The 144179-nt window shown below is 42.9% G+C and overlaps 2 protein-coding genes across 6 annotated transcripts in view; one reads left to right on the top strand and one right to left on the bottom strand.

Moving 5' to 3' along the window:
- Positions 1-42293, bottom strand: part of LOC142151629 (disintegrin and metalloproteinase domain-containing protein 9-like) — a 51160-nt gene extending 8867 nt beyond the window's left edge. Inside the window, exons 1-20 of one of the 4 annotated variants that reach the window (XM_075207470.1) lie at positions 42194-42293; positions 41015-41150; positions 40600-40670; positions 40029-40090; positions 38062-38140; positions 37177-37253; positions 28961-29150; positions 26949-27014; positions 25741-25812; positions 24551-24720; positions 21082-21157; positions 18060-18196; positions 16749-16929; positions 11179-11271; positions 10296-10491; positions 8803-8908; positions 4158-4332; positions 3708-3788; positions 2492-2533; positions 2206-2276 (exon numbers count right to left, since the gene is read on the bottom strand). In XM_075207470.1, the coding sequence (XP_075063571.1) occupies positions 2525-2533; positions 3708-3788; positions 4158-4332; positions 8803-8908; positions 10296-10491; positions 11179-11271; positions 16749-16929; positions 18060-18196; positions 21082-21157; positions 24551-24720; positions 25741-25812; positions 26949-27014; positions 28961-29150; positions 37177-37253; positions 38062-38140; positions 40029-40090; positions 40600-40670; positions 41015-41150; positions 42194-42238 (2022 nt within the window). In that variant the 5' untranslated portion in view covers positions 42239-42293 and the 3' untranslated portion in view covers positions 2206-2276; positions 2492-2524. Of the gene's footprint in view, positions 1-2164; positions 2277-2491; positions 2534-3707; positions 3789-4157; positions 4333-8802; positions 8909-10295; positions 10492-11178; positions 11272-16748; positions 16930-18059; positions 18197-21081; positions 21158-24550; positions 24721-25740; positions 25813-26948; positions 27015-28960; positions 29151-37176; positions 37254-38061; positions 38141-40028; positions 40091-40599; positions 40671-41014; positions 41151-42193 lie in introns of those variants that run through there. The other 3 variants (XM_075207466.1, XM_075207467.1, XM_075207468.1) reach the window with 3 other exon arrangements.
- A 6958-nt stretch (positions 42294-49251) lies between these two features.
- LOC142151627 (disintegrin and metalloproteinase domain-containing protein 9-like) lies at positions 49252-139091 on the top strand. Of its 2 annotated transcripts, XM_075207464.1 has the most exons (20): positions 49254-49632; positions 52390-52486; positions 52895-52953; positions 62334-62395; positions 65301-65379; positions 68087-68163; positions 68267-68432; positions 103826-103885; positions 105402-105473; positions 107957-108129; positions 109631-109712; positions 109804-109940; positions 111345-111516; positions 112817-112909; positions 116755-116950; positions 117573-117675; positions 130523-130706; positions 135449-135529; positions 136644-136794; positions 138887-139091. In XM_075207464.1, exons 1-20 carry the CDS (start codon positions 49549-49551, stop codon positions 138985-138987), a joined length of 2229 nt encoding a protein of 742 aa, XP_075063565.1. In that variant the 5' UTR covers positions 49254-49548; the 3' UTR covers positions 138988-139091. The 2 variants fall into 2 exon arrangements, with proteins under 2 accessions (XP_075063566.1, XP_075063565.1); XM_075207465.1 differs by lacking the exon at positions 112817-112909 and having other exon boundaries at positions 49252-49632.
- Positions 139092-144179: the final 5088 nt, after the last annotated feature.

Raw genomic sequence — 144179 nt, 5'->3', positions numbered from 1 at the left:
GAATATTAAGCTCAGTGGTCGAAGTGGAAATTTAGAAGTGGAGGTTTGAAAAATGTAATGGGAATGTAAACAAGTGAATGGAATTTCATTATTTTACAATGAAGGCCGTATGAGAAGTAGCGGTATGGCATACTACCATATACACCCCACTTCCACCACAGATTACCTTTTAATTCACACAAATTGTACTTTATCTTTAATTAAACTTCGGTATTGATCATAATTAACATGTCAAGAAACTGCAGTTCAGGGTTAGCAAGCCCAGTAATAAAAAAAACAGCAGTCTCCTATCACTACCTCGTCACAGACCGTCCGCCACTACAGTTACTGACTGAAGCCCTCTACCTACAGAAACATGAAAAAGTGCTGGAATGTAATAATCATGTTAATATGTTAGTCTTCTGCATGAATCCCATAGTGCAACATTTAAACAAGTCAGACCTCCTCATAATATAAATACCACCAGATTCAGGATAGTTGGCAGACTGTCCTGCTCTCTCCTACCTGTTCTCGTCACTTTCACCACTTGTGGCTGCTATGTCTTTAGATCAGTTGCTGCTTGTTTGGATCCTGGAATGTTGGAGGCCCTATTTGGAAAAAAAATGGGTACATGAAATTTAGTAAACTCCAACCAGCCCCAGTGTTAAATCAATATAGCACCCACATTGTATAAGTAGGCCTCCCTCCAACTAAAACATTAAATTAATAGCATACACATTTAATAAATAGACCTATTTCCTTACCACAAACAGCCCCACACACACACACACACACACACACACAATATACACACACTGGCCCCTCACACACACATAATATACACACACTGGCCCCTCACACACACATAATATACACACACTGGCCCCTCACACACACATAATATATACACACTGGCCCCTCACACACACACATAATATACACACACTGGCCCCTCACACACATAATATACACACAGTTGTCCCTCACACACACATAATATACATACACTGGCCCCTCACACACACATAATATACATACACTGGCCCCTCACACACACATAATATACACACAAGGGCCCCTCACACACACATAATATACATACACTGGCCCTCACACTCACATATTTTAATAATATACTAACCCCCCTCCAACTTACCTTTTTTCATCCATGAGCTGTGCAGTCTTCCTTCTCTTCACACATGGGACGGCACCTGTCATGTGGTGCACGTCCCATGTGACACGGAGCAGGCCACACATAGAGGAGGGAGGGAGAAGACCAGCCACCACACCAGCCCCTCCCCCGACTCGCGGCACTAAAGCAAATTTTTTTTAACTTGTCCCCCCCCATCTGCTTAGCCGCAGGCCCCCTGAGAACCGCTGGGCCCTAGGCACGTGCCTAGGTCGCCTAGCGGTAAATCCGGCCCTGCTCTTATGGTGATAGGAAGAGGCCACACATAGGGGAAGGGACAGATCATAAGTTCTGCGGCCAAATGAAGTAAGGTGGCTGTTCCCAGAGGAGGGACCAGCCACCAACTGCCACACTGTTACCCCGCTGGCGCCACCCCCACCTTAATACGGCTCTGGCTATACAGGTCATTGGAGCACAAGGAAATGAGGACAGGAATGTCTTGCAGACATGATCACTATGATCACTAAATGCCTTCTCCTACAGTCACTGTGACCAACACTGCTACATATAGGGTGATGAAGAAGGAGATTCCAAGGGCAGCATGGAGGAAGGCAGGAGTAAATGTTATGTCTTTTTGTAGCAACAGCATTCCACCATGTCCAATATATGAATATATCATTACAAAAAAAGAAGTGTAGAGATATGTATAAAAGTGGTCACCCTGAGCTGTTTCATCTGAGAGATGTTTAGCTGCTCCTAACTTGGGCTGACTTATTGTAATACAATAGAATGTAGTTCATTGCAGTTAGTGATTAGACCAACACAGAGCGACGTTCCCACTCTGTTACCAATCAGGGCTAAATCACTTATCGCTCCACATGGTTTTTTATTTTTTCCCAAGGCATAAGTCCTGCTCTGCATCAAATCCAGTGTTTGTGGTTACCCTAGATTATCATTTACTCCGCTGATGTAAACAGTATTTTATCAACAGAATCTCAATTCATGTCTTAGCTCAGTTTTCAAAAAGTAATAAGTAAGAGCAATAAAAGCACTAACCAGTATCATCTGCCACACGTCCTGAACGAATAAACAAAGTATCATCAGGCTTATTGCATAATGGGGGTTTCCAGCCAGCATCACAATGGCACTTGTGTTTATTATTGCAAATCTCAAATAGACAAAACAGAAAAAGCATCATTTAGATTGTGACTGAAGTGTTACCAATTTGAGGATATTAAAATCCCTGAGGCAATCTGCAATGCTCATAACATTTTCTGCTACCACAGGGAAGCAAGTCCTGCAGATGTGCAGGTTTTATGCAATATCCCTAATTCAAAAAACATTGTTAGTCCATTTTAAAAATGACAATTATAGAGTACATACCTTGGTCAGTGTTTCACCTCATTAACAACCGGATCAGGAAATCTGCAACATATGTTCAGATTTCACAAACAGTGACGGCCCATTACAATATACACAGGGTGTTATGGACATGGGAATAATTTATTACAGTTGGAGAAGGGCAAAATATGGGCAGATAGAATTCTTTTTTATGTGATCCTCTTTTCTGTACAACATCCTAAGGAATAGAGCACAGCCGTATATCTCGCCCTCCAACACATTACTCCTTTCACCCAGTACAATATGACCTCCTCCTTCACTTTTCATTTATCTTCATATTTCAGCAATCTGGGATGAATTAATTAATCGATTTAAAAAAAATTCATAAATGAATTAATCTAAACGGATGAACTGCAACAGGAAGATAATCAGGAAGACTATTTTGTTTGCTATATCTGTGTCATTTGTTACCTATCCTATATAAGTAATTAGTGCTATCAGTGCTCTGCTTTTGGGTCTTACAATTATCGATTTTTTTTGTATAAATCTGCCACAAGTTTGGTCCCTCGAAAAGCCCTGTCCATTTTAGCAACAACAAAAGAAACAGTCTCAAAGAACGAAATAATATTCTTCAATTGTAAATCTATAAGTTCTATTCAATTGTAAGTTGCATTGTTTTCCAGTACACAGATACTTTAACAAATGAACCAAACTTCTATGTAAGATGTTTCCCAATAATGGCAAGTACAGTAATTTCTACAAATCTCTGATTCACTTTATGAAGTGATTCTCATCAACAGTACTTGTTGTCCACACAATGGCTGATTTGTGGATTTGTTAATGTACAGTATGTCCAACAAGGTCTGGATCATCAGATGGGCCATGTAAATCTGGACACACATGCACTACATATGGTACATGCATCTGATATTATTGCAGAGTAATCGCGCACCATGTGTAACTCAAATGTGTTTAGATTTACTTGGCCAATCTGGTAACCTATAAATGCCAAAATTCCTAATTGGAATTTGAGGCAAAATAAGTCACAACTGTGATCTGTCCAAACAATGCCTGTTTGGTGTGAGACCACTCCATGTTCCGGCCAAAAAAAGCAGGAAAATTGGACAAGGGCGCAGTTAATGCTTGTCTGTCCACTAATGTTAAATGTTGTGTACTAGTCTGTAAATGTTTTAATCAAATATCAATGTAACCATCAATAGAGAGGAGGCCTGCTTGATGTCACGAATAGCTTACTTACTCCATGCCAATTACAAGTTGTTTCCCGTTCACAAGATAGATCTGAGCTAGAGATGTTCATGCACTTTTGCTTAATACACATCTGAAAATAGAAAACAGAGATTGCATATTACAGAAATTATTGTTGGGATAATGAAAACAGGGTAATGGGACCTGCAGCTCTCTTGTCATTTTATAACTACAACTCTTAGTACTCTGTGTGAGTTTCCAACTGGCAGGGCTTGGCTGCCTATCTCTGCCGAAAATATATTTCTCACAGGTAACAATACTCAATATTAACCAATTTAAAAAACTGTAAAAATAAAGTTAAGCTGCAACAGACAGCAATATACAAAAAATGTGGAGCATCATAACAAAAAAATAAATATAATCATGATTTTATACACACTGTATACAGAAGGACATTGCTAGTCTTAAAGTTGGTCTGTTTTATTTCGATTACATTGCTTACCTTATTTTCACCACACTTTGTGCCATCTTTAACCCAGAGAGGATTATTATCGGTCAAAGAATCAGCTGTTACACACATATGATGCTTAGCAGCATAATAGGAGATAGCCAAATTTGCTGTGGTTACTGTTTCTGTGTCCATGATCATACATTGTAATTTGCCGCATAGTACATCACTGGAGGTACATAACAATGAATGGGATTGGAGATCAGAATCCATTCTAGCAACATATTAATTATATCCTATACATAGATATAGAATAAGTGTATCTTTATTACTGTGCCCCTTCTCTTCATTGTGAATTCCACCTAAACTGTTCTTACTAAACATCATTACTTTCAATCCTGGGAGATGTGTCCTTTAAACATTATGCATAATGAAATGTTTATAGATTGTGGATAATCCACATGTTATTTTAGTGTTGATGAACAAGACAGATGGAATTCGAAGTGATGTGAGAATGAAAAAAACTCTACCATCCCTAGAAGATGAATCCTTATGTGTGTGAGGGCTGACAAGGGGGAGGACAGTTGCTCCCAGTTCCCGTACTGTGTTTACTAATGAGAGATAACCACCTCAGCAGTACACCATCATTACCTACCATTGGCTTATGTAAATCATCAAAAGATTTCATTAGAAATCCGAAAGGTTTACATATCTATGACTATCATGCAGAAGGCCACTGCTACAGAAGTATTATTGCTAGGTACCTCATCATTACTTTTCTTAACAGCCTAGTACTGTAACCATGTAGGAATACCTATGGTCCAGATTTTCTCAATTATTGGTGTCCAAAAGGCTGTATGCTGACAGAAAGGGCGGTGTGGCCTGGTTGATTATGGATGTGGGTTGGGTAGATCGGAGTGTGACCTATTTTGTCCAATGAGGAATGTTGGCATGTATGTGTATGTAATTTAATATGGAAAATAAATCCACAATGCTTAAGATAAAAACAATGAATAAAATGACATACAAAGATATAATGGAGTAGTTTATTTTATTTTCTGTTTGCTAGGAGAAGCAGAATAAAGAGACACTTCTCAATATGACGTTGACTCCCAAAAAATTAACAATATCTTAAAGTTACAGGACATGTTTAAACATTCTGTGGGTAGCCACAGCCCTCCTTCCACTGTGATGTCAGAATTAGAAAGTCTCTGTAAATGCAAACTAGATGTTTATGACCTCTGTGCACACACATATCAAGTCAGTTTTTTTTTTTACACTGGCCTACTTATCACCAGAATGTCTTAGACGATGATATTCCCTCCACACAACAGGTCATAAGTTTCCCTTTATTTGCATACCAAACATGCCTCCTGTAAGTATAATATTGGAGAAAATATGATATGGTATTTGCCTGTGCCCTTACTTAAATTAATTCACACTTATCCCAGCAGCTCTGCCCCCCCCCTCCCCCATGTTGAGGTCTGTTTGATATGCATGCCACTGTCCTTAGATATCCCAGATGTTATTGATGTAACCTTAAAGAGAGGTTTCAAAGACCTCAGTTTACAACATGCGCCAAAGCACATTCCAAGACCACCACCGCACATCAGCTGGCCTGGCCACACTGACTGTACAACCATCTTTAGAATTTTGGCATACCACAATCTTCTTGGCCAAAGTGGAGCCACTAAGATCACTGGAACTCCCTCCTTTCTTTTATTTCTTGAGAGCGAGAGGAAGCATGAGAATCGATCAAAACAGATAAACCAACCAGAATCCCCATGGGAGGGTTATGGCATCTACTAGGGGTACCAGAGGGTTCCTGAATCTGGAACAGAACTTGTCCATCTTGTTGTTATGCCAGGAGGCCATCATGCTGACCTCTGGGTGATCCCTATTTTTCACCAGTAGAACAAACACCTCAGGGTGAAGGGATCATTCTCCTGGGAGGATGAAGTATCTTTTTAAATATTCCGACTTCCAAATCTCCATACTGGGAATGTATACACTGATAATGCCAAAATAAATTATTCCACCCATGTCATAATTTTGTAAGACTCCCTCATTGCTAGGGAATTCTTGGTTCTCCCCTGAAGGTTTATATATGCCACAGCCATGGCATTATCTCATTGAATTCTTTCCTTCAGTGCTAACTGGGCCCCTGTCAGAGCATTCATCACAGCTCTGAGCTCCAGGACATTGATCCATATCCACCTTGTGTCTTGAAGAATTGAACACTTTATGCTGAACCCCAAGATCTCGGTGGAGATCATAAGATGACAAAACTTTGGTCCCTTAGACTTGTGTGCGTTGATTGTGAGAAAAGAGCTTTTCCTCCTGTGGCTTGACAAATGATTTTGTCAAGCTTTGCTACAAACAAAACATTGTCCGCAAAGGGAAGGGCTTCCAAAGAGGTTTTGCAGTCCACATCTGTATCCCAGGACTTCTATCAAAGTGCTCATTTAACAACCACTGCAAAAGCTGAGATCTTAGTGCCAATTAAAGCTTCACCCAGAGCCATGTCCATGAGATATTCTGATGCTTCCTTAATGTGTTCCACCAAGGGTAGACATTCAAACTTAAGTGTGTCTGATTTTAAACCCTCGAAAATCGTAACCATTTCTCAATTGCCTTAACCCATGCTGAAGCCAAAGCTGTCCTTAATGCCGCATCTGCAGCCACAAAAATGGACTTGCAAGGTTGTAGATTTTGAGAGGTGCCAGTGCCACGGGAATATCAATGCTTGGTGGTAGTTTAACTTAGCCATATCTTCAGAATGCAATGTATACAAAATAGGGAATCTACGAAACCAAGCATTTGTTGTCCGTTTTAGACGAAGCCTCTCCAAGCAGTTCTGATAACTGAGAAGAGGATGGAAAAGAAGTAACATTTTCTTCTTCCTCTTGAACAAGGCAACATCTGGCACCTAAGTGTCATCCAGATTTAACATGTCAAGAGCCTGGCAAATTGCCATGACCAGTTTGTCAATGACCCCTGAGGGATTCCTCCTCAAATCCAGATGGATTCCCCAACTCAGAGTCACACAGAAGTTCTCTCTCTAACTGTGAAATTTCTAAGTCTGTATTATCATCCAAGTAGAACTGGGCAACTTAATGATGTTTGCGCAGTTTATGACCAGTGGGAGTCTCAAGATGTCTTTCCAACAAAGAAGACACACAAAATAATCCCATAACAGATTTCTTAAGCGTTTTGGCCCACAGAGGTTCAACCTGGCCCGTATAAGCAGGATCTGTAGAAATATGGGTGACAATCTCCTGAGATGGAGTGTCTGTCCCAGGTGTCCTAGGTGTAGGGCACGCAGTGAGTCTGGTTAGCTCAGCAGTGGAAAGAGCCCAGGATTTTGCTCAAGTTTACACTGCCATCTCAGCTGCATTCCCTTCAGACAGTTACACTGTGACAGAACATGTTGTTCAAAATAGGACTCTATATTTGCATACATAATAGAAATTTGATCTTTGATCTTCCATGTACATACACACAGGGTAGCATTGATAAAATGTTGGTACTTAGCCCTCAAAAGGCTTCTAAACAAAAAGAATGAGTAGGAGCCCTTATTGAGGAGGAGAGGAGTGTCAGCAGCCTTCACCCCAAATCAGAGAGCCATGAAAAACAATACCAGCAGGACTTCTGCAGCAGCCTGACAGGATCTCCAGAGAAGCTGAATTCTGGCAGGCTTTGCCTTTCTGTGGTAAACCTGCCAGAGAGGAGGTAACATTTGCAGGGGCATGTACCCCCCACCCCGGGCCCAGTGCAATGAGATCTTTCTGTCATTACCCCTAGTGATATACATTCAAGCTTATATCAGTAGGGGCAATGACAGGAAGATCTGATTGCACTGGGCCCGGGGTGGGGGGGGTCGATGAAACATCTGTTTTACCATGGTTTAAAAACAGACTTCTACACTCATCATGAGCAAGGGGTACTGTAGTGTCTGATTACTCTAGTCGATGCCACCATTTTGGAAATGGGAAGTCTCTTTCACTATTTTAAGCTAAGTGAGGAGGAAACCTACCAATCCCCCCCCCCCATCCCCAGGGACTGCCCCCATATAAATGGGGTACAGTAGGGAGATGTGTAGCCAGAAATGGCACCACCTACTCCCAAAAACAATGCCCCACATTCCCACACTGTTGTGACTGCCATATATTAAAATAAGTAAAATAAAGAAAAGACAAACCTCTAATAGGCTGCCCATGAAAACACTGCCCACCTCCTTGGGCACTGTGCTAGAATTAGAGGGGTCAAATGTTTAACCCCTAAGTGCCAGTTCCGGTGTGCTCAGCTCAACCCCTAGGTAGCAGTGTCCCCCAAATGGCAAGGAGGCAAAACTATGCCTGCTTCAGGTGCACTGCGTGTCTGTTTTCTGCTACAAAGGGCAACTATTGTAAGACTTTTTTTTTCAGTGTTAAGCGTCAAGGAGCAAAATATGAAATAAGAACTAAAAGAAGCCAAAAACAAATTTGTGTTTACATTTCTGAGAAGCGTTACCAACAACAATCAGATATTTACATTTATTTTCTAAACTGTGCTAGAAAAATGACAGTTACCGAATGGTTGCTATGGGAAACACTACCTTTTCTACAGTCCTTGCTATAAAAGTTTCATAAGTGCTTGCCATGTTATTTCAAAACAAGTAGTTACATATCCGATTAGAAATGACTAAAGAATAACTTACGCTATGTGACAACTTGCATAAAATTCCCCGAATCCTCCACAATTCCCAAACCGATCTCCTATGACATTTAGCTCTTGGTAGCAGTCTAGGTCTGCATTTCTTGCAGCTGAGAAGACAGAACAATTTCATTTTAGTACTTTTTATTGATAAACTAAAAGAATAGCAGAGACTGAAGTGACACCAGGCAGTTTTAGAACAGTGGATGGACTGCATGGCTAACCTCCGCTCTGGAGAGATACCTCCGTTTTTTATTTATTTAAAAACAAAAATGTCATCATCAAATTGATAGATGATGAATAGCGTCTTCATGACCATGATGTGCTTAAAGTATATTTATGTGGATGCATTTATGTATTTATTTTGAAATGCATGTATCATAAGATAGCTGCAACCAGAGCCGTAACTTAGAATTCTAGCGCCTGGGGCGAGAAAGACAAATGCCGCCCCCCTAGCCCTCTATTTTAACCAAATTAACCTAAAATATTCCTAAATTGCGCCCATTCAGCGTTGCGCCCTGGGCGGACGCCCCTGTCGCACAGCCCTAGTTACGGCCCTGGCTGCAATTTAAATGTAAATGCATATTTTTTTGCGGAACATATTGTACATGTGTCCAGCTCTAAATGAACTATATAATGTTCAGCAGCCTTGAAGGTGAACCTATGGGAAGTTTGTATGTCTGGAAGATATGCGTATAGGTTGTTAGGTTTGGTTCTAAAATCAGAGTCCTTCTCTATATCATTCCTTGCAAGTGAAGGCATAATGTCCAAATAGTTTCATTAGGTGAGTGGAAGTGGTATTATTATTATTATTATTATTATTATTATTATTATTATTATCATTATTAAAACATACATTTTGCCTGGAATTTCCCTTTTGGATCCTACATTTAACAACTAATGACGAAGGTGGCAATCATCCATAGCATATAGATTTAGTAAGGTTTTTGAAACTAATCAGATAGTCACCAGAGTCCTCTATATGTACTGGAAGGGACATGACATTACCATGGAAAGGACAATATATATATATATATATATATATATATATATTGGACAAGACTTATATATTTGAAATTGAAGCCATAGGACCTGGAAATTCACAGATCTTTTAAAGTGTGTCATTAACTATCCAGGTTTTATCTGTTTTAATAATTTAACATTAATCTAGCTGACTGTGTCAGTAATTTTCTTCCTGGTTCCACAAAAGGTAATTAAGTGATGGGATTATTAACTTCAATAACATACATTGGCACAGGGATCAATCAACATGGTCATGTCACCAAAATTAAAGACAGGATAGCCAGAAACTAGAATGTAAGGGTCCTGGAATGATCACGTTGGGAATAAGTATCACTGATAAAACCAAGATAAAAAATGTTTTACCCCAATGAGAGCTAGGATGGGAATATTTATATTGAAGCAGGTAACACATATTGTTATACAAAATAAAATTGCAGCACATATAATTCATGTTTTTGTTTCAAGTTGACACACCTGGACCAAATAATTGTCTGCACTGGATATCAGCATTTTGGCAAAGTCCCTTGTAGCAAAAGCTGCTTTTATCATTGCATAGATTCCCATTTTGCTGGAATAAATCCTCAGGACAGGTTGGCGTTGTTCCAGAGCAATACTCAGGTAGGTCACACTCATCAGCAGGTCTTCTACACAGAGTCCTAGCTGGAAGAAACTAACCATGGACACAGAATGAATATATATATATATATATATATATATATATATATATATATATATATATTATATATATATATATATATATATATATATATATATATATATATATATATATATATATAGTGGCAAGAGCACACTTCTGGTAAAATACACACAAACAACTTTTTGCATTTTTACTTTGTTTTAATGTCAGAATGGTAAAGTACTTGACAACATAAGTATTCCATACTGTTTCTTGTGACCCTAAACACTAAATAAACAGAGACCAGCTCTCTAGACACCGGCCAGCTTTTCTAGTATTCGTCACACTGACCAGCGAAACAAACGGGTTTTTATACTGACACTCTTCCCACAAACCTAGCTTGATAGGCAGGTGACATTCCCACCTCCTTTTTAAAAAAGAGATCTCATCAGCTGCTACAGAAACACCCTGTCAGCCTGCTGTGGGAAAAGACACTTCTAAACCATGTAAGTTAAATCAGACTTTATACTATTATTTTGTCACACATATGTCCTCCACCTGTTTATCTTCAACATAGGTATACTGTTGCACAAATGTGTAACACTGTTTGCATTCTTTCTCTGCGGATAATATTTTACAATAATATTGTACACGGTGTGATGCGCTGTGCTTGTATTTGCTTTGTAACTGACTTCCACTGAATTGAGATATATACTGTACCTGGCAGTTTGAGCAGCAAGCTCCATTGGCACAGCTAGCTCCCGCTTTCAGAGTACACGTGTCATAGTCACAGCAGGAGTCATTTTCACACTCCTGTTCAAAACAGCACAACTATCAGCTATGTGTCAAGACAGAGGCAGCCACAGACAAATTAGAAGCAACATATCACTCTTAGGGGGGTATTCAATTGTTCGTCCGGACCTCAGAAAAACTTGCGCTCTAAAACTATTACCGTTAATACGGTAATATTGCGCGTAAATACCGTTCATACGGTAATTTACTAGCTGAATTTCAGCTCGCAGCTCGTATTAATGGTAATAGTTTTGGAGCGCGAGTTATTCTGAGGTCTGGACGAACAATTGAATACCCCCCTTATAATCATAATCAGTGTGCTAGGCTACTCTACTGAGCCGCAATAGCTCTCATTACAGGTGTCAAATCAATATTATGCAGATTTACTCATATATATATATATATATATATATATATAGACAAAGACCCCTCATATCACTGCAACTTGACTTAATTTATGCCTTTGTTGGTAGGAAGAGGTTAGCAAACATAGGTGCTTTGCACCAAACTAGAGCATAGTATCTGAAAGTCTATATTAAAGACAGACAGTCAGGAGCAGCAGTGATAGAGGTATATATATAGCTCCAAAATGAGTGGGAAATGGGTAGCGGGTAAGTGCAATCATTACCTCACACATTGCAACTGAAGTTGTTTTTAAGAAACTTGGTAAGATGTTCTAATTACAGAAACTAATTTAACAATACTCTGATGTTTACTGTGAAATTTCCACCATCACAATATCCAGCAGTTGTGCTTTTCTGACAAGCATGGTGTAAAGCAGGGGAGGAAATGAATGTGTATTTACTGATCATAGGTTATTTTGAAATTTAAAATGTAAATAATTAATTTTGGATATTACAACTTATCAGACATCCCAGCCAATGGGGAAACAAAAGTAGGTCTCCAGAACATTTATTTCATGAAACAAGGCAACATTTTACCTACATATTTGAAAAAAGATAGCTCTGCACTATGCTCAGGGGCCACTTTGTAGGTACACCTGTACACATGCTTGTTAATGCAAATATCTAATCAGTCAATCATGTGGCAGCAACTCAATTCATAAAAGCATGCAGATATAGTAAAGAGGTTTAGTTGTTGTTCAGAACAAACACCAAAATGGGGAAGAATTGTTTTACGATACTGGTGGTATTACCTGAAGTCCAGTGGCTGAGCAGATATACAATCGAGTGGTCAGATGATAGCCAGGTCGGTAGACAAGCGGGTAGTCAGTGTTACGGCTAACAGTATTATCATGAGCTCGTAGAACCAGTTGTAGAGGTCTTCACCTATAGCAGCCACCTTTCCCGTAGAGCTAGTTACGCTCACAGGTACTCGGATGCCCCCAGGACTTAAACTCAATGGAGTACAAGCTTATGAACGTACTGCCGCCCGAGATAGCGGGAGATGGTACAAGCGGAGTAAGGGACAAGCCAAAGGTCTAGGGTCTGAAGCAGGATACCATGGCAAGGTACAGGCAAATGGTCAGGGCTGGCAGCGATTAAAGGAGGTCTGGGTAACAAGGCAAAGGTCAGGGCAATGAGCAAACAATCAAGGTCCAGGTTCCAGGCAAAAGGTCATACACGGTAATCAATTCAAAGTTCTCACAAACAGCAACAGGTGCAGACAGGGTACTGAGCGCTATAACTGGCAGGGAGTCTGCCTTAAATACACATGCTGCCCAATGAAGATGCAGGATCCCACCTGCACTAATCAGCCCAGTCGGCTGATTATTCATTAATAGACTGCGCACGCGCACCCGGCTGTTTGACAGTTGGCCAGGTGCGGCGGCAGTGGGGAGAATGCGTCCCGGCTGTTGCCCAGGCAAACGGGATGAAGAATGTGGAACTGTTGTGATGGCCAGGGTGCCGACAAGCTGTGGCAGAGAGTCGGGGTGGTCAGGGACAGATGTTTTTCAAGTCAATACACAAATGGGTAATCACGATTATAAGCAAGTGTGGCAAATAACAGGTGCTGAGCAAGCAGAAAACTCAAGCAAAGGTTTGATCCAGAAAGTGCCTATTATAACCCAAAACGGATAACAGAATCCAAGATGGAGTCTCTTTGATGCAATACTGTCCATCTTGCAAAAGGGTAAATTAAAGGTTAAGTTTAACCTATACATAGACCTCTAGTGGCTAGGTGCAATTATCTGAGACATTCCTTACAAAATGTTATATAAGTGATTTTGACAGTGGAATGATTGTTGCTGCCAGACAGGGTGGTTTGAGTTTGAGTCTCCTGGGATTTTTACGCACATCAGTCTCTAGAGTTTATAGAGAAGGGCCACAGTTTATGGCCACAGTATGCCCATCTTCTAATGGCAGATGTGATGACAGGAAGCACACATCATCTCAAGCTGCTCCATGAACACAACAATGAGTTTAGTGTACTCCAACGGCCTTCACAGTCATCAGATCTTAATCCAATAGAGTACATTTGGGATGTTATGGCATCGGAGATTTGCAGTATGAATGTGCAGCTGACAAATCTGAAGCAACTGCGTGATGTCATCATGTCACCATGGAGCAGAATCTCTACAGAATATTTCCAGCACCTTATTGAATCCAGGTAGGGAGTCCTACCTATTACTAGAAAGGTGCACCTAATATAGTGGCCACTGAGTATATACTGGTGAGTAAATACACAAGGTAAGATTGTGATTTAATTCAAGATGTGGAACATTACAGTAGAGGGGCATTATTACTTATAATCAAAGGTGTAACTACTGTAGTAGCCGGAAGTGCTATGTGTATGTAGTTTTTCACACCCTTGGGTGGTAAATGGGGGCCTTATAAAATTTTGTAATGGGGCCCACAAAAGTTTAGTTAGCACTTTAATTACCATTTTATTAAACTATGTTTTGGTATTCTACATTTTGTCTACTGGCTCAGTATTTGAGATGGAGTGCTGAGTAACTGAGAAAACTGTTCTGCATTATATTCTCCTCATTGCACTTTTGAGATAGGGGTTTTGCACATTTCTCTGATGGAATTTAACCTAAAGTGTTCTGAGCGGAACTCGCTGTATTATTATTATTATTATTATTATTAATATTTATTTATAAGGCGCTACAAGGCATCCGCAGCGCCGTACAGAGACAAACAAAATCACAATACAATGGGAGACAGCACAGTACAGTAAACACAGCAACTCAGTACGCTCAATGCACAGCTAGAGAGGGCGGGGAAGGGGGAGGGAGGATCCGAAAACAACGGGGTCCAAGAAGGGGGGCGCGGAAGACAGGGAGACCCCCAGGGGGGAGGAGGGAGCGAAAGTGGACGTGGGGTGGAGGACCTTTGAGGAGGAGGGCTAAGTAGCTGGAGAGCAGAGTTAGAAGTGGTGGAAACAGGAGGAGAGATGGCCCTGCTCAGAGGAGCGTACAATCTAAGGGGAGGGGTGGACAGACAGAGAGACGCAGGGGAGAGAGGGAGAGTAGGGGGACAGAGGCAGAAGATAAGGTAGGAAGTTAAGTGGGAGACAGAAAGGCTTTAAGAAAAAGGTGGGTTTTTAGGGCCCGTTTGAAGCTGGACAGATTAGGGGAAGTTCTGATGGAGGGAGGGAGCTTGTTCCAGTGGAGGGGGGCAGCGCGGGCGAAGTCTTGGATACGCGCGTGGGAGGAGGTTATAAGGGGGGAAGAGAGGCGACGGTCAGAGGCAGAACGGAGAGGGCGGGATGGAGCATGAATAGAGAGGAGGGTGGAGATGTAGGGCGCAGTGGAGTTGGCGAGGGCCTTGTAGGTGAGTGTGAGGAGCTTAAAGAGGATTCTGAAGGGGAATGGGAGCCAGTGAAGGGCTAGGTAGAGGGGGGAGACAAAAGAGGAGCGGCGAGAGAGGAAAATAAGCCTAGCTGCAGCGTTAAGGACGGATCGAAGGGGATCGAGATGAGAGTGGGGGAGGCCAGTGAGGAGGAGGTTGCAGTAGTCCAGGCGGGAGATGATCAGAGAGTGGATAAGGCATTTGGTGGCATCTTGGGAGAGGAAGGGCCGGATGCGAGCGATGTTGCGCAGCTGGAAGCGGCAGGATTTAGCAAGAGAGAGGATGTGGGGGCCAAAGGAGAGAGAGGAGTCGAGGATGACACCAAGGCAGCGAAGTTGGGGGACAGGGGAGATAGAGGTGTTGTCGACAGTGATGGAGAGGTCAGAAGGGGATGGGGTATGAGAGGGAGGAAAAACTATGAGCTCAGTTTTGGCAAGGTTAAGTTTGAGGAATCGAGAGGACATCCAGGAGGAGATGGCAGAGAGGCAGGCGGACACCCTAGAGAGGAGGGAGGGAGAGAGATCAGGAGAGGAGAGGTATAGTTGAGTGTCGTCAGCGTAAAGGTGGTAGCTGAAGCCGAAGGAGCTGATGAGTTCACCCAGGGAGGAGGTGTATAGAGAGAAGAGTAAGGGTCCCAGAACAGAGCCCTGAGGGACCCCGACTAGAAGGGTGGATGGGGGGGAGAGAGACACAGAGGTGGTGACAGAGAAGGAACGGTGAGTAAGGTAAGAGGTGAACCAGGACAGGACTGGGCCGGAGAGGCCGAAAGACTGGAGGGTGTGAAGGAGGAGGGGGTGGTCAACGGTGTCAAAGGCTGCAGAGAGGTCAAGGAGGATGAGAAGGGAGAAGTGGCCCCTGGCTTTTGCAGAGAGGAGGTCATTGGTGACTTTAGCCAGGGCAGTTTCAGTGGAGTGGAGGGGGCGGAAACCAGACTGGAGAGGATCAAGGAGGGAATATTCAGAAAGGTAGGAGGTGAGACGGCTGCAGACGAGCCTCTCAAGAATTTTGGAGGCAAAAGGGAGAAGAGATATGGGGCGATAGTTCGAGAGAGAAGTGGGGTCGAGATTAGGTTTCTTAAGAATGGGGGATACGAGAGCATGTTTGAAGGAGGAGGGGAAGATGCCAGTGGAGAGGGAGAGATTAAAGAGGTGAGCGAGGTGGGAGCAGGTGGTGGGGGAAAGGGAGCGAAGAAGGTGGGAGGGGATGGGATCATTTGTATCATTTTTGTTTCACCAGAAAGTCCCCTATATTTTTTTGCTCTGCACTGACTTTGTTATTATACCCTAATCGCACCACAGAGCAGAATGAACGGACAACAGTGTCTTTCCAGACTATAAATTCCTACAAATATAGTGTACAAGAGCATTCCACAGGCTGGCAAAGTAAAAGTGCAACTTGAAGTTTATATCATCAGCACTCTGCACCTTTGCGAACTAGGCTGTTCTGCTGCAAAATTGTGACATAAATCCTTTACTCGCTGGCATGGCTGAGGAATGCCCTAAATGGACATCGTAGTGAAAGATAATGCTATCTTTGTCACTCTGACAACACCAGTCATTAAAGATAAGGATATTTTCATTGTTGTTTATAAAATTATTCAAACTACTCATGTATTACAATTGTTACCCAGAACCAAAATATATCAAAATATAATCAATTATATTCAGACTGTCCACATATAATTGCCTGCAACAACAGAAAAGTGCGATATAAAATGAATAGTATATCATGGTTACTGACAGCTTTTGTTCCGCAGTCACAGGATTCACCACTGTCCAGCAATCTGTTACCACACAAGGAAGGGTCCACCAGGGGCTTTATGTTAGGGTGCGTGAGGAGACAGGGGACTCCAGTTTTCATAACAAAAGTCTGGAAATCCTTCAAGCTACAGCTGCTAAAACTCTTTGCATTGTCTGCAGTCCTGAATAGAATAAAAATATTTTTGCTATTGACACCTAAGTGCAAAGAATCATAAAATCACAAGTAAAAGTGATACAGTACATATACACAACTTATACTTAGTATGACTTCAAATAGGTACCAATAACAGTATATTATAACATAAAGCATACTTGCTGACTTTCAGTTTTGGCATTCCGGGAGGTCCCGGAGGGGGGCGTGACAGAAAGGCAGGAGGGGCGTGATGGGACCTGATTGCGTCATTTTGGCGTAGCCAAAATGCCATGATTCCCCGTGGTTGCGTCATGTAGGATTACATTCTGCTCACTTTCTAGTGAAGTGGGCAAGATGCGGGAGAATTGTCTGCTCTCCCGGAATTTGGGAGTCTCTGGACATCCCGGGAGAGTGGGGAAGTATGACCTAAAGTGAGACCGATGGGGTAGGATGAGCAAGAAGCTGCTTTTGGCATATAGAGGCATATGGGCACAAGTTCAGCACTGAATACAATTATTTTTTTCAACAGCATAGCATCAGCAGAGTGATGTCATCAGTGTGAGTTCTGCACCTGATCAGTATCCGCAGCAGAAACTCTCGCTCTTCCATGGCATGTTAGATTAATATAAAGTCATTAGAAGACATGGAGCATAAAAAATTAGGCCTTCTGTAACCATGTAATTGATTACACCATGTTTATATGTGTGGAGGTGTAAAGAGAGAGGTGTGGTTCTAAATCTTTGCCTGTATCTGTAGTCAGTGTTGTTTTGTTGATATCTGTGTATAATGGTGCATAGGATGACTGTGAACATAGAAATCCACTTTATCAGTAGTTTTGCAGACATCTCTTCACTGGGCCCCCCTTTGTTTGTGAAAGAAGATATAATATTAATGGTTTTACAGTCATAAAGACCATTGTAGCAACAAACTCTGCAAGCTAGTTTAATTGTAACTTGTAAAATGTATTTCAGTATACAATAACTTATAAATGCTTTGTAATTGACCCAAACGGTGATAATTGGTCAAGAAATATGTAAATAGTTACCATCACTGACAAAAACAGGATATTTATATTGCTGTATACGTACATATGCAAGATGACTTAGCTACTGATAATAGTAATAATAATAATAATAATAATAATAAAATAGAGCTTACATCACGCTCACATTCATTATACAAGCAGAAGCTGAGCAGATACATTCCCTGGAGTGATCATGCAACATTCCCAGATTGTGGCCCAAGATATGAGCAACGAGGCAGGAGTACTTCTCTAAGGACAGTCCTTTTGGATACTAGACACAAACAACTAATATCATTATTCACATTCTGAAATCGCACTGTATACATCAAAGCAAATTTTAGTTGATTCACTAATTAATCGGAGGAGCGTATAGGAGCTCATCTAGAGGTGGACGTATAGGCACTCAAAACGTACTCAGGGAAAAGACGCAGCTCAATACGTGTCCATCTCAAAAAAAGTAACATTTGCACCAGGCATATGTCAGACGTTTCGGTGTGTATACTTATGCCCCATTGTAGCATAGAGATATTATGTGTCATTATAGTGTTAGTATTAAATGTTAACGTTCTATCACCCTATTTGTATACAATATAATAACGTAATGAAGTGTCATATACACAACAGAGAATATTGGCTTGAGTTGTTAATAAATTTGAAAGCTGAATTTCCAATTCTAAATGTAATTAAATTCAAAAATGGAAATACAAATACAAAATGCAAATATATATATTAAATTAAAATTTAAATAAATGAAAATTAAATTAAGTTAAATTAAATAACATATGTTGTTTTCCCTTTTAAAATCTAATTGGAATCTTCTTTCCTGCAGTAGTCTAAATGGAAATGACAAATAAATAATCCAAATAGACTGCCACTAATTCATATAATATAGCTGAGATACTAATGATAATATAGTGATAAGTACTATCATCAGGAGGGGGTCAATACACAATCATCCAATCAGAAGCTGTTAGATATTGCCAACACAGTGATCATCCATTCAGGAGAGTCTACTGAATGTTGCTCATAGTCATCATCATCATCGCTTATCTTTGCACAAGCCAATCACTACCCGCAGGCAAATATGGTGTATCTGCATATGTGTCCACATATACACTATATGGACAAAAGTATTTTGCCACATCTGTTAATTATTGAATTGAGGTGTTTCAGACCTGTTGCCAGTGGTGTATAAAGTCAAGCACTTAGTCATGCAGTCTCCATTTTCAAACATTTGTGATACTAAATGGGTCATTCTGAAGAGTTCAGTGACATCAAGCGTGGTACTGTGATAGGATGCCACCTTTGCAATAAGACAATACGTGAAATGTCATCCCTGCTGGATATTCCATGGTCAACTGTAAGTGATATTATTAGAAAGTGGAAGCGTTTAGAAACAACAGCTACTCAGCTATGAAGCAGAAGACCTCGTAAAATCACAGACTGGGGTCAATGACTGCTAAGGCGCATGGTGCGTAAATGTCACCAACGGTCTGCTGATTCCATAGCTGAAGAGTTTCAAACTTCCACTGGAATTAATGTAAGCACAAAAACTGTGCGGTGGGAGCTTAATGGAATGGGTTTCCATGACCGAGCAGCTGCATGCAAGCCTGACATCACCAAGACCAATGACAAGTGTCGGATGGAGTGGTGTTAAGCACACAGGCACTGGACTATGGAGCAGTGGAAACATGTTCTGTGAGCGACGAATCACGCTTCTCTGTTTGGCAGACAGATGGGCGAGTCTGGGTTTGGTGGATGCGGGAGAACGTTACATGCCTGACTGCATTATTCCATATACTGTGAAGTTTGGTGGAGAAGGGATAATGGTATGGGGTTGTTTTTCAGGGTTTGGGCTAGACTTCTTATCTCCAGTGAAGGGTAATCTTAATGCTTCAGCATACCAAGTCATATTGGACAATGCTATGCTTTCAACTTTGTGGCAACAGTTTGAGGAAGGCCCTTTTATATTTCAACATGACTGTGCCCCAGTGCACAAAGCAAGGACTACAAAGACATGGTTTGATGAGTTCAGTGTGGAAGAACTTGACTGACCTCAACTCCATCAAACAAAATTGGGATGAACTGAGATGGAGATTGCGAGCCAGGCCTTCTCGTCCAACATCAGTGCCTGACCTCATAAATGCTCTACAGAATGGATGGGCACAAATTCCCACAGAAACACTCCAACATCTTGTGGAAAGCCTTCCAAGAAGAGTGGAAGCTGTTATCACTGCAAAAGTGGGACTAACTCCATATTAAAGTATATGTATTTGAATACAATGTCATTACAGTCCCTGTTGGTGTAATGGTCAAGCGTCCAAATACTTTTGTCCATATAGTGTACTTTTGTCTGAATTATGTGAACATGCTGTTGTGCTTCTTTATACTTAAGGATATCTTGACTGACTACAGGATCCTAAGTCTTTAAACCGTTCTATTCTTCTATATTGCTTACTCGTACACCCTTTATCAGTTCACTAAATGCAGTGTACTAATTTAGATTTCTGTGTAATTTAATTTTACAAATCTTTTGATTTTTTTTCTAAATAATTTAAATATTACTTTAATTTAAAAATAACACTTAAATACCCATCTATGCTATTGGATTTCTAGCTACAGTATTAGTTCATCCCATATCGGGATGCAAGGAGGAAAGCATTCAGCAGTGCGAACTTCCAATTCCCTAATCCTAAAGCACTTTATTGCTGAGTCTATATATACCAACTATGTGGGTGGTCCATTCAGCACTTTTAAGCACTTGATGATTTTACAACACTATGCTAATATTTGGCTGGCCCATTGCTTAAAATATTTACTATGGCCTTTTTTTTATAAATTCCCTTTTCATGCTTAGATTGTAAGCTCTTTTTCGAGCAGAGCCCCACATTCCTTTTTTCTCAAGTTATGTTTCTGTATTGTAACCATTGTTTTGTTGTTTCATCTCCTCACTATACAGTGAGGAATGTGGAATGTGCTGGCATTCGATAATAAAAATATAATGATAATCCTATGGTAACAAAAAGCAATATCAGTATGAAGCAGATGAAACCTGGTTTTTGTACTACAGTATATCTTCTGCTCTGTACAGCGCTGATTGGAGCTATATAAACAATTATATACATAGGTCTCATTGTTGAAAATTAATGTTTATACCGTAAGTACTGCTCCATTGTTATAAGAGCACATCTGTCCAAAATAGGTTGTGCCAATTTCAGAATGTTGTCCATCACTAATGAAGAGTAAACAGAAAGTGGAACAATTTTAAAAACTATCTGTAGAAAAGATACAAATATGACTGTGTATGTAGTTGCTTCTAGCATTATGCTTATAATCATTTATACACATCATGTTGCCTAGTACATGGTCTATGGGGCATATTCAATTGTTAGTTTTCCGCGCAGCGGAAAAACTAGTACTGTTACGGTAATAGGCAGCTGGATTTCAGCTCGCGGCTCAGAGAGCTGCGAGCTGAAATCCAGCGAGAAAATTACCGTATTAACTGTTTTTACGCGCACTATTACCGTAGTAACGGTAATAGTGCGACGAGCGTGAGATTTTCGGCATTTCCGATATGCCCCTATGAGTTAATTCTTTACTCCAATGACCATTTACAATACTAGTAAAATACCCAAAAGCAATGGTGAATTAAAACAGTCCTGGGGCCTGAGAGCAAAGCAAAAAAAAAAGGAGTAAATTTGCTCCTGGACAAACCATGTTACAATGAAAGGGGTGCAAATTAGTTTATTATTTTGCACATAAGTTAAATACTGGCTATTTTTCATGTAGTACACAAATACTTGATAGCTTTATTTTTACACTGAAATTTAAAGTTGATTTGGACATGCACTATGCCAGTGGTTCCCAAACTTTGGCAGTTTGCAGCACCCTTAGAGTCTCCATAATTTTTTTCAAGGCACCCCTCCAAAATAATTACTGAGCAGTCCTGTTTTAGAAGTAGTTGGGTCAAAAAATTGTAATAAGTATTTAGGTCAGGACAGAAATACTTATTTAGTTGTATGCAAAAATGCCCCCTCTGCGTCCAGACACTCTGCCCCCTCTGCGTCCAGACACTCTGCCCCCTCTGCGTCCAGACACTCTGCCACCAGACACTCTGCCCCCAGACACTCTGCCCCCAGACACTCTGCCCCCAGACACTCTGCCCCCTCTGCCCCCAGACACTCTGCCCCCAGACACTCTGCCCCCAGACACTCTGCCCCCTGTGCGTCCAGACACTCTGCCCCCTCTGCGTCCAGACACTCTGCCCCCAGACACTCTGCCCCCAGACACTCTGCCCCCAGACACTCTGCCCTCTCTCACGCTGACCCCAGTCCCCTGTCACGCTGCCCCCAGTCCCTTTGCCCTCTCTCACGCTGCCCTCAGTCCCTCTGCCCGCTCTCACGCTGCCCCCAGTCCCTCTGCCCCCTCTCACGCTGTCCCCCTCCTCTGCCACGCTGTCACGATCCCTCTCACTCTGCCCCCTCTGCTGCGGGCCAGCCATAGATAAAAAAAAAGAACACCAAAACTTACTAAAATGAGCGGTCGTCGAGACCCAGCATCCTCCTCTCTCACGCAGCTTGCCACTGAGTGACAAGCTGCGTGAGAGAGGAGGATGCTGGGTCCCGGCGCCGCGCAGATTGGTACATTTCGGTGTTCTTTTTTTTATCTATGGCTGGCGTGCGGCACCCCTGTGACAGCGCTGCGGCACCCCTGGGAGCCACGGTGCACACTTTGGGAACCGCTGCCCTATGCCAACTATAAATTTTACATTTACCTCCCCCCAAGCAACATGGTTTTGTCCAAGTGCAAAGTTACTCCTTTTTTGTGCTTTGCTTTCCTTAATGACTCAGGCTCTTGGTCTCTGAGTGGTTCTAGGCAATAGGTCCCTTCCCACTGCCATCACCTACATATTACCGTGTCCGATCACAGACAGCCACCCTCTTTTCTGACTAAGCCTTGTTTAGACGCTGTCTGGATCACACAAGAAAGTGAGGAAACTACAGTGTAGATCATATTCTCCTAAATTATAAAACTGATACACTTTCACGTAAACCACAAGACTGTGATGAAGTCAGTGACACATACCCACTCAGTCATATGGCTGAGGACTTCACTATTCCGTGGGGTTCATCTCCTGCAGAGACAGTGTACAATGGTAGGAATGGTTGAAATAACTCTACCCACTACAACTCTGGCTACAACTCTGGGTAGCAGGCTACTGGCACAATCACCCTTACTGTAGTCCACCACCATAGAAAATTATACAGTATATTCCGTATGGCTTTAGGACTAATCACTGTAAAATGTTCTTTCAAAATAAAGCAAAAGGCAAATACTGTAAGAACTGTTTATAACCCATAGTAATCAGTGAAACACGCTACTTGCGTAATTCAAAGTATTGAAAACAAAATTCTGGTTCCAATGGGTTACAAAGATTTAAGAACAAGAAAAAAACAGAGGAGAAATATTCGCTTACTCATATAATAGCACAGAAATCTGTATATATGACATAATTATTATTAATGTCAATGAAAAAAATGTCTTTTCCTGTCTCAATTCCAAACTGGGGAAAGTCCCTAAATGGATCCTGTGGATGTATTAGTCATTTAGATGTCTCAACATTACTCACAGTACCATAGATCTGCCTATTTACTCCCACTTAATAGGAGAAACCTCCCACCGGCAGCAACAGATAAAAATAATTTGGAACAGGAAACCACTTTCTTGCTGAAATTGGTTCAAGTCCCAGGGATCCGTGGGAAGTTTATACTGGGTACCACATGTGTCACCTCCTGGAGAAATGTACAAACATGAGAGTTGGAAGCTAGGGAATGTTGAACAGGTCTGACAATGCCAAGACTTGGATTCTTAAGTAGTCTGACTAGAGGTAAGAAATGAGGACAGCATGCTTCCCTCTAAAACCACTGAAATAAGCCTTCAAAGTTTGATTCTAAATATAAGCTGAGGATAGTTCCCAAGCCTACAGCTTAGTCTGGATAACCTACTCCACAATACCCCTAGACCTTTGCTTCAACATCCATGTCATTAAAACCAGTGACTAAACATAGGTGGCATAGGGGATCCTGGAAAAGATTACTGTGATGGAACCGAGTTCACAATGGGACACCAGCCAGAATATTGACTAGGTCCATATGCAAAGCTCTCCTGGAACACTATGGGGTAATGGACATGGGGGGTACCGCCTTATACTTAATCATATTGTTCCCAGGGGAGTAGAGCCAGAGGAGGAAATATGTAAATTAGTTTGTACTGGGACTATAGGATGCCCAGAATGTCAGTGCTGATGGATCATTGGTTTGTGAGTGAATCCCAGTGGGTATGACCTGTGGGGGAGGAGACAACCTTGTGTTGAGCCTCTTAAATTAGGTTGGGCCTATAGTCTTGTTAAATGTCGTTCACTAACATTACATGTAAAAATTCTAATGCTGTGCTGCAACCTTAGCACAGTTCACAGGGAATAATTAGCACATTTTTCTCCAAGTCTTGGGGCAACAGAGAGTAGCTATACATCATTTCAATTCAGCATTAAAATAATATTGCCCTTAGTTATACATTTGCAGAAACTGAATTGGGAATTGAAATATTGTTTTGCTTGTGTACTTACACTATTAGTAGTGGGATATCATAACTTCTCAAGTTAAAGGCTATTCCTGACAGCCAACCAACAAAGTTCTCTAATGTGTCACTTGCACTTTCTACTATGCTGCACAGATTTGACACCGTCCAAAGGTCAATACTAGATAGAAATATTTCCATATTAAATGGAGCAAATTTCTATAAAAAAGAAATAAAAATTGACACATTATGGTAAGAGAACACGTTCAAATAAATCAATAGCAGAAAACTAAAGTAAAGCAAATTAGCTTTGATTTAAATATATTATGAATGGTTTGGTTTCTAAAAAGTATCTTAATTGTGTTATGTAGGCTATGTTCTTTCTCTAGTCACTGGATGCCATAAGTAATTAGTAGTCAATCAGGGGCGCATGCAGGATTGTCAGAGGGGGGGTTTTCCCCCTGACCAAAAGAAAACCAAAAACACGCGTAGCAGCTCCGTTTCAAGAGCGAGCACTGTACTATACAGCAGCCGCGGCGCTGTCAATAATTATGCAAATATTCAAATAATTTTAAAAGTTTTTTGGTGGAAAACAGGGGGAGAATGCAGAGAAAATCAGGACACATGGAAGCCCTACACAATTCTTGAGAAATAAGATTGTTTCCCAATTTGATCGCACTTGTGAGTCACCAATTTAGATGAGATCCAGCCATTCAGGGCTCAGAGCGATGGCTGAATCACACTGGAACTGTTAGTGCTAGATGACCACAAACAAACAGACATGTACTGTAGCTGGATTTACGAACATGCATGAAAATAATCCAGAATAGATTTTTATTTTTTGTTCCACTTTAACTGATGGACAGATACTAGCTGGTCAGCTGGTTCTTATTGTTAATACAATATTTTAGCAGACTCAGCTACCATAATGTAGAGGCAAATAATACTCATAGGTAACACATGGAAACGCTGCCTATTCACAATCCTGTTAACAAAAGGACTTTGCAGTTACAATGACTGCTTTTACTTAAATAAATAAATAATGCACATACTTTTTATGGCGCAAATTGGAGTTACACATAGTTTTCCTCCAATAAAGTTCAGTAAATTTAATTTACTATGTTTAATTATTTAGATGGGGATTTATGGAATGGTTATGTTAATTCAATCAACAGATTTGCATAGAATAAATAGGTTTATAACATAATTAAAAAATAAATAAAATAAAACTATACTTACCGTGTTAAGATAGCTAAATACTTGCATTAAATTTGTAATGACATTTGTTGGACTGCCGCCCAGTGCTTTGTACTTGAACAAAGACATAAAGAAGATAAACATTTTATGTTTTTACTGTTTTTACTGTTTATTATGTTTTTAAGTACTATCCATTAACATATGAACTGGAATATTGAAAAAATGAAAATAGAGAATAATCAAGGCTAGGCTATAAGAACTATGGTGAATTGACCAATATGACAAATTTTTCTAAAGGCTGGAAAAACATATTTACAGCCCTGTCTCTGTAGTCACACGTCACCATTCACTTACCTGTTACTGCATGAGAAATCTCTAGCACTAAATATGTATACACTAATTTCAGATTCTCATGTGGGAAAAGCACTTAGACAAGATGGAATCCATGAGTCACCCTGTCAGAAGCTGCTATGGAAACAGGACAAGCCGAACTAAAAGTATGACTCATTCTTTTGCCTAGGGGCTGGTTAATAAGAGAATTGTGTACCCAAAACATATGGTCTATGTGACCAACATAGACAATGGATGGATAGCTGAATAAAGCTTCCCCCTTCCTGAAATCACCATGTGTGATATTCCACCAACTACTGACATGCAAACTATTGGGTGGGTTTGACATTGTTCTGGTTGGAAAATCAATGAAATGTTTACAGACAGCAGACAATACAGACTAAATTGTCAATATAACTATCAGGGCTGTAATAAAATCCACTTGTTACAAGAATATCAGTCATCCATGTGCTTGAACTCATCAGTAAGGAAAGGGCAGAACAGGCCAACCTGAGGAATGGCATGGCACATTCTCTCCAGCAAGTAGTGCCATTCAGGGCTTTCATATTGTTCTGCCTCCCAGTGGTAAGGGGACAAGCTCTCCAATGACAGAAATTAATTTTAATAAAAAACATTCAGCCCACCGAAAGACCAGATCTATCCAATGTAGCCATCTGTGAAGAAGTTGGACAAAGACATGGTTGTTTGGCATTCAAAGCAAATGATCTGACCTGAAAGTATGTAGCCACCATATGAAGGCCTTGTAGGTGTTCAGAACAGTACTCAATATACGTGGTCAGGAATTAGCTAATCAATAGTATCAGTAATAGTGTTTACACCTATAAGAAATCATAGCAGAATGTGTCCAACGACTTCAGAACTTTCTGACCAAAGCTGAGAGCACAAATATTTCTACTCACCACTTCCACTGTTACAAACAGGGCTACTTTCATATATCGTCGGATCCCAAAAATCGATGCTTTAAGCTGAAAATATAAATCTTGAATCTAACAAGTCTTATAAATGTCAATCCTTATTCTATTTAACAGCTACATAAAATAGATATTAAACTACTTAATGATTAAATATTGATTTCTATCTAGCTACCCATAATATTAATTACTTGGCAATAATGTTTTTAGCTACTTAGGTTAATTTAACAATATGCTGAGGCTTGTTAATCTAATTTCCACACCCCCTTTTGATATACCCTAAAGAAATTGCTATAAACCTTGTGCATTTTATTTTTTATTAAATGAAACATTCTGAAAAAGGTTGTCTTTCGTTAATATAATTGAGCTACATCAAGCTAATGTTTAGGGTAATAACAGGAAGAAGAGAATAAAACTGAAACAAAATGCTAAATGGTGCAAATACCACAAAAACAACCCTATTCACCAGCCTGCCTGGACGTTCCCACTCGGCAGCCCATCATGTGGACTCTGGGGCTTCTCAGCAAATCGGAATAATAATTAATAATGCCCTGGTCACCTGCCAGCAGATGGTGAACAATATCTTGGCAGGATGTCAGGAATTCATTCAGGCCTACTTGGATAACATTGCCATCTAAAGTGGCACCCGGGAGGAGGACCTGAAACAGTTAATCAGGATTCTAGCCTGCATCCAGTCAGATGGACTGACAATACAACCTGATGAGTGGCAGTTAGGGATGGTGGAAGTGCAATACTTGGGGCACCAAGGTAGAGGGAGACCGAGTATGACCAGAATGCCTAAACTGGAGGTAATACTAAACTGGTCCCAACCTACAGCCAGCAGTAGGTATAAGCCTTCCCAGGGACAGCTGGATACTACCGCAAGTTTGTGTCCCGAGTACAGCACTTTTTCCAAACCATTGGCTGACGTGACTACTAAAAAGTATGTATGAAACATGGTGTAGTCACCGGAGTACCAGGAAGTCTTCTTGATCCTGGTGTTTTGTTCCAAACCCCAGTACTTGCTGCTTCTGACTTCCAGAAAATACTTTTGATCTATGGGTTATCCTAAGTAAAGTTGCAGATGAAGAGGACAAACACCCCATTGTCTATATCTCATGCAATCTACTAGACTGAGAGGCAGATTATGCCAATATTTAGAAGAAGTGCCTAGCTATTATAACCAGGATAGAGAGGGTTAAGGAATGTGGCAAAGGTCATGGTCAAAAAATGGTAATCCCACCTGGTATACTTTTTGGCCCAAGATAACAGGGATACAGCATTTCTTTATTGCATCATGCAAAGTCAAGATTCAATGTAGATTGTATATGTTGCGTTTTGTTTTATGTTACATGTGGGAAACTCCATGACAAGTGTATCTGTATCAGATAATTCTGAAGTTGGCTACAAGGATACTACTGTGAGGGAGATAAACTGATACCCTGAGAGAGTCCAGCTCCATCCCCCATGCTATCGTAACATTGCCACCAATTATATTGTTTCCCAAACTTAACCAGCAGACTCAGCAGAACTGACACAGTGGGATATCAAGATGCAACAAGATGATCTTATCTTCTCTTGCCAAGTGACCTCCAGATTAGAGTGGCCAATAGGGTGCCTACTAAGAGAAATATGAGCTCAACACTAAGATGGTCAAAGAGCGAGAAACTGAAGGGCTATAAAATCCCCAACCCCAGAGGGAATGGAATGTTGGATATTGGGATTGGTGGGGGAATAAAGTTCTGGTTGTAACAAGGAATGCTGAGTCTGGCAACTCCCCAAAACACAATCAGTAGCAGTTCATGATACAAACAGTGGTGTGAGTCCGGCAAAAACAGAGATAGTTGTCTCACTGGGCAGTAAAATGGGGCCAACAGAGCATCTATTGGTGGGGATGCTAAAGGGCATACTACACTGGCACAAATCTTGGGATTCCTCCCCTATACCCGGGTATCATCACAGTATGATTTATTGGTTCTGTATATACAGTCAATCCATACCTGAGAAGAAGGCTCAAACTGTTTGAAAAGCTTGTGCTGATAGCTGTGACTTTTTACATCTGTATCATTCTCTGAGATGGAAATGTCTGCCACATACTTGCCCTCCATTTTGGAGACCAGGTGCAGAAAACCAGATGTAAGCTGGAATGGCTCAATGATGAAACTTTCATCAGAAAATTCTATAAGCCCTCTGGAAAAATACAACAAATAGTAAGGAACCATCATCATCACCGTTTATTTGTATGGTGCCACTGATTCCGTGGTGCCTGACATAATTGACATAAATGATATACAAGAAAACCGTAATCATAATAACAGTGGTGCCGTGGTGCCTGACATAATTGACATAAATGATATACAAGAAAACCGTAATCATAATAACAGTACAATAGAGCAGAATAATAAATGCATGGATGCAATTAATATATGGAATCGCATGGCATACAAGAAAAATTCAGCACCACACATGACAAGGGACATACAGTTGAGCAGAATAACAAATACATGAATGTAATTAACAGAACAGATGTGACAAAGGACAGCATCAAACATGACAATGAACAAAAGAGTAAGACTGAAAATGGACAAACATGAGACATAAGGTAGAGAGGATCAGGCCTATGACAGCTTACATTCTAGAGGGGGGTGAAGAGACAGTAGGAGCATATAGGACATTTAGGCTTTCGGTATGGACCGAGTGTAAAACAGTAAAGTTTGGAGTATAGACCAGGTGATGAGAAATTGTGGAGAGATATGGAAAGCTATTACATTCCATGTTGTAAGGTAGTAGCTCCTTAAAACAAAGTAGCTCCCACTGTCGGGTGGGGTGTGAGCTATTAATTTAATGGAGGGTGGGGGCTATTAATTTATGGTGGGATTATAAATTTGATGTTGGGGTTTATTTAATTTAATACTAAGGTTATAGTGGTGCCTATTAATTTAAAGCGAGTGATGGGAATATTAATATAATGCTGGGGCAATTAATTGATCATGGAGCTGTGTTTGGGGAGAAGGGGATTCATTTCTTAAATGTTAATAATTATTTCAACTCTGGGTTGTTTCAAAGGAAATGGTTTTTTTTTAATGAAATTTGAATACTATAAATTTTGGGATTTAAGTCTATTTATGGCTGCAGGGAGGGAGGTCTAATTATTAAACATGGGTGTTAGAAGGAGGGTGGCTTAGAATGTTCACTCATTGTAAGGCATTCTTTATTTCTGTCCTTTTTCCAAACAGGGCCTCAACATTCCAGGATCTAGACAAGCAGTTACTGTGCTTAAGACACGGGCAGGAGCAGGCAGTGAAAGCTGAAAGAACAGGTAGGAGAGCAGGACAGTCTGCTAACTGTACTGGTTCTGGTGGGGCAGTCATGATTTTGGGCAAATTTTCAGCTCAGTTAAGACTGTATCCGAACTGCAGGGACAGTCGGGAGATATGTCCATCTTCACACTGCTCTGCTCGTGAAAGGGGGAGCTGTGTGCACCTAACAGTGGTACATTACCATTCTAGTTGAAGGGTTGCAAAGGGGTTGGAGAGCAGCCTAGTACAGTCTAAAATGATAGCCACGTTCCTTGCATGCTGGTCATGCCCACTGTGGCAGCGTGGCTTGGAAAACCCCCTCTAGAAATCCTGCTTTCACCCTGGGTGACAATTGTGCCAAAAATTACCTATATATTGTGATAGTATTACAGTTTTAGGAGCAAAGAAATCACCACTTATATCACCTATTATTGAAAGCTATATAAGCACCCAGATTAAGAGTAAGATTGTTTTGACTCATATTCCTAGGAATGCCTAACGGCACTGGTTGACATAAGCTATTGTTCACAGAGACCCTTTTGAAATGTTCTTTTTTTTTTACTTTGCTTCCATGAGGCCAATTTGAAGTTGGCATACCCAGTGCTCTACGGAGATAAATAGATACCTTAAATAAAGCCATAACATATGTGAGAGCCACTGGAAAGGGGATCTGAACCATGATTATTAAATGCACATGTAATAAGTAATTTTCTGGTACAATGATCCATAAAAGGCACAGCTAAGCAAGATCACAGTAGCACAAGACTCACAGACAGATAAGTACCAGTTCACATTTGCTAAATTCCATGAGGTAAGTAACAGCCTGATTACCGGCAATGTGGGACCCCTAGGTTTAAGTGTTTAAACACTTAACCCCACATTGCCGTTTTAAATTTGTATTGACAGACGTCGCGATGACGTCACGCTGCAGTGCCAGTCAGTTCTTCTATTGGAATGGCTTGCTATCATTATATTGCTTTCTTCGGTGATCTCCAGCGTCGTGTTGAAGGTAAGTCTGATTATTTTCAATTCGGTTTTTCATTATTACGTCTTTTTTATTTAGGGATTGGCCATGTCGGACTTCTTGTAATAGTTAAACCGTACCCTACCTGCTCAGAAAGCATGACTGTGTCACATGCATCATGACTGAGCCATCTGCACTGACAGATTGGAACTGGTTAGCTGTGAAATTCTACGAAAAGAAACGGAAATGTTCTCTGCATTGAGCTGCAAAATATTGTGGTATGATATGAATAATGGATAATAATAGTCTACACATAATTATTCTTTTGATCAGCTATGTTTCCCATAAGGAATATAGGCTGAACTTTGATTGAACCTAAGTATTTTTTTTGTACCAAAATATCCCTCTGTCCAAGAGCATTTATTTGGGAAACATTAAACTATTATTATCATATATATCCTGGCTAGGCTATAATTATGACAGTAACTGTATCTGCTTTGAACAAAGGTAATCTTCAACCCAACCAGAGTGCATGCAAACAAATACACATACATATTCAAAATTACAACACTTCTTCATTTTAATTAAATCAACTTGAATATTTTCAAAAGGTCTCCAATGTAAGGATTTTGCCAGAGTGATGTCTTTTCTGAGACAGTAAAAAAAATAAAAAAAAAAAGGTTAGATTTGCAATTGCATCTACTGCGTCTTTGCTTTGCTTCTTTGTGTGGAACAGCAACAGTGAGTGGTGAGCCAATCACAAGAGGTGCTGAGGATTCCACAACAATTGCAGCAGCAGCCCTAAGACAAGGAGGGGAACCTCAGCCTACTCAATCAATGGATGTATTGTAATATTCAATAGGGAGGTGTTTGTCTCCATGCAACCGTGTAAGTACCTGTACAGCAACACCCGCCTTTTCATGATATTAAAGAGTGAAAAGTTTGCTGAACTGTAGTCTGGAAGATCCAAAGCAGAAAGTGCCTGTTTGATGTGACAGTTTCTTCTGCTTTTGTGTCCTCCCAGGGGAGATGTTCTGAGATGCTCATATGAGTCAAAGCCTAAGGGGTAACCTAGGATCCACTGGCAGAAGTTGCCAGTTATACCCAAAAAAATGTTTTATCTGGAAGACAGTGGTAGGCCTTGGAACCTTGATAAGGGCTCCTATTCTTTCTGTAGGTAGGGAGCTTTCCCCTTTTGAAATTTCATCTCCAAAATAGTGCACTTTCGCAAACATAGCTGAAGTGTTTTCATATAGACCTTGTGTCCCTCTGAGCAAGACAAGAAAGGAGATGCAAGCTTCCAAAGATGGCGACACAAACATCAAATCATCTACATACTGGAAAAGGACAGAACCTGCTAGGAATATTATGCCATCTAGACGGATGGCTTTCCATACATTACAAATGTGTGCATCTGAAATTTCTGAATTTTTATGTACAAGTTGAAGTAGCAGCTTCTTTGCTGGTTATAGCAGTATGCTGGTGGATTTTTTTCTGCGTTTGTTCCTTTCAGGATAACCCCACATTTTTAAGCACCTGCTATGAACCTATAAATTGATTGAGCAACTTCCACTTGTGTTTAGTCCAAATTACCAAAAAATAATAATTTCAGAAAAATCTGCTAAAAACAAACCAATCACTTGCAATGCACAATAGTCACTAAATGAGTATGACCAGCAGTAAACGGAACCTTAGCCTCTCCACCAGCCAATCACAATCTGCCAGCATGGGAAATTACTAGTGACTGGATAGGGAAGTCCAGGCTACTGTCAATCATAATCATTTAGTGACAGTCATATGTCGTGAGTGGGTGGGTCATTTTTATGGGGATTTTCACGTGATTTTTTTTCCACATTTGAACTACAACGAAGCAACAAAGTAAAAAAATGTATTTGTATTTTATATTTCGATATATTGATAAAGCTTTAAAAGATGGTTTGAGGTGTCTTTTATCCAGTTGCATTTATTTCAAAACTGTGTGTTTTATTTATTTTTACTCTTTCGGCCTAATGGGCCTTAGGAAGTGGCAAAGTTGGTTTGTTAATTACCCCATACGGTACAGCTCAGAAAGAACAGGAATAGCCCTGATGCTTTTTAGCGTGAGGTGGGTAGCCTCTGGGAGGGTGGGCACTAATTTATACAGTGCCCCTCTCCACTAAGATAGTAGCCCTACGCTGATCAGCCTGGGACTGTTGTCCGTTAGACTGGTATTCACTATGGGACTAGTGTTCACCTGTAGTTTAAAAAAAAGAGAAGGAGTATACCAGCGCTCTGCAAATGTAATAAATAAGCTGCCAAACTAAGGGGAAGCGGAGTGGAGATCCCTAATCCTCTCCAGATAAACCATATATTACAACAAAAAGTTCCCCGGCACTAACTGAAAGAACTGAAGACCAATTTAACATGAAAAATGTATTGATAATAAAATACTCCCACAATGAAGAGAGCAAAACACAAAATACATAAAAGATACAATGATAATATGTATTGCATAAAAGGTCTGTAGACAAAAGTAAAAAAAATATATATAATTGCAAAAACCAAATGAACAAAAAAATGTTAGTCCAAAAAAATGTATCAGAGAAAAACATATGCATGCATATAATAACTAAAAATAGCAAATGAATAGATCCTAGGAGCAGAAAAAATTACATGCATGTGCCCAGGAACCCGGAAAAAGTTGCTGAAGTAGAAGAGTCAGTGACTGGGAGCGCAGCCGGCTGGCGTCTCTGTGGACTTGAGAAGTGAACAACACAAGGATGTTACTTGTTTACCGGAGCCTGTGGGCGCTTTCTATGTGCAAGGTACCTCCTTTATTATTCCACCAAGTAAGTTTATAACCACGGAATTCAGGACTGCCTTTGGTTGTTTTTAGACTACTCTCTCTCTTGGGGCCTTTATTTTGGTGAAGTGAGGATCAAGTGTATGATACCGACTACAATCATCTGGAGAAAACTGGAATATGTAATTTTTTCTGCTCCTAGGATCTATTCATTTGCTATTTTTAGTTATTATAGGCATGTTTTTTTGTTTTTTGCTCTCTTCATTGTGGGAGTATTTTATTATCAATAAATTTTTCATGTTAAATTTGGTCCTCAGTTCTTTCAGTTAGCTCCGGGGAACTTTTTGTTGTAATATATGGTTCACCTGTAATTTACCTATTATAATGCAAACCAACCCATGTTGTCAAGCACTGATGCTAATTAAGGCTTTGGGAAGTGGGTCATTTTAAAATTATTTATTTATATTATTACACAGGGCACTAACTCCCCCCAGACTTCCTATGGGTCATTGTAATTGAATATAAAAGCGTGATGCACATAGGAGATTTCAAGGGGACTGTCACGGATCCAAGATTGATAGCGAGGAACTGTATAAACTGCAGCATATCAAATGGATGACAGCACGGAAAATATCGATCTCTGTCTCGCGAAACATAGGGGTCCTTGATGGATCATGAGAATTGTTAAAATAGGACATATCTGTAAAAATCTTAAAAATCTTACATTACAAAAATGTTTTGACTTATTTTTTTAATTCGATTTGCAAACAAAATATTGCCTTAAAACAACATAACTCCACCAAATTTGACTTTAAATGGAGGGAAAAAAGATTAAATTCTTGGGGGTCTACATTACTCAATCCTATGAGTCCTTTTTTGCCAAGAATTTTCTCTAGGATCAGATCGGACTTGTATGCTTGGAAAACGCTAATAATTTTATGGCTGGGCAGGATCATTGCAGTGAAAACTATTTTCCTCCCCAAACTTCTTTACCTATACCAAACACCCCTGGTTAGGGTCCCTAATTCAGATTTAAAAAACAACTAGAAAAACATCTAAAAGTTTCTCTGGAACAATAAAAATCCCAGAACCTGACTCTACAGTCTTAAAAAAAAAACACAAGACATGGCGGCAGAGGCTTTCTAGACATAAAAACGTATTATTGGGCAGCCCACTTGAGCCCTCTTTGCCCCTCCTGCTGCTCTGTCCTTGCTTGCTATTAAGTCCAAACTCCTCAAACTTACATCCCTCTCCAACCCCTGGGGACTCCCAAAACCAGCGAGAGCACATCTTTCTAAACTCCATCCCACACTCCAATTCACTAACAAAATTTGGGACAGATGTAAAGCCATGCTTACTTTACAAGCTCCATACTCTCCCCTGATTTCATTATGGCACAACACTAACTGTCCCCTAGGTCTGTCACATTCATATTCCTAAACATGGATCTGAGCTGGAATATGTTTTATCCAGCTGACCTTTGATGATCTTCAAGATAAAATTCCCAAGATTTACTATAGATGGTACTATACTACTGACAAACTAGTCAGTAGTAGTGACTAGTGACCTGTTGGAGGGAATGGGGCCAGACTGGAACCTTTCTCCATATTTGGTGGACATGTCCAAAGATTTCACCCTTTACAGATAAGGTCCAAGACTTCATAGCTTCTCTCCTCCCATGTCAGGTTCTTCCATATATCTTACCCTCTCAAAGAATCTGACAAACACTCAGCTAAACGAGACTCCCATATTCTTGCTACAGAAAAATGCCTTTAGCTACATTTTGGAAGTGTTGAGACGCACCCCACCTTTCTTCCCTCATTTCCTATGTTTGGGTTATTGCATGCATGGAGATCATAACATCTCCAAGAAAAGTATAACACCTTTAATCAGGGTTGGCCCCTTGGTTATTTTACCAAAGCCAATCTACACAGTTATCTTCCCCACCTTAAGTCATCCATCCCCCCCTTAGAACCTGCCCGATACCCATGTACACTTATACCAAAAACTCAGTCCCAGTTAATCTGGTGCCTCCCTGTCTCTTGGTATTTGTTTTTTTACTTTGAAAATAGTATAAAGTTTATATAGCCCGGTGGTCTCAAGAAATATTAGACCCCTGTCCTCACCCTACCACTCCTTCCGTTCTACCTATATTTAATCTTATTTATCTTATATATATATATATATATCTATATATATATATATATATATATATACATATATATATATAATATAAACGTTGGATTCTGTTTGTACAACCACAACTTTTTTTCCTATACCTGTTTGTCATGGATGGTATCTGATTATTGTGTCACAACTATATGCGTACCTGCTTTGTTGGCGCAACTCAGAGGAAGGTGCGGAATCTAACGTGCCCCTGGTATTCACCAGGGACCCCCGCAAGGAAGTATGGACTCCGCTGCAGGGACACGCAGGTCGCGGTCCTCCCACGAGTCAACAGCGAGATACAAGAGGTGTCAGACAGGCCGGGTCGGTAACGTTCTGGTGGAATGAAGTACACAAGGATATCCAGAAGAATGGTGAGACAAGCCGGGTCGATAGCGTTCAAGTAGCACAGTACAAGGGAGAATCCAAATAGAGGTGGTCAAAAACGGTCCAGGTCAAAAGGTCACAAGCAGCACGGGGATAGTCAGGAACAATGCAGAAGACTGGAATACACACTAACACGCTGGAGACAGGAAGACCTGATACTCTGGCACTGGTACGAGGGCTAGAGGAAGTTTAAATACAGGAGTGCTCCAATCAACATCAGCGCTGCAGCGCTGTCATATTCAGCGCCAGGAATCCACTATAGCGTCCCGTTGCCTAGCAACTGGGCGCGCTGTCTTGCAGAGGTCGGGCAGCCGAGAATCCGGAAGTTATCCGTCTGGTTGCTAAGCAACCAGACGCACTGGGCGGAAGGACAGGCGGCCGTGCGGGACGGCGCCTGACATAATGTTAAAAACTCATAAATAAAGAATAATACAGTTTAAACCATTTCCCAACTTTTTAAAATTATGGCCACCCTCACTGATCATGTTAATCTGCAAGCAACTACCTCATTAGGAGAGCAGAGCTGACACCAAACAACAGAAACATTCTACATGGTTGCTTTTCATTGTCTGGTGGCAGCACATTGACAGTAACACTCAATCACTGGAGTAATAGTACCGGAGTCCAAAGCATGTTCTCAGCATAACAGACGATCCATCGGAATCCAGGATTTTTCCAATATAGTAGCAATCGCTCTAAAACAAAACAAAGTGTACAATTCAAGGTCTTAAAACATTTAATTACAAAACATTGCAACAACATTAGTAAAACTTGAATGGTGTGAAAAAAAATTTGAATAACTTGTGTTGTGTTGCAATGCCCAAATGTTAACGGGATACTAGAAATTAATTAAAAATAAGCCTGTGCTTGGTATACACCATATTTTATATGGTACTAGCTGCATGGCAATATAAATTCCCATATATGTTTATAAAACAAAAAGACAGCTGTTGTCAATGCTTAACCTTAACACTGCATATATTTGTGTATCTAGCAAAATGAAAACATGAGGTATTAGTTCATATTTTGATCAAAACATTTAAGCCTGCAACCCAGTGTCAAGGGCACCTTATTATAGCCAGGTCCTACACTGACCTATTGCTAGATATACTATTTAAATTATATATACCTTCACCATCAGCCCTGACAGTAATATTCACTTTCTGGTGAATGGACCAATAGTACTATAATTTTATGACAGAAAAAAAATAATTGAAAAAGATATGTAAATAATTTTTTGTAAATAATTTTATCTGTTAACTCGTGAGATTGCATTAACAGAAAAGGCATCACAGTAGTACTTTAATTGATAAAAGCATGACAAAGTCTTCTTACTTAACTCTGGTTGTAACCCCCTTAATATATAAAGCAAAGCAAATTCCCTTTTCCCATCCTTGGAGGAGCGCAGGTGAAGCATATATACAATTTTGTTTTAGTTTATTAATTTATCTTTCCAGTATACAAACAAAAAGCAAAATAGAAATGACTACATGAAGGACACACCAAGCTCCGTATGGATTTTGATAGCGCTGTTTCCATTTCATCATCAATGTATACTTGAAAATCCATCGGCAAAAAGAACCTACAAAGACATGCGCGATAATCAGTTTACTGGGCTTGATGAGAGTGCAAATGGGCTTTAATTGACTAGTTTTTAATGCAAACTAGAAAACACTAATTTTTTTTGCCAGGGGTAATGGAATTGTAAAAAACAATCTAGTTCTGTTTGCTATTACATAGTAATGTTTTGCTATAACCTAGCAGCCAGTGCATGTTGGGTGACATTTTCCTCTGGACATACAACAGTGGTATTATTGTTTTATGAAGCCACACACCTACTGTTGCTGAAATGCACCAGTTTTTATGGAGAAGAAAAATGATTTTCAGGTCAAAACTGTGGCATCAGCAAGGTGCAACAGTGTGAACTGTCTGACGGGGGGAGTTCATACTTGCCAACCTTATGTTGGCTGGGTCCAGGAGATCCTGGAGGGCAGGAGGAGTGTATGAGCGGAGGGGGTGGGGCTTCACTATTCGCGTCATTTTGGCCCCACCCCCAGTGACGTAATGCCTGTTTTGTGTCTTTTTACAGTGTAAAAAGACCCCAAACAAGTATAACGTCTCTGGGGGTGGGGCCAAAATGGCGTAATTCGCGAAGCCCCACCCCCTCCGCTCATACATTCCAGCTCAAATTTTATTAACTTCCCTTTACAAGGCAGCGCCGCTTTAAATTTAAGCGCTGAAGACGCTGAACTCGCCGGAGATGAAGAATCCGGATGTTCATACATTTACCCCCAGGTTTCAGATGTATGATGGAGCAATGTTGTTAAGGGCTTTATAGGTTATGGTGAATTATTTGCATTTGATTCTGATAGATATTTTAGTCCATTATAGGGATTTGCAAGGTGGTGTATTGCATATGGAGCAGTGACAGAGGAATATCAGTCTTATCGCAGCATTTGTAACCGAAAGGGGATTCATCATAGAAAATGACTTTACCCCAGTCCTCAGCAGTCCAATCCCTGTACCTTTTGCAAAATATCAGTCTGTCCCTGATGTTTTTCCTGGAGAGAAGTGGCTTCTTTGCTGTCCTTCTTGACACCAGGCCATCCTCCAAAAGTCTTCGCCTCACTGTGCGTGCAGATGCACTCACACTGCTGCCATTCCTGAGCAAGCTCTGCACTGGTGGTGCCCCAATTCTGCAGCTGAATCAACTTTAGGAGACGTTCCTGACGCTTGCTGGATGTTCTTGGGCGCCCTGAAGCCTTCTTCACAACTATTGTACCTCTCTCCTTGAAGTTCTTGATGATCCGATAAATGGTTGATTTAGGTGCAATCTTACTCTTGCCTGTTAAGCCATTTTTGTGCAAAGCAATGATGACTGCATTTGTTTCCTTGCAGGTAACCATGGTTAACAGAGGAAGAACAATGATTTTGAGCACCAACCTCCTTTTAAATCTTCCACTCTGTTTTTCTAACTCAATCAGCATGACAAAGTGATCTCCAGCCTTGTCCTCGTCAACACTGTCATCTGTGTTAACGAGAGAATCAGTGACCTGATGTCAGCTGGTCCTTTTGTGGCAGGGCAGAAATGTAGTGGAAATGTTGTATTTGGGATAAAGTCCATTGTCATGGCAAAGAGGGACTTAAAAATTAATTGCAATGCATCTGATTACTCTTCATGACATTCTGGAGTATATGCAAATTGCCATCATAAAACTGAGGCAGCAGACTTTGTGAAAAATAATATTTGTGTCATTCTCAAAACTTTTGGCCATGACTGTATGTTCTGAGAGAAGACAGTAAAATATAAAATAATGGACATAACATTTACGGAACTTTTGAAATTAAACAAATGCCAAAATAAGACATGGTCACCCAGCCAGGTGATATTTCACACTCGTCTTCCACATCTTAAAAACACTGTTAATTTTCCTATTACACAACAAAGTAGGTTAAAAACAGTCACTTACTGTTTCATCAAGAACATGGTAAGAGGCTTCTTTGCAATTGTGATGGAATAAAGCAGGGGCTCCTGTCAATTCAAAGCCATATGTATTTCAGTTAAAGTCTTTCTATAGGCAGTGAGTGCTGCCTGATTACATAAATAACTAGATATCTATTTAGAACAAGTTTAGTTCACATAACATCTTGTGATATTGGACAAACATTGTTTATTTCTCATTCAAACAAAATAAATAGGTTAAACTTTCAAAGGAAATAAAAATTTGTTTATAATGCACAGTTATTCAATTATTTTGATGTTTATGTTATGTCTGTGACTTTTTTATAGACTTTGTTTATAAAAAAAAGATTTGTTCAGACATTACATTTTAAAAGACAACTTTGCTCCCAAATCCTATAATTTTCATTGCAATCTTGTAAACTGATCTGGTTGATACGCATTACTGAAATTCATAGGAAATTTGTTCTAAATGTTTCACTCACCTAGACAAGGAAAACATTATATTATATGTCAGCATTTTATGTTCATTCGATGGACAAAAATGGGGAAGACACTATAAAATAGGAGTTCAAACTTACTTCTGGAACACTAGGAGATATCTGTTTTGGCTCTATGATTTCATAGGAAGGCACAATATATGAATCTGCACCTATTACCAGGTTAAGAAGAGTAAAATTAATGGAATTAATTGTAGAATCATTCCACATTTAAATTACCGGAATAAAGTACTTTATAGCGTGGACATGTCATAACAGTATTTGTACCACCGCTGTCCATGGTAAATAGCCTTCCCCATACTTTGCTTGGGGAAGCTTTCGCCCCATTAAAAAATAAACCTCTAAATCACAAACAGAGATGCAATAGGTAGCCAAATACAGACTTATTTAGGCAAATATAATTTAACGAAATATGCAGACAAATTATGTATATGCTTAGAAGATATATAACCTTTTTAATGCAGAAATGCCCTTTAGGTCAATGTATGTTACACACCTGCTGAAGAAACTGTTTGTTTATTTTTGTAGTCATAATCGTCCTCTAGGTCCTCAGTCCAGGACTGAGAATCAATTCTTTCTATGTCCAGGTCACCCAAAAACTGTTGGAGTGGTAAGTCTTGAGATCTTACCCACTGTAAAAAAAAATCACCAACATATGTAAGAACATACTAAACTCATGACTAATACCAGATTCAAAGCCTACGTTTGGCTGAATTAAGCTGTGTGAATATTTTTTGTGTTTTGTGTAATAAAAGTAGATGCTGGTTCTGACAACAGATGTGTGAAGAGCCATCTATATTATCTTGCTTAAAGAGTAGGGCTCCTGTAATTTTGGAATGACAAATCCAGATCTCTATGTGACCTGAAGTTTGGTTAGGCCATAAACACTCACCTCATATTTCCTTCAAGGTCCTAAATGAGGCGGCACTTATAGGAACCTATTTCAATGTGTCCTGTTACCTTGGGTTCAACAGAAGTTTAAATGATGGGAAATAGGTACTGTGAGTTAAAGATTTTTGGTGGAAGTAATGGACTTTCCTAGGGACACATATGAGCCCTATTAAAGAGCATCTGTTTCCTACACAAAGTTGAGGCAGCCTTTTTGTGGGCTGCACCAATATTTATAGAAGTAAATCCAATCAATTCACAATGAACTAATGAGATCACTAAAGCACTTTAAAACTAATTTTCCAGGATCAGCTGCTGTGACCAGGTGATCCAGGTATGAGGCACAAGTGGCTGGTTAGATTCTGTGATCAGGTGATCCATGTAGGACACACAGGTGGAGGTTAGATATTGTGACCAGGTGATCCAGGTATGACACACGGGTGCCTGCTCACAGTGACAGATACACTGACAGGACACAAAGACATGTATGTGTTTTCTGGCATCTGTAACGATTCATTGCGCACACTCATTGATATCAGTGAACCCATCACTTACACAACTTAATCACAGAAAAAAGAAAAATGGCCGCCTTATGCTAGAGTTTAACACTAACTTTGAAGTTTAGTAAGGACACCCCATCACTTCACTAGACTATATATATATATATATATATATATATATATATATATATATATATATATATATATATATCTGACACACAGGTATGCAGTTATTATAAATGCCAGACAGAAATATATATAATAAAAAATAGAGAAAGAGGACTTACTGTCACACCCATCAGGCACACTGCTAAAACCAGCTGAGCTGACATATCTGCCACTGAGTCCACCCAGGAGACAGGAGAAAGTTGAGCACCTACAAGTGTATGTTCATGACATCACAAATCACATGACTGAACTCTAGGGGGCGGAGCTACTGGAGATGTGTCAGCTGCAAAGAAGAACCTCTGGATGGAAGCAGATCAGAATTTACTCTGGGATTAAAGCTAAACTACCACCTACTGTAGACTCTTACTAACAACCTTTAAATGACTACTTTTTGGGGGGAGGTAGTTCTTCATTTGTAAAATACCATTGCTTCTTTACAAACTGTCTCTCTTTTTGGGATCTATTTATTAAGCTGTGATGAGCCAAAAATCCAGAGAAAACAGCCTTTTTCCTAGGAGAATGGCCATCGTAGTTCTTCTTTCAATTTATCAAGGGGTTAAAGTAGGAGAAATTTGAGATTTTTCCTGCCTTAACCTATTTTAAATTGTATACTGCAGTCCCTATAGACTTCTATGGGGACTACGATTTGACCCAATTTAACAAGCGGCGAAAAGCTTTTCTTTTTGTTCCAGCCTTAAAAAACTAATGCCATCTGACATTAGTTTATTGTTCCAATGTAGTCCATAGCCGTCCATTGCTGTTGGAGAAGCCTCTCTTGATTCATCTCTGGGTCCCATCGCTATGCATTTGCGTGACTTTAGTCGCACATGCGCAGCCACCACACAGGGTCACTTCCTCCTGAAGTCCAAGGAGTTTTGAGCTAGTTATGGAGGGGTAGGAGTTCACCACACCAATAGTGAATTGCTCCTCATTGTATGAGTTAGTCAGGGCAAGGACTCACCCAGGGGGGGACTACCATTGGTGTGGCAGGTTCCACGCATGGAGATAATGGGTCCCGCTGCATGGCAGATGCAGAGGGTTGGGGGCCCTGGTTCCCTCCTCCCTGCATCGGGGCCCATAGCTCGCTAGTTCCGACTCTGGACTCAATATGTTGTTGAAAAGGCAGTATAGTGAGCTGGTCTATATCACTCACCTGATTAATATTATTATTCGCTACACAGTTCCTTCAAACTTACATTTATTCTCTTTCTATATTCTGAAACCTTCTGACCCCTGACTTGATCCCTTAGCTCCACTCACTACTTTTTCCTATTGCTATATGGATGCAACAGTATGCAATAAGTGGCAGGTAACCTCATGTATCAAACTCCTATTTACCTACAGATTGTAAGCTTGCTAGTAATGTCTTTACTGCTTTGTCTGTCTGTTAATACCCAGCCTGCATTGCTAACAGCTGATAGGAAGGATCCGTGTGTTATGTGTCATGTTTGCATGTGGTAGAGAAATGTTGCTCGTTACCGGTGTAGATGCACAAAATGTTTGTGCTATATAAATAAAGAGTAATAATAGTAAAATTACAGAAAACGTGTATTCTACTGTATATGTAAACAAAACTGCTGTTAAGAATAAATAGGTAACTATGAGAGTAATTACAAATTGACATGGAAATATGTGTACATTATAGAGTCATGACTTCGCAAACTGGGTTCAGTATTATTATTGCTATTATTATTATCGTAGATTTGTAAGGTGCCACAGTACTCGATAGCGCCGTACAGTAAGAAAAGGGGACATACATAAAATAATGACATACAAGGTACACAAAATAAATGCAGACATGAAAACAAAGGGTATGAAGACCCTGCTTGTTAGAGAGCTTACATTGTTGGTGGAAGAGGGCACAGCTGAAACAAGAGGAGCAAATGTGGCTCAGAGTGGAGATTTGGACAGTTGTGAAGATGCATTAGTGTGAGTAGTATCGGTAGCGGTAAGGTACACTCTAATAAAGAGATGGGTTTGCAGGGAGTGTCTAAAGATTTGAAGGCTGTGAGAAAGTCTAATTGGACATTCTAGGGAGTCCCATAAATGGGTAGACCCATGGGAGTTAAGAGCTTTGTAGGTAAAGGCAAGCAATTTGAATTGGATTATGGCGGACACAGTAAGCCAGTGTAGGAATTTGCAAGTGACATGGCAGTTATGGAGTGTGAGAAAGGAAGATAAGTCTTGCTGTAGCATTTATGATGAATTGAAGTGGGGATAGATCGGTGAAGGAAATGCCAGATAGCAGGAGGTTGCAATAGTCATAGCGGAAGATGATGAGAGAATAGATACTAGTTTTGGTATGTTACATATGAAAAGGGTGTATTCTGGCAATATTTCTAAGGTAGAGGTGACAGGACTGGGAGAGAGACTAGATGTGAGGAATAAATCAGAGGGCAGATTCAGTGTGACACCAGGGCAGTGGCCACGGGAGACTTGAGGGAGGTGGATCTGGGAGAATGGAAGATGAGGGAAGCTCTGTTTGGACATAATGAGCTTTGGAAAGCATTGGGACATCCATGTTTAGAAAGCAGAGAGACAGTTGGTTACACCAGATGTGTACAGTGAGAGAAATAAAGGGCCAAAAACAGAGCTATATAAGACATTAACAGATTGCTAATGGAAAGTGGAAGTGCCACAGGTAGACACCAAGGAGTGGTTTCATAGGTGGGAAGTAAACCAGGAAAGAACTGTGTCACAAAGGCCAACAAGAAGTGAAAAGTGTGCAGTAGAAAAGGGGGACCAATGGTGTCAACAGCAGCAGAGATGGCCAGACGGATGAATATTTAGCTGTATATCACTGCATGAAAAACAAGTTTTTCATTCACTGATATCAAGTTATGAAAACCAAACTTATTAAGTCAAATAGAATTTTTAAATTAGGTAGAGAATGTTTGTGGACTGTTGGGGCCTTATCAGCAGTGTCCCAAAGCAAAAACATTCCCGTTGCATTGTGTCTAGTTCCTTTTCATTTGCTTGACTGCTCACAGGACGTGTCTTAGCCGGACATGGTGGGCCTGATTCATCAAGGAACGCAAAGAGAACACCAGCTAACACTGTGACAGTCTGCAAATTGAGGATTAGATATTTCAGAAAGAAATTATGACATTTCTATAGACTTGAGGTCAAGGAATTAATCCCCAAAATAACTGGTCTACCTGAAGGGTTTTAAAGATCTTTATAAATCTTTGGCAATGATGGAATACCAAAATTCTAGTTTTATTAATGAATCAAAAAAAATACTTGTAATTAGTAATAAAGCCTTCTTTTAAGCTTCACATTATACTCAAATGTCGGCCCATGGCCTAATCTGATATAAAAATTCCCCAGAGGGGAGGTCATGTGGCAAGTGTTTGAGGGGGGTGTAGTGATACCATCGCTCTGCCTCCTGCTATGAAATGCCAACATTCAAGGCATTGAATACAGTAGGGTGGGGGTGATGATTAGAAATTGCGTGATTGAGCCCTGCCTCCACCATGACCTGGGAGGATACCTATTCTTCCAGGAGGACTCCCCGAAACTTGGGAGCATCATAGATATTCCGGGAGAGTAGGCAAGTATGTGTCACATTACATACCGGGTACTCTTGGCCATAGTAGTTCCAGAGCTACCCACAGTTCAGCCTCTTCCTGTAGGCACATTTTGGGCTGTCACTTCTGCCTCTTGCACACACATATAGCTTTCACTCACTTGGATGCTGACATGTTAAACATTTCCCACATCCAGGGTAACAATGCTCTTCAATACAGTTCTGACATACTTTCCAGGAGGTAAATAGTAACTAATAGTAATCTCTTTTCTGAACAGGACCCCAACATTACAGGATCCGTGCAGGCAACTGAACTTAAGACACCAGCCGCATCAAGTAGTCAAAGCTGCATAAACAGACAGGAAAGAGCAGCATGGTCTGCCAATTGTTCTAATCTTGAGGCCATGTCCTGTGCAGACTTGAATTTACCCCTGTTCAACAATTTCACTCGAATTATTATTATGTCATTGGTCAGTCTAATGATACAAAACGGTGACATTTCTTTAATATGTAGCAATATACAGTGAGGAAAATATATTGGGCAGCACAGTGGCCTAGTGGTTAGCACTTCTGCACTGGGGTCATGAGTTCGATTCCCAACCATGGCCTGTGTTTGCGTGGGTTTCCTCCGGGTACTCTGGCTTCCTCCCACACTCCAAAAAAACCCCATACTGGTAGGTTAATTGGCTGCTATCAAAATTGACCCTAGTGTCTCCCTCTCTGTCTGTGTGTGTCCATATTAGGGAATTTAAACTGTAAGCTCCAAAGGGGCAGGGACTGATGTAAATGAGTTCTCTGTACAGCGCTGCAAAATTAGTGGTGCTATATAAATAAATGATGATGATGAATATTTGTTGTAGTAACTGATTTTTTGACTGTTTTGAGAGCTTATCAATCACAAGAGGTACACAGAACCCGCTTTTGCAGCAATCATTGTATCAGTGAAGACAAGGGTGCTGTATAAATCTAGTAGAGGAAGGGAGTTAGCCAATGGAGAAGTTTGTACATCAAGCTGTACAGGAACAGAATCTATCATTGAAAATGCTTGGGACTTAGACTTTTATGCATAAGAGATTTTTCCATCATTTGGAGCACCAAGCCTAAGATCTATATAAATTACATTTATAAAATTACCTATTGACTTCCCTTCTTCATGAAATTGAATAGTTACTATAGGAGATAGCGAATAGTGATCAATTATCGCCTAGCAGCCGCAATTATTTATGTTGTCAATTCTGGTTTTCAAAATGTTGTGGATAAACAATTTCCTTGCTTGTACTTCATTTTAGAATATAGTTTGACTCAAAAAGAATTTCCTTTGAAAGTTGGATTGGTATTTGGTAACACTTATTTTGTAAGTTTATCACTGTAAGTTTATCAGGCATTGTACAAGTTGTTAAGGTGCAATGTTTTCCATATTTGCTTGTTTGCTACTTTTGTCTGGAAATATATTGTCACAACATATTTCCCACTCTTCCTTTGAGTGAGCCAGTTAGTGCAGCATGCTTCATGTTAGGGAAGGTGGGAGGGAGATGTAAGTGGTGGGAGGGAGGTGCTAGCTATGCACTCCATGGCCACGCCCCTGCGGTGGTGTAAGAGCGGTGGCCGTTAGGTCTTGCACCCGGTGATGTGAGCAATTGCGTAATTGGTTGGGGTGTGGTCAACGACCACTTGGGGCGTGGCCAGCGTTGCATATGTGCCAGGGGATGTGTAGCATCCGATGGGAGCCAGGGTCCATAAAGAGCCCTGGGACATTGAGTTGTGTGTCCCTAAGCAGGAGGGATGCCATGTGTAGCAGTACAGTTGGACCCTGCAGTCAGGGCAGTACTGTGATTCTGTGCTTGACTATAAGCATGTGGAGCAGAAATCCCTTAGGATCAGGATGTATGACATTTATAAAATTTTCCAAAGGTGTTCCCCCAAATAGTTAAACTCAGCTTTAGCAGAGGGATGAAGTAACCAAATACATTGAGGGGGGTCACTGTATGATTGCGTGGATAAAAGTTGGAAAAAAGAGTCACTGATGGAGGAGATGGTGTACACGAACGTAGGGCAGGAATTTCTGGACCATGCCTATTGTCTGACTGTGAAAATGATTGGCTCTACTGATGCCATAGCCCGATTAAGGGGGGAGCACAGGGGGCACGTGCCCCCCGCCGCCCGCTTGACCTCAGTTGCTGTCTGACAGCATTGCCCATGATTTATTTATTTTTTGCGGCGGCGAGGGGGGGTTGCGGGTGGGTTCCCGCCCCTTCTTTGGTGGGGGGAGCAGGGTAGTAGAAAAAAAAAGAAGGGTTGCCCGTACCACCAGCTTGCTGGGGTAGAAAGTACTGACTGTAATTGCAATATGACCAAAAGAGCGATCCCTCACAGTGGGAGGCAGCTTCTCAGAATTTTCAGCTCCAGGCCCATGTGACCCTTAATCTGGCCCTGCATGTATATATCTAGATATCCCATCAACAGGAACTGGGTATCATTAGATCATACTTGCCAACTTTTCCTCATTGACTTCAGGGAGATCCCGGGGGAGGTGGGCATGCGGGGGCGGGGCTTGACGAATCAAATCATTTTGGGGCTAAGATGATGCAAAATTTGCCTCATTAAGCCCCGCCCCCACCACTTATCTATTGCGGGGCGAGAACTGGGAGGTTGCCTTACCCTCCCAGAAATGCAGGAGTCTCCCGGACATTCCAGGAAAGTAGGCAACTATGCGTTAAAGAAAAGCAGCTAATGAATCTCTAGAGACTGAAGTGTCTTTTACATTTCTGTCTCCATTACTGAAGTCATGTTGTCTTACCTGTCAGTCTTTGATTAAATCTTGGTCTCCATGAAAATGGCCACCTCCATAGGCATCAATACATGGACATAGGACACAATATCTGAACTGTGTCATCATGCCACAGATGGCGAAGCCAACCATGTCTTGTACTGGCTCAGCATCAGGGAGAATGCCAGACTCTTCAGGGAGTGAGGGAGATCACCCCTATTTCAGGGAGTCTCCCTGACATTCAGGGAGAGTTGGCAAGTATGCATTAGATCAGGCAACGTTTCTCAGTCATCCAAAGTTTGTGGTTCTTCAGGGACAAGCACAGGATTTTTTACTGGTAGCATTCCAAATTTACTTTTCGCCACATTATCACCACCAAGCCTTCTTGTTTTTCACTGATTATGTAATGCCATTAAGTCAGCAGTGGGCAGTGTTCACTCACGACAAGGCACAACATGTTGTGTATTCTTATATACCACACTCTTATATACTTCTTTCAGCACTGCTGTTATACTGAGCTGCCAGCATATGCCGTGTCCAGTTTTTTATGAACACATGACCAATGTTGGCTGTATTGGGTGTTAACATATCCATGACTTTGACATGACTCTAGTCGTGTTGCTGATACCATAGCACAGCTAGCACACTCACCAATTTTAGACATCTTTATTTTATTTTTATTCCACCAAATAAAGCATCTTAACAGAAACCTAGTTTGAAAATAAATAATTGGTCCCTTGTCTTCCTAAGAGCCTGTGGTCCAAAATAGTGTGGGGATATTTATGAAAACTGGTGCCACAGAAGGTGGTGAAGCAGCCAATCAGATTCTGTCATTTTTCTAGTACAGTTTACAAAATGATTGGACAACACCATCATCTTCTTTTGCACAGCATTTCAGAAATGTCCTCCAAAGTCTCTTTTAAAGTTTTGCTATATCTAGGCTGCACTACCAGGTAGGGCTGGGAAAGTATCTAGTTTGCCCATTTATTAAAGCAGCCATGGCTGAGAAGCCACACTACTGTTAAGTAACTAGAAATGTCAGAGCACAAGCACATGATTGGCTATTTCCTTCCATGCAGCTGACAGCTAATCAGTAGCCCCTCCCTGAGGTTTGACCATGTGACTGGAAAGGAATCACATGATGTGGCGATGCTGTAAAAGTAACCTTACCTAGATGCATGTTACCATCAGTCTCCTGGATCACTTCAGTAGCAATGATGTCAGTTCAGCTGGTTCTTGTCATGTGCATAATGTGTCTGGCAGTAAGTTGTGTAGCCCTCCATATGTTTTACCGTCAAAATGTAATAATAAATATAGATAGATAGATAGATAGATAGATAGATAGATAGATAGATAAATAGATAGATAGACATACATATGAAGAGAGAGTTATATTATTTAGGTAATTAGGAATGAGAAGTAATATTTACCTATAAATCCTGGCTGAATCCTGGTCCAGTCGCGTGACGCCCTCTACAACAAGGTACGTCCCATTCAGCGCCGGTGCTAGGGTCCTTGGCGCCCTAGGCACAGTGTAAAAAAAAAATCGGGCCGTGATGATGACATCATCATCACGGCCTGTCACTGTCAGTGAGCGGAGGGGAGAAGACAGAGCAGAGAGGAGCAGCTTCATGCAGGTAAGATTCAATAGCCCCTTCCCTCCTCTCCTCCCCGTGGATTTCCGGGTTTTTTTCATTTCGAGGCGCCCTGCAGGTCCCGGCGCCCTAGGCAATTGCCTAACCTTGCCTAATGGGAGCGCCGGGCCTGGTCCCATTGCTGCCAAACCTCACAGCTAGTCGAGATAAATAATGTGAATCGGATGGGGGCCTTTATCCCCTTGAAAGTCACCCCTGTGTGCAAACTGCATTTTAATAGTGGGACATATTGTTTAGAGGTTGACATCAGTTATAATTCATGCACCTGACATCTATCTGTTTAGATATCTCAGATGACATAAGTGCAGGCTAGAGAAGGTGTGTGCAGTGAATGATTACAGAATGCATATAACACATACATGTCTCTGTGTCATGGTCCTAACTGCCAGTTTAACTGTTACTGAGTAGAGCTGGACCCTTCTACTGAACAACAGACCACATTTGTAGGGTATGTGAACAGTGGGCATAATTTTGCATTTTTGTAGTTGTAGAGATTAATATGATGCTAGGTACAAGTTATATTATTCCACATAAGTTTCCACACACATGTACAACAAATCTAGAATCATGCACCTCTCTAATGTTTAATTCTGTTGCAGTTTATGCGCCTGTTTGGTACCTTACCATGACAAGAGAGGCCATAAACCAAATGCACTTAAACTCATATGTTTGTGTATGAGTCATTCACTTACCTCCCTGCATTTCCATGCTGTGTTTTAACCTTTTTCTCCCTCTCCCAGGTGAGGCTCAGTTGGCGGGAAACCTTATGCAGTCAGCGACTAAGTTGGTGCTAATACTGATTGGCCGCAAGTCACTGCCCCCTTTAAAGAAATCCAGCTCTTGGTATTTTGTGTGGGGGACCCCTTGACCTGTTTTGTGTGGGCAAATCATTGTGAGCCCACAGAAGAGGTGTAGTCACTATGACGCCAAATTTATCACTGGCCAATCGCAAAAGATTACCGTATTTTCCGCTCCATAAGACGCACTTTTTCCCCCAAAAAAAGTGGGGAAAAAAGTGTGTGCGTCTTATGGAGTGAATACTGCAAGCCAGCAAAAAAGGAGAGCGGGTAAACTTACGGGTCCAGCAGGCTGAAGAGAAAACGGTGGCAGCGTGGAGAAGCGGGTCCAGCGGGCTGAAGAGAAAACGGTGGCAGCGTGGAGAAGCGGGTCCAGCGGGCTGAAGAGAAAACGGTGGCAGCGTGGAGAAGCGGGTCCAGTGGGCTGAAGAGAAGACACCAGTGCCGGTGGACTGCGCGGTCCTGCGGATCCTCCTGAACTGTCCGTCCCCCCCGCTTATCTGTGAGGACCTAGGTATCACATGGGACGGCACCAGTCATGTGGTGCACGTCCCATGTGATACCTAGGTCCTCACAGATAGGCGGAGAAGTACCGATCTTGCGTGGAGGGAGTAAGGTAAGTTATGGGAGGCTGGAGTCCTGGTGGCTATAGTGTATGTGTTTCCCATGGCTATAGTGTATGTGATGGAGGCTATAGTGTGTGTCATGGAGGCTATAGTGTGTGTGCTGGAGGCTATAGTTTGTGTCATGGAGGCTATAGTGTGTGTGCTGGAGGCTATAGTGTGTGTGATGGAGGCTATAGTGTGTGTCATGGAGGCTATAGTGTGTGTCATGGAGGCTATAGTGTGTGTGCTGGAGGCTATAGTGTGTGTCATGGAGGCTATAGTGTGTGTCATGGAGGCTATAGTGTTTGTCATGGAGGCTATAGTGTGTGTCATGGAGGCTATAGTGTGTGTCATGGAGGCTATAGTGTGTGTCATGGAGGCTATAATGTGTACTTTTTTTCCTGTTTTCCTCCTCTAAAAACTAGGTGCGTCTTATAGTCAGGTGCATCTTATGGAGCGAAAAATACGGTACATCCTGTGACCAGTGGTTAGTGCCGGATGAACATACACTGTTTGTTTTTCTATTAGTTGTTAGCTGACTCGCAGTTTGCTTTCGCCGCTCCCATTTCTTCTTTAATTCAAGAAATTGTGACCTGTTGCCAAAATTTAAATTGTGGTCACTGTTTTTACTTGGATTTTTACTATGGATTAGCGTTTAGTCTTAAATGAAATGGTGAGAAAGGTTTTGTGCAATGAAGAAAAGGGATCAACACTATGTAGTTTAATGTTGTTAAAACAATCTTTACAGATAATATGCACATATAGTAATACTTATAGCCCAGACCTTTATACCACCAGAATTTAAAAAAAAAAAAAATATTGCATAGAGAAAACATGCATGTTTGGTAATAAATATTTACATCTTGAGTGTGAGATTTTGTGTACTGTTTATAGAAATGTTTTAGTTTTTTATGAATGTCCCTCTTTTAACTTTCCATTATCACATCATATGTTTTTGTTAGTTGGTGGAAAGTAAAGACTCACAGTTTTTGGATGATCTGGAAATTGTGGAGAGTGAGGGAAGTGATCACACAAGTGAAGACCTTTCATATACAGAAGGTGTGTACATGTACACCACGAAACATCACACCAACTCCTTTGTGCTTTTCATTGTTCCTCCACACTATAGCGATATTGACAAGAAATAGGATTGGCACCTGTTTGTACCCGGATAGTGAGGTTTTCAAATGGCTTATTTGGTTTTCAGGATTCTGCTCAGGTTTTGGTAATCTTGAAAACCAGATAATTTCATATCATGCATTCCTGAATTAGAGTGAAATTGCTTCTTACAAATTTACAATTTAAAACCAATCATGGGAGAATAAAGGGGATGGGGTGAATCAGTGCACCATTATATGCAGCAGTGAAAACATTATGTTGCAACAGATGCATATACATTATACAATCTTCTTTTTAAACCTGAGAAAAAGTTCTTCTGTTGTTTCTTCACCGCTTCTTTATCTCCAGAGGTCAACCATGTAGTAGTCCCAATACTGCTGGACGAGAAGACTGTTGGTAATACTAAAGTAAGTTAACTGAGATATTAATACGTTATTAAATCAGGTGGGATGACTAATACAACTTGAAATATTGCTGTAATTATTTTTTGGAGCAACATAAGATACAATTTATGTAGCACAAACCTCCACTTTCGTGGAGTTTTGTTTTTTTAGGGATTATGCTAAGTAGACCCTTAGGGTTTATGTAGCAAATATAACCCCCGAAAAATAAAATGAGAGGGTGTATATAGAAAATAGCTAGAGACCAGCAAAATTACCCCCTATCATATCTATAACTGTTTTCTGTACACATGCTCCAGTATAGTGTCTTTGGCACTAACCTGTCCTGAAGTTTTTGCCAGTGAGTCTGTCTACAGTCGCCCCTTCCACCTCATCATATAGCCGTCATCAGAGTAGAACACATTTGCCCCCGAAGATGGCAGGGACTTCAGGACAGGTAAGTGTCATGTAGTCTTTATAGATATGATAGTTGTTATATTTACAAAATAGACCCTGCATTTTGCTAAATAACTTCTAAAACAAAACTCCACTAAAGCATTTAGGCCTCATGTAGAATTTGGATGCTTTTGGGTTTAAAACTTACACATAAAATGCATGTGAAAAAAATGATGTAATGAGTTTATTCTGAGAGCCATGCACCTTAATATATGTTTAATTCAGCGTGGTGTGTTAAATGCGTCCACATGAAGATACATTTAAAGCGCTACAAGATTAAACATTCTAAGTAGATTAATCTTATCATGATGCAACTGCGTACTAGAGACACCGGAAAAAGTGATCCTTGTACCATCGCTCATTGTCTCACAGCCTGTTCAGCACAGGGTAGAATTCACTAGGGCAGGGTGCTCAAGTCCAGTCCTCCATTGCCACCAACAGGTCTTGTTTTCAGGGTTTCTTTGATCATACACAGGTGAGTTAATCTATTTTGGTGGTCAATCATTATCCTGCCTGTTTCAGTAGACGTAAATCCTGAAAACATGACCTGTTGGTGGTACTTTCGGACTGGAGCACCACTGCACTATGGGAATCAGGTCCAGAAAAAAATTGTGATCGGCCCAGTTAGGAAACAAAGATGTTAGGTTAATAATGCCTAAAAGTCCAGCACACACTATAATGGGGCTCTGCATGTTATACTGGTCATCAGATGATAGGACTCTACATTGTATAATTGGGCTCTGCATGTTATACTGGTCATCAGATGATAGGACTCTACATTGTATAATGGGGCTCTGCATGTTATACTGGTCATCAGATGATAGGACTCTACATTGTATAATGGGGCTCTGCATGTTATACTGGTCATCAGATGAAAGGACTCTACATTGTATAATTGGGCTCTGCATGTTATACTGGTCATCAGATGATAGGACTTTACATTGTATAATGGGGCTCTGCATGTTATACTGGTCATCAGATGAAAGGACTCTACATTGTATAATTGGGCACTGCAGGTTATACTGGTCGTCAGATGATAGGACTCTACATTGTATAATGGGGCTCTGAATGTTATACTGGTCATCAGATAATAGGAATCTACATTGTATAATCGAGCTCTGCAGGTTATACTGGTCATCATATGAAAGGACTCTACATTGTATAATGGGGCTCTCTGAATGTTATACTGGTCATCAGATGATAGGAATCTACATTGTATAATGGAGCTCTGCAGGTTATACTGGTCATCAGATGAAAGGACTCTACATTGTATACTGGGGCTCTGCATGTTATCCTGGTCGTCAGATGAAAGGACTCTACATTGTATAATGGGGCTCTGCAGCTTATACTGGTCATCAGATGAAAGAATTCTACATTGTATACTGGGGCTCTGCAGGTTATACTGGTCGTCAGATGAAAGGACTCTACATTGTATAATGGGGCTCTGCATGTTATCCTGGTCGTCAGATGAAAGGACTCTACATTGTATAATGGGGCTCTGCAGCTTATACTGGTCATCAGATGAAAGGACTCTACTGTCACTCACCGGACTGTGAGTGCTTCTTCCCGTATATTTAGGAACCGTGGCCGTCCTCCATCCTGAGGGTCTGCGCATGCGCAGCCCTTTCAAACCCTTCAGTACCTGTTCCTTTAACTTAATTGGCAGATCAGGCAACACTCCCTATATTAAGCACCTGTGGTCAATACCACGTGGCCTGATATTGGAGTCTCATTCCCCATGAGCCTCTGAAGGTGTTCCTGTGTTTCCTCGTGTATTCAGCGCTGCTGATTCCTGTGGTTTCCAGACCACTTCTACTCCTGTGGTTTCCAGACCACTTCAACCCTCCTGTGTTTCATCGTGACTGTTAGCTGATTCCTATCCGCTGCCTCCGTGCACTACAGTCTTCTATCTACTTCAACTCATCTGTGCTTCATCGTGACTGTTAGCTGATTCCTCTCCGCTGCCTCCGTGCACTACAGTCTTCAATCTACTTCAACTCGCCTGTGTTTCATCGTGACTGTTTGGCTGATTCCTATCCGCTGCCTCCGTGCGCTTCAGTCTTCAGCTCATCTCATCTCTCCCGTGTTTCCTCGAGACTGCTACAACTGATTCCTATCCGCTGCTCTCCGTGCTCAACAGTTCCAGCTCAGCTCTGCTCTCCCGTGTTTCATCGTGGCTGCACCTGCTGGTTGCTATCCGCTACCTCCGTGTACCTGCAGAGTCCTGCTGACTGCTACTCCTCAGTTCTACTCGTGTCTACAACTGCTGATCCGCTCTCCGTGCTTCTCTGTGTTCCTGCTGGTCTCTACTCGCCAGTCTGCATCGGATCTGCGCCTCACTGCTTTCATCTCGTCTAGACCATCGCTACTCTTCAGGGTTCTCCAGGAGTCCAGTTCTACATACTACTGCTTCCTGAGTATTTGTTCCCCTGCTGGTCTACCTACCTGTGCGCTGCACCTACTTGATTACCGCTTCACCCTTCAGGGACTTCGCATCCTGCCGGCCTCCAGCCGTTCAGGTATCTCTGCACTCCTGTCTGACAGCCTGCTCCTGAATCACGGTATGCATACTTCTCATTGACTGTGCTGGTGTATTGCATATCTTACTGGACTGAGTTTGTTCTCCTCTGGAGTTTACTATCCGCTGGGACTATTACCATCATTGACTGTGTTATCTTTTGCCCGGATTGTTTCAGTGACTTTCTACTATTGCAGTGCTGTTCAGTCATTACTATATTGTGCATGTTATTGTGGATCAAGGTTAAGGTGCCCGTGTATCCTCTGTATTGCAGTCTCTCCCCGTGCTCCTCCTCACATATATATTCAGTGGTACAACTTGCTGAGGCAGACCACTGATCCCTGTTTCCTGTGTCACCTGTTCCAGTATCCTCTCACTTAGCAGTGGTACAACTTGCTAACGCAGACCACTGACTCCCCGGATACCTCCACTTGGATTTCATTCCTTCACTCAGACAGCGGTACAACTTGCTATCCGCAGACCGCTGACTCTCATCACCTCCTCGTTTCTGTTGGACATTCCTCCTCACTATAGCAGTGGTACAACTTGCTACCGCAGACCACTGACTACCCTCACGTGTCCTTTGTCCATACAGTTCCTCGTGTATTACTACATCCATATTACCAGTGCTGCTAGTCATAGACTTTCCTGAGCATCTCTATCATCTGCTATTTCCTGTTCCGTGATCACCCTGCTACCAGAGTACCATATTACCATCTATACTGCTCTGGTAAGCCTATCACCTGGTGATCCCTGGGTAAAGACTCCTAGTGCCCGTGACAGTAAGATCAGGCCATGACAGACCCAGATACGGAACCTACAGCTAAAGAGATGCTGCGGCATCTGGTTACCCGTATTGAGCAACAGGAAGTTCGCCAACGGCATTTACTGCGGTGTTACCAGGCGTTAGCCTCCCAAAGAACGTCTGTGCACGATGCCACAACTACTGTTGATGCTCCTGTGCCTTCATCCGTTTCCCCAGTGCCATCCCAGGTGTTTACGGCTTCCACGCTTCACCTGCCTACTCCGTCAAAATACGATGGAGACCCCAAAACTTGTAGGGGTTTTCTTACTCAATGCTCAGTTCATTTTGAGCTCCAACCTCAAAATTTTTCTACCCATCGTTCCAGAGTGGCCTATCTTATTTCATTGTTTTCTGGACAAGCTCTCGCATAGGCTACCCCTCTGTGGGAAAGAAACGATCCATTGTTACAGGATAGTGCCGAATTTATTTCCACGTTCCGAAGTGTATTCGATGAACCAGGTCGTGTTATTTCCGCTGCATCCAGCATTCTCCGTCTTCGCCAAGGATCTCGCACTGTGGCTCAGTACGTCATTCGATTTCGGATATTAGCCTCTGAACTTCAGTGGAACGCTGAGGCACTGATCGCCGCCTTCTGGCAGGGGCTTTCCGATAAAATTAAAAACGCACTGACCTCACAAGAAGTACCCTCCTCTTTAGAAGATTTGATCTCTCTTTGCCATCGTGTAGACATGAGGTTTCGTGAAAGAGAATCTGAGAAAACAACTTCGGTTAAAACACCTCTTCTCTCAAATCCTCAATTTCACCCAGCTTCATCTCCGGTGATACCCATGGAGATAGGTCGCTCCAAATTAACTTTAGAGGAGAGGGACCGAAGAATAAAGAATAGACTTTGTATCTATTGTGCTGATTCTACGCATATGCTCAATTCTTGTCCCAGGAAATGCCGGGCTCTAACCAATACTGGGGAGATAAGGTTAGGGTTCCTGGAGTCCTCTCCATCTTCTACGAAATTAAAAGTCTGCGCTTTTGATGTGACGATTTCCTTTGCTACCAAATCCTTTGAGTCTCAAGCACTGATTGATTCTGGAGCAGCAGGAAATTTCATTTCTAAATCCCTAGTGAATCAATGGTCCCTACCAGTGATTACTTTGAAAACACCGATTACTGTGACTGCTATAGATGGATCACGTCTCATCAATGGTCTCATCACCCAGAGTACGTCTCCAGTAACGCTTCAGATTGGTGTGCTACACCATGAAGAGATTTCGTTTTTAATTCTTCCTGTTACGACAAGTCCGATTGTCTTAGGCCTTCCATGGCTTCAATGTCATTCTCCCCAGATTGACTGGCGCACTTCTCAAGTTACGTCTTGGGGAGCTGAATGTCATCATCGTTGTCTCTCTCAAGTGGTTTCATTCAAAAGACAGCATTCGTCTATTCCACCAGGTCCTCCTCCACAGAATCCTTCATCTACAGATCTGTGCGATAAGGTTCAGTCTGAACGCCTTTCTCCTCATCGGGCGTTCGTGACGTCATCGGACGTTGAAGATGGATCTTAGGAGTCATCTTCAAAAAGTCAAGTACTGGTGGTTCACGGTCACCATCCGTCTTTTCCGGAATTTCCTGCCCTCCCTCCCACCCAAGTTCCTACTGTAGAGACTGTTTGTCAGACCTTCAAAAATATTTGGTCTCAGGTCAAAACCTGTTTAAAGAAGACATCTGCCAAATATAAGTCTTTCGCAGATAAGAAGAGGCGGGCTATTCCACCACTAAATATTGGAGATCGTGTCTGGTTATCTACCAAAAATATTCGTTTGAAGGTCCCATCTATGAAATTCGCTCCTCCTTTTATTGGTCCATATAGGATCATTCAAGTAATAAATCCAGTTTGTGTCAAACTTCTACTTCCTAAGAATCTTCGTATTTCCAATGCCTTCCATGTGTCCTTGCTCAAACCTCTCATCATCAACCGTTTCTCGACTCCTCCTTCAGCACCTCAGCCAGTTCAAGTTCATCAGGAGGAAGATTTCGAGATTACTCAGGTATTGGACGCAAAAATTTCGCAAGGAGTTCTCCGTTTCCTCGTTCATTGGAAGGGCTTTGGTCCTGAGGAGCGTTCATGGATCAAAGCTGAAGATCTCAACGCCCCAGCTCTTCTTAAGAAGTTTTATTCCAAAAATCCGGACAAGCCCGGTTCCAGGCGTTCTGTGCCCACCTTTAAAAGGGGGGGTACTGTCACTCACCGGACTGTGAGTGCTTCTTCCCGTATATTTAGGAACTGTGGCCGTCCTCCATCCTGAGGGTCTGCGCATGCGCAGCCCTTTCAAACCCTTCAGTACCTGTTCCTTTAACTTAATTGGCAGATCAGGCAACACTCCCTATATTAAGCACCTGTGGTCAATACCACGTGGCCTGATATTGGAGTCTCATTCCCCATGAGCCTCTGAAGGTGTTCCTGTGTTTCCTCGTGTATTCAGCGCTGCTGATTCCTGTGGTTTCCAGACCACTTCTACTCCTGTGGTTTCCAGACCACTTCAACCCTCCTGTGTTTCATCGTGACTGTTAGCTGATTCCTATCCGCTGCCTCCGTGCACTACAGTCTTCAAACCCCTTCAACTCTGCTGTGTTTCATCGTGACTGTTAGCTGATTCCTATCCGCTGCCTCCGTGCACTACAGTCTTCAAACCACTTCAACTCTGCTGTGTTTCATCGTGACTGTTAGCTGATTCCTATCCGCTGCCTCCGTGCACTACAGTCTTCTATCTACTTCAACTCATCTGTGCTTCATCGTGACTGTTAGCTGATTCCTCTCCGCTGCCTCCGTGCACTACAGTCTTCAATCTACTTCAACTCGCCTGTGTTTCATCGTGACTGTTTGGCTGATTCCTATCCGCTGCCTCCGTGCGCTTCAGTCTTCAGCTCATCTCATCTCTCCCGTGTTTCCTCGAGACTGCTACAACTGATTCCTATCCGCTGCTCTCCGTGCTCAACAGTTCCAGCTCAGCTCTGCTCTCCCGTGTTTCATCGTGGCTGCACCTGCTGGTTGCTATCCGCTACCTCCGTGTACCTGCAGAGTCCTGCTGACTGCTACTCCTCAGTTCTACTCGTGTCTACAACTGCTGATCCGCTCTCCGTGCTTCTCTGTGTTCCTGCTGGTCTCTACTCGCCAGTCTGCATCGGATCTGCGCCTCACTGCTTTCATCTCGTCTAGACCATCGCTACTCTTCAGGGTTCTCCAGGAGTCCAGTTCTACATACTACTGCTTCCTGAGTATTTGTTCCCCTGCTGGTCTACCTACCTGTGCGCTGCACCTACTTGATTACCGCTTCACCCTTTAGGGACTTCGCATCCTGCCGGCCTCCAGCCGTTCAGGTATCTCTGCACTCCTGTCTGACAGCCTGCTCCTGAATCACGGTATGCATACTTCTCATTGACTGTGCTGGTGTATTGCATATCTTGCTGGACTGAGTTTGTTCTCCTCTGGAGTTTACTATCCGCTGGGACTATTACCATCATTGACTGTGTTATCTTTTGCCCGGATTGTTTCAGTGACTTTCTACTATTGCAGTGCTGTTCAGTCATTACTATATTGTGCATGTTATTGTGGATCAAGGTTAAGGTGCCCATGTATCCTCTGTATTGCAGTCTCTCCCCGTGCTCCTCCTCACATATATATTCAGTGGTACAACTTGCTGAGGCAGACCACTGATCCCTGTTTCCTGTGTCACCTGTTCCAGTATCCTCTCACTTAGCAGTGGTACAACTTGCTAACGCAGACCACTGACTCCCCGGATACCTCCACTTGGATTTCATTCCTTCACTCAGACAGCGGTACAACTTGCTATCCGCAGACCGCTGACTCTCATCACCTCCTCGTTTCTGTTGGACATTCCTCCTCACTATAGCAGTGGTACAACTTGCTATCGCAGACCACTGACTACCCTCACGTGTCCTTTGTCCATACAGTTCCTCGTGTATTACTACATCCATATTACCAGTGCTGCTAGTCATAGACTTTCCTGAGCATCTCTATCATCTGCTATTTCCTGTTCCGTGATCACCCTGCTACCAGAGTACCATATTACCATCTATACTGCTCTGGTAAGCCTATCACCTGGTGATCCCTGGGTAAAGACTCCTAGTGCCCGTGACATCTACATTGTATAATGGGGCTCTGCATGTTATACTGGTCATCAGATGAAAGGACTCTACATTGTATAATTGGGCTCTGCAGGTTATACTGGTCATCAGATGATAGGCCTCTACATTGTATAATGGGGCTCTGCATGTTATACTGGTCATCATATGATAGGACTCTACATTGTATAATGGGGCTCTGCAGGTTATACTGGTCATCAGATGAAAGGACTCTACATTGTATAATGGGGCTCTGAATGTTATACTGGTCATCAGATGATAGGAATCTACATTGTATAATGGAGCTCTGCAGGTTATACTGGTCATCAGATGAAAGGACTCTACATTGTATACTGGGGCTCTACATGTTATCCTGGTCGTCAGATGAAAGGACTCTACATTGTATAATGGGGCTCTGCAGCTTATACTGGTCATCAGTTGAAAGGACTCTACATTGTATAATGGGGCTCTGCAGGTTATACTGGTCATCAGATGAAAGGACTCTACATTGTATAATGGGGCTCTGCAGGTTATACTAGTCATCAGATGAAAGGATTCTACATTGTATAATGGGGCTCTGCATGTTATACTGGTCATCAGATGAAAGGACTCTACATTGTATAATTGGGCTCTGCAGGTTATACTGGTCATCAGATGATAGGACTCTACATTGTATAATGGGGCTCTGCATGTTATACTGGTCATCAGATGAAAGGACTCTACATTGTATAATGGGGCTCTGCAGGTTATACTGGTCATCAGATGAAAGGACTCTACATTGTATAATGGGGCTCTGCAGGTTATACTAGTCATCAGATGAAAGGACTCTACATTGTATAATGGGGCTCGGCATGTTATACTGGTCATCAGATGATAGGAATCTACATTATATAATGGAGCTCTGCAAGTTATACTGGTCATCAGATGAAAGGACTCTACATTGTATACTGGGGCTCTGCATGTTATCCTGGTCGTCAGATGAAAGGACTCTACATTGTATAATGGGGCTCTGCAGGTTATACTAGTCATCAGATGAAAGGACTCTACATTGTATAATGGGGCTCTACATGTTATACTGGTCATCAGATGATATGACTACATTGTATACTGGGGCTCTGCATGTTATACTGGTCATCAGATGATAGGACTCTACATTGTATACCGGGGCTCTGCATAGTGTTTTGATCACCAGCTAATGAAACCCTACATGGTATTATGGTCACAATGAGGCAAAGCTTAGTATATTGATAAGCAGATGATGGGATTGCATTTTATATATTTCTGATATTGCTGTGTTTTATTCAATATTAACTCTTTGAAATAGATTTTGTTATTAGCCTTCCTGGGGGTGTAAAATCACACCTACTTCCAGCAAGCCACATCTATGCTTTGGTGCAGACCATGAGATGCCAGTCAGAAATTCCAGTTCCAGGAGCGCCAGGCCCTTAATCCCACACTGACCACACACACTATTACCCATTTACAGTATGACTAATGTAATTACGCTGTTTTTCTCTAATAAATGTGTAGGAGCTGTCATATATGATTACCCTGGACGGGACGCGTTATGTTCTTCATCTAGTACGCAATCCGTAAGTCATTTTTATTCATTTCAGCTGCAGACATTTTGCAGACTTGCAAATAACTTAGGAACCAGAGGTTGTTTTGTATGTAAAGGGAGATTTAAAACATAAATGAGGCAGCAAGGACCATCCTTTCGAATTGTTGTACTAATCCCCTCCTCTCCTCCTTCAAACATGCCCTCATCTCTCCTATTCTAAAAAAAACTAATCTCGATCCCACCACACTCGCCAACTACCGCCCCATTTCTCTTCTCCCCTACGCCTCTAAACTTCTCGAGCGAATTGTTTGCAACCGCCTCACCTGTCACCTCTCTGACAATTCCCTCCTTGACCCTGTCCAATCTGGCTTCCGCCCCCTCCACTCTACCGAAACTGCCCTGACCAATGTAACAAATGATCTCCTCTCTGCTAAATCCAGGGGTCACTTCTCCCTGCTCATCCTCCTGGTCCTATCTGCAGCCTTTGACACCGTAGACCATCCCCTCCTCTTGCAGACACTTCACTCTCTCGGTCTCTCTGGCTCTGTCCTTACATGGTTCACTTCCTATCTCGCCAACCGCTCTTTCTCTGTATCTATGTCCGGTTCATCCTCCCCCCCCTCTGCCCTCCCTGTAGGAGTCCCTCAGGGCTCTGTTCTTGGCCCTCTACTCTTCTCCTCCCTTGGTGCTCTCATCACCTCATTCGGCCTTCAGTATCACCTATACGCCGATGATATTCAACTTTACATCTCTTCTCCTGATCTTTCCCCTCCCCTCCTCTCTCGTGTATCTGACTGCCTCTCTGCCATCTCCTCTTGGATGTCCTCTCGCTTTCTCAAAATTAACATTGAAAAAACAGAACTTATTGTTTTCCCTCCGTCTAAGTCCTTATCCCATCTGGATCTCTCCATCACTATTAACAACTCCACAATTTCCTCCGTCCCCCAACTACACTGCCTGGGCGTCACCCTCGACTCCTCCCTCTCTTTTACCCCCTACATTCAATCTCTTGCGCAATCCTGTCGCTTTCAACTTCGTAACATTGCCCGCATCCGGCCCTTCCTATCTAATGAAGCAACCAAAACTATTATCCACACGCTCATCATTTCCCGGCTGGACTACTGCAATCTTCTCCTCACCGGCCTCCCCCACTCTTGCCTTGCCCCCCTTCCTTCTATACTCAATGCGGCGGCGAGGCTTATCTTCCTTTCTCGTCTCCTCTTCTGCCTCCCCTCTTTGCCTTGCCCTTCACTGGCTCCCCTTCCCCTATCGAATTCTTTTCAAACTTCTTACCCTCACCTACAAGGCCCTCTCCCAGTCTACTGCCCCCTATATCTCCAATCTCCTCTCCATCCACACTCCCGCCCGGTCCCTGCGCTCGCCCAATGATCGTCGCCTCTCCTCCACTCTAATAACCTCATCCCACTCCAGAATTCAAGACTTCTCCCGAGCTGCCCCCTTGCACTGGAATGACCTCCCTCGCTCCATCCGTCTATCCCCTAACTTGTGATCCTTCAAATGGGCACTCAAAACTCATCTCTTCCTCAAAGCTTACCAGCCCTCCCTTTAACCCTCTTTCCATGCTCGCTCTCATCTCCTGGACCCTCCTTTGAAAAGGATGCGCTTGCTCCCCTCCTCTGACTCCCTCTGTGCCGATTGTCTGTTGCCCTCCCTTTAGGATGTAAGCTCTAATGAGCAGGGCCCTTCTCCCTCCTGTCTCTCTACCTTCTCTTCTGCTCCAACCTCAATATTTTTGATTTTCCTGGAGCATCTGAAGTCTCGGTATTACTCGTTTATTGTTCTGTACTGTTATTCCCTGTACTGTCCATTGTTTGTACTGTGTTCGGTGCTGCGGAAACCTTGTGGTGCCTTATAAATAAATAATAATAATAATAATAATAATCATCAGTAAAGTGATATTTATCCTTTGAGAATGTTTTAAGTTACCAAAAAAGAGGTTTTGCATATTTAATGATGATGCTGCCCTAGAAATAGAGAGTGAATAAATGCTAGACTACTAATCAAGCATGAAATTAATTCTGCCTATCCCACATATCTATGACCTTCTATCCAATACCCTCTCTTTCGTTATCTTTTACTGAGTAAAATCAGTCGAAAAGACCAAGGGGTAAATGTATGAAACTCCGGGTTCTTCAACACCCGCGAGTTCGGCGTCTTCAGCGCTTAAATTTAAAGCGGCGCTGCCTTGGAAAGGGAAGTTTCCCTTTACAAGGCAGCGCCGCTTTAAATTTAAGTGCTGAAGACGCCAAACTCGCGGGTGTTGAAGATCCCGGAGCTTCATACATTTACCCCCAAGTTGTAAAAAAAAGATTACAAAGAAAACTAGTAAATGAAATGAACATGAAATCATTTCTATGCTGCCCTGAGTATGTGCCTATTTTGCCTATAGAGTAAATAACCTTGGGGCCTATATTATATAATCTTATCCATAAGTTTAGCCCCTGGAAACAATGACTCTGTCCTCCATGCTACAATTAGGTGAAAATCGGAGTTCAACCGATCCCAAATCTTGTTAAAAACCCCTAGTATTTGAGAACACCATGGGGTAAATGTATCAAGCTGAGAGTTTTCCGGCGGGTTTGAGAAACCAATCAGATTCTAACTATCATTTATTTAGTACATTCTACAAAATGATAGCTAGAATCTGATTGGTTGCTATGGGCAATATCTCCACTATTCAAACCCGCCAGAAAACTCTCAGCTTGATACATTTACCCCCATGAGTCAGTTCCTTGTGTACCATTTACTTCTATAGGTACTTACTTATATAGGAGCCATGTATATTATTTAAATAAGCAATATATTATATAGTGTACAGCAATATACTGTATTATAAGTAAGCAATATATTGTTGTTTTTTTGTAATGAACAATACATCACAGCTGACAAGAGAATGTACTATTTTCCCTTTGTAGTTTTCTCGTATCAGCTGACTTTAAAGTCTTTTCATTCACTAAGAGCAAGCAATTGTATTTTTATGAACCACATATTCAGGTAAGTGATATCCAAGTTTATTGAATAAACCAATGAGAAAAGGTTCCATTTTTGTCTGATTTCCAGGGAATGTTCTTGTGCTTTTTCCCCCTCACACTGTATTATAACATTAGCACACCACTATAATATATGCTGAAGGTTTTACTCAATATCACTCTGCTCAATCATCTTATTTGTTGGTCATGTCAGTGTGATATGTATAGATGCAACTGACAAAACAAGATCACTTATTATTTCTATAGATAATATCAGGGCCGGACTGGCCATCTGGCACTTCTGGCAAATGCCAGAAGGGCCGATGGCCAAATGGGCCGGTCTGCTTGCCCGCCGAGCAACAGCACTCTGCGCGCTGCTCGGCGGACGGAGAATTAGTGACAGCCGCCTATGCGACCAATCACATGGGACGGCACCTGTCACGTGGTGCCGTCCCATGTGATTGGTCGCATAGGCGGCTGTCACTGATTCTCCGTCCGCCGGGCAGCGCGCTGAGTGCTGCTGCTGGAAGTAAAAAGGTAAGTGTCTGTGTGTGTGTGTAAGTAATAGTGTGTCTGTGTGTGTAAGTAATAGTGGGGCTAACAAACTGGGGCAAACAAACAGTGGGGCAAACAAACTGGGGCAAATAAACAATGGGGCTAATAAACTGGGGCAAACAAACAATGGGGCTAGCAAACTGGTGCAAACAAACAGTGGGGCAAACAAACAATGGGGCTAACAAACTGGGGCAAACAAACAATGGGGCTAACAAACTGGGGCAAACAAACAGTGGGGCAAACGAACTGGGGCAAACAAACAATGGAGCTAATAAACGGGCAAACAGTGGGGCAAACAAACTGGGGCAAACAAACAATGGGGCTAACAAACAGTGGGGCAAACTGGGGCTAAAACAAACAGTGGGGCTAAAACAAACAGTGGGGCAAACAAACAGTGGGGCAAACAAACTGGGGCTAAAACAAACAGTGGGGCTAAAACAAACAGTGGGGCTAACAAACAGTGGGGCAAACAAATAGTGGGGATAACAAACAGTGGGGCAAACTGGAGCAAACAAACAGTGGAGCAAACAGTGCGCCTAATAGTGGGGCCCCATGTTGCTATAGTGTGCGTGTGTGTTTGGCCATGTTCATATAGTGTGCGTGCGCAGTATTTTATATATAATATGTGAGGGAAGGGAAGATCTTAATATAGTGTTGGGAGGTAGGCTATTTAATTGTGGAGTGTAGGTGGGGGCTAATTATTTAAGGTGAGGTGAAAGAACCTTTAATTTAATGCTGGGGTGGGCTATCAATTGAATATAGGGCTGATTTTGGGGAGGAGAGCTATTTATTAAATGCGAATATGAATTATTTGTTGGGGATGGTTGTGGAAAATGGCTATATTTATTAAACTTTAATACTATTTAATTTATTGTTGGGACTGTTTGGAGGGAGGGAAATATGTTTTGAGTAAATGGGTATACTGTTAATTTAATGTTGGGGCTGGTTGGAGGGAAATAGGTCTATTTATTAAATGTGAATATTATTATTATTGTGGGGACTGGAGGGAGGCCTAATTATAAAATGTGAGTGCTATTGTTTTAACCCCATTTTTTTCAAAATAGGGCATCCAATATTCCAGGATCAAGACAAGAAAGAACTGAGCTAAAGAAACCAGCTGCTACAAGTGGTGAAAGTGAGCAAGACAGGTAGGAGAGAGCAGGACAATCTGCCAACTGTCCTGAATCTGGTGGGGCAGTCCTGAATTTGGGTGACTGTCTCACATAGTCAGGATTTGGTTTTACTGCAAGGACAGTTGGGAGGTATGTCCCGCTTCACTACGTACTGCTTGTGAAGGCAAAGCTGCGTGCTTCTAACAGTAGGGTACACAGTATTGCCTGTGTATTTGTCTAAAATGATAACCATGTTACATAATAGGGCCCTACTGTCTTAAATACCTTGGGCCACCTGCGCCTTAATCCAGCTCTAGTTAGGGGAAGGGAACTGAATCAATGCCCCATGTTGGCCACACCCACAACAAAATGCGGCCACGCCCTTTTTGGCGCCGCCGTCACACGATTTCTTTCATGTTTGAACTGAGGTGGGCCTGTGTATGTTAAATGCCAGGGCTGATTTTTAGTCCCGGTCCGGCCCTGGATAATATACTCAAACATGGAGCAGAGAGACAAATGCTGTAAATATGTCTGAAAATTGGAGTCACGTCCTTTGAAAAGAGGTTTCATTAGTTCATTCATTAGTTCTTGGTTCTCCAACTACTCTCCTAGAAATATGTCTGATTTGGAGTGTTTAATCTGTTTCTTCTGTGCTCCATTATTGAGAATTTCTTCAATTGTGTGCAAAAAACCTTCTAAAGATTCATAGAGATACTTTACAATCGAAGGGAACAGAAAGTGGAAGTTCCAAACCAGATAAATCTTATTTTTATAGAATATGGAGTCAATGTACAACCATTTTAAGGATAATCTACCTCCACTTAAATCTTATTCCACTTTTATAAAATATCCCCTATAATAATATTTCTTGTGGGTGTGATATAGCCTTTACTATATATTATCAGGATATAAGAAGTCACTGTGGAGTTCTACAGAAAGTCACAGGCTGAGTAGGGAAGACTTATACTTTGTAGGGAAGACTTAATGTATTATATATTTTGGCTTATTAACTCTCTTATCATCAGATACGCTCCCTGACAATTGTAGTTTATGTATTGTTTTTAGACCAAGTGCTATTATCAAGGATACATGGAAGATTATCCAAACTCAGCAGTGGCCGTGAGCATATGTACTGGACTTAGGTAAATTCAAATATGGGAAAATGCCTGAGTAGGTGGTAGGTGATTACAGCAGACCACAAAATAGTGATTGCAATGAAGACTTCTGTGTCACCATTCTTTGTAGGGGTACCATGCAGACAGAGGAGTTTAAGTATGTCATTGAGCCAGACGGACAAGTGGAGGATTTCAGTCACATTGTTTACAATGCAGAAGCTTTTGAAACCTATGTGAAGTGTGACTTAGACACATCTAACGCGCTAAGCATAAGACCAGACATGGATAATATACAGGTACAGATTATTTTCCATATCATTGCTTATTGCAGAGCTTCTCATCACATTTAATGTAAAATAGAAGCTTTCTGATGTACAGTCATGGCCAAAATTTTTGAGAATGACACAAATATTACTTTTCATAAAGTCTGCTGCCTCAGTTTTTATTGCATATACTCCAGAATGTCATAAAGAATGATCAGATGAATTGCAATTCATTTTAAAGTCCCTCTTTGCCATGACAATGAACTTTATCCCCAAAACAACATTTCCACTGCAATTCAGCCCTGCCACTAAAGGACCAGGCTGACATCAGGTCAGTGATTTTCTCATTAACACAGGTGAGAGTGTTGACGAGGACAAGGCTGGAGATCACTCTATCATGCTGATTGAGTTAGAATAACAGACTGGAAGCTTTAAAAGGAGGGTGGTGCTTGAAATCATTGTTCTTCCTCTGTTAACCATGGTTATCTGCAAGGAAACACGTGCAGTCATCATTGCTTTGCACAAAAAGCACTTCATAAGCAAGGATATTGCTGCTAGTAAGATTGCACCTAAACCAACCATTTATCGGATCATCAAGAACTTCAAGGAGAGATGTTCAATAGTTGTGAAAAAGGCTTCAGGGAGCTTAAGAACGTCCAGCAAGCGCCAGGACCATCTCCTAAAGTTGATTCAGCTGCGGGACCGGGCACCATTAGTGCAGAGCTTGCTCAGCAATGGCAGCAGGCAGGTGTGAGTGCATCTGCACGCACAGTGAGGCAAAGTTTTTTGGAGGATGGCCTGATGTGAAGAAGGCCAGCAATAAGCCTCTTCTTTCCAGGAAAAACATCAGGGATAGACTGATATTCTGCAAAAGGTACAGGGATTGGACTACTGAGGACTGGGGTAAAGTCATTTTCTCTGATGAATCCCCTTTCAGATTGTTTGGGGCATCTGGAAAAACGCTTGTCTGGAGAAGGAAAGGTGAGCGCTACCATCAGTCCTGTGTCATGCCAACAGTAAAGCATCCTGAGACCATTCATGTGTGGGGTTGCTTCTCAGCCAAGGGAGTAGGCTCACTCACAATCTTGCCTAAGAACACAGCCATGAATAAAGAATGGTACCAAAACATCCTCCAAGAGCAACTTCTCCCAACAATCCAAGAACAGTTTGGTAACGAACAATGCCTTTTTCAGCATGATAGAGCACCTTGCCATAAGGCAAAAGTGATAACTAAGTGACTTGGGGATCAAAACATCTAAATTTTGGGTCCATGGCCAGGAAACTCCCCAGACTATAATCCCACTGAGAACTTGTGGTGAATCCTCAAGAGGCAGGTGGACAAACAAAAACCCACAAATTCTATCAAACTCCAAGCATTGATTAGGCCATCAGTCAGTATGTGGCCCAGAAGTTGATTGACAGCATGCCAGGGTGAATTGCTGAGGTCTTCAAAAAGAAGGGTCAACACTGCAGATATTGACTCTTTGCATAAACTTAATGTAATTATCAATAAATGGCTTTGACACTTGTATCATGCTTGTAATTATACTTCAGTATACCATAGCAACATCTGATAAAAAGATCTAAAAACACTGAAGCAGCAAACTTTGTGAAAATCAATACTTGTGTCATTCTCAAAACTTTTGGCCATGACTAATTGTATGAATTTGAGTCACTAATATGGATACTGGATCTCCAGTAACATTTTTGTTTACAGACTTCTCTGTAATCTGTGAGGGTTTTTATTGTTCTTACCCTATTTCATAAAGTGTCTTTAGCAGAGACATTCATGCTCTTTAAGCTATGTGAGATGGCTATTCCCCCACAACAAACAATTTTCCACTTTTGTGAATGAGTTGTTGATACATGTTTCAACACTAGTGGACACTAGTACAAAGGTGTACAAACAATTCATCTGTGTTTGGAATAATTAAGTGTCCTATAACTGATGAATGAGCAATATATAAATGTATTGTCACGGGCACTAGGAGTCTTTACCCAGGGATCACCAGGTGGTAGGCTTACCAGAGCAATGTAGATGGTAATAGGGTACTCTGGTAGCTGGGTGATCACGGAATAGGAAATGGTAACTGATGAGATGCTCAGGAAAGTCTATGACTAGCAGCACTGGTAATATGGAGGTAATAATACACGAGGAACTGTATGGACAAGGGCACGTGAAGGTAGTCAGTGGTCTGCGATAGCACGTTGTACCACTGCTATAGTGAGGAGGAATGTCCAACAGAGACAAAGGGGTGATGAGAGTCAGCGGTCTGCGGATAGCAAGTTGCACCGCTGTCTGAGTGAAGGAATGGAATCCAAGTGGAGGTTTCCGGGTAGTCAGTGGTCTGCGGTAGCAAGTTGTACCACTGCTATGTGAGAGGGTACTGGAACAGGTGATACCGGAAACAGGGATCAGTGGTCTGTCATGAGCAAGTTGTACCACTGAATATATATGTGAGGAGGTGCACAGGGAGAGACTGCAACACAGGATATACACAGGCACCTTATATACGATCCACAGTAACATGCACAATATATATATAAATGACTGAACAGATCTGCAAATATAGAAAGTCTCTTGAAGCAGTCCAGCACAAGTTAACACAGTCAATGATGGCAATAGACTCAGCGGATAGCAGACTCCAGAGGAGAACCAAACACAGTCCAGCAAGATATGCAATACACCAGCACAGTCAATGAGAAGTATGCATACCGTGGTTCAGAAGCAGGCAGTCAGATAGGAGTGCAGCGATACCTGAACGGCAGGAGGCCGGCTGGATGAGAAGTCCCAGGATAGATGAGGTAGCGGTCTAGTAGGTGCAGCGCACAGGTAAGTAGACCAACAGGGACACGAATCCACAGGAATCAGTAATACGTGGAACTGGACTCATGGAGGACCCAGGAGAATGGAGATGATCCAGCAGAGGAGTAGTAGATGAGATACGAATCCAATGCTGACAGGAGGGTAGAGACCAGCGGGACACGTGAAGGCGTGGAGAGCGGATCAGCAGGAGATGGACGATAGTGCAGACAGCAGCAGCAGGACTCTGCGCCCACGGAGGTAACCAGGGGCAACCAACAGGACCCACAGTGATGGAACACGGGATGGCAGAGTAGACCAGGAGCTGTAGATCCAGGAGTGTAGCGGATGGCAACGTGAGCAGTAGACTGGAAACACAGGAGAGCTGAGATGAGGCGGCAATGCACAGGGGTAGCGGATAGGAATCAGCTAACAGTCACAATGATGAACACAGGCGAGTTGCAAGCTGGAGACTGTAGGGCACGGAAGCAGCGGATAGGAATCAGCTAACAGTCACGGTGATGAACACAGGCGAGTTGCAAGCTGGAGGCTGTAGTGCACGGAGGCAGCGGATAGGAATCAGCTAACAGTCACGATGATGAACACAGACGAGTTGCAAGCTGGAGACTGTAGTGCACGGAAGCAGCGGATAGGAGTCAGCTCAGGAACTTGATGATGATCAGGTGAGTGGATGTGAAGTGAAGGCTGGAGTGCACGGAGGCAGCAGATAGGAATCAGCAAACAGCCACAATGATAATAATAGCGTTGAAGTGATTTAGAAGACTGTAGTGCACGGAGGCAGCGGATAGGAATCAGCAAACAGTCACAATGATAATAATAGCGTTGAAGTGATTTAGAAGACTGTAGTGCACGGAGGCAGCGGATAGGAATCAGCAAACAGTCACGATGATGCAGTTGATGGTAGAAGTGGTATGGGAACCACAGGAGTAGAAGTGGTTTGGAAACCACAGAGGTAGAAGTGGTTTGGAAACCACAGGAATCAGCAGGGCTGAATACACGAGGAATACAGGAACACCTTCAGAGACTCATGGGGAATGAGACTCCAAGATCAGGCAACGTGGTGTTGACCACAGGTGCTTAATATAGGGAGTGTTGCCTGATCTGCCAATTGAGTTAAAGGAACATACACTGAAAAATATAGGAAAGGGCTGCGCATGCGCAGACCCTCAGGATGGCGGACGACCACGGTTCCTAAATGTCCGAGAAGAGGCACTCACGGTCCGGTGAGTGACAGTACCCCCCCTTTTAAAGGTGGGCACAGAACGCCTGGAACCGGGCTTGTCCGGATTTTTGGCATAAAACTTCTTCAAAAGGGCAGGAGCATTAAGATCTTCAGCCTTGATCCAAGAGCGCTCCTCAGGACCAAAGCCCTTCCAATGAACGAGGAACTGAAGACCTCCTCGCGAAATTTTTGCGTCTAGCACCTCAGTGATCTCGAAATCCTCCTCCTGATGGACTTGAACTGGCTGCGGAGCTGAGGGAGGAGTTGAGAAACGGTTGATAATCAGAGGTTTGAGCAAGGATACGTGGAAGGCATTAGAAATCCGAAGATTCTTAGGAAGAAGAAGTTTCACACATACTGGATTGATTACTTGAATGATCCTATATGGACCAATAAAACGGGGGGCGAATTTCATGGATGGAACCTTCAAACGAATATTTTTGGTGGATAACCAGACACGATCTCCAATTTTTAGTGGGGGAATAGCCCGCCTCTTCTTATCTGCGAAAGATTTATATTTGATAGATGTCTTCTTTAAACAGGTTTTGACCTGAGACCAGATATTTTTAAAGGTCTGACAAACAGTTTCCACCGCAGGAACTTGGGTGGGCGGGAGGGCAGGAAATTCCGGAAAAGACGGATGGTGACCGTAGACCACAAAAAATGGAGTTTTGGATGATGATTCATGATACATGTTGTTATGGGCGAATTCAGCCCAAGGAAGCAACTCTACCCAGTTGTCTTGATTGGCTGATGAAAACATTCTTATAAACGTCTCAAGATCTTGATTGACACGTTCAGTTTGTCCGTTAGATTGCGGATGGTAAGAAGATGAGAGTGCTAATCGTATGCCCAAGGTTTTACAAAGGGCTCGCCAGAATCTGGAAACGAATTGTACTCCTCTATCAGACACAATCTCAGACGGACATCCATGGATACGGAAGATCTCTTTAATGAAATGTTCAGCCAGGATGGACGAGGAAGGCAAACCAGGCAGAGGGATGAAATGAGCCATCTTCGAAAATCTGTCCACCACCACCCAAATAGTGTTATGATTCTTACTGGGTGGTAAGTCAGTAACGAAATCCATACTAATATGGGTCCATGGTTTGGACGGAATGGGTAGTGGTCGTAGCAACCCTGCTGGAGTTCTACGGGAGGATTTGAACTGAGAGCATAGTTCACAGGAAGCAATGAACTCTTTGACGTCTCTCCTCATTGAAGGCCACCAGTAACTTCGAGAGAGGATCTCAAAAGTCTTGTGTTCACCGGCGTGTCCAGAAAAACGAGAGGCATGGAACCACGAAAGGATTTTCCTCCTTAGAGTAGGAGGCACGAGGGTCTTCCCAAATGGTAGTGTTTTGGTGGATGAAGCAGCCAGTGAGATACATTTGGGATCTAGAATGGTATGGTTGGAACCCTCTTCTATATCAGAGGACGTCACAAAGGCTCTAGATAAAGCATCAGCTTTTTTGTTCTTGGCAGCTGGTTTGAAGGTAATTATTAATTCAAAACGGGAAAAGAAAAGAGACCATCTTGCTTGACGAGGGTTCAAGCATTGGGCAGACTGGAGATATGACAAGTTCTTATGATCCGTGAAGATCGTCACCGGATGGCGAGCTCCCTCCAATAAGTATCTCCATTCCTCTAATGCGGCTTTGATAGCCAGTAATTCCTTGTCCCCGATGGTATAATTCTTCTCTGCGGGCAGGAGACCCCGAGAATAGAAGGCACAAGGATGGAACTTTTGCTGTTCAGAGCGTTGGGAGAGAATAGCTCCTAAGCCCACATTAGAGGCATCTACTTCTAGGAAGAAGGGGAGTGTCACATCAGGCTGTCGAAGGATTGGAGCCGAAGAGAAGGACTCTTTTAGTGTTTGAAAGGCTTGAAGAGCCTCAGGTGACCATTGCTTAGGATTAGCCCCTTTTCGAGTCAGGGCCACAATAGGAGATGCAATGGAGGAAAAGTCTTGAATGAAGCGTCTATAGTAATTGGCAAAACCTAAAAAACGCTGGATAGCACGAAGAGTAGTTGGCTGGGGCCAATGTAGTACAGCACTCACTTTGTCTGGATCCATCTTCAGGCCAACTCCGGAAACTATATACCCCAAGAATGGAATCTGGGGTAATTCGAATGAACATTTTTCTAATTTACAGAACAATGAATTTTTCCGTAGTCTGGAGAGGACTTCTGCCACATGTAGGTGGTGAGAAGGCAGGTCCTGTGAAAAAATCAGTATGTCGTCCAGGTAGACGACGACACATACATATAATAAGTCCCGAAAGATCTCATTGATGAAACCTTGAAAAACAGCGGGGGCATTACACAGCCCGAAAGGCATTACCAGATATTCGTAATGCCCGTCTCTGGTGTTAAACGCTGTCTTCCATTCGTCACCGGAACGGATTCTGATTAAATTATAGGCACCACGAAGATCCAACTTAGTAAAGATACGGGCTCCCTTGATGCGATCGAATAGCTCAGTGATCAACGGAATAGGATACCGATTCTTGATAGTAATGGCATTGAGTCCACGAAAATCTATGCAAGGGCGTAATGATCCATCCTTCTTTTTGACGAAGAAGAACCCAGCTCCAGCGGGCGAGGTGGAAGGTCGAATGAACCCACGCTGGAGGTTCTCCTGTATATACTCAGAAGTAGCTTGAGTCTCAGGTAACGAAAGTGGATAGACCCGGCCCCTGGGGGGAGTCTTGCCAGGAAGAAGGTCGATCGGACAATCCCAAGAACGATGAGGAGGAAGACGTTCAGACTGAGCTTTATCAAAAACATCGGTAAATGAAGCATATTGAGGAGGGAGTCCCGATGAGGTAGATGAGATGGAAGATTGCTGTACTTTGAGAGGAATGACTTGGGAAAGGCAATGATGGTGACATTCAGACCCCCAAGACGTGACTTGAGGGGTGCGCCAGTCAATCTGGGGAGAGTGACACTGAAGCCATGGAAGGCCTAAGACAATCGGACTTGTCGTAACAGGAAGGATTAAAAACGATATTTCTTCATGATGCAGGGCACCAATCTGAAGGGTTACTGGAGACGTACTCTGGGTGATGAGACCGTTGATGAGACGTGATCCATCGATAGCCGTCACAGTAATGGGTGTTTTTAAGGTAATCACTGGTAGAGACCATTGCTTTACTAATGATTTGGAAATGAAATTTCCTGCTGCTCCGGAATCAATCAATGCCTGTGACTCAAAGGTTTTAGTAGCAAAGGAAACTGTAACATCAAAAGCGCAGATTTTCGATTTCATAGAAGATGGAGAGGACTCCAGGGACCCTAACTTCACCTCTCCAGAACTAGTTAGGGCCTGGCATTTCCCGATCTCTTAGGGCAGGAGCTGAGAACATGAGTGGAATCAGCACAATAGATACAGAGTCTATTCTTGACTCTTCGTTTCCTCTCCTCAGAAGATAACTTGGAACGTCCTATCTCCATGGGAATCACAGTGGGTGACACTGGACGAGATTGAGGGTTAGAACGAAGAGGTGCTTTAGCAGAAGTCGTTTTCTCAGCCTCTCTTTCACGAAATCTCATATCAACACGATGGCATAGAGAGATCAAATCCTCAAGTGACGAAGGAAGCTCCTGAGTAGTCAGTGCATCTTTAATTTTATCGGAGAGCCCCTGCCAGAAGGCGGCAACTAGGGCTTCAGTGTTCCACTGAAGTTCAGAGGCTAAGATCCTAAATTGAATGACGTACTGGCCTACTGTATGAGATCCTTGTCGCAGACGGAGGATGCTGGAAGCAGCGGAGGTCACACGACCTGGTTCATCGAACACACTTCGGAATGTAGAAATGAATTTGGCACTATCTTGTAGTATTGGATCGTTTCTTTCCCACAGAGGGGAGGCCCAAGCCAGGGCTTGTCCTGAAAACAAAGAGATAAGATAGGCCACTCTGGAACGATGGGTAGAAAAATTTTGAGGTTGGAGCTCAAAATGGACTGAACATTGGTTGAGGAAACCCCTACAAGTTTTGGGGTCTCCATCGTACTTTGACGGAGTAGGCAGGTGGAGCGTGGAAGCTGTAGACACCTGGGATGGCAATGGGGAAACGGAGGAAAGCACAGAAGCCTCAGTAGTAGCTGTCACAGTCTGTCCAGATGTTCCTTGGGAGGTTAATGACTGATAACACTGAAGTAACAGCTGTTGGCGGGCATCCTGTTGCTCCACACGGCTAACCAGATGCTGCAGCATCTCTTTGGCAGTAGGTTCCGTATCTGGGTCTGTCTTAGGCCTGATCTTACTGTCACGGGCACTAGGAGTCTTTACCCAGGGATCACCAGGTGGTAGGCTTACCAGAGCAATGTAGATGGTAATAGGGTACTCTGGTAGCTGGGTGATCACGGAATAGGAAATGGTAACTGATGAGATGCTCAGGAAAGTCTATGACTAGCAGCACTGGTAATATGGAGGTAATAATACACGAGGAACTGTATGGACAAGGGCACGTGAAGGTAGTCAGTGGTCTGCGATAGCACGTTGTACCACTGCTATAGTGAGGAGGAATGTCCAACAGAGACAAAGGGGTGATGAGAGTCAGCGGTCTGCAGATAGCAAGTTGCACCGCTGTCTGAGTGAAGGAATGGAATCCAAGTGGAGGTTTTCGGGTAGTCAGTGGTCTGCGGTAGCAAGTTGTACCACTGCTATGTGAGAGGGTACTGGAACAGGTGATACCGGAAACAGGGATCAGTGGTCTGTCATGAGCAAGTTGTACCACTGAATATATATGTGAGGAGGTGCACAGGGAGAGACTGCAACACAGGATATACACAGGCACCTTATATACGATCCACAGTAACATGCACAATATATATATAAATGACTGAACAGATCTGCAAATATAGAAAGTCTCTTGAAGCAGTCCAGCACAAGTTAACACAGTCAATGATGGCAATAGACTCAGCGGATAGCAGACTCCAGAGGAGAACCAAACACAGTCCAGCAAGATATGCAATACACCAGCACAGTCAATGAGAAGTATGCATACCGTGGTTCAGAAGCAGGCAGTCAGATAGGAGTGCAGCGATACCTGAACGGCAGGAGGCCGGCTGGATGAGAAGTCCCAGGATAGATGAGGTAGCGGTCTAGTAGGTGCAGCGCACAGGTAAGTAGACCAACAGGGACACGAATCCACAGGAATCAGTAATACGTGGAACTGGACTCATGGAGGACCCAGGAGAATGGAGATGATCCAGCAGAGGAGTAGTAGATGAGATACGAATCCAATGCTGACAGGAGGGTAGAGACCAGCGGGACACGTGAAGGCGTGGAGAGCGGATCAGCAGGAGATGGACGATAGTGCAGACAGCAGCAGCAGGACTCTGCGCCCACGGAGGTAACCAGGGGCAACCAACAGGACCCACAGTGATGGAACACGGGATGGCAGAGTAGACCAGGAGCTGTAGATCCAGGAGTGTAGCGGATGGCAACGTGAGCAGTAGACTGGAAACACAGGAGAGCTGAGATGAGGCGGCAATGCACAGGGGTAGCGGATAGGAATCAGCTAACAGTCACAATGATGAACACAGGCGAGTTGCAAGCTGGAGACTGTAGGGCACGGAAGCAGCGGATAGGAATCAGCTAACAGTCACGGTGATGAACACAGGCGAGTTGCAAGCTGGAGGCTGTAGTGCACGGAGGCAGCGGATAGGAATCAGCTAACAGTCACGATGATGAACACAGACGAGTTGCAAGCTGGAGACTGTAGTGCACGGAAGCAGCGGATAGGAGTCAGCTCAGGAACTTGATGATGATCAGGTGAGTGGATGTGAAGTGAAGGCTGGAGTGCACGGAGGCAGCAGATAGGAATCAGCAAACAGCCACAATGATAATAATAGCGTTGAAGTGATTTAGAAGACTGTAGTGCACGGAGGCAGCGGATAGGAATCAGCAAACAGTCACAATGATAATAATAGCGTTGAAGTGATTTAGAAGACTGTAGTGCACGGAGGCAGCGGATAGGAATCAGCAAACAGTCACGATGATGCAGTTGATGGTAGAAGTGGTATGGGAACCACAGGAGTAGAAGTGGTTTGGAAACCACAGAGGTAGAAGTGGTTTGGAAACCACAGGAATCAGCAGGGCTGAATACACGAGGAATACAGGAACACCTTCAGAGACTCATGGGGAATGAGACTCCAAGATCAGGCAACGTGGTGTTGACCACAGGTGCTTAATATAGGGAGTGTTGCCTGATCTGCCAATTGAGTTAAAGGAACATACACTGAAAAATATAGGAAAGGGCTGCGCATGCGCAGACCCTCAGGATGGCGGACGACCACGGTTCCTAAATGTCCGAGAAGAGGCACTCACGGTCCGGTGAGTGACATGTATCTTGTATAGGTACTGCAATCAGTTGGAGATGTTCTGAACTGTTCAATAGATTGTAATACTACCACTATACACATACCAATAAATTTTGTTTTGTCAGTAAATGATTGCCCAGAGATTACCTTTGCAATTACCTAAAACTGAAACTGTTGTTCATCTGGAAACCCCACAAAAACATACTCTGACATTTTTAGATAGCAGAGCCTCACTCTCCCTAGTAGCCAGAACCCACTCGTCAAAAGCGGTGCCCATAACTCCCCAAGGGGGAGTGTTACTAACATGAACCTCCCATTTGAGGAAGAGTGCGTCACCACCACCCAAATGCATCATTGATGGCTGCTGACTGGCCTGCTTTTTCGCCAAAGCTAGGTTCCAAACTCTGAACTGAAGCCCATCGCCACTGTGACCCTTCAATCCCAAACAAGATCCCGACATAGCTGCTCTACAAAACCAACCAATCCATCCTCCATAAGATACACTCCATCTGATCTATACAAGTGAGGGCACTTGAACTTAATTGTGTGATGCACCACCATGTGAGCTGGACTATTAGCCCCCTTCCATTCTCTCCTGGCAATAATATCAGATCAAACCAAGTGAATACCAGGCCAGCGAACAGCTATCGTAGCCAGATCAGGCTTAATGCTGGTCCAGACCCTTAATCTTCCCCAAATCATTCATTACCACCCAAATGAACAACTAGCGAGTCTAGAATCCCAATCTGCGCTTCATACACAGTGTCCTTAAGAACAAAGCCCAATGCATTCCCCCTAATTCCCAACCATCCAACGCCTGTAGCCTCCGAGAACATGAACAAATCATGAGCAGAACCATTCATACTGGCTCAATATACAAAAGAATGCCCCACAGTCCACAGTATCAAGGGGTCCCAATTACAACCTGTAGCATGTAGGAAGGATGCATTGTAGTAAAGCAACATACATCCACTAAGGCACCAAACGAGCGGCTAATCATAGCAGGCCTAGTGGGGTAAAGAACCAATGGGGTGACCCATATGGAGATAAAACCATAAGAATAACCTCGAAGGACCACAAGCCAATCAGACCCTTCATTCTGAGGAAAAATTAGATGAATCTGTCACGGGCACTAGGAGTCTTTACCCAGGGATCACCAGGTGATGGGCTTACCAGAGCAGTATAGGTGGTAATATGGTACTCTGGTAGCAGGGTGATCACGGAACAGGAAATAGCAGATGATGAGATGCTCAGGAAAGTCTATGACTAGCAGCACTGGCCATATGGAGGTAATAATACACGAGGAACTGTATGGACAAAGGACACGTGAAGGTAGTCAGTGGTCTGCGGTAGCAAGTTGTACCACTGCTATAGTGAGGAGGAATGTCCAACGGAAACGAGGAGGTGATGAGTGTCAGCGGTCTGCGGATAGCAAGTTGTACCGCTGTCAGAGTGAAGGAATGGAATACAAGTGGAGGTATCCGGGGAGTCAGTGGTCTGCGTTAGCAAGTTGTACCACTGCTATGTGAGAGGATACTGGAACAGGTGAAACTGTAAACAGGAGTCAGTGGTCTGCCACTAGCAAGTTGTACCACTGAATATATATGTGAGGAGGTGCACGGGGAGAGACTGCAACACAATATATACACGGGCACCTTGACTTTGATCCACAGTAATATGCACAATATAAATGTATAAATGACTGAACAACACTGCCAATATAGAAAGTCTCTTGAAGTAATCCGGCATGAGATAACACAGTCAATGATGGCAGTAGAGTCAGCAGATAGTACACTCCAGAGGAGAACCAACACAGTCAATGATGGCAATAGACTCAGCGGATAGTACACTCCAGAGGAGAACCAACACAGTCCAGCAAGGTATGCAATACACAGCACAGTCAATGGGAAGTATGCATACCGTGGTTCAGGAGAAGGCAGTCAGACAGGAGTGCAGAGATACCTGAAGGGCAGGAGGCCAGCAGGATACAAGTCCCTGGATGGGTGAAGCGGGGGTCTAGCAGGTGCAGCGCACAGGTAGGTAGACCAGCAGGGAACACAGGAAGGCGTGGAGAGCGGATCAGCAGTAGATGGATGAGTAGCGCTGAGAAATAACAGCAGCGGGTCTCTGCGGGAACACGGAGGTAACCAATAGCAACCAGCAGGTGCAGTAACGATGGGACACCGGAGCAGAGTTGAACTGGAACAGTTGATCACGGAGAGTAGCGGGTAGCAATAGTGGCAGCAGACTCAAGGAAACACGGTAGAGTTGACAAGGACTGAAGACTGAAGCGCACAGAGGCAGCGGATAGGAATCAGCTAGCAGTCACGATGATGAAACACAGACGAGTTGCAGGTTGAAGACTGTAGTGCACGGAGGCAGCGGATAGGAATCAGCCAAACAGTCACGATGTTGAAACACAGACGAGTTGCAGGTTGAAGCCTGTAGTGCACGGAGGCAGCGGATAGGAATCAGCTGGCAGTCACAATCATGAACAGGTGAGTGGATGTGGATGAAGGACTGTAGTGCACGGAGGCAGCGGATAGCATCAGCTAACAGTCCCAATGATACATGGTAGAGTTGAAGTGGTTAGAAGACTGTAGTGCACGGAGGCAGCGGATAGGAATCAGCTCACAGTCACGATGATACAGTAGATGGTAGAAGTGGTATGGGAACCACAGTAGTAGAAGTGGTTTGGAAACCACAGAGGTAGAAGTGGTTTGGAAACCACAGGAATCAGCTGGGCTGAATAAACAAGGAAACACAGGAACACCTTCAGAGACTCATGGGGAATGAGACTCCAAGATCAGGCAACGTGGTGTTGACCACAGGTGCTTAATATAGGGAGGTTGCCTGATCTGCCAATTTAGTTAAAGGAACATACACTGGAGGTATGGAAAGGGCTGCGCATGCGCAGTCCCTCAGGATGGAGGACGGCCACGGTTCCTAAATGTCCGGGAAGAAGCACTCACAGTCCGGTGAGTGACAGTACCCCCCCTTTTAAAGGTGGGCACAGAACGCCTGGAACCGGGCTTGTCCGGATTTTTGGAATAAAACTTCTTCAGAAGGGCAGGAGCATTAAGATCTTCAGCTTTGATCCATGAACGCTCTTCAGGACCAAAGCCCTTCCAATGAACGAGGAAACGGAGGACTCCTCGCGAAATTTTTGCATCCAATACCTCAGTAATCTCGAAATCCTCCTCCTGATGAACTTGAACTCGCTGCGGTGCTGAGGGAGGAGTCGAGAAACGGTTGATGATGAGAGGTTTGAGCAAGGACACATGGAAGGCATTGGAAATCCGAAGATTCTTAGGAAGAAGAAGTTTAACACATACTGGATTGATAACTTGAATGATCCTATATGGACCAATAAAACGAGGGGCGAATTTCATAGATGGAACCTTCAAACGAATATTTTTGGTGGATAACCAGACACGATCTCCAATTTTTAGTGGTGGAATAGCCCGCCTCTTCTTATCTGCGAAAGACTTATATTTGTTAGATGTCTTCTTTAAACAGGTTTTGACCTGAGACCAGATATTTTTGAAGGTCTGACAAGCAGTCTCCACAGCAGGAACTTGGGTGGGCGGGAGGGCAGGAAATTCCGGAAAAGACGGATGGTGACCGTAGACCACAAAGAATGGAGTTTTGGATGATGACTCATGGTACATGTTGTTATGGGCGAATTCAGCCCAAGGAAGCAATTCTACCCAGTTGTCTTGGTTGGCTGAAGAGAACATCCTAATAAAGGTCTCAAGATCTTGATTGACTCGTTCCGTTTGTCCGTTAGATTGCGGATGGTAAGAAGATGAGAGTGCTAATCGTATGCCCAAGGTTTTACAAAGGGCCCGCCAGAATCTGGAAACGAATTGTACTCCTCTATCCGACACAATCTCAGACGGACATCCATGGATACGGAAGATTTCTTTAATGAAATGTTCAGCCAGAGTAGACGAGGAAGGTAAACCGGACAGAGGGACGAAATGGGCCATCTTCGAAAATCTGTCTACCACTACCCAAATAGTATTGTGATTCTTACTTGGTGGCAAATCAGTAACGAAATCCATACTAATATGGGTCCAAGGCTTGGACGGAATGGGTAGTGGTCGCAGCAACCCTGCTGGAGTTCTGCGGGAGGATTTGAACTGAGAACATAAATCACAGGAAGCAACAAACTCTTTGACGTCTCTCCTCATTGAAGGCCACCAGTAACTACGAGAGAGAATCTCAAAGGTCTTGTGTTCACCGGCGTGTCCAGAAAAACGAGAGGCATGGAACCACGAAAGGATTTTCCTCCTCAGAGTAGGAGGCACAAGGGTCTTCCCAAATGGTAGCATTTTGGTGGATGAAGCAGCCAGAGAAATACATTTGGGGTCTAGAATAGCATGGTTGGGAACCTCTTCTACATCAGAGGACGTCACAAAAGCTCGAGATAGAGCGTCAGCTTTCTTGTTCTTAGCAGCTGGTTTGAAGGTTATAATTAATTCAAAACGGGAAAAGAAAAGAGACCATCTTGCTTGACGAGGGTTCAAGCATTGAGCAGATTGCAAATATGACAAGTTCTTATGATCCGTGAAGATCGTCACCGGATGGCGAGCTCCTTCCAACAAGTATCTCCATTCCTCTAATGCAGCTTTGATGGCCAGCAACTCCTTGTCCCCGATAGTATAGTTTTTCTCTGCGGGCAGAAGACCCCGAGAGTAGAAGGCACAAGGATGTAATTTTTGTTGCTCCGAGCGTTGGGAGAGAATAGCTCCTAAGCCCACATTAGAGGCATCTACTTCTAGGAAGAAGGGGAGTGTCACATCAGGTTGTCGCAGAATGGGAGCAGACGAGAAGGACTCTTTGAGGATTTGAAAGGCTTGGAGAGCCTCAGATGACCATTGCTTAGTATTAGCCCCTTTCCGAGTTAGGGCCACAATGGGAGATGCAATGGATGAAAAGTCTTGAATGAAGCGTCTATAGTAATTGGCAAAACCTAAAAAACGCTGGATGGCACGAAGAGTAGTTGGCTGAGGCCAATGTAGTACAGCATTTACTTTGTCTGGATCCATCTTCAGGCCAACTCCGGAAACTATATACCCCAAGAATGGAATCTGGGGTAACTCGAATGAACATTTTTCCAATTTACAGAACAACGAGTTTTTCCGTAGTCTGGAGAGGACTTCTGCCACATGTTGGTGATGAGAAGGCAGGTCCTGTGAGAAGATCAATATGTCGTCCAGGTAGACAACGACACATACATATAATAAGTCCCGAAAGATCTCATTGATGAAACCCTGGAAAACCGCGGGGGCATTACACAGCCCGAAGGGCATTACTAAATATTCGTAATGCCCATCTCTGGTGTTAAACGCGGTCTTCCATTCGTCACCGGAACGGATTCTAATTAAATTGTAGGCACCACGAAGATCCAACTTAGTAAATATCCGAGCTCCCTTGATGCGATCAAATAGCTCAGTGATCAGCGGAATGGGATACCGATTCTTGATAGTAATGGCGTTGAGTCCACGAAAATCTATACAAGGGCGTAATGATCCATCCTTCTTTTTGACGAAGAAGAACCCGGCTCCAGCGGGAGAGGTGGAAGGTCGAATGAACCCACGCTGGAGATTCTCCTGTATGTACTCAGATGTGGCTTGAGTTTCAGGTAACGAGAGAGGATAGACCCGACCCCTGGGAGGAGTCTTGCCAGGTAGAAGGTCGATCGGACAATCCCAAGAACGATGAGGAGGAAGACGTTCAGACTGAGCTTTATCAAACACATCGGCAAATGAAGCATACTGAGGAGGGAGTCCCGGGGAGGAAGATGAGATGGAAGATTGCTGTACTTTAAGAGGAATAACTTGAGAGAGACAACGATGGTGACATTCAGACCCCCAAGACGTAACTTGAGGGGTGCGCCAGTCAATCTGGGGAGAGTGACATTGAAGCCATGGAAGGCCTAAGACAATCGGACTTGTCGTAACTGGAAGAATTAAAAACGAAATTTCTTCATGGTGTAGTACACCAATCTGAAGGGTTACTGGAGACGTACTCTGGGTGATGAGACCATTGATGAGACGTGATCCATCTATAGCCGTCACAGTAATGGGTGTTTTTAAAGTGATCACTGGTAGAGACCATTGATTCACTAGTGATTTAGAAATGAAATTTCCTGCTGCTCCGGAATCAATCAATGCCTGTGACTCAAAGGATTTGGTAGCAAAGGAAATCGTAACATCGAAAGCGCAGACTTTAGATTTCATAGACAATGGAGAGGACTCCAGGGACCCTAACTTCACCTCTCCAGAACTAGTTAGGGCCTGGCATTTCCCGATCTCTTAGGGCAAGAGCTGAGCATATGCGTGGAATCAGCACAATAGATACAGAGTCTATTCTTTACTCTTCGTTTCCTCTCCTCTGAAGATAATTTGGAACGTCCTATCTCCATGGGAATCACAGAGGATGGAGCTGGACGAAATTGAGGGTTTGAACGAAGAGGTGCTTTGACAGCCGTTGTTTTCTCAGACTCTCTTTCACGAAATCTCATATCTACACGATGGCAAAGAGAGATCAAATCTTCTAGTGACGAAGGAAGCTCTTGGGTAGTCAGTGCATCTTTAATTTTATCGGAGAGCCCCTGCCAGAAGGCGGCAACTAATGCTTCAGTGTTCCACTGAAGTTCAGAGGCTAAGATCCTAAATTGAATGACATACTGTCCTACTGTATGGGAGCCTTGTCGCAAACGAAGAATGCTGGAAGCAGCGGAGGTCACACGACCTGGTTCATCGAACACACTTCGGAACGTGGAAATGAATTTGGCACTATCTTGTAGAATTGGATCGTTTCTCTCCCACAGAGGGGAGGCCCAAGCCAGGGCTTGTCCAGAAAACAATGAGATAAGATAGGCCACTCTGGAACGATGGGTAGAAAAATTTTGAGGTTGGAGTTCAAAATGGACTGAACATTGGTTAAGGAAACCTCTACAAGTTTTGGGGTCCCCGTCATATTTTGACGGAGTAGGCAGGTGAAGCGTAGGAGCTGTAGACACCTGGGATGGCACTGGGGAAACGGAGGAAAGCACAGGAGCTTCAATATTAGCTGTAACAGTCTGTCCAGATGTTCCTTGGGAGGTTAATGATTGGTAACATTGAAGTAACAGCTGTTGGCGAGCATCCTGTTGCTCCACACGGCTGACCAGATGCTGCAGCATCTCTTTAGCAGTAGGTTCCGTATCTGGGTCTGTCATGGCCTGATCTTACTGTCACGGGCACTAGGAGTCTTTACCCAGGGATCACCAGGTGATAGGCTTACCAGAGCAGTATAGGTGGTAATATGGTACTCTGGTAGCAGGGTGATCACGGAACAGGAAATAGCAGATGATGAGATGCTCAGGAAAGTCTATGACTAGCAGCACTGGCCATATGGAGGTAATAATACACGAGGAACTGTATGGACAAAGGACACGTGAAGGTAGTCAGTGGTCTGCGGTAGCAAGTTGTACCACTGCTATAGTGAGGAGGAATGTCCAACGGAAACGAGGAGGTGATGAGTGTCAGCGGTCTGCGGATAGCAAGTTGTACCGCTGTCAGAGTGAAGGAATGGAATACAAGTGGAGGTATCCGGGGAGTCAGTGGTCTGCGTTAGCAAGTTGTACCACTGCTATGTGAGAGGATACTGGAACAGGTGAAACTGTAAACAGGAGTCAGTGGTCTGCCACTAGCAAGTTGTACCACTGAATATATATGTGAGGAGGTGCACGGGGAGAGACTGCAACACAATATATACACGGGCACCTTGACTTTGATCCACAGTAATATGCACAATATAAATGTATAAATGACTGAACAACACTGCCAATATAGAAAGTCTCTTGAAGTAATCCGGCATGAGATAACACAGTCAATGATGGCAGTAGAGTCAGCAGATAGTACACTCCAGAGGAGAACCAACACAGTCAATGATGGCAATAGACTCAGCGGATAGTACACTCCAGAGGAGAACCAACACAGTCCAGCAAGGTATGCAATACACAGCACAGTCAATGGGAAGTATGCATACCGTGGTTCAGGAGAAGGCAGTCAGACAGGAGTGCAGAGATACCTGAAGGGCAGGAGGCAAGCAGGATACAAGTCCCTGGATGGGTGAAGCGGGGGTCTAGCAGGTGCAGCGCACAGGTAGGTAGACCAGCAGGGAACACAGGAAGGCGTGGAGAGCGGATCAGCAGTAGATGTGTCACGGGCACTAGGAGTCTTTACCCAGGGATCACCAGATGATAGGCTTACCAGAGCAGTATAGGTGGTAATATGGTACTCTGGTAGCAGGGTGATCACGGAACAGGAAATAGCAGATGATGAGATGCTCAGGAAAGTCTATGACTAGCAGCACTGGCAATATGGAGGTAGTAATACACGAGGAACTGTATGGACAAAGGACACGTGAAGGTAGTCAGTGGTCTGCGGTAGCAAGTTGTACCACTGCTATAGTGAGGAGGAATGTCCAACAGAAACGAGGAGGTGATGAGAGTCAGCGGTCTGCGGATAGCAAGTTGTACCGCTGTCTGAGTGAAGGAATGGAATCCAAATGGAGGTATCCGGGGAGTCAGTGGTCTGCGTTAGCAAGTTGTACCACTGCTATGTGAGAGGATACTGGAACAGGTGAAACTGTAAACAGGAGTCAGTGGTCTGACATCAGCAAGTTGTACCACTGAATATATATGTGAGGAGGTGCACGGGGGAAGACTGCAACACAGGATATACACAGGCACCTTATACACGATCCACAGTAATATGCACAATATGGATATACATATATATAAATGACTGATCAGGTCTGCAATCTAGAAAGTCTCTTGAAGTAGTCCAGCACAATGATAACACAGTCAATGATGGCAATAGACTCAGCGGATAGCAGACTCCAGAGAGAACCAAACACAGTCCAGCAAGATATGCAATACACAGCACAGTCAATGAGAAGTATGCATACCGTGGTTCAGCAGTAGCAGTAAGATGGGATTGCAGCGGTACCTGAGCGGCTGGAGGCCGACTGGATAGGAAGTCCCTGGATAGGTGAAGCAGCGGTCTAGCAGGTGCAGCGCACAGGTGAGTAGACCGACAGGGACACGAATCCACAGGAGTCAGCAACACGTGGAACTGGACTCATAGGAAACCCAGGAGAATGGAGATGATCCAGCAGAGGGTAGTAGAAGAGATACAAATCCAATGCTGACAGGAGGGTAGAGGCCAGTGGAACACGTGAAGGCGTGGAGAGTGGATCAGCAGGAGATGGACGATAGCGCTGACCACAGCGGCAGGACTCAGCGGCACACGGAGGTAACCAGTAGCAACCACAGGAACCAACAGCGATGGGAAACAGGAGTGCAGCGCAGGGCAGGAGCTGTTGATCACGAAGTGTAGCAGATGGTAATGAAAGCGGCAGTCTCGAGGAAGTCACAGCAAAGATGAGATGAGACTGTAGTGCACAGAGGCAGCGGATAGTAGTCAGCTGGCAGTCACGATGATGAACACAGGCGAGTTGCAAGCAGGAGACTGTAGTGCACGGAGGCAGCGGATAGTAGTCAGCTAGCAGTCACGATGATGAACACAGGCAAGTTGCAAGCAGGAGACTGTAGTGCACGGAGGCAGCGGATAGAAATCAGCAAACAGACTTGATGAGAAGCAGGTGAGTGAGGTAAAAGCTGGAGTGCACGGAGGCAGCGGATAGCAATGAGTAAACAGTCACATAGATATAAAATAACGTTGAAGTGGTGTAGAAGACTGTAATGCACGGAGGCAGCGGATAGGAATCAGCAAACAGTCATGATGATAAAGTTGATGGTAGAAGTGGTATGGAACCACAGTAGTAGTAGTGGTTAGGAAACCACAGGAATCAGCAGCACTGAATACACAAGTAATGCAGGAACACCTTCAGAGACTCATGAGGAATGAGACTCCAAGATCAGGCAACGTGGTGTTGACCACAGGTGCTTAATATAGGGAGGTTGCCTGATCTGCCAATTAAGTTAAAGGGGTATACACTGAAGTATAGAAAAGGGCTGCGCATGCGCAGACCCTCAGGATGGTGGACGGCCACGGTTCCTAAATGTCCGGGAAGAGGCACTCACGGTCCGGTGAGTGACAGTACCCCCCCTTTTAAAGGTGGGCACAGAACGCCTGGAACCGGGCTTGTCCGGATTTTTGGAGTAAAACTTCTTCAAAAGGGCAGGAGCATTAAGATCTTCAGCTTTGATCCAAGAGCGCTCCTCAGGACCAAAGCCCTTCCAATGAACGAGGAAGTGGAGGACTCCTCGCGAAATTTTTGCATCTAGTACCTCGGTAATCTCAAAATCCTCCTCCTGATGGACTTGAACTGGCTGCGGAGCTGAGGGAGGAGTTGAAAAACGGTTGATAATAAGAGGTTTGAGCAAAGATACATGGAAGGCATTAGAAATCCGAAGACTCTTAGGAAGAAGGAGTTTCACACATACTGGATTGATAACTTGAATGATCCTATATGGACCAATAAAACGAGGGGCGAATTTCATGGATGGAACCTTCAAACGAATATTTTTTGTGGATAACCAGACACGATCTCCAATTTTTAGTGGTGGAATAGCCCGCCTCTTCTTATCAGCGAAAGATTTATATTTGACAGATGTCTTCTTTAAACAGGTTCTAACCTGAGACCAGATATTTTTAAAGGTCTGACAAACAGTTTCCACCGCAGGAACTTGGGTGGGCGGGAGGGCAGGAAATTCCGGAAAAGACGGATGGTGACCGTGAACCACCAGCACTTGGCTTTTTGAAGATGACTCCTGAGATCCATCTTCAACGTCCGATGACGTCATGAACGCCCGATGAGGAGGAAGGCGTTCAGACTGAACTTTATCACACAGATCCGTAGATGAAGGATCTTGTGGAGGAGGACCTGGTGGAATAGACGAATGCTGTCTTTCGAATGAAACCACTTGGGAGAGACAACGATGATGACATTCAGTTCCCCAAGATGTAACTCGAGGAGTGCGCCAGTCAATCTGGGGAGAGTGACACTGAAGCCATGGAAGGCCTAAGACAATCGGACTTGTCGTAACAGGAAGGATCAAAAACGATATTTCTTCATGATGCAGGGCACCAATCTGAAGGGTTACTGGAGACGTACTCTGGGTGATGAGACCGTTGATGAGACGTGATCCATCTATAGCCGTCACAGTAATGGGTGTTTTTAAGGTAATCACTGGTAGAGACCATTGATTTACTAATGATTTGGAAATAAAATTTCCTGCTGCTCCGGAATCAATCAATGCCTGTGACTCAAAGGTTTTGGTAGCAAAGGAAATAGTCACATCAAAAGCGCAGACTTTAGATTTCATAGACGATGGAGAGGACTGCAGGAACCCTAACCTTATCTCCCCAGTATTGGTTAGAGCCCGGTATCTCCTGGGACAAGAATTGAGCATATGCGTAGAATCGGCACAATAGATACAAAGTCTATTCTTTATTCTTCGGTCCCTCTCCTCTAAAGTTAATTTGGAGCGACCTATCTCCATGGGTATCACCGGAGATGAAGCTGGGTGAAATTGAGGATTTGAGAGAAGAGGTGTTTTAACCGAAGTTGATTTCTCAGGTTCTCTTTCACGAAACCTCAGGTCTACACGATGGCAAAGAGAGATCAAATCTTCTAAAGAGGAGGGTAGTTCTTGTGAAGTCAGTGCGTTTTTAATTTTATCGGAAAGCCCCTGCCAGAAGGCGGCAATTAATGCTTCAGTGTTCCACTGAAGTTCAGAGGCTAAGATCCTAAATTGAATGACGTACTGAGCCACAGTGCGAGATCCTTGGCGAAGACGGAGAATGCTGGATGCAGCGGAAATAACACGACCTGGTTCATCGAATACACTTCGGAACGTGGAAATAAATTCGGCACTATCCTGTAACAATGGATCGTTTCTTTCCCACAGAGGGGAAGCCCAAGCCAGGGCTTGTCCTGAAAACAATGAAATAAGATAGGCCACTCTGGAACGATGGGTAGAAAAATTTTGAGGTTGGAGCTCAAAATGAACTGAGCATTGAGTAAGAAAACCCCTACAGGTTTTGGGGTCTCCATCATATTTTGACGGAGTAGGCAGGTGTAGCGTGGAAGCAGTAGACACCTGGGATGGCACAGGGGAAGAAGATGACGACACGGAAGGATCAACAGTGGCTGCTACCTTTGGCACAGAAGTTACTTGGGCGACTAAAGTCTGATAACATTGCAGCAACTGTTGTTGACGAACATCTTGTTGTTCCATACGGGTAACCAGATATTGCAGCATCTCTTTGGCGGTAGGTTCCACATCTGGGTCTGTCATGGCCTGATCTTACTGTCACGGGCACTAGGAGTCTTTACCCAGGGATCACCAGATGATAGGCTTACCAGAGCAGTATAGGTGGTAATATGGTACTCTGGTAGCAGGGTGATCACGGAACAGGAAATAGCAGATGATGAGATGCTCAGGAAAGTCTATGACTAGCAGCACTGGCCATATGGAGGTAGTAATACACGAGGAACTGTATGGACAAAGGACACGTGAAGGTAGTCAGTGGTCTGCGGTAGCAAGTTGTACCACTGCTATAGTGAGGAGGAATGTCCAACAGAAACGAGGAGGTGATGAGAGTCAGCGGTCTGCGGATAGCAAGTTGTACCGCTGTCTGAGTGAAGGAATGGAATCCAAATGGAGGTATCCGGGGAGTCAGTGGTCTGCGTTAGCAAGTTGTACCACTGCTATGTGAGAGGATACTGGAACAGGTGAAACTGTAAACAGGAGTCAGTGGTCTGACATCAGCAAGTTGTACCACTGAATATATATGTGAGGAGGTGCACGGGGGAAGACTGCAACACAGGATATACACAGGCACCTTATACACGATCCACAGTAATATGCACAATATGGATATACATATATATAAATGACTGATCAGGTCTGCAATCTAGAAAGTCTCTTGAAGTAGTCCAGCACAATGATAACACAGTCAATGATGGCAATAGACTCAGCGGATAGCAGACTCCAGAGAGAACCAAACACAGTCCAGCAAGATATGCAATACACAGCACAGTCAATGAGAAGTATGCATACCGTGGTTCAGCAGTAGCAGTAAGATGGGATTGCAGCGGTACCTGAGCGGCTGGAGGCCGACTGGATAGGAAGTCCCTGGATAGGTGAAGCAGCGGTCTAGCAGGTGCAGCGCACAGGTGAGTAGACCGACAGGGACACGAATCCACAGGAGTCAGCAACACGTGGAACTGGACTCATAGGAAACCCAGGAGAATGGAGATGATCCAGCAGAGGGTAGTAGAAGAGATACAAATCCAATGCTGACAGGAGGGTAGAGGCCAGTGGAACACGTGAAGGCGTGGAGAGTGGATCAGCAGGAGATGGACGATAGCGCTGACCACAGCGGCAGGACTCAGCGGCACACGGAGGTAACCAGTAGCAACCACAGGAACCAACAGCGATGGGAAACAGGAGTGCAGCGCAGGGCAGGAGCTGTTGATCACGAAGTGTAGCAGATGGTAATGAAAGCGGCAGTCTCGAGGAAGTCACAGCAAAGATGAGATGAGACTGTAGTGCACAGAGGCAGCGGATAGTAGTCAGCTGGCAGTCACGATGATGAACACAGGCGAGTTGCAAGCAGGAGACTGTAGTGCACGGAGGCAGCGGATAGTAGTCAGCTGGCAGTCACGATGATGAACACAGGCGAGTTGCAAGCAGGAGACTGTAGTGCACGGAGGCAGCGGATAGTAGTCAGCTAGCAGTCACGATGATGAACACAGGCAAGTTGCAAGCAGGAGACTGTAGTGCACGGAGGCAGCGGATAGAAATCAGCAAACAGACTTGATGAGAAGCAGGTGAGTGAGGTAAAAGCTGGAGTGCACGGAGGCAGCGGATAGCAATGAGTAAACAGTCACATAGATATAAAATAACGTTGAAGTGGTGTAGAAGACTGTAATGCACGGAGGCAGCGGATAGGAATCAGCAAACAGTCATGATGATAAAGTTGATGGTAGAAGTGGTATGGAACCACAGTAGTAGTAGTGGTTAGGAAACCACAGGAATCAGCAGCACTGAATACACAAGTAATGCAGGAACACCTTCAGAGACTCATGAGGAATGAGACTCCAAGATCAGGCAACGTGGTGTTGACCACAGGTGCTTAATATAGGGAGGTTGCCTGATCTGCCAATTAAGTTAAAGGGGTATACACTGAAGTATAGAAAAGGGCTGCGCATGCGCAGACCCTCAGGATGGTGGACGGCCACGGTTCCTAAATGTCCGGGAAGAGGCACTCACGGTCCGGTGAGTGACAAGATGGATGAGTAGCGCTGAGAAATAACAGCAGCGGGTCTCTGCGGGAACACGGAGGTAACCAATAGCAACCAGCAGGTGCAGTAACGATGGGACACCGGAGCAGAGTTGAACTGGAACAGTTGATCACGGAGAGTAGCGGGTAGCAATAGTGGCAGCAGACTCAAGGAAACACGGTAGAGTTGACAAGGACTGAAGACTGAAGCGCACAGAGGCAGCGGATAGGAATCAGCTAGCAGTCACGATGATGAAACACAGACGAGTTGCAGGTTGAAGACTGTAGTGCACGGAGGCAGCGGATAGGAATCAGCCAAACAGTCACGATGTTGAAACACAGACGAGTTGCAGGTTGAAGCCTGTAGTGCACGGAGGCAGCGGATAGGAATCAGCTGGCAGTCACAATCATGAACAGGTGAGTGGATGTGGATGAAGGACTGTAGTGCACGGAGGCAGCGGATAGCATCAGCTAACAGTCCCAATGATACATGGTAGAGTTGAAGTGGTTAGAAGACTGTAGTGCACGGAGGCAGCGGATAGGAATCAGCTCACAGTCACGATGATACAGTAGATGGTAGAAGTGGTATGGGAACCACAGTAGTAGAAGTGGTTTGGAAACCACAGAGGTAGAAGTGGTTTGGAAACCACAGGAATCAGCTGGGCTGAATAAACAAGGAAACACAGGAACACCTTCAGAGACTCATGGGGAATGAGACTCCAAGATCAGGCAACGTGGTGTTGACCACAGGTGCTTAATATAGGGAGGTTGCCTGATCTGCCAATTTAGTTAAAGGAACATACACTGGAGGTATGGAAAGGGCTGCGCATGCGCAGTCCCTCAGGATGGAGGACGGCCACGGTTCCTAAATGTCCGGGAAGAAGCACTCACAGTCCGGTGAGTGACAGAATCTCTCCATGCCCCCTAAAAACAAGACAAGCAACGCACTTCATGGGTCAACCCAGCAAGGAAAGGGCAAGCCTCTGCGCTTATTATGCAACCTAATATATCTTTTATAGCAGCTAGACTTCCATCTACCTAGCTCCATAATACTTCCAACGGAACAACCCTCCTCAGCCGCAACCGAAGCAGCACCAATCCTAAAGGAATGAGTCCCGTAGTCCGCCCAACTTAGCCCTAACCTACATAAAGATTTATTAAAGACCTCTATAGAAGGAAAGAGAAACCGCTCTAATTTGTGTTACATCCCTATATAATGCCTATCAAATTTTGCCACCCAGGAGATATAGAAATTATATTATTGCCTGAGAGTTGCGCCCTCAAACTTAATAATCCAAGGATATGAGAAAAACGAAGAAGAAGAAGAGAAAAGTATATAAAAGGGCACTCAAGAGATGTAAATCATATGTCAATAAAATATTTAACCTTTATTATTACAAAATTAAAAATAAAGAAAAAGCTAGCAAAATAATTAAAAAGGGGAAGTGATTAGTGAAAATATAAAATTACGGATCAACCGCAAATGACTCTGCCTGCCTGATAAATAAAGTATTTTACACATCAATTGGGTTCATTATTACCATCCAGATGCCGATAATTGTATTTAGTACATACCTAATTAAATAAATATTGTCTCACAACATAATATAGCACTATTAACATAACTGATATATTTGTTTGAAATTAGATTCCACCTGTCTAAATAAGGGCCAGATAGATATCCAGAAGTCATGTTTTCCCTTATAATTAAAACACCATAAGGTCAAAATAAAAACTGATGTGTTATAATAATTATGTAAAATTCGGATGTGCATATAGCATTCTATTCAAACTACTTTTTTCTCTCTCGTCACCAACGTAATCCAATGCCCCCTACCGAGCTGGTCAATCTTTGATCTGTGGATTTTACATTCTAAACTATGCCCATTATAAACCAAATTCCTGGACAGCAAACCCGTACATTGTGATTGTTACAACTCTGTCTGTTGTTTGTACCTAGCAGCAGTGCCTCAACCACCAGAGGTGCTGCTGTTCTGTTCCTGAACTCTTCTACGTGCCTGAAGGAGTTAATCTCCTTGCATTATGCCTGATTAGAACTGCACCTGTTGCACTGCTTTAAGTACCTGCCTCTAGCTGTGCTCTGTGCAGTTCATCCGTTTGTTCCTGGCTGCTGCTAACCTGCTCCTGTGATATTTGGTATATACCTGCTGGACTGAACTTCTGTGTATGACCCCTGCCTGTACCTTGGACCTTGCCTGCTTGCCTGAGACCCCGAATCGTTTGCCTGTACCTTGGACCATGCTGTTTTGCCTGTTGCCCTGACCTTTTGGACAGACTTCTGGACCTCACTAATTTGCTTGATCTCTGCCTGACTATTTGGATTTGTTTGTCTGATCACTGCATTATCCCTGGACTCTGTCTGCTTTCCTGGACAACCTTGTGCCTTCTGGACTGGGGTAAAACTTATAATACCTGTTCCTGCCATTTTACTATACAGTCTCTTTAGGAACCTGTTCTTACCAGTGGATCTGAGTATTCTTTATTTGTGTATTTACCTGAATAAAGACACTTTGCTTTGCACTTCTGTTGCTCTTCGTGAATACACTGGGATTCATAACAGTGATAACTTATAGAATTAGTAATCCGGAATGCCCTGAAAAAATCCAAGCTTAAAAAAAAAAATCCAAGCTAAACAAGCAAACCTCAAACACGTCAGTAGCAACCAGAGCCACCGTTTCAACAAGTTTCACTAAGAGATCCCCATCCACAGGCCGCCTTCTATCCTCCACTCCTGGTGACAGGCTGGTCCAGCCTCCAGCGCAATAATGCATCAGCTATAGTGTTATGAACCCTCAGAATATTTCTTGCATGGAAATCAATATTGAAACACAAACATTTAAGGAGCAAGTGCCTAATCAACCTGATTGCTGAGAGGGATGTGGTCCACTGGTTTAATTATTTACCTGAACTGCCCCCCTAGATCATCACAGAAAATCACAATGCTCCTATCACGCAATCTTCATTTTCCCGGACAACCTGATAAAGTGATGACATTTTTTTGCTGAGAGGAAGATCAGTAACAAAATCCATACTTATATGGGTCCATGGTTTGGAAGGAATAGGTAGTGGTTGAAGTAATCCCGCCAGTGTTCTACGGGAAGACTTAAATTGGGAACAAACATCACAAGCGGCCACAAACTCCTTGACATCTTTCCTAATAGATGGCCACCAGTAACTCCGAGAGAGAATCTCTAATGTTTTTCGTACTCCAGAATGCCCAGCAAAACGAGAGGAATGATACCATGACAGAATCTTCTTTCGAAGAAGTGGTGGCACTAAGGTTTTTCCAAACGGTAGAACATTGGTGGAAGAAGCAGCTAAACTCACACATTTAGGATCAAGTATAGGACGATCAAAACAATCATCAATATCGGAGGAAAGAGCAACCGTCCGAGACAATGCATCCGCTTTTTTATTCTTGGAAGCAGGTTTGAAGGTTATAATTAAATCAAAGCGAGAAAAAAAAAGTGACCATCTTGCTTATCGGGGGTTCATACATTGAGCTGACTGCAGATAGAGAAGATTTTTGTGGTCAGTAAATATAGTCAAAGGGTGACGAGCACCCTCCAGCAGGTATCTCCATTCCTCCAAAGCCACTTTAATGGCCAATGGCTCCTTATCCCCGATAGTATAATTCATCTCAGCAGGTAATAGACTTCGAGAATAAAAAGCACAAGGATGGAATTTCTTTTGTACCGATCTCTGAGATAGAATGGCCCCTAGTCCAACATTAGAGGCATCCACCTCCAGGAAGAATGGAAGAGTCACATCAGGTTGTCGAAGAATAGGAGCAGTTGAGAACGCCTTCTTGAGGAACTGAAATGCTTGAAGAGGCTCAGGAGGCCATTGCTTGGTATTAGCACCCTTACGGGTAAGAGCCACTATAGGAGAGACAATGGAAGAAAATCCTTGAATGAAACGTCGATAATAGTTAGCAAATCCTAAAAAGCGTTGAATAGCTCTGAGTGTAGTTGGCTGGGGCCAATGTAAAACTGCATTCACTTTCTCCGGATCTATTTCTAGGCCTACTCCAGACACAATATATCCTAAGAAAGGAATCTGGGATAATTCAAAGGAACATTTCTCCAACTTACAAAATAGTAAATTTCTCCGAAGTCTAGAAAGAACCTCTGCCACGTGCTGTCTATGAGATGAAATATCTTGAGTAAATATCAATATGTCGTCTAGGTAGACAACGACACAAACATATAACAAGTCCCGGAAAATCTCAATCACAAATCCCTGCAAGACAGCTGGGGCATTACATAACCCAAATGGCATGACAAGATATTCATAGTGTCCATCCCTGATGTTAAAAGCTGTCTTCCATTCATCTCCGGCCTTAATCCGAATTAAGATCCAGCTTGGTGAATATCCGAGCTCCCTTGATGCGGTCAAAAAGTTCAGTAATCAATGGAATAGGGTAACGATTTTTGGTGGTTATGGCATTGAGACCTCGATAATCTATACAAGGCCTTAATGAACCGTCCTTCTTCTTAACGAAAAAGAAACCCGCTCCAGCGGGGGAAATGGACGGCCGAATAAACCCACGATGGAGATTTTCCTTGACATAGTCGGACATCGCTTGAGTCTCTGGTAACGAGAGAGGGTACATACGACCCCTTGGAGGATTCTTACCAGGTTGTAAGTCTATTGGACAATCCCAAGCCCGATGAGGCGTAAGACGTTCTGACTGGGCTTTATCAAATACATCAGCAAATCAAGCATACTGTGGCGGAAGACCAGGCACACAAGGTGCTATAGAGGATTTATTTATTTTCACGGTAACAACTTGAGTCAGACATCTATGATGACAAGCTGGACCCCAGGAAATAACTTGCGGAATGTTCCAATCAATTTGTGGAGAATGGAGTTGAAGCCACGGAAGGCCAAGTACAATAGGACTAGTGGTAACAGGGAGAATCAAAAAAGAAATTTGCTCTTGGTGTAAGACCCCGATTTGAAGGGTTAAAGGAATAGTACGTTGAGTAATAATTCCATTGATAATTTGTGAACCATCTATGGCATGACGGCAATAGCTGTTTTTAAAGGAGTCACTGGTAAGGACCACTGACACACTAGGGAACTTAAAATAAAACTTCCAGCGGCTCCAGAGTCCAGAAGTGCTTGAGTTGTAAAAGAGCTAGTGGAAGTAGAAACAGTAACAGCAAACGAACAAGTTTTAGAATCCATATGACATGGAGAGGATTCCAGGGACCCCAACCTTACCTCTCCAGAACAGGTTAGGGCCTCGCGTTTCCGGACTTTTTAGGACAAAAGTTCAGCATATGATTAGGATCAGCACAATAGATACAGAGTTTATTCTTTAATCGTTGTTCCCTCTCCTCTAGAGTCAATCTAGAACGTCCCAACTCCATGGGTTCTATTGGTGCTGAGGAATGACGAAATCGGGATGCCAAGCGGACAGGTATTTTAGATAAAGACTCCCTTTCAGAATTTCTTTCTCGGAATCTCATGTCCACTCGGTTACACACAGATATCAAAGCATCCAATGAAGAAGGTAACTCTTGTGAGGCCAGTACGTCTTTTATTTTGTCAGCAAGACCCTGCCAGAAGGCAGCTATCAATGCCTCATTGTTCCATTGGAGTTCAGAGGCAAGTGTGCGGAATTGGATTACATACTGTGCTACTGAACGAGATCCTTGGCGTAATCGAAAAATGCTAGAGGCAGCAGATATAACACGACCAAGTTCATCAAAAATTCTTCGGAAAGTAGAAATAAACATGGCACTATCCTCCAATAGAGGGTCATCTCTTTCCCACAGAGGGGAGGCTCATGCCAGAGCCTGTCCAGAAAACAAAGAAATTAGATAGGCCACTTTAGAGCGATGGGTAGGGAAATTTTGAGGTTGGAGCTCGAACTGAATGGAGCACTGATTGAGAAAGCCCCTACAAGCTTTCGGGTCTCCATCAAATTTTGAAGGAGTAGGCAGGTGTAGAGCTGAAGCAGTAGACGCCTGGGATGGCACTGGCAGCGAACAAGACACTGGAGGATTAACAGTAGAGGATACATTTTGCACAGGGTCTCCCCGAGAAACTAGAGACTGGAAACATTGAAGTAATTGTTGGTGACGAACATTTTGTTGTTCAATCCGAGTAACTAGGTGCTGCAACATGTCCTTAGCTGTTGGTTCCGATCCTGGGTCTGTCATGGCCTGTTCTTACTGTCACGGGCACTAGGAGTTTTACCCAGAATTCACCAGGTGGAATTTCACTTTACCAGAGGCGCGGAATCTAACACAGCGGCTGGTCTTCTCCAGGAACTCCCGCAAGGGAGTATGGTTTTAGCGGCTGCCACTGTGCAGGTCGCGGCCCTCTGGGAAGTGTGGTGAATATACGGAACTGTACAACTGAATAGGAAAGAGAATGTAAATGATATAAATGCAGAGTCTCTGAACAATGGAAACAATGGTAACATGGTAGACTGATGAGCAGTGATAAAAGGAGGAGAAAGTTCCAAAGTGAATTAGCACACAGGTAGCATACAGCAGACCAATATATGACAACTGGATAAAGTCTATAGAAGGACCAATCAATAATGCAGCAGGAGAGTCAGCGACTCGCAGCTATACTTCAGAGGCACTATAGGTTTTAGTCCTAATAACAGGTACCATGCAAAATAGTAGGGTAAGCTGCTCCTGACATATGTTCCCGCTGGTAAATGTAAAGACTTGTGCAGATGCTGGTTTAATACTAGATAGCGTGGAGCGGTCTGTGACCGGTAAGTCTCACCACTGATGTGGAGAGAAGACTTGTCCGGGTGCAGGTATGTTACAAGGTAGCGTGAAGTGGTCTGCGACTAGCAAGTTGTACCACTGATATGGAGAGACGACTTGTCCAGGTGCAGGTATGTTACCAGGTAGCGTAGAGTGATCTGCGACTAGCAAGTTGTACCACTGATATGGAGAGACGACTTGTCCAGGTGCAGGTATGTTACCAGGTAGCGTAGAGTGATCTGCGACTAGCAAGTTGTACCACTGATATGGAGAGACGACTTGTCCAGGTGCAGGTATGTTACCAGGTAGCGTAGAGTGATCTGCGACTAGCAAGTTGTACCACTGATATGGAGAGACGACTTGTCCAGGTGCAGGTATGTTACCAGGTAGCATAGAGTGGTCTGCGACTAGCAAGTTGTACCACTGATGTGGAGAGAAGACTTGTCCGGGTGCAGGTATGTTACAAAGTAGCGTGAAGTGGTCTGCGACTAGAAAGTTGTACCACGATATGGAGAGAAGGCTTGTCCAGGTGCAGGTATGTAACGAGGTAGCGTGGAGTGGTCTGCGACTGGTAAGTCTCACCACTGATGTGGAGAGAAGACTTGTCCGGGTGCAGGTATGTTACAAAGTAGCGTGAAGTGGTCTGCGACTAGAAAGTTGTACCACTGATATGGAGAGACGACTTGTCCAGGTGCAGGTATGTTACCAGGTAGCGTAGAGTGATCTGCGACTAGCAAGTTGTACCACTGATATGGAGAGACGACTTGTCCAGGTGCAGGTATGTTACCAGGTAGCGTAGAGTGATCTGCGACTAGCAAGTTGTACCACTGATATGGAGAGACGACTTGTCCAGGTGCAGGTATGTTACCAGGTAGCATAGAGTGGTCTGCGACTAGCAAGTTGTACCACTGATATGGAGAGACGACTTGTCCAGGTGCAGGTATGTTACCAGGTAGCATAGAGTGGTCTGCAACTAGCAAGTTGTACCACTGATTTGAAGAGAAGGCTTGTCCAGGTGCAGGTATGTAACAAGGTAGCGTGGAGTGGTCTGCGACTGGTAAGTCTCACCACTGATGTGGAGAGAAGACTTGTCCGGGTGCAGGTATATTACAAAGTAGCGTGAAGTGGTCTGCGACTAGCAAGTTGTACCACGATATGGAGAGAAGGCTTGTCCAGGTGCAGGTATGTAACGAGGTAGCGTGGAGTGGTCTGCGGCTGTCAAGTTGTACCACGATATGGAGAGAAGGCTTGTCCAGGTGCAGGTATGTAACAAGGTAGCGTGGAGTGGTCTGCGGCTGGCAGGTTGTACCACGATATGGAGAGAAGGCTTGTCCAGGCGCAGGTATATTCCACAGCAAACAGAGAGCTTGAGTAGAAACCGGAAACACCTCGGAGTCACAAGGGAATGAGAACCAAGAACAGGCACCGGTAATAGAGTAACAGGTGCCTTAAGTAGTGAGAGGTGATTGATTGACCAATGAGACTATGAGCAAGGTTTTAACAGTCCATGGTTTCTGCACATGCGCAATCCTTGGTCAAGATGGCGGACGGCCGCGGAGCAGAACAGGCGCCAGCAAGAGAGAGAGAGACCCATGTCCCAAACCAGAGGCACTAACCGTCTGGTGAGTGACACATTCAGCACCTTTATGCGGATAACAGGCCAACCACTTAGATACCTCAGCCAGCAATACAGGAGAAAAGGCTTTAATGAGAGGTGCCACCAGACCCTGCACGCTCATCTGGCACCTGCCCTGTACATCTGGTACAATCCTTTGCAGAGTGGCCACTTCCATACTCCACACAAGAATGCCGGAAGTGACAGGCCGAGCCTCTGTCGCAATGCCCACTGTTAATGGCAAAACACTTCCCTATGGAATTAAAATACTTGGTAGGCCTCCCTTGCCCTATCCTTCTCCTTGCAGCTCCACCACCAGGCACACCAACTCTAGGCTGCGTAATCTCCAGCCACACCTCAACATCTATGCAACCAAAGGCTATCACACACCTCCCATCCTGCTTCTCACAGAAAGCTTCATCATATTCCTACCACATAATCGCTTTGATGTGTACATACATCCCCTGGATTCCCGTGACACCACCAGTCCGCTGGATCCCGTAACAGAAGAAACAGACCAACCATTCCGAACCCCAGGAGCCTCACCACGGCCGATGGGGCAGGAGCCACTGGTACAGGGACCGGCCGATCAGGCTGGAAGAGGTGAGCATGAAGGAGGGAAAGGGCTGGCGAGGGCAACTGCAGCTACACAAGGTCCAGGTGGGGAAAAGAAATGGGGGACAAGTGAGGGGGGGGCACACTGGAATGGGAGGGTATGATCTGGCAGGACTGGGAGGGCACCCGGATAAACCGGGGCCGCAGGAACCAGCGGGACAGCCATGTCATAATCAGGGAGAGCTTGGCCTGGAAAGGGGGGGCTAAACAAACAGAGGGAACCGAGACTGGAGGGAGGGAACCCGTAGCCCAGGGCAGCAGAACCCGGGCCGGATGGGGACCAGCACGGTGAAACCGACGGACCACTGTGAACCAGGAAAGAGGAACACAGGAAAATTGGGACCCGGAAGTAAAAACTGGGAAGCCAGGTATTATGCTGGAGCACAGGAGGGGGAGGGGGACCTGGCAACCTTGGGTGGGGGTCCTGACACAAAGGGGAATTACCACACTGTGGGGCCAGTCATTGCACGTCCAGGGACACCAAGGGCTGGGGGATGGTGGAGGCTAAGGGCTGTGGAGAGCGAGGGGAGCTGAAGGGAGACAGAGCACAGGCAAGGGTTGAGGCGAAGGATCAGAGGTGGGGGCAGCTGGGAGAGGAGGGAGAGGAATTTCTCACCTATTATTAGTCTGCTCTGAAGGATTTGTCTCTATGGCACAATAAATCTCAAATCTGCCTTGGACAGTGCTCAAGCTAAGAGTCCCCGCACTTGCCTATGAAATGCTGATGCATACATCTTTATAGAGCAAGTTCCTTAATGTGTTTCTGTGCTGTGTAAATGTAAAAATTACATAAATCTTATAATGCCCTTTATGTGCCGCTTGCTAAAACAGCAGCTCTGCAGGAGATTTTATTTATGGAGCAATCATAATAATAATAACTGTATAATAATATCCACTTTAGACTATTTGGTAATTTAAATTTTCACTAGAAAACACAGCAGGCCACTCTCCAAGTGTATTATTAATCAAAGCAGTCCTCATACTCCAAGTATTTTGCAATAAACAGCAAGAACATTTCACTATGCTCATTGGAATATTAAACAAGTTCACTTTATCTTTTATTGTTTCTTAAGCTGCCGACAGATGTTTATTAGATTTGGCCATACATGTACATAGAAGTGTTTGACTAAACCTTACATTAGCATGGTCAGGTGAGCGGCATCTGAACATGTATGCAGTCATCGCATGCATTATGTATCATTTCGATACGTAATGTAAATCAGGATTGGCAGTCTTGTACCCATGCGCACTGATTTGTGGCCAGTTAGATCTGTTACAGCCTAATTGACCATTCAAATCACAACGTGTATGGGCACCTTTACCTGCACCTCTGACATGAAAGTCTGGGCTTTCAGTGCCCTGGGCACTGGGCTAACACTAGAAACACCCTTATTATAACCCTCTACTGCAACTGAGTCAGTCCTACTACATACAGGATTTATAATGATTAAATAAATAGAAATGAGTTTTGTTGCTACAACTGGTCAGAGATGGTAATGAATACAGTATGTGAACATTTCTATACAAGACATTAAAATAAAATATAGAACTGACAGGTCCATTTTAATTCTAATGATTCTAATGAGATCACACTTCATATACAATGTGGTGAAATTGTGTAACAGTAGACAGGTATCGATTCTGTAAATCAACACTGTCTGGTTGTCGTTAACAATCACACAGACAAACTGGCAACCTATCCTAACAGATTCTTTGACCCTTATCCGATAATTTTTCCACTTTTGTAGGAAACAAATGAGCGTGGAACTGCATACGTGGAGCTGTTTATGGTGATTTCCCAGCAACAGGTATTTTTATATAGATATATATATATATATATATATATATATATATATATATATATATTAAAAAAAAATTAAAGTGGGCACAGTACATATGTGATACTGATGTGAAAAGAGAACGTAACATTTATAAAAAAATCTTGAAATAGTCACATGATTAAAACTATTAGCAGAGCTGGAATTTTAATCAGTGGATCCGAATAATCAGACCCCAGAGGCAGAAGCAGGATTTGTAGAGGGGGTTTTCCACATCACGCTGCCAGTGGACATGACCAGCAGGCATGGGGGCGTGGCTATAATTTTAGACAGTGCTTGGCTGCTCTCCAACTCTTCCTATCCCCATAATATACATGGGCAATGCTGCGTGCACTACTGTTAGGTGCTCTCCCTTTTCAAGCAGAGCTGTGTGAAGCAGAGCAGGGTCCAACCACCTCAATTATACAGTGCCCCAGGCTTGGAGGGGTGTTTCTCCAGGCACTAGGAACCCCCCCTCGGTTTGCCTATGGAGCCGTAACTACAAATTTTAGCGCCTGGGGCAGCAATGAAAATTGATGGCCCAAGCCTTTAACTGTAACCTAATTAACATAAAATAGTCATGTCCCTGCACCCCCTTCCCCTTTCAGCTTTGCGTCCTGGGTGGTTGCCTATCTTGCACAGCCCTAGTTATGGCCCTACGAATAATACTATAATATTTTCACATTTTCAAATAATATAAAATACTACCACCTTCAGATATTATATGGTATATTTTATATATGGTATACGGTCTGGTATATTTTATCCAGAAACCCATTACTCATAATGCTACTACTTGGTGATATTGTCATCCACAAAGACATGATATCACTGTGAGGAGCACTGCTAAATAATATTAATAGAGTGGAGAATGCCAGGGCCAGTGTAAGGAAAGGCAGGGGTCAGTGCGTTTTAGAATAAAACTGTCATGCATTCAGATACACTGTGATTTTTGTCAGGATTACTATGCAGGTGATAATCCATTATATGATCGGTGGTCATTCCCTTGATTCCTGCCACAGAGAGCGCTGAGCAGGGTAGGTAACCAACGCGGCAGGGAGGAACCACCGACCCCACTATGTTTCCCCTCCAACACCATCAATTTTGTCCCACAGCAGACATCTCCTTCACCAGATTTTAAACAGTGGACATCTCCTTTAGACACAGATGATCTTGTCATACTAGAAACTGGCCAGAAGAGGGTAGTAAATACATATTGAATAATTTTGTCATCACTTCCGTAGTCGTTGGAAACATTTATGTATTTTATATATAAGGAATAATACACACTATACCGGATATAATAAGGATATTGTCTGTCACCTCAGGGTTCAGTTTCCTGTGTAAATTAACTTGGCCTACAGCCTTATGTGTTTTTATGCAGATCACATCATTTCTTGCTGTTAATATCCTTATAATTTAAACTAGGGGAACATTAACCTGTATACTTATTGAGGAATATTTAATATATTTTTAAAAATATGTACGGTAATGTTTGTTCCTTCAGTTCCAGTTTCATGATGAGAATGCCACATGTCTGATTGAGAGCATACTTGAGCTGATAAATAACGTCAACACGGTATGTAATGCAACTGTAAAACTTTCCAATAGTCTTTATTTGCTCCATGATGATACAGATTGACATATAGCTCTTCAGAACGTAATATGAATGACCAAAGGCAAGGAGGTAATTATTGTGGGTGCCGGGAGTGTGGCAGTCTATGGGACCCAGAGGTGAGAGGGGCCCAGCTAATGCCCACGCTCTGCTCTAAAAAAGCTGGCCGGGGTTGCAGAGGCGGAACTAGCGAGCTGTGGGCCCTGGTGCAGGGAAGTGGGGAAGAGGGAACCAGTGCACAGGGGCATTACCTCCATATGCCACTGTGCACCGCACCTGCTAAACCAATGGTAGTTTCTCCACTACAGGGTTGTGTATTATGCTAGTAATATGTTCAAACTTTGTAGACCTGTTAGACTTTGCTGATGAGGGCAGGGAGTGTGTGGGGCTCAGGGATGGATCTAGAAAATAGTTTTACCAGTGGTGATTTAGGCCCCGCCCCCTTTTTGACAGCTAAGGCTTCCTGCAGCTGCACACTATGTGCAGATCCGTTCAGTAGTGACAGACATGGACAGTGTGCTGCTCTGATTGTGTTTTAAACACAATCAGAGCAGTCCCTGTCGAACGGACCTGCACATAGTGTGCAGCCGCCGGCAGCAAGCCCCTGCCGGGGGGGGGGGGGGGGCGCGATCCGCCACTGGTGAGGCGCTGTTTTTTTCCCAATTAAGAGCTATATGGCATCTAGCTGCTGTGGGTGTGTGGTCTTTGGTGTATCTGCCACTGGGCGTGGAAGGTGGTGGTAGGAAAGGTCGGATGACTTTATGCCAGAACCCCTCTATCCTAGGGCAATCCCACCAAATATGGGGCAGGGTGCCACAGTCCCACCTGCAAAGGCCTGAGGAGGTCGGATAGGTAACATGAAGACAAGTTGGGACCAAGTACTAACAAAACAGAAGTTTATGCATGTAATCCTTAATACGTGTACATATGGAGCTCTTGGTCACTTCTTCCTGATGCGGGACCAGCCGCAATGTCTTTCCCATGTCCTCCTCCCAATGGCGTGTTTTCTCTTGTTCTTTGTAAATAACACACAGTGATTTTCAGTTCCTGTGCAGTTTCTAATATAATTTATATAATTAGAGTAGATATAATTCTACATACTTCAATGCCATGGATGCCCATAGTGACTGAGCAGCCCACACAGTTCTCCTGAAAACTGCCACAGACAATATATTTTGGTGTCATTGTATGCTTTGGTCGTTGAAAAATGTCACTTGTTTTTAAAACATATTGAGGAATGGCTTCTTAGCTTTCCGGAGGTGGGAAGCAATTTATTTAGCTCTTGCCTCCAGGACAAGGGAAGTGGGAGAGTGCCTCTGATTTCCCTGAGCCACTGGAACAGTAGTGATCTGGGAAACAAGAGGATCACTAGTGAACGGCATTTAGCTTGGCCCATAATATGCTTAGGAAAAATAGTTTTTTTTTTTAAAAAACATATTTTTTTATTTTTTTTTAACTATTTCTCTTTGCCCTTCAAAGTATGTCAGGAAGTGTAAATATTTTTTTCATGCTTATTTAAAAACTACAATCTATAGGAGAGAGAGACTCGAAGGGCCCTGATTCATTGAAGAATGTAATGGCCGATATGTGACGTATTTTGTGGAAATTTGCAATGCGAATCCTCAGAAAAGGACTATACACAAGTACATCCAATTTATCTTCGAATGCAAAGGACACAGACAGTCTACGATTTAAAGGGCGGAATGTTGGATGGAAGGGGAGTGAGCATGTAGCCAATGTAAATAAGAGCGTGTCAAGTCCGTCCTATTCAAGCTCTAGGCAGGGCCGTTTTAATAGCATTACAGGCCCCCGGACAATGCAGTGCACTGGGCCCCTACATACTAAAACCACTCACACCTACTAATAGTAGGTAGCAGGGAGAGGCAACTGACATGAACACTTAAAAATATTAGAAGAACTTTATTATAGGTTTACAGCTTCAGAAAATGATGTGTGTTGATTTTGCCTTCCTTACATACAACTAGTACATGTACGTTGTATTTGTCAAGGTCAAGATATGTATTCACAACAGCAAGATCGCATGTAGAGGTAACAGGTGATACCAAGGGAATTAGTCCGCTTAAACATTTTAATAAAGAGGGGTTTAAGGTTCTCAATAAATCTTCTGGAATAATCTACTGAAATTGGCAAGCCTATGGGGCCCCTATGCTTGTGCCCATGCGTTAAGAGGGCTCTGGCTCTGGGCATCTCTCAGGTACGTGATTTTCTGCTGTATCACTTGCACCAGCTACAGGGCAAATTGCTTTCACTTTGTGTTCCTTATTGAATCAGACCCAAGATATTTAAATGCTGAATGTGGAAAATTGGAGAAGGGCAAAACTAAAAGATCTGATACACCAACTGAAAGGTGTCATCCATTGTCTCTGCTTAAGAAAACTGAATAAGACTTTCTAGACATTAATTCCTTCCTCTTCCTCCTTCTTCAGGTCTTCCAGCCACTCAACACACACATTGTTTTGGTGGGTATAGAAATCTGGTCCGAAGGAAGTCCGATTAATACGGATAGAGAAAGTGCTGAGGCTATACTTTCAGATTTCCTGGAGTGGAAGAAGAAATTCTTGGATAATCGAGTTAATTATGATGTTGTAGGATTGTCTTTGTAAGTGAGAAATATTTCTATGTGGTAGGTTGTGATGCATTTATGGACTGGAGATAATAATTATTTCTTTCATATGAAAATAGTAAAACTTACTGGCCTATTTATTAAAGTAGCACAAGTGCAGTGATTTAACATTATTTAAATAACTTAATTAATACTTTTTCCCCAGTTTTCTCTTTCTGTTAACGCCATCGAGCAGCATTAACGGAACAGGTATCGAGGCGGTACAAGTACTGCCATAATAAGTAGGCTCCTCCATGCTAAGGCAGGGTTAACAGCAGCAGTAGCGATGTTATCACCACCCGGAACACTTTATATGTATAGGGCGGGTAATAAGGCTTTTCACTCTCTGATAAATCTGCTCTAGAATGTCAAACATTTCCAATTAACAACTGTGCCTGTGTTGACTGAGATATGATGATCTCACTCTCTTTCTCTGAGAGCACAATATTGATAAAATAATTGATATAATAATGACAATGCTAATTTTTGTATATTTTAACATGTGATATATAAACAGTAAAAATTGCTAAAGAAACATTAAAAAAAACCCAGATATTAAGCATAAAGTCATTGTCTCTGGGTCTACGGGAAACGTTATAGATGAGTTGTTTGTCAAACAGCACAGGACTCCCATCAGCCACAAGGCAGTCCCACTACAGACCACTAATGGTCCACCATTGTTTCCTGACCCAGCAACTACAGATAATCATTACCTCCAAAGATGTAACTACCATAGTTGTAGGGTGTGTAACTGCCATAAGGGCCACAGCTGAGGTGGGTTCCCTGTCAAAAGCCTGTGTGTTTAGGTGAGTTTTCCACCATTGTAAAAAAAATGTTGCTATTGGGCCCCCAAATGTCTAATTGTGCCTCTAAAATTAGCCCTAAACATAAAGAACACCTTGTGTTGGACCGTTCTCCACTCTTTCCTGTCTCTTCAAAATGTCAGCATCATTTGGGAAAAGAATATACTAACTTTTTCCTCACAAGATGGAACCATTTTTTATTCTGACTCGGGGCCTTATACATCTGGCCTGCTGTGACATTGCTAGATACCCCTGTTATGAATCCTAAAATCCACACTGTGCCTTTGTGCCGAGCAAGCCTGTGAGTTACTATCTTGTCTGTTCTGTTTGAGAAGCATCTCCCCCTTAACATAGAGGTGCTGCAGAGGGGTTAAAGGTAGCTTGATGTGCATTTAGTTACGTATAAACCCTTAAGTAATATCAGGTACATTTAAGCTCAGTAATACACAGCCCTATTATTTATTAATGTCAAACACTGGCTTTAATTGCTCTTTAACCCTTTATAAATGTTATTATACATTTAAAGGACGTTAGAAAACTGTTAGAAAACAGGAATTACATATAGTTGTACATTTGTTGAACCCTAATGATTGCAATAAGAGTAATGTAGTGCACTGTCATATAGTAGGACTTATTAATGTACAGAGTATCTGTGGAGTGCTCATTCTGGGCTTTGGTTTATTGTCCCGTTTTAGGAGAGAGAGTACAATTTCCTCATCGGGGCTGGCACACTTAGGAGGAGCCTGTAATCCAAATAATTCAGCTTTCATTTCTGTGGTAGGAAGCGTTATTTTCTATATTCATGTTCTATTCAACCGGACCTTTTCTTGACAACTGATATTATGTGTGTTGTTTTCTTTTTTTGCAGATGAACCTGGATAAACTGGTGCTGAGCTCTGCTCTCTTTGTACATGAGTTAGGCCATGTTCTGGGAATGAAACACGACACATTAGGATGTAGCTGCCAGTCTGGGAAACTAGGCTGCACCATGGTGGAAAGAGGCCTGTAAGTTGTGATGACGTGCACTCACATGTCATTCCAAGTGTGACCACGCACATTCCCATATCTGACTTGCTACTGATGCGTCATATCTTCATCTGCTCTAGAACTGTTTAAGGATTAGGTATTTCACATGTTGTACATCTAAAACTGCATTACAATGGACCCTGGGATGTAATCTAGATAATTATAGGCTTCCACTCCGCAGGGCCATCTTAACAACATTATGGGCCCCCGGGCAAAGCAGTGCACCGGGGCCCCTAGATCTAGATATAGATGTATACAGATACAGATATACATATATAGAGATAGAGACAGATAGATGTACTTGCTCAGTGACCCTTGTAGGTTTTTTTTGCAGGTTTTTTCTTTTGCAGGATTATTTATTCTCATTAAGAGCCGTGCCTATGGGGCCCCCTTGCCCGTGGGGCCCCCGGGCAGCTGCCCATCGTGCCCAATGGAAGAGATGGCCCTGCCACTCCGTTCTCCCCCCATCAACTATACCCTGCCAACCAGTATTTAGTATGTCCTGCTGCTTGGGTCCCAGATGGCTTACCATTTATTCTTATTGTTCATATTGTGTGTTAATGATTCTTCCAGAAGTATAGGGATAGTCACTTCTTCAGTTTCCTCTTTTTAGGCTAATGTTATTTGGCTTTCCACAAGATCAGTGCTGTCGTTTACACGTCATTCCTGAGTATAGTTGTTTCTCTGCTCCATAGATATGAGGAAATGCAGGATTCCTGGAATGCAGATCTGTAGACCTTTGAGGATGTTTGCCCTTTGTGCATTTATGTGGCTTCATCTGAGGATTTTAATTTGTCCGAGTCTGTTGTTTCGTTTTGAAAAACCTAAACAGAGTCAAGTGGTTCTTCTCAGTTGCTGAAACATTTGGATTTGAACTATAGATAGATTAGAATGATGAGGACCGGCTATGAACCTGAGCTCACAGCTCATCCCACATAGACGTCACATTTTGCACTATGGCCCTTTTTTGCAACAGTTGTGTACAAGGGTTATGTGGTCATCAATACACAATGTATACTGAATTCTAATCAGGCAGTATCATGGCTTTGCTGGATGTTGTTATAGGAATGAAGTCCTCCATGCAGTTTTGTTTCCCAATGAACATTTCTTCTCTACATTCTTGGGCAGCTTTAAGACACAGAAAAGTTTAAGTCCCTTGTTTAATGCTCTCACTTTACACAGTCTGGTCATATGATCACTCTAATACACTATAGAAATCACTGGTTCTGATATTCCCTAACAGAAGAGGATAAAGAGGCCAGGTTGAGGTGGGTATTTTTCAAATAACCTCCAACACTAGCAACTGTTAGAAGTTAATGGTTTAGTGGTGTTAGGATGACTAATACAACCATTATACCTGGTTTGTGTTTTATTGTGCAACAGGTTTTCAACTAGTTTAAGTGACTGTAGTGTGGAAGATATGGAAGCATTCTATGCAAGCGACAAAGCCTCTTGTCTGTGGAATTCTCCCACCTCTGACATATCCTCTGTGGATGCAAAGTGCGGTAATAAGGTGTTAGACCTATGGGAAGAGTGTGACTGTGGTTCTGAAGAGGTCAGTACCTTTAAAATTGCAGTAACATGAAAGATTACAATATTATTCACACCGGGAAAGTATTTAACCCCTTTCTCAATAAGGGTAGGGTGTCATACACAGACTGACCACAAACTGGCTTTGTCCATTTCAATTTATATTGTAGTCTATAAAGGCAAAATTTTTTAGTATTTTCTACAAGTGGAGGGCGGTCTAGAGAGACAGAAACCAAACTGCCTTTGTCCATTTCTTTATATATTTAACTATAGTGTAGGGTGTAATATACACCCAAAGACGATGGCTGCATTGCCAATATGCATAGATGGAGAGGAAGACAATCTGGTTTGTGTGTAGAATTAATGACAGCCTACCAGGAATTAAACTGTTTTTTTCATAATTTATTAGCCTTACAAGTACATTACTTATCCGAGAAACAGGTGGAGCACTAAATTCAGTTATTTTATGCCCAAAAATATTGATTTTTAAACAAAATTGCAAAACAAAAACAAAACACGCAAGGGCGGTTTGGCAAAATCAAAACACGACGGTAATCCAGATCCAAAACCAAAACTAAAACACGGGGGTCAGTGAGCATCTCTAGTTTAGACATTGGGTATACGAAATGTCTTCTTATCCGATATCCTTAACTAAGAAAAAAAAAAGGTCCTGATCAGCATGCCGATACATGTGTACACACTAAACACAGATCATGACTCTGCACCAGTGGCGGATCCAGGGGGGGGCGATCGGGGCGATCGCCCCCCCTAGCAGGGGCTTGCTGCCAACGGCTGCACACTATGTGCAGGTCCGTTCTGCAGTGACAGTGTGCTGCCCGGCTGCTCTGATTGTGTTTTAAACACAATCAGAGCATTCGCGCAGCACACTGTCACTGCAGAACTGACCTGCACATAGTGTGCAGCCGCCGACAGCATCAGAAGGCAGAAAGGGGCGGGGCCTAAATCGCCCCCCCCTAAATCGCCCCCGGTACACCAATTATCTAGATCCGCCCCTGCTCTGCACATGCCACAGAGTTCTGTGGACACTGCCGGTCATGAGCGCATACACACTGCAGGATTGGAACCACATTGTTCCATCATTGAACTTCATTTTAGTCCAGTTTAAAAATCAAATGAAACAATGCAATATGCTTTGGAACGATAATCGTTCATCGTTGGAGCATACACACTAATGCGATACCGGGCCGAACAGACGTTGATCATGTGATTTGCCTGATAAACGACTGAAAACCATGTAGTGTGTACCCAGCCTTACTAAGCTGTATTTAATTGGTAAAGCAATCAATGTTCCTTTTTCTCTGCAGGAATGTAAGACTAATATGTGCTGTAACCCACTGACTTGTAAACTGAGAGACAATGTTACGTGTTTATCAGGACCTTGTTGCCACAACTGTGAGGTGAGGATATAACATTTAAACGGGAACTTTTTAAACTAGATTAAACAATACATATATAATTAACAACCAAACTCATACACCTGATGAACTGTTATCTCCTTTATTCATCTGTTTAAAGTTTTATAATTAATATTTAAATAAAGAGTAAGGGGACCTACTTGGTCTTCCCTTTTCTTGATTGTCTGAACACCTTTGTTAACCCAAAAATCATTCAGCTGCTAAAAAGCCTGTGACAGCCCATCCCACATCCCAAGTCACTGACTTGGATCAATAAATAAACTGTCTTGTTAAAAGTAATACATGTTATAGCAAACATGTTCCCTCCTTAACTGCTTTAATTTCACTAGACCTGTCTGTTTTTGTTACGCTTTGTGTTTGTCTAATGTAAACATTAACGGATCGATGTATAAAATATTTGGTTATAGGATATTACCTAGTTTCTTTGATGGTGCTAGAAAATATGCTTGCAGAGTTCTGTATTCAGAAGAAGGCCCATTAATTGTATCATTTTCCTATAATCCCTTAATCAGAGCTATGGTATCAATCTTAAATATTTATAATAATCCTTTATAAAATAGTGCACCAAGATTGTCAAATAAGCCTTTCTAAAGACCATGGGGTAAATGCATCAAGCTGAGAGTTTTCCAGCGGGTTTGAAGAACCAATCAGATTCTAGCTATCATTTATTTAGTACATTCTACAAAATGAAAACTAGAATTTGATTGGTTGCTATAGGCAACATCTCCACTTTTTAAACCCACCGGAGAAGTCTCAGCTTTACCCTCATGTGTGCTTTAAATACAAAGGCCAACATACAGAACTGTTGCACTGCTTATATGCATGTCCCATAGCACTATCATTCTGGGGAAAAGTAAAAGACTTTACATTAAATAACTAATTTTTCTAGTTCCAGTACTGACCTGGGTGACTGTAGTGAATTAAACGTGTAATGAGTTCTGGGTGGTTCAAAAGCCATGTTCTTTGCAAATTTAGTAACTCACTGCCTTTACTTTACAGTGATGCACATGTGGTTAACTGATATCCTCTCTCTCTGATAGTGTATGCGTTTGTGAGCTATGAGCTATAGCGGTGACAGGTTTAGGTGTTACTTACATTTTTTACCTTTTTGAACTTGCATTAAGCATAAGAGGTTAGAGATTAACACTAGTTTTTTTCACCTCTCGTTTGTCACTTTTATGTTTTTTCTGCTTCAAAGATATTAGGGGTGCGGTAGACCTTATGAGCTCTATGTCCCCAAAGATCTAAGGAGGGGCTTGGTGTGACCCTCAGGTTCCCTTCCCACCCCCCTGAAACCCTCCGATGCCCTCCCTTCCAGGGGATGGGCGAGTTTTCGTGCCCTGGGTGAACCTCCGACAGATCCCAGGACAAAGTGACCTTGTGGCAAAGGGGGTCTGAAGACATTTGCCCCCTGTGAGGGCTTTTATTTCCAGGGGTTCAGGGATAGAGGGGCCCTTACTCTTTGGAGAAGGGCCTGAATTTCCGCACCCTTATGCACATTTTGATTTTTGTACCTGAACACGAAAGCACCAATCCTGGACTTTCAATTAAAAAATGAGAGTTTAGAGATTAACTTCTAATGTGTATTTAGTACTGATATTTGCAATCATTTGCATCCTTTTATCCTTAAGATCTCTTAAGTTGTAAAACAGCTGTACCTAAACAGGGGTTGGGGAGAATTTACTAATCTTAGAGCATAACCACTTAGTGTTAGGGAGACATTAAAGGCAGTAACTACCTGTGAAGGTTTCCTTATATTCAATAACGGAATTTAGAGCATCTGGGTCATAATTCTTGAATATCCACTCCAGACCATATATGAATTAATTTGCTACCCAAGGTTGGTGCCAATTTTGTACTTCAATGGGCTCCATATTTTTTTAACTTTTTGTATATACCTTATTAAAAAAAAAAAGCTGTCAGATGCTCAGGAGCGAAATTTTTGAAACAGTCACTACTACGTCCCATTCATATAATTAAAAGTAAGATCTGGTTCATAGCTAGATGGATATAATTACCTACTTTGGTCACAAAAAAGGGGAACAAATTTGACCAAGTAGGAACCATGGTTTACTTACAATATAAAAACCTCATATAATTCCTAACTGTAAATTTGTTAACACTCTCTCTGCTTTTGGTCTGCAAGTTGCTTTCCCCTCATATATCCGTCAAGTTTTCCCACCTTTACAATCTAGCCTAGTTCCCTTCATATAATTCCATAAAACATAAATGTAGACAATAAAGAAATATAAGTATAAAAATAAGTATAAAATGTTGTTTATTCTGTATGTTGTTTGTGAAGTTACATGCGGGACATGTTTTTGTTTGCGTCTTTTAATAAACAGTTTGTTTAAAAATATTTGAAAAAATGGTACAAAATAGTAATTATAACCCACTTACCAAAATATTTTATGAAAGCGGACATTTCTCAGAATGTCCAAACTTGTCCCTGCAACTTAAGTGAAAGTAATTTTTTTTCATTAAAAACACACAAAAATCATGATGTCCCCCCACATAGTGATACCTGCAAAAAAGCCTAAGAAGAGCTCACACAGACGTTATGTACCAAGCAAAATATATAAAAACTATAAATTGTGCTGAGCACATAGGTACCAGAGACAGAAAAGTGCACTGTTCAAAAATGTGAATGTTTCGTTAGACAGCATCTAGCAATGTCCTTGTACATAAAAGTAGAACCAAAGAAGCGCAAAACAAGTCCCATTAAAAGTATAGGAGGTATCCATTGCAGAGCTAGTGAACAATTCAGAGAGTGGAATGGTCCTCTATACAGCAAGGAGCTCCCCGGAACATGAGCCTTTTATCCGACTTCTAGAATCCCACCCATGAAAATAAATCTTATTTCTGCACTGCTCTGCATAACTAGGTGCACCTATCTGTGAGGGATACCCCCACTCTACTCAATTCCTCCCTTCTGCCTATGCAAATATCTCCGCAATTGCCGCCATATTGCCTCACAAACCTATGCGCCTCTGCAGAAATCTAGGCGCACTTGCCCAAATCAATGCTGTTCCAAAGCTGGTTTTGCAGTGTGCAGTGGAAGTTTTGTGCTTTGCAAACAACCCCAAGGGGTATATTTACTAAACTGCAGGTTTGAAAAGGTTGAGATGTTAGCTATAGCAACCAATCAGATTCTAGCTGTCATTTATTTAGTACATTCTACAAAATGATAACTAGGGGCCTGATTCATTAAGAATCTTAACTTGAGAAACTTCTTATTTTAGTCTCCTGGACAAAACCATGTTACAATGCAAGGGGTGCAAATTAGTATTCTGTTTTCACAATAAGTTAAATATTGACTATTTTTTCATGTAGCACACAAATATCAACTTTAAATGTCAGTGTACAAATAAGCTATCAAGTATTTGTGTGCTACATGAATAAACAGTCAGTATTTAACTTGTGTGCAAAACAGAATACTAATTTGCACCCCTTGCATTGTAACATGGTTTTGTCCAGGAGACTGAAATAATAAGTTTCTCAAGTTAAGATCCTTAATGAATCAGGCCCTAGAATCTGATTGGTTGCTATAGGCAACATCTCCACTTTTTAAAACCCGCAGTTTAGTATATATATCCCCAAGTGTGTTCTTCTTCTTTACATGAAACTTGAGAGTAATGTAGAGTGTAATGATAATAATGGAATGTTGTAATTATGTAATATTGTAACCTAGACATTGCAGTATGCACAGAGGGCATGCAGAGTCTAATTCACCCTCCAGTCTGGGTTTTTGCATATTACATATAACTCATTATTATGGCCCACGAAATATTAATAGATGAATATTTGTGTATGTTCATATTTCCCAGTTTGCAGCAGAAGGGACGCCCTGCAGGATCCCCAGCACAGAGTGTGACCTTGCAGAGTACTGTGATGGTAAATCCAGTACCTGCCCCGTAGATGTGTATCAGCAGAATGGTTCTCCGTGTAATGGCGGAGAGTCTGTGTGCTTTGAGAAAACCTGCTATGACTACAATAGGCATTGCCAAAGGATATTTGGAAAAAGTATGTCTTTATTTCTACTATTGTTGTTCTTGTTGTTTTATATATACCGTTTATTTAATTAGCTGACGCTGCTGACAGGTCCCATACATAAGTGGCCAAATTGTACAAGATCCAGCCATGAATTAATCATTTCCAGTATTTGCGCTCTGTCTCGTGTCTGGTAACCACCTCTCACTCCTGCCTACTAGACTTCTCCCGTGCTGCTCCCTACATATGTAATTCCCTACCAAGCTCAATCAGACTTTCCCACAGCCTTCAAATGTTTAGACACTTTCTCAAAACTTAACTCTTTTCATGTATTTCTTATTGTAGACTAAATTAAGTAACTGATGTAAAAATGCCATACTTGTTAAGTAATTCAGCCCAGGTTAGTGCAGTATGAAAATTAGTTTAAACATTAGGAGCTTTGCATTTGCAGCAGGTGGAACAGATCATATTGGAATGTCAGCACAACCAGCACGTCCAATTTACTTCAATGTACCACAATTTATCTGAATATCCCCAACTTATATATACACTGCATTTGAGACTATTTCAATAAATGAAAATTAATAATATTTAAATGGTGATTGCTTGCTTGTTGTATGAAAAAATGAGAACAACTTATCTTCCCACATCCCAGGTGCTACAGTCGCTCCACTTTCCTGCTTCCAGTCTGTCAATACTGTCGGGGACAGGTTTGGGAACTGTGGCACAGATGGCGAGATGCTTCAGTGTGACATCGAGTAGGTTAACATTTCCCATGAGCTACTTTTTCAAGGATTAGATGTCTTTTTATAATAGCCTCACAGGGTGCAATTACTGGTTGTAAGATGTTAGTGTTTTTTTGTAAGTAGGTTAACATATAATAGTGTGTAGTAAAACTACCATTAAGCTTACTAGAGCTATTGTAGTCTCATACATATGTTATTTTACAAAGAAGTTTTATTTGTAGAAAATGTGTTTTGGTTTCCTATTTAAAGTTGTTAAATATATTTAAAAAGCAGACAGTTTTGCATTCTCAAGGTCAATAGAAAGACCTCATGTTGTTTAAACATAATTCTAGTTACATGGTAAGCCAGCATTTCCCAAATCCAGTCCTGATGGAGCGCTAAGTGCATTTTTACCTGGTATTAAGTTAAATAATTAGTACCATCTCCCCAAAGACCGGAAATTAGGCGTGTAACTTGAAGTGAGCTGTGTGGTCCATCTAGACACCCTGGTGATATGTGGTGTACAGTCCACTTACAGTTGGAGACATATTTGTTTAGAACGTACACAGGAAAGTGTATTTACGTGCATAGGGTCCGTTCAGGGCCGTCTCTTCCATTCGGCACAATGGGCAGCTGGTGAAATGGCTCCCTCCCTGGTCTCCTCCTCCTCCGTGCTGCGCTCCGCAATGGATGTAGGGCGTGATGACGGTACGCCCGACATGCACTGCGAGCGCCATATATATATATAAATATATATATATATATATATATATATATATAGGGGCCCCAGTGCACTGCTTTGCCCGGGGGCCCATAATGTTGTTAAGATGGCCCTGGGTCCGTTGGATACATCTCAATATGAGACTAGCTCAAATACAGTGGCATTTGCATCATACACACATTAGACATACAAGTGTGTATACTTATGCCACAATGGGCCCCTCCTGGGCGAAGACATAAAGAGATTACAAGCCTGAACTTTGGAAGTATAAATAACTTTGGGGACTGGGGCAAGCTGGACTTTTGGATCTACAAGTTTATTTGGGACATTTGTGACAGAAAGAAGACTTCATTGGTGAGTATCAGGGGATTTATTATTTTTAATAAAAATATATGGTGTAAATGAGGGTGCTTACTGTGTTTATTGTGGGTTTATTATTTTTAATAAATGTTAGTGGTTTTAACAAGGGAGTGGTGTTTTATTTAACATTTTCTTTTGTGGAACTACAGGTCCCAGCCAGCCATGGATGTCAGGGCATGTTGGCACTTGTGGTTCTCCAAGTGCCAACATGCCCTGGCTGCAGTGGGTATACTGGTGCTTGTAGTTATACAAGCAGCAGCATGGCCACACTATTTTGGGCAACCTGGCTGGCTGGGACTTGTAGTTCCACAAAACAAAATGGCGTCCGTTTGTTTTTTTAACTATTTATCGCCGGTATTACCCTACTACCCGCAGCCCAGGGGTAGTAGGAAGAGCCCTAGTGCTATCAGCACTGGGCTGGGTGTCTCTAGGGGGGGGGGGCGCTCATTTTTTTCGGTGGACCCCACTCCCTAGGGAATCCAGCCCAGGGCTGAACAGTCTGGGGTTGGTTAGTCATTATGGCAGGGGGACCCCTGCTGCGTGTCCCCCTGCTATAGTGCCTACAACCCCGGCTGGTTTGCCTAGTGCTGGTTAAGAGAAAATCGGGGGGGACCCCACGCAAAATTTTTCCCCGATTTTCACGGAACCAGCAATAGTCAGGCAGCACTAGGGTTAAGCAGGAATAGAGGGGGGACCCCACGCTTTTTTTTTTTTAAACTTTCATCTATTCTTTACCATTTTAACTCCGGCAGCTGTATGACAGGCAGTGTAACAGTGATGTGTTTACAACTCGCTGCTACAACACAGGAGAGTTAGCTAAACACGGGAGTGTTTACATCGCAGCAAATCACAAGAGATGACCAGCGATTTTGAAGATCAGGGTCAAAATCGCAGCTTGATACATTTCAGGGGTTTTTTTTGCCGCGTTTTTAACACGCTGTCAAAATCGGACCTTGATACATTTACGCCCTGGAGGTGACATAGTGAGGGAAGGTGAGCTCGTCCTGTCCCCCTCCCATCTGCAGACACCTGCCGTTTACCTGCCTTCCAGTAGCCACTCACTGTAATGGCTCCCACTGGAAACCAGATAAACTCTTAGAACAGTGCACCTATAGCAACCTTTCCTGTATAGAGCAATATTCTCACAGGAACTCAGATGCTCCAGGACTTATAGTCTGTAACAGATTCTGGATACTATATTACTAATCTTGATTAGCGCTGGCTTACCTGAGGTGCGGAGTCTAACGATCTCCCCGGTGTTCACCAAGAACCGCCGCAAGGCGGGGTGGGCTTCGCTGCCAGGAGTCGCAGGTCGCGGTCCCCAGGTTCGCCTCAAGATGTAGTACAGCGGAGTGAAGCGGTGGTAGCGGAGTCAACAAGCCGGTTCGGTACACAGGAATGGAGTCAGGCAGAATCAGAAGGCAACTCGGAGTCAACAAGCCAGGTTCGGTACACGGGTCACAAGAATAGGAGAATGGTCAGCAAGCCGGGTCGGTACACAGGGAATAGAGAGCCAGGGAAGTCAAACAGGCAGAGATCAGCACACAGGAGACACAGGAAACAGGAAGACACTGCAATCCACGAAGAGCAGGAGCCAGGAACAGGTAAGTGTTGCTCTGACACTCAGCGAGTGTCAGAGTGAGGTTTTTATACAGAAGGGGATTCAAAATCCCCGCCTCTAGGTTGTGGTCATGTGACCGCCTCCGGGTGCGGTCACATGGTCCTGAATGCGGAAGTGCGGCTGGACGGAGCGGCGGGGATAAGGTAAGTCCGTAACAGTACCCCCTGCCATAAAGGTGGACTCCGAACACCTAATAGGGTTTCAAAGGAAATTTTTTATGGAAGGATTTAAGTAGACGGGGAGCATGTAGGTCAATGGCTCTTACCCATGAGCGCTCCTCAGGGCCGTAACCCTTCCAATCCACCAAGAACTGTATGGCACCTTGAACTTTACGAGAATCTAGGATAGTTTTAATCTCGTATTCCACTTGATCCCGATCCACAGCAGGAGGAGGAGTTCTGGATGAGGTGGAGAATCTGTTGGTTACCATCGGTTTTAACAAGGAGACATGGAAGACATTGGGTATGCGTAAGGAGGGAGGCAGACTCAATCTAAAGGCTACGGGATTAATAATCTCAGAAATAGCAAATGGGCCAATAAACTTGGGAGCAAATTTTTTACTGGGAACCTTTAAACGAATGTTCTGGGTGGATAGCCATACCCTGTCACCAACTGCAAAACTTGGAGTCATTCTTCTCCTTTTATCGTAGAATTTTTTGGAACGAGTAGTTGCTTGTTTTAAGTTTGTCTTGGTTTGTTCCCAAATATCAGAGAAGTTACGAACCAGAGAGTCCACTGCTGGAACTTCAGAAGATGAGACTTGAGAGAAGGTGGGTAGTCTAGGATGGCAGCCATACAGAACAAAAAAGGGGGAGTTAGAGATGGCCTCATGAAAATGGTTGTTATGGGCGAACTCGGCCCAAGGGAGAAGGTCCACCCAGTTGTCTTGGTTACTAGAGATAAATATTCTGAGAAACTTCTCTAATTCTTGGTTGGTTCTCTCAGTAGCCCCATTGGACTGGGGATGATATGCGGAAGAGAAGTCAAGCTTGATCCCGGATTTATTGCAAAAAGACCGCCAAAATTTTGATATGAATTGTGATCCCCTATCGGAGACAATATGTTGAGGACAGCCATGGAGGCGAAATATTTCTTTAATAAAAATATCGGCTAAGGAGGAGGAAGAAGGAAGGCCTTTGAGAGCAATAAAGTGGGCTGTTTTAGAGAAGCGATCCGTGACCACAAGCACTACAGTACAGGATTTGGAAGGGGGAAGGTCCGTGATAAAATCCATGGAGATCTGTGACCAAGGGTAATCAGGAATGGGTAATGGGAGCAAGCATCCATAAGGCTTCTTCCTAGAGGTCTTGTGTTGAGCACATTTGGAACAAGCAGCAACAAATCTCTTCACATCCTCCAGCAAGGAAGGCCACCAGTAGCTTCGGGACAATAAGTCCCAGGTCTTGCGAATGCCGGCATGCCCAGAGAAGAGTGAGTGATGAGCCCAGTGAAGGAGCCGGGTGCGTAGATGTGGCACGATGAATGTTTTGCCTGGAGGACAACCCTTTTTCAGGTGTGTAGCTGCCAATACTTGACATGGATTTACAATGAATTTCTTATCTTCCGAGGATTCCATGTCAGCTGGATCAAAAGAGCGAGATAAGGCGTCTGCCTTCGTGTTCTTAGATCCTGAGTGAAAAGTGATGTTGAAATCAAAGCGTGAGAAGAATAAGGACCACCTTGCTTGACGAGGATTTAGACATCGGGCAGTGCGTAAGTAAAGCAAATTCTTATGGTCGGTATATATGGTGATAGGGAATTGCGCTCCTTCTAGTAAATGTCTCCATTCGGAGAGAGCCAATTTGATGGCCAGGAGCTCTTTGTCGCCAATCCCATAATTCCTCTCAGCAGGTAAAAAGCGACGGGAAAAGAATCCGCAGGGATGAAGTTTTCCAGAAGGACCTCGCTGTGATAGTACGGCTCCTGTGCCAACAGAAGAGGCATCTACCTCCAGGACAAAGGGACGAGAACAATCTGGCTGTTGAAGAATGGGTGCGGATGAAAAGAGAGACTTTAATAATATAAAGGCTTGGATAGCCTCAGAGGACCAAATACCAGCATCAGCAGATTTGCGGGTCAATGCTGTGATGGGAGCCACGAGAGAGGAGTACCCCTTGATAAATTGACGATAATAGTTGGAGAATCCTAGGAAGCGTTGAGTGGCTTTAAGGCCTGAAGGTTGGGGCCAGTCAAGTATGGCTTTCAATTTTGTGGGATCCATCTGTAGACCGGTGCCCGAAATAATATATCCCAGGAAGGGAATTTGTCTCTGCTCGAAGGTGCATTTCTCTAATTTGCAAAATAACTGATTTCTTCGGATACGAGAGAGGACCTCCAATACATGAGTACGATGAGATGCTAGATCTTGAGAAAAGATGAGAATGTCGTCCAAGTAGATGACTACAGATTGGTACAAGAGGTCTTGAAACAGCTCATTCATAAAGCTCTGAAATATGGCTGGGGCATTGCATAGCCCGAAAGGCATGACCAGATATTCAAAGTGGCCGTCTCCGGGTGTTAAACGCCGTCTTCCATTCATCCCCCTCCTTAATGCGTATAAGGTTATACGCTCCTCTGAGGTCAAGTTTAGAAAAGATGGTGGCACCCTTGATCCGGTCAAATAGTTCAGAAATCAGTGGCAGTGGATACCGATTTTTAACGGTAATGGCATTCAGGCCTCTGTAGTCAATGCAAGGGCGGAGGCCCCCATCTTTCTTTTTTACGAAGAAGAAGCCAGCCCCAGCTGGGGAGGCAGACTTGCGGATGAAGCCCCTGTTTAGATTTTCTTGGATGTACTCCTCCATAGCCTTAGATTCCGGGAGGGAAAGGGGGTAAACACGGCCCCTGGGAATGGGTTTACCAGGTATCAGATCAATGCCACAGTCCCAGATTCTGTGAGGGGGAAGTCTAGTGGCCTCTTGTTGACAGAAAACATCAGAGAAGGTTTGGTATGGCTCAGGCAGGAGAGTCACAGGAAATTCTTGGGTACGTCTGGGACTATTCGGGGGAACCACTCTCTGTAGGCAGCGAGAGAAGCAGGACTGTCCCCAGGACAATATGTGACCAGATTTCCAGTCCAAGGTGGGAGAGTGGGCACGAAACCAAGGAAGTCCTAGGATGACTGGGTTGGTAGATCTTTGTATTACTAGAAAAGAAATCTTCTCCCGATGAAGGGCTCCTATCTGAAGTAGAAGAGGAATAGTGCGTACCAGGATGGACCCCTCAGGGATTCTTCCCCCATCAATGGCCATCAGAGAGATGGGTTGTTCCAAGGCTTGTGTGGGAATAGCGAATTGTTTAACTACTGTGGCAGAAATGAAATTTCCTGCGGCTCCGGAATCTAGAAGAGCCGACTGCGGGAAGGTCTTTTGTCCTAACTGAAGGGAAATGGGAATAGACAGGCAATCATTACTATTGGGAACTGACTGACACTGAGAAAAGAGGCCCAACGACACAGCTCCAGAACTCGTTAGGCCCTGTCGTTTCCCGAGCGTTTGGGACAAGAACTCAGAAGATGGCCACTCTCTCCACAATATAAACACAGCTTGTTCCGAAATCTCCTCTCCCTCTCTTCGGCTGATAAGCGGGTCCTCCCAAGTTGCATGGGCTCTTCAGGGGGAAGAACAGGGGTTTGGAAGTTGGGGGCCAAGCGAATCATGCTACGCCGCGACTGTTCCTTCTCAGAATTACGTTCCTTGAAACGCAAATCAACTTTGACACAGAGGGAGATAATGTCGTCCAAAGACGTAGGGAGTTCCTGGGATACCAACTCGTCTTTGATTCGGTCTGAAAGGCCCTGCCAGAATGTAGCTACTAGAGCCTCATCGTTCCAGCGAAGTTCAGAGGCCATGGTTCTGAAGAGGACCGCATACTGCCCCACAGACTGGTTTCCCTGGCGGAGACGTAGTAAGCCGGAAGCGGCATTGGACACCCTTCCTGGCTCATCAAATATTTTCTTGAAGGTGGACAAGAAGAGGTTGAAGTTATGTAGAATGGGGTCGTCCCTCTCCCACAAGGGGGAAGCCCATGCTAAAGCTTGACCGGACAATAACGAAATCACATAGGCCACTTTCGTTTTTCCGGAGGGGAAGTTCCCAGGTAGAAGCTCGAATTGTATGGAGCATTGATTTAAAAATCCTCTGCAATTTTTAGGGTCTCCATCGAACTTAGGTGGGTTAGGTAACCGTAGCTGCGAGGAAGAAGCTGCTGCTGCGGCCTGAGGTACAGGGGCCACTGCCGGCCCAGGTGATCCACCAGCCACTAGGGTGTTCTGGACAACATCCAAGCGAGTGGATAGACTATTTAGGAATTTTAAAAGTTGCTCTTGGTTAGCTTCTTGTTTATCCATCCTTCCTACTAAATGCTCCAACAGATCTTTAGCTGTGGTATCCATGGTCAGAGCAAACTGTAACAGATTCTGGATACTATATTACTAATCTTGATTAGCGCTGGCTTACCTGAGGTGCGGAGTCTAACGATCTCCCCGGTGTTCACCAAGAACCGCCGCAAGGCGGGGTGGGCTTCGCTGCCAGGAGTCGCAGGTCGCGGTCCCCAGGTTCGCCTCAAGATGTAGTACAGCGGAGTGAAGCGGTGGTAGCGGAGTCAACAAGCCGGTTCGGTACACAGGAATGGAGTCAGGCAGAATCAGAAGGCAACTCGGAGTCAACAAGCCAGGTTCGGTACACGGGTCACAAGAATAGGAGAATGGTCAGCAAGCCGGGTCGGTACACAGGGAATAGAGAGCCAGGGAAGTCAAACAGGCAGAGATCAGCACACAGGAGACACAGGAAACAGGAAGACACTGCAATCCACGAAGAGCAGGAGCCAGGAACAGGTAAGTGTTGCTCTGACACTCAGCGAGTGTCAGAGTGAGGTTTTTATACAGAAGGGGATTCAAAATCCCCGCCTCTAGGTTGTGGTCATGTGACCGCCTCCGGGTGCGGTCACATGGTCCTGAATGCGGAAGTGCGGCTGGACGGAGCGGCGGGGATAAGGTAAGTCCGTAACATAGTCAGAGTAGTAAAAGTTTATCTTATTACCAGGTAGCAATAAGGTATTGGGACTAGAAGTCTTAGTACACTGGTTTGTCTGCTGTACACCAGGCGGTATACAGCAGACAAACCAGGGAAGATGCAATGGTCATGGGCAGGCAGCGAGCATGGATAAATGGAGAAGTGAAGCAAGCTCGGAGGTTCTGAAACAAAGCCAAGGATATAAGGCGAGCTACAGACAAAGAATATCCAGAGACAGGCAAAAGGTTAGGCAATGGGGAATCAGCAGGTAATGCTCAGAAAAACAGTAAGATTTACAAAAGGCAGGGAACAACAACGCTTTAACCGGCACGGAGGCTAAGCCCTCTCTGCTATTTAAAAGAATGAGGACCAAGCAGGTTGAACCCTAGGAACGAGCCCCCACGCAATATAATGGGTATTGTGACAGAAGCACTGGGAAAGTGGCAGACGGCAGGTATATGTGTCCCAGGCTCACTACAGGAAGTAGTGTTTCAGCCCAGTAATGTTCAATGAGAATTCAGTCTAAATATAACTCAAAATAATATTACATTTATTATCCTTTGTGCTCTAAAACCCCAAGGAGATTGTGGTTGGGAAAAACATTCCAGAGATTGTCTTCAGTAGTACGTAAGTGTCACGATTTGAATAGTTTTTTATCGATCCCTTGCCTCTGTCTGTAGAGATCTTACTCAGGAGTGACAGAGGACAGTGGAGGCAACACACAGACTGAATAACAGTAGCAATAAGACACTGGAGATGATAATAAAATTGAAGAAATATATTGCTTGATGATACAATAAATATATAGGCTGATGGTATGATAGCAATGGAAGAATATGTACAACATAGGTGTTACGGTTCTGGTGCCTTAGTCAGTATTTTCGCAGGCTTACCTAGGGCGCGGAGTCTAATGGCCTTCACCAAGAACCACCGCAAGGTAGGATGGATTTTGCTGCCGAAGAACCGCAGGTCGCGGCCCCCAGGTTAGCCGTGAATTCCAGGGTCTGAAGCGGAAGCCGGCTTGATGCACGGTATCTGTTGTATGCCTTAGCAGGAGATGAGTCCAGAGAAGTAGAAACACAGCCGGGTCGGTACACAGGAGGTCATCAGATATACGGTGCCAGAGGGAAATCCATAGAGTAGCCAAGAACACAGCCGAGTCGGTACACGGGATGGTCAGTCCAATTCGTGGTGCCAGGGATATAGCCAAAGAATAGTCAGGTCACAGTCATGTTGGTACACAGGAATCTGAGGAAATATAGGAGTACACAGGGAGCAGGATCACAGGAGTCAGGTACACAGGGAAAGGTAGCCAGGAACAGGAAACACATTGCTCTGACACAGATAGCGTGTCAGAGCAGGAATAAGTAGTTTTTTAATTCCCCGCTCAGAGTCACATGACCCCTGCTGCGAGAATCCGGACGTGCAGCGGCGCCATCAGGGAGAGCGCTCACCGCTGAAGATGACAAGCTGCCAGACCCATCAGTGCAGCGGAGCGGGGAACAGGTAAGATTCTAACAATAGGTAAAGCAGACACGGCAATGGAATACAGGCAAAATGCAATTCACGATATATACTTCAATTGTTAGTAACTCTTAGCAACTGTATGGGATGAGCAAGTAATAGTCCAGACATAAAGATGGCAACTAGAGAATACGTGAATCCAGAGATGTAACACACAGCAGATGAAGGTGGATTACTGATGTCAATAGCAGTCCCGAAAGAATGATAATATATTCCACGTAGCAGGTGGTTACAGGTATCACGATAATTCTCAGCACAATATACTGGTATCAATCCCAATTGATTAAATAGAGCAGAGAGCACATCAAACAGTCCGTTACTTAGAAGCAATAGGAAAGCTAAGTATCCAAGCCGCGTGCCGCCCCGTAAGGCTAATATCTTCCAGCAATAATCAAATAAAACCACAGTGGTAGATTCAGCATACAGCGTAGAACTACAGGTACCAGATGCAATGATGTAATTAGCAGGAATCCAGCCAGCAGGTAACAGCAGCAGTAGATTCAGCATACAGCGTAGAACTACAGGTACCAAGTGCAATGATGAATTAGAAAAGTTCAGCCAGCAGGTAACAGCAGCAGTAGACTCAGGAGGCCCAAGCAGAGGAACAGGTAATGGTAACCAGGACCAAGACCAAGAACAGGCAATGAGCCAAGGATCATGGGTAGTTTAAATAATACTCCAGAGCCAATGAGAATCGGGGAGGAGGGCCAGATCAGGCAACCAAGAACACCTGTGTAAAAGTAGTGTCTCTGAATGGGAACAAGTCCAACTGCAGTTCATAGAGAAAAGTCACAATGCCGGCACCTATCTAAGGGACCGGCACGTGACAGTAAGGGTCCCTGGGGTATAAATGGAGAGAGAGGGTGGACTCCATTCATATGGCCTATTTTGGGTTATTCAGAGAACTAGAAAGTTGCTGGCTAATCAGGAGTTGCACCTGATGAGGTGCTGTTAAAAGGCTGCTAGGCATTTCATTCACTCTCTCATACCTGGGGAGGAGGTTGGATGCCTCCTGAGAGACAATGCAAATGGTGACCAGTGAGTTGTATATTTTTTTATGTTTGTGGGACACAAGGTCCTTCACAGTATAGAGGGTCTTCCTGTGTGTTTAGTTAATGTCGGACAGGCAAGGTGTTTATTTGGAAGTTTTCTTTGTTTTTTCTGCTTAATAAAACTGGCTTAGGCCAGTTGTAAATAAAAGAAAAATGTCCGGCGCTCAGAAACAAACAGAATTTAAAAATCACTGTGTCAGCATAAACATAAAGGAGAATTTTGTGCACAATATAGCTATATTGGGGTTAAGCTCACCTGCCGGACGTCAAGGCATCTCCTGTAGGTGAGTCCCTAAGCTAGTGATACAAATTTACATTCAGGTTGTTCCATTTAAAACCTTCCCCTGAACCTCCATCTTATAAAGCCTGCAGCACCTTTGTAGGGAGTGGTCAACTCCCAAAAAACTAGAAAATAGTGAAAGAAAAAAAGGGGCCAGTTGTACCAAAACCTTGGACTTGTGTAACGTCTCTGCTGCTGTACAATACCATTTACCCCAGGAGATGGCACTTGTTCCCTTAACCCAGTTACAGTATGTGTGATCATGTGATCGCAGCATCCCGGCTGCCTAGCATCCAAGTGGGACGGAAACCTTAACTCAAGAAATGCTCGCTACAGGAAGTAGTGTTTCAGACCAGTAATGTTCAATGGGAATTCAGTCGAAATATAGCTCAAAATAATATTACATTTATTAGCAAAGAATAAAACATATACAAAATGTATTAGAAGTTGTATTTTTAAAATCTTTAAATGCATATGGAGTGGCTTGGTGTATAAGTGAATACATTTAAGAGGGTACTTGGCAATCTTTACCATTCCATGATGTTTCATGTCATTTAGGGTTGAGAAATGCTAGCCCACATTAAATTTAATCAATTTCATCTGAGAACAAACTAAAGAAAAACGTGGCAACATTGTATTGTAATACTATAAAAGACTTATCTTAAAGAATCAGCCTATTTAACTTCAAATTAGTTTTCCAGGTCCGCAAAGAATAAGATATGCACAAAATTATGAGATAAAAACATTTATAAGTAAAATGAGATATATGGTAAACATTTGGCAACACAAACATGTAAAACATGTATAGACCCAAGTGAACACAAAGGTTTTATTAAAAACTGGCTGAGAAACCTTGTTCTATAGACACGACTGTACATACAGACCAATAACAATTGTTGTGCTTTGGAAATAAATTATAATAAAGACATTGTTCCACTATGATTTTCGGTAGCATATCTTCTTCAATACATAACATACAGGAGCTCATGTATAGTTGGACGCAATTAATTTTGTTTGGTGCATAATACATATTTCCGCACTGCGTATGTGACACGTGCAAGTCACTATACAGAATGAGGCGGACTTACACTTACTACCCTGTATGCTTTGAGAGCGAAACATGGGAGGGATGGGACGGACAAGCGTAGGCCAGGTACAGCGAGTTCACATACTTGTTACCTATGTAAAGGTCGAGACAGCCACACATACGACAGTCAGGAGGTGAATCTGTCGAGGGTGTTTGACTCCTGGTGGAAGATACGGACCTTGCAAGTGTTTTTTTATTGTAAAAAAAAAAGATAATTATTATGAAAGGTGTACTCCCCTCCCAAAAGTGCTACCAGCACTAGCAATCACAGCAAAGGCTGATAGTGGCAATTGCAGGTGGGCTAACAACCCCCCTTCCGAAAAAGTAACTTCCAGCACTTGGCTATGAAAGGCTGAACTAGTGTCACTATATCTGGGAAACCTGCTTTGCGAGATCCCCCTGTCATAATGTCAGCCAGCCCTAGCCCATTCTGGCTGAGAATTCAGCACAGAGCTGAATTTTCTAGGGAATCAGGCTTGCAAAAAAAATGCAACCCCCTTAGGGGAAACAGCCTAGTACTGAAAGCACTATGGCTCTTTTTACTCCCCTGATACAGTGGGTGTGGGGTTATAAAGCGTTACTTGAGATAAATGTAGTTTTTTGCTGGTGCAATTCTGGTCTCAACAAGCACTGGCAGCCCTAAACTGCTTGGGTACATTGGCACGTTTAGAACTCAAACGCACAGGTAGTTTAATGAGTAATTAGTACAGAGAATACCAGTAATATGGCAGTTGTGCGTGTCCAGGAACTGCTAGTGATATACACTTGTAGTTGTATACATTTTGAAGGCTTCCCTTGCACAATCCGTTCTCCAGTACGTCATTACCCATCTCTCTCCAAAACGTCATTACCTGTCTTTCTCCAGTACATAATTACCCGTTTAGCACTCGATATATAGTGTCACTGGCCTCCGATTCAAATACATTTCATTATTCACTTCAAAGAAGAGAAAGACGTAAGTTGCCCCTTGAACACGTCACCTTTATTGTAAGTAAGAAAGCAGAAAACAACTGACACACAGTCTCTACAGGTAATCCACAGTGTAACCTGCCTCATTTACCATGGCCCAAGACACACTAAATGGGCTTTTTCTGACAAGCATCGAACACATATTGCTGTTCTAGTAAATAATGTAAACAATAATCTATATTGCTATCAATATTGTATAAGTTAAATTGTCTAATATAAATTTATTAATCATTTTAATGTACTCTTCTGGCTAGGGATGTAATGTGTGGACGGGTTCAGTGTTTGAACTGGAAGAGAAACCTCCCAAATTACAAGCAAATATCCATAATTACTACCCCTGTGGGGAAATCACTATGCTGGGGTCTCGATTTCCGCTATCGTGCATGGACCTATGATCACGGTGCCGTGCCAGATGGGGCATTATGCTATAACGGAAAGGTACAGTATTTGCATAGTATAATACAGGAAGCAAAAGTGAAATTGTTAATTTAGGTAAGAAATGATTAATGAGGGGGTGGTCAGAGAGTAATAGCAGTAAGAGCTTGTAGGCAGGAAGTTATATGCCACAGTTATTATGTTTTTAACAGTCTGCACATTTTGGCCCACAATTAAACTTTTATGTCAGAGTGTTAGCATGGGGGCATTTCCAAAGCGGAAAATGGGTTGTCCACCTATGTAAGTGACAGGCGGACAATAGGTACCGCCTATTTTGCTGTTAATAAATTACCTTTTACAACCTCAAAAAATATATTTTTTCTTAATTGTGCCTAGTACAGGAGAATACACATTCTAGACAGTCTTATTCTATCTTTCTATACCGATTAGAGCAAATAAACTCATTCAAGACCAGGGGATAAATGTACCAAACTGCATGTCTCCGACAGGTTTGAAAATTGGAGATGTTGCCTATAGCAACTAACCAGATTCTAGTTATCATTTATTTAGTACATTCTACAAAATGATAGCTAGAATCTGATTGGTTGCTATGGGCAACATCTCCACTTTTCAAACCCTTTGGAAACTCTCGGCTTGATACATTTACCCCCGGCTCTGGTTTACATCTCTAGGAACAGAATTACTTTTTCATTTCATAATCTATCCAAACAAAGGTTATATTTTTTTGGACACTTAGGGGTTTCTTTAAGTAACATACAGAAATAGACAATCTTTCATTTTACAATTCATTAGCATGTGGTAGGGAATAAAGATTGCAAGCTTCAATGTGACAGTGATTGGTGTGAATTATTACTTATCCTCTGTACAGCGCGCGTAAGATGATTGGTGCTATATAAATAAACTATAATAAATTAGCTATGAAAAAGCAAATCACAAATATACTTATCCACAATGTTTCCCATGCTTACTTTGATATATTAAGAGCGATCCCAGGAAAATAATAATGAAATGCATTGGTCTAGTTTTTTTTCCTTATTGTATTTTTCATACAATTTTTTACTAATAGATCCAAACCAAAATGGATGCATTAGTGTGGCTGGATCACTTATAAATAACTTATTGTATAAATTGTGATAAAACACGGCATTCATTGGAGCCTCAAACAGCTTGGCTGAACCATTTCACTGTTTATTGGCAGCTGTCAGGATGGCTTAAACAGTTTCAGTGTTGGTTACAGCAGACATTTCCAGTAAAGCAGTAGTTCCCTCACTACTAGCCAGCCACTAACTGGCATCAGTGGCCCTGCCCACAAACTCAAACAGTGCATTTATCCTCCACCCTAGCACTACAAATCACAACACAACAAACCAATTACTACATCCATGTCGTACACCTGTGTGTGTGTGCTAGAAGAAGTACCCAGAAGGAATTTAACCCTGTCTGCAGCCTGCTCCTGCAGCCTAGCTGGGTTTTTACCTGTTTCCCTATAGATGAGGTGTGGCAAATAAGCCTCTTTGCCACAAAATATATTTCAATTATTAGTCCAATGCGCTAATTTGTATCATTGCAAATGTACTTATTTTTGATACTGTGTATTAGATATGTACTGATATTTTTATTATTTTGTGTGGCACTTTGGTATAGGAAATGTATTTATTTCTGAGGTATATGCCACGGGAGGAAATGTGTATTCTGTGACTGGCAGGTAATCTCATCTTAATTAGACCTTTTCATCTCAGTGTCCAACACATTCCTTAGTCTGAAGGCACAAGGGAGTAATTAAACTTGTCAGGTTTCATATGTCTCTGAGACAGGATGTAGAAAATTAAATCAAGTTTTGGGAACTCACAGATTGACTTTTGAAAGTTAAATTGTGTTAGATGCAAGATTAGATTACATCCTGAGATGTAATGGAATATTTCAGACGTGTTGGAGCCATCTAGGATCAGGGGGCGGCGTTACACCCTGGTGAGGTGTGTCAGAATGTGTATAAAAATGGCCCTGTTTGACCATGTAATGTATCATTCCATCTGTAACTCTTGAATGACCGCTAGCACCACAGACTGGCGTTTAAGTGTCCTTATTAGGACACTTGAGCTTATAAACATCATTTGCTTCAAGATCCTGCTTGACAATTTATTTTCTGCTGTATATCCGGTTCTGAGGTTTGGACCCAGCAGTCCAGTACCAACGCTTTTCCAGTTACCAGCAGCTCTGACCAGTGTGATAGGTCAGGACCATCCACAGCAACCCTGATCTGAAGGCGAGAGGTCAGGGGTACTAGCCCAGGTGTACCAGCAACGGGATACACTAGCAGCGAGTTACCCAGAAAGATGCGATACTGGATCCCGCTAAGGAGTCCAGTGGTGGCAGCATCTTAAGCCCCTCCTACTGCGGTTAAAGTGTGCATTTTGAAGAAAGAAAGGGGACGGTGGCAAGGCAAGTCCAACCGATCCCCAGCAACACAACAGACAGGGTGGCATAGGCGGTCCATTCTGTCACAATTAGTAACTACTGTGTGATGTTACTTGGATTTCATGTGACAAAATGAGAGCATTCTGTTGCTTTTTTATTGTACAAACAGCATTCAGGAAGTGAAAAGAATGATTTTTAGCCGTGTGACACCTACTGCCTGTCATTGAAAGCCACTGTCGTGAGATGGAGGTTCCACATGAACATAACACCTCAATCTCTGTGAGGGCAGTTGGGACCAAAGATATAATGTTTCTAAATGTTATTCTCAGTGAATGGGTTGAGAAAGTCATGTGTATCAATACGACTTTTTGGTTCTTTATGATGTAATGCCCTACCCATAATGATGTAAGGCTTGTCCACTGCTACTTCGCCAAGCCCACGAGTCATTGTATTGGGAGAGGAATTTACACATGAGTAATACTGGTGTAGTAATAGTAATATTCTTTGAGAAGATCAGAGGGTTAAAGGGCAGAGACAAAAGCAAAAACACCATTTATTTCTTAATAATTACAATAAACAAATATATAGGGAACATTTGGCAAAAGGGTTACTATGCCTAACTGAGCCAAGGAATAGTCAGTCAAAAATACATGAGAAATACCGAACCAGATGAAAGGGAGAAAAAAAGATTACTAAATCAGGTTAACATCTTTGCACACACATGATCAAGTAAATTAAGAGCTTAATAGATTAAAGGAAATATTTCTTATTTTTTTAAGAACAGACAAGAACATAATTTTGCATTGCAATATTGTATATTTGGTAGTGCACTGAATGTCTCCATATTAAGCATCTGCGCTGTACGTAGATCACACCTAGGGCAGTAACAAGCTTGGCAGCCAATAAAAAACACTTGTACTTGATGATACAATTCTTGGTAATTACGTTATTTGTATAAGTGTTATTATAATGTTACACTGGGTGAACTCATCAGCTCCTACGGCCTTAACTACCACCTCTACGCCGACGACACTCAACTATATCTCTCCTCTCCTGATCTCTCTCCCTCCTCTCTAGAGTGTCCGCCTGCCTCTCTGCCATCTCCTCCTGGATGTCCTCCCGATTCCTCAAACTTAACCTCGCCAAAACTGAACTCATAGTCTTTCCTCCGCCTCACACCTCGCCCCCTTCCGATCTCTCTATCACTGTCGACAACACCTCTATCTCCCCTGTCCCCCAACTTCGCTGCCTCGGTGTCATCCTCGACTCCTCTCTCTCCTTTGGCCCCCACATTCTCTCTCTTGCTAAATCCTGCTGCTTCCAGCTGCGTAACATCGCTCGCATCCGGCCCTCCCTCTCCCAAGATGCCACCAAATGTCTTATTCACTCTCTGATTATCTCACGCTTGGACTACTGTAACCTCCTCCTCACTGGCCTCCCCCAATCTCATCTCGCTCCCCTTCGTTCTGTACTTAACGCAGCCGCTAGGCTCATCTTCCTTTCTCGCCGCTCCTCGTCTGTCTCCCCCCTCTGCCAATCCCTTCACTGGCTCCCCTTCCCCTACAGAATCCTCTTCAAGCTCCTCACTCTTACATACAAGGCCCTCGCCAACTCCACTGCACCCTACACCTCCACCCTCCTCTCTATTCATGCTCCATCCCGTCCCCTCCGATCTGCCAATGACCGTCGCCTCTCTTCCCCCCTTATCACCTCCTCCCATGCGCGTATCCAAGACTTCGCCCGCGCTGCACCCCTCCACTGGAACAAGCTCCATTCCCTCCATCAGAACTTACCCTAATCTGTCCAGTTTCAAATGGGCTGTAAAAACCCACCTTTTTCTTAAAGCCTTTCAGTCTCCCACTTAACTTCCTACCTTTTCTTCTGCCTCTTCCCCCTCACTCCCCTTCCCTCATAGTTATCCTCCGTTCCTCCTTCTCTCCCTCCCTCCCCCGTGTCTCTCTGTCTGTCTACCCCGCCCCTTAGATTGTATGCTCCTTTGAGCAGGGTTATCTCTCCTCCTGTCTCCACCACTTTTAACTCTGCTCTCGAGCTATCAGCCCTCCTCCTCGAGGACCCTCTTCCCCCCCCCATCCCCTCTCGCTCCCTCCTCTCTCTCTGGGAGTTTCCCTGTCACCCGTGCCCTCCCTTCTGGGCTGCATCGTATGCGGACTCTCCCCTCCCCCTACCCTAGCGTTGAGCTCATTGAGTTACTGTGATTATTGTTTACTGTACTGTGCTTTCTCACCTTGTATTGTAATTTTGTTTGTCCCTGTACGGCGCCACGGACACCTAGTGGCGCCCTATAAATAAAAATTAATAATAATAATAATAATACACTAATTTACATTATTATTTTTCCTTTTATTAAGATTTGTTTGCACAGAAAATGTGTAGATTTTTCAATGCTAGGATTCGACTGTGACGCGAAAACGAAATGTAGTGGAAATGGGGTGAGTAATGGCATATATCGGGTAACATAACTATTTTAAGGAAAAAGAAAACCAATTGCATTTGTGTTAATGAAAGAGACACAACGGAAGTCATACGCAGAATGAAGCATAATGCGAATATTCACTTACTGTTTATCATTACCATGCCATAGCACGACCATTTATGTGCCCATCTACGTGTATATATATATGCCAGGTGATCGCTGACGCCATGACATGGTTTTGTATTTCTCAACACAGGTTGCTTGTGCGTAACCCCCATAGTCTAGAGTAGACTAGGGCAAAGTCATGTTTCGGCATTGATATATCTTTGTTTGGTATCTGCTTGGGCAAGCATGATGATCTTTATGAGCATCAGCAATTACTGCACCTAAATGGCCACGAATGGACTGGCCACGTACCCCTAACACATTGTTCATGTTGGTGTACTCAAGTGGTGCACAATGTATTTAAAGTCTAGGCCTCGCAAAAACATACTGCCTAACCTATATGTTTACCTAGTCTGGGTGTACAACCTGACTATTGTATTACTGACCACGACAATGTATTTGGAACTTGATTCATGAGCCTGTTTGCTTTGTAGGATTGGGGGATGCTAAAGGTGAAAACCACAATCAATAGCTAAGCCTTGGGTGTCCACGAAACAGGTTGTTGCAGACCAGACATTACAAACATTACCCACCTGTGTCCTATGCCCTATCCTCTCAATAAATCATCATATCCTCCATGGATGTTTTAGTGCTCGTTCTACACTCAGATTAATATTATACAATTTGTGCATGTAAAACTAATTGATTTATTAGTGTCTGATTTTTTTTTATGTGTTAAATTACTTAACGCTTGTTCTGATCGCACATCTGCACGTGGTTCATCATGTATGCGCATTGCATGTTGAACGCTAACTTATTTCCTGTTACTTTCTCTGTGAGCCTCCCTTTTGTTTTGGACTCCAGACCCCCAAAAGCGGTCACACACCATTATGACAAAAGGGGGCAATATAATTAAATAATAAATGATCTAGAAACAGAAAATGAGATTAAAGTTGCATTAGTAAAATTTAGTGATTAGGTGGTAGCTCAGCTTTAATAGTTGATAAAATATAATGTTGTTCAAGGTATGCAACAGTAGGAAGAACTGCCATTGTGATATGGGATTGGCCCCGCCACACTGCAACACAACTGGCTATGGAGGGAGTGTGGACAGTGGACCGCTGACCAAGAACTCCTTTATCAGATACATCTCACTAAGAGAAGCTCAACCTCACGGTAAATACTCTCTGAACATTAATATGTGCTAGAGTGTTTGTACCCATGTTATAACTGTCTTCATTTTTCTTCAATCATCCAGTAAAATGTGTAGTACTAATATCAGTAACCTTCAATATTTCATTCTACTAAAAATGCATCTATCCCTTTCTTATTAGCCAAAACTTCCTCATCTGGTGGCCATAAACTCACTCCATAAACTCCGTAAACTCACTGGTCTCACTATGAAAAAAAAAACCCTAAAGATTTAATTCTTGTTTTCATTAAGTACAAGCCTTGACCATATTGTCTTTGTAAATAACTATTTGTTGAAAGGTTACCTAACAATTCACAATATACTGGTGTAAGTTGATCATATTCCCTGTAACCATTTACATACTTCTATAACTATTTGGGAAGTTTTGCAATTAAAACTTGTTCATTTCTTGCTGGACATAAACAATCACTAGTTAAAGCCAACCTAGATACAGCTCAAGGCCAAGAATGACACATTGTAAAAGTAAATTGAAATGCACACAATACTTAAAATTACAATCCAGCATTTGAATAACAAGTTTTGTACCCTTTTAACATGAAGTTGAAGCCAGCAGTAATTTTTCCAGGTGGGTCTCCTATAACTCCGTGTTCCCTTTGAAAACTTTATATGTGGGGCACAGTTACATGACTAGCACTGGAAAAAATAAAAAAAATTCTGCCTGTTCCCAAGAGAGTGTAACCTAATCTCTTGTGAGCCAGTCAGTTACCATGTTCCGTTGAGGTCATCTGATGGCAGAGGAAGTAGGTTTCATGTAATGAACATTCCAAAGCCTCTCTGCTTACTCCATCACATGTCACCTGACTGTTGTTGCCATAGTAATTGTAACTCTAAGGGGTAAATTTATGAAGCTGCGAGTTTGAAAAAGTAGAGATGTTGCCTATAGCAACCAATCAGATTCTAGTTATCATTTATTTAGTGCATTCTACAAAATTACAGCTAGAATCTGATTGGTTGTTATAGGCAACATCTCCACTATTTCAAACCCACAGTTAGATAAATTTACCCCTTAATCCTTAAAAGCAAATTGATTGAAATGACTAAGGAAAAATTAACAACTCTGTGTGTTGTTACAGGGAATATGGGTGATTAATGTTAAAGACACCACATGTGTTGATGGGATTACAGTTTAAACCTCTCTTCAAAAATCTCATCCACACAATTTAACACAACTCCTGCACATTGCAGAAAACTACTTAAACATACAAAGATCATACTTGCCAACTCTCCCGGGCGAGTGTGGCAATCTCCCAAATTCTGCCCACTTCACTAGTGAAGTGGTCAGAATTAGATCTCAAACGCCGCGATTCCCGGTGAATCGCAGCGTTTGGCCCCGCCCCCCACTGTCAAATGATGCGATTGTGTCATGACATCACAGGGGGGCGGGACCGAAACTACGCGATTTTGGCCGCCCCGCCCCCCTCACGCCCACCTCCACTGGCTGGCTCCCGGAAGAGAGCTGAAGAAAGTCGGTAAGTATGACAAGGATATCTTTCATTTCTTCTGATACCTTCAGTATACACTGAAAAAGCTACATTCCCTCACATGCACAGAATATGCAGGCCTACAAACTATCTCCCCTAAGTTTTGTAACCTGCCGTAAGTCTGTTCTTCTTCTCCTTTTTTATTTCCCCCTTCCTCTTCAGACAGAGGAACAAACAGTGAATCTCAGTGCACTGTAATCAAAGCACAAAAGGCCTTTGTGTTGCCTAGATGATCCACCCAGCACACATAATGGTGCACGGCTATGCTCCACTCTTGGGAGATGCCTCAACAAACTAGAAATCGGCCTGGGTGTGTGGGAGGTGGTAAAATCTGAGGTGCACTGTGAAAAAGTTTAAATATCACACCTAAAGTCCCAACTCATACTGCTTTACAGCCACCCCTTTCAGCAAAAAGAAAAATATTCCAATGTTCACCCTAAAATATTGCTTAATTAATCATTTTTAGCAAACCAAGACAGAGTAGTCTTCATGTAGGACCCATTACAAATTAGTAGGGCCACTTGCTAAAGACACAGCCGTTTACCAGTTACCAACTATTTTTTCTCTTTTGCAGTTTCCAGTGTGGTGAGGTGCTGTGATGGATTGGTGTATACAATGGTTCTATTCATATCCTGGCTACAGTATGTGTTGTATCAACACTTTATTAGCATCTGACATTTGTATCTATAAAACTCTGCATTCATGTGCAGAAAAGTTTGTTCTGCCATATTTTTTTTTAATTTCGGTTTATGCTAAGTATTATTCTAAGAAAATGAATAAATTACAGTGAAACGTGATAATACTAGTGTCCCTCAATTGGTCTCACAATGTAATAATTACGGGCCTGATTCATTAAGGATCTTAACTTGAGAAACTTCTTATTTCAGTCTCCTGGACAAAACCATGTTACAATGCAAGGGGTGCAAATTATTCTGTTTTGTACATAAGTTAAATACTGACAGAGCTGGATTAAGGCTCTGGGGGGCCCGGGGCACTTTAGGCAGGGGGGCCCCTATGATGTAACATGGTTATCATTTTAGACAAATACACAGGCAATGCAGTGTGCACTACTGTTAGGTGCACGCAGCTCTGCCTTTACGAGCAGTACAGTGTGGAGGGGGACATACCTCCCAACTGTCCTTGTTGTCGGACCCAATCCTGACTACGCAAGACAGTCACCCAAATTCAGGACTGCCCGACCAGATTCAGGACAGTTGGCAGACTGTCCTGCTCTCTCCTACCTGTTCTTGTCACTCTCACCACCTGTGGCTGCTAGTTTCTCTAGTTGCTGCTTGTCTGGATCCTGGAAAGTTGGGGGCCCTATTTGGAAAAAAACATGGGTACATGAAATTTAGAAAATTCCAACCAGCCCCAGCATTAAATCAATAGTATTCCCATTTAATATATTTAATATATTTAATATATTTCCCTCCCTCGAAACAGCCCCAGCAATAAATTTAAATGGCATTTACGTTTAAAAAATATAACCATTTTCCACAACCATCCTGGCATTAAATAATTCATATTTCACATTTAATAAAATCTAATTTTCCCCAAACAGCCCCACATTCATTTATGAGCTTCCAAACCACCCCAGCATTAAATTTAAAGGTCCAATTACCCCATCTTAAATTGATAGCCCCCACTATTAAATTAAATTGCCCTACCATCACCCCACAAATAAAATAGCACCCATTAAATAAATAGCATCCACCTGCAATCCAAGATTAAATTAAGAACCCCCCTTCCCTCACACATTATATTAACATACTACCCCCCTCGCACACACATTATATTAACATTCTACCCCCTCGCACACACACATTATATTAACATACTACCCCCCTCACACACACATTATATTAACATACTACCCCCTCACACACACATTATATTAACATACTACCCCTCTCACACACACATTATATTAACATACTACCCCCCTCACACACACATTATATTAACATACTACCCCCCTCACACACGCATTATATTAACATACTACCCCCTCACACACATAATATTAACATACTACCCCCCTCACACACATAATATTAACATACTACCCCCCTCACACACATAATATTAACATACTACCCCCCTCACACACATTATATTAACATACTACCCCCTCACAAACACATTATATTAACATACTACCCCCAATAACTTTGTTCTATCTGCTCGCTGTATGACCTTGTTTCTCTTCACAAATGGGACGGCACCTGTCACGTGGTGTTCATCCCATGTGACACCAACAGCAGGCCACACATAGGGGAAGGGGAGGATGGATCATAAGAATCCAATGCCAATGATAGAAGGTGGCTGGTCTCAGAGGAGGGGCCAGCCACCAAGTAATAGAGACTTGGGCCAGTGCAGGGACTGGACCAAAATAGTCTTTTCTCTGCCCGGCCCAACGGGCATATGCCCCCCAGCTCCCCGTCCCAGAAAATAGCATTGATACTGCACATTAAAAAAAAAAGAAACACTGATAAAATTACATCAGTTTTAAGTAATATATATATATATATATATATATATATATATATCAAAATTATTGCCATATTATCACTGTTTCTTTCTTTTTAATGTGCGGCATCATTGCTATATATGTGTGTGTCTATATATATATATATATATATATATATATATATATATATACATATTATATTATATATATATACACACACACACACACACACAACAGCTATGTTATGGGATCCTCTATTTTATTAGTAATTATTAAAGTAATTATTGAAGCCTGCCTCTTCTATATATATATATATATATATATATAAAATGATTAATAAAATTGAGGATCCTAAAACTTATAAGTTATAGGAACCTCTATTTTATTAATAATTATTAAAGTGATTACTCAAGCAAATATATATATATATATATATATATATACACACACACATATATACATATACACACACACATATATATATATATATATATATATATATACATATACACACACACACATATATATATATATATATATATATATATATATATATATATATATATATATATATACATATACATACATATACACACACATATATACATACAGACACACACATATATACATATACACACACATATATACATACATATACACACACATATATACACACATATATACATACATATACACACACATATATACATACATATACACACACATAGATACATACATATACACACACATATATACATACATATACACACACATATATACATACATATACACACACATATATACATATGCACACACACATATATACATATACACACACATATATACATACATATACACACACATATATACATATACACACACATATATACATATACACACACATATATACATACATACATTGATTTACCAGTCTTTGTCACTTCTCATGGAGTATGAGTCCATTAAGTCGTAACATGGGGCATTTGTATTGAACTACTGTCATACCGAAACTTTATAAACTTTTGTAACATAACTAAAATGACAGTTTTGAGTTTAATAAGCAACAATATTAAGTAAAATTGGCTGTAAAGAAGTAATAATAAATACTTCTTTAAAATTGAATGTGCTAAAATATTGATATATCTGACTTTAACCAGTGTAAGTTTTGGGAACTGGGTTTAGATGCAGAAAAGAATGATGTTTACCTTTTGCTGACCTTCTTTTTTCCTCCTGCTTGCTTGTACCATACTCCAAGTGAAAGTGTGATTCTGGAAGCCATGTTTAGCGCTGTAACCTCTTTTGGTATGGGAGGAGCTGCTGCACATGCGCAGCGGCTTAATTTCGGCCATCATGGAATGGCCTGATGTACATCAGCACCGCGGCTGCTGTACATCAGGCCAGCTGTCAAATTTTGTGGGGGCGGGGGGCGTGGGGTGTGCCTGCGTCAGGGGGGGCCCACAACCGCAGAAGCACGTGCCCCCTGTGCCCCCCCCTTAATCCGGCCATGAATACTGACTGTTTTTTTATGTAGCACACAAATATCAACTTTAAATGTCAGTGTACAAATAAGCTATCAAGTATTTGTGTGCTACATCAAAAAACAGGCAGTATTTAACTTATGTGCAAAACAGAATACTAATTTGCACCCCTTGCATTGTACCATGGTTTTGTCCAGGAGACTGAAATAAGAATTTTCTCAAGTTAAGATCCTTAATGAATCAGGCCCTACATTTGGAGTCTGGAGTGCATTGGTGCCATCTGGTGGTTAACTACAGATAACATCTTTAAAATGGTAGGCTGGGTGCGCGCTACAAAATATTTCCCCCGATGCGATATCTTTAACGATTTTACCAATGATGCAATTAAAAAAAAAACCCAATCAGCATGCCGATGCATGTGTACACATTATACAACACATTGTACACGATTTACCTTCAGATCTTTGCTCTTCATCTGTCATAACCATCGGGTGAAAAGATTGTGACTCCGCACACTGCATAGAGCTCTATGGACACTGCCGGTCATGAGTGCATACACACTGCAGAACTGGAGTGACATTGTTCCATTGTTGAATGAGATTTTTAGCCCAGTTTAAAAATCAAATGAAATGATACGATGTGCTTTGGAACGATAATCGTTCATCATTGGAGCATACACACTAATGCGATATCGGGCTGAACGGTGGTTTATCATATGATTGGCCCAATACTTGGCTGAAAACCCTGTAGTGTGTGTAATGACAGAGCAGTTGTATTACATTGCATTCAGTAAGTCACCTTTAAAAAAAGCATATACAATTTTATGCAGCTTATTGGCTGGCCATAATGGTTATTTGAAAGATGTAATTTCTTTCACACACATACTATACACAAACATGTCTGAGTGGATAGGGGATGGGGCGGACATTAGTGAGCGTTGTGTCTCCACTTAAGAACTGGTGAGAGAGGACATTGTCTTGTTTGGCAGACAAAAAATGTTAAAGATGAATTCCATTTAAAACTATTCATGTAGCGAAGACTCTCCCTCTCCAAAGTGATAGAACCACAGTGAAACCCCACAACTCCAGAGTAGCTCAACACTGCTGGCAACCAATAATGGTCCATTGTCCAGGATTTGACACACAGGAGGTGTCTGATTCATCAGGGCACGCATACTGAGCGCAATGTGCGTTTGTTTCAGAACGCATATAATTCGGCTCTGTATACTCCCGAATTCAACAAGGATTGGATCTGAAGATACATGCGCTGATGACTCTGGGTAGGTCTGCTCTGCTTTACTAACCAACACACTGCAGAATACGTCAAATACCTCCGTGGAATATATATTCTCAAAAGAACACACAGAAAAAATAAATATTGAATTAATGTAACCTGGTAATAATATAGGTATTAATAACAAAATATTAAAAAAAATACAATTATTAGGATGTTATAAATGTCTGCTATACATTAAATACATTTTGACAGTTGCTCCTGATTGCACACACCTGTTATAGCTTGCATACACAGCCGTCATCACTAGTAATAAGTATACTTATTTATTTTGGGGTGCGTTTTTTCCCCTGATTTAAAAAGACTATGTACTTTTACATAGGCTTTACCAGTTGACGTACAGGGAAGACTACCATCAGGACTGGTGCCAGCACCTGCTTGCTGATTCTGCTCATATGTGGACTGCTTTGAATCCATTTTAATGAGCCCAAACCACTTGTAGTGCAAAATATTCAATAGATAGTGCTGCTAGATATGACTTTTTACAGCCAGAAAAATTATTGTTTCACACTGGGGAATATGGGACAGCACAAAGCACTTGTAGTGCAAAATATTGTATAGATAGATAATGCTGCTAAATATCACTTTTGACAGCCAGAAAAATTATTGTTTCACACTGGGGAATA

The sequence above is a fragment of the Mixophyes fleayi genome, chromosome 4 (genome assembly GCF_038048845.1).
Source record: "Mixophyes fleayi isolate aMixFle1 chromosome 4, aMixFle1.hap1, whole genome shotgun sequence".
In the NCBI taxonomy this organism is placed as follows: domain Eukaryota; kingdom Metazoa; phylum Chordata; class Amphibia; order Anura; family Limnodynastidae; genus Mixophyes; species Mixophyes fleayi.
The sequence above is the reverse complement of the archived record's forward strand: the minus strand, read 5'-3'. Positions and strand labels throughout refer to the sequence as shown.

Bases quoted from the DNA above. Each gene is read 5' to 3' on its own strand.
- LOC142151627 (XM_075207464.1), top strand. From the start codon at position 49,549: ATGTTACCATCAGTCTCCTGGATCACTTCAGTAGCAATGATGTCAGTT. The intron at 49,633-52,389 runs GTAAGTTGTGTA...TGTTTTTGTTAG, and splicing joins TGTGCATAATGTGTCTGGCA to TTGGTGGAAAGTAAAGACTC. The intron at 68,164-68,266 runs GTAAATTCAAAT...CATTCTTTGTAG, and splicing joins AGCATATGTACTGGACTTAG to GGGTACCATGCAGACAGAGG.